Source organism: Rhinolophus hipposideros (genome assembly GCF_964194185.1).
Source record: "Rhinolophus hipposideros genome assembly, chromosome: 6".
Taxonomy (NCBI): domain Eukaryota; kingdom Metazoa; phylum Chordata; class Mammalia; order Chiroptera; family Rhinolophidae; genus Rhinolophus; species Rhinolophus hipposideros.
The window spans coordinates 1,867,722-2,011,900 of record NC_138052.1 but is presented as its reverse complement, the minus strand read 5'-3'; positions in this window follow the sequence as shown (position 1 = coordinate 2,011,900).

Here is a 144,179-nt window from a genome sequence, read left to right as displayed (position 1 = left end):
CCATTTCTTTGTGTCTTCTTCAAATTTTTTCAAAAATGTCATAATTTTCAACATACAGGTCCTTCACATCCTTGGTTAAGTTTATTCCTAGGTACTTTATTCGTTTTTCTGCAATTGCAAAAGCAATTGTTTATTGTATTTCTTTTTCTGAGAATTCATTGTTAGTATATAGGAATGCAATGGACTTTTATATGTTGATTTTGTAGCCAGCAACTTTACTGTATTGGTTGTTTGTTTCTAATAGCTTTTTGATGGAGCCTTTAGGGTTTTCTAAATATAGCATCATGTCATCTGCAAAGAGTGATAATTTAACTTCTTCTTTTCCAATTTGGATGCCTTTTATTTCGTTCTCTTCCCTGATGGCTCTGGCAAGGACTTCCAACGCTATGTTGAAAAGCAGAGGTGATAGGGACAGCCATGTCATGTTCCTGAACGTACAGCAAAGGGCTTCAGTATTTCACCATTAATTATGAGATTAGCTGAGGGCTTGTCGTATATGGCCTTTATTATGTTAAGTTATTTTCCTTCTATACTTATTTTATAAAGTGTTTTAATCATAAATGTATGCTGTATCTTGTCAAATGCTTTTCTGCATCAATTGATAGAATCATATGATTTTTGTCCTTTATTTGGTTTATGTGATGTTTCACATTGATAGATTTGCAGAAGTTGAACCATTCTTGTGCCTCGGGGATGAACCCCACTTGGTCGTCATGAATAATTTTTTTAATGCATTGTTGTATTTGATTTGCTAAATTTTTGTTTAGGATTTCTGCATCAGTATTCATCAGAGATACTGGTCTGTAGTTTTCTTTCTTTGTGTTGTTTTTACCAGGTTTTGGTATCAGCGTAATGTTGGCCTCATAAAATGAGTTAGGGAGTACTGTCTCTTCTTCAATTTTTTGGAAGAGTTTGAGCACAACTGGTATTAGATCCTCTTTAAAGGTTTGGTAGAATTCACCACTGAAGCCATCTGGTCCCGGTGTTTTGCTTTTGGGAAGGTTTTGGATGACTAATTCAATTTCGTTACTGGTGATTGGTCTGTTCAGATTTTCCAGTTCTGCATGGTTCAGCCTTGAAAGGCTATATGTTTCTAAGAACTTGTCCATTTCTTCTAGGTTATTGAATTTGGTGGCATATAGTCCTTCACAGTATTCTTGCACGATCCTTTGTTTTTCTGTGGTGTCCGTGATAACTTCCCCATTTTTATTTCTGATGTTGTTAATTAGTGTCTTCTCTCTTTTTATCTTAGTGAGTCTAGCCAAGGGTTTGTCGATTTTGTTATCTTTTCAAAGAACCAGCTCTTTGTCACATTAATATTTTCTATTGTCTTTTTGTTCTCTATTTCATTGAGCTCTGCTCTGATTTTTGTTATTTCCTTTCTTCTGCTGACCTTGGGTTTCACTTGTTCTTCTTTTTCTATTTCTTTGAGGTGTAACATGAGGTTATTTATTTGGGATATTTCTTGTTTCTTGAGATAGCCTGTAATGATATAAATTTCCCTCTTAAAACTGTTTTCGCCGCATCCCAAAAATTTTGTTAGGATGTATTTTCATTGTCATTTGTTTCTATATATCTTTTGATCTCTTCTATAATTTCTTCTTTGACCCAGTCGTTCTTAAAAGCATGTGGTTTAATCTCCATGTATTTGTGTTTTTTCCTGCTTTCTTTTCACAGTTGATATCCAATTTCCAAGCCTTGTGATCAGAGAATATGCTTCGTATGATTTCAATCTTCTTAAATTTGCTGAGGCTGCTTTTATGCCCCAATATATGGTCTATCCTTGAGAATGTTCCATGTACACTCGAAAAGAATGTATAGTCTGATATTTTAGGATGAAGTGCTCTATATATGTCAATCATGTCCATTTCATCTAATGTGTCATTAGGACTGCTATTTCGTTCTTTATTTTCTGTTTGGATGATCTATCCATAGCTGTCAATGATGTATTTAAGTCCCCTAGTATAATTGTGTTTTGGTCAATTTCTCCCTTTAGTTCTGTTAGTAGTTGCTTGGTATATTTTGGTGCTCCCTGATTGGGGCCATAAATATTGATGACTGTTATGTCTTCTTGTTGTATAGTCCCCTTTACCATTATGAAATGTCCATCTTTGTCTCCTGTTATCTTTTTCACCCTGAAGTCTGTTTCATCTGATATCATTATGGCTACACCTGATTTTCTCTGGGTATCATTTGCTTGGAGTGCCAATTTCCACCCTTTCACTTTGAGTCTATGCTTGTCCTTGTAGCTGAGGTGTGTCTCTTGGAGACAGCATATGGTTGGGTTTAGTTTTTTGATCCAATCTGCTACTCTGTGCCTTTTTATTGGTGAGTTCAGTCCATTTATATTTAGGGTGATTATTGATACCTGAGGATTTCCTGTCATTCTATCTTTAGTTTTCTGGTAAGGCTGTGACTCCATTGTTTCTTTGCCTTTTTGTTGTTGTCTATTATTTCTGTGTGGTGGTATTCTATGATATTTTCCTCTGTTTCTTCTTTTATTACAGTATATATTTCATTTCTGGATTTTTTTTGACTGGTTACCCTTAAGATTATGTAAAAGAAAGTTTGATATTTAGAGTATTCCATTTTTTTCAGCACACTTACTTTCTCCATTCCCATATTCCGGTTCAGGCTTTTACGCTTTCCCTTTTTATGTTTCGGTTGCCACAAATTGTCCCTGTTGATGGTGGTCGAATAGCCTCCTTTAGTATTTCTTGTAGTGCAGGTCGTGTATTAGAAAATTCCTTCAGCTTCTGTATGTCTGGAAAGGTCTTTTTTTCTCCTTCATATCTAAAGGATATCTTTGCTGGATATATTATTCTTGGCTCAGAATTTCTCTCTTTCAATAGTTTGAATATTTGTTTTCACTCCCTCCTGGCTTGTAGAATTTTTGCTGAAAAATCTGATGATAATCTAATGAGCTTTCCTTTGTAGGCTACCGTGTTCTTTTCCCTGGCTGCCTTGAGGAATCTTTCTTTGGTGTTAAGTTTAGACAGCTTCAATACAATGTGCCTTAGAGAAGGTCTGTTGGGATTGAGGTAATTAGGTGTTCTATTTGCTTCTTGGATTCGAGGATCCAGTTCTGTCCACAAATTTGGGAAGTTCTCATTAACAATTTCTTTGAATATATTCTCTGTTTCCTTCTCTCTTTCTTGTACTTCTGGTATGCCCATTATTCTTATATTGCTCTTTCTGATGGAGTCAGAAAGTTCTTGTTGAGTTCTTTCATTACTTTTAAGTCTCAAGTCTCTTTCTTCTTCCATCTGTGTAATTTCCAAGTTTCTATCTTCAATGTCACTGATTCTTTCCTCCATCTGGTCAACTCTGCTACCTAAGCTGGTTATTTCATTCTTAATTTCTTCTTTTGAGTTCTTAATCTCCAGAAATTCCATTTGGTGTTTTTTTTTAAATTTCAATCTCTTTCGTAAAATGCTCATGTTGTTCTTTGATTGTGTTTCTGAGTTCATTAAATTGCCTTTCTGTGTTTTCTTGCATCTCATTGAGGTTTTTCAGAACTGCAATCTTGAATTCTCTATCATTTAAGTTACATATTTCCATATCTTTAAGTTCCTTTTCTGGAGACTTTTCACTTTCTTCCTTAGCTGTCTTGTTGTCTTGGTTATTCATGGCAATTACTGACTTATTATTTCTCTTCCTAGACATCTACAGGAGTGGCTTCTGCAACAGGTTGATAGGAAGAGGTCTTTCTTTTGTTTTCTAATACTTGTTTGTAGAATGTTTTATTTTTTCTGTGACTGCAGCCTTTTTTTTTTTTCTCTGACACAGTAGAGCTATATTTTCTCTGCACTTTTTTAGCTTCTCACACAATGGGGGGATTCCCTGGGAGACGGGGCTCTCCTCTGTTAACAGTTCACCTGGGTCATAGGGTGCCACGTCCCTGTGGGGGTGCGGAGAGCTTTTGAAGTTTCAAAGCTCTTTCTGCACCAGATTCAGAGCCCGTATGTTTCAGCAGTTCTGTATTCCCCTGCAGGGATCCACCCAGATAGGTGGGGCCAGGGGCGGGGTGAGTTGTGAGAGGTGGGCAGAGCAATGGCGGCGACCACCACCACAGCCAGTCCTGCTTCCACAGCTCCCTCCCCTTTGCTGGAACTAGTTGAGCTGCGAATCTGTTTCTGCGGTCCACAGTTCTCAGAACAGCAAAAATCCTGTCCTTTTGATCTGACACTGCTACTTTATGGCTTCTAGCACCGGGCAGGTGGGGGCGGGGCGAGCTCTGGGAGGGTAGGGAGGGGGCGGCTAGTCTCCGTGCCTAAGGCTTCCGTTCTCCGCTCGGCAGTGAGGGCTTAAACCACCGTTTTCAGCCATCTTCCCTCAGTCTTTGCTCCGAGGTCTCTGCGGTGAGCGTTGGGTTCAGCCGTGGTATATGCTGCCCCCTCAGCCCTGTGGGCCGTAAGCGGAGCCCTAGCAGTCTGCGTTCTTCCCTCTCTTGCAGCTGCGGTAGTTCCTCGATGCAGCGAGCTCGGAGCACTGAGCCAGGTCTGCGTCCTGCGCCGGCACGGCTCTGTCCCCGCACTTCTCCCTTCATTCCTTCCTCGCTCACGCGATTCGCCCACCTGGAGGTGAATTCAGTAGTGGACCTCTTCGTCTTGCCTGTCTGCTGTGCAGGGAGTCCTTTGTGGAGTTATTGTTGTCCAATTAGTTGTAAATTCCAGGAGAGCTTTACAGAGACTCACCTCCCACCGCCATTTTGATCGTTCCTCATTTTTAGTCTTTTTGTTTTCCCCTGATAATTCCTTTACCACAGCTCACTGTTTCTGAACTTTCTACCAGGGCTAACAGAGGAAGCACACGGGCTTTCTTATCAGTTTAGCCAGTTGTGGGGCAGAAAGTAAGGGAGAATGATAGAATATGAAAGCTGTCATCAGTCAAACTTTGAACATAGTGTCAGGTTCTTTAGTGTATATGTACATTTTAGTGTCTCTGGGATAAATGCTCAGGAGTTGCAGTTGTTTAATATGTTTAGTTTTTAAGAGGTTGTCAAACTGTGAACACTTTTCTGGTGTGGGAGTATTATTTTACATTACAGCCAGCAGTATATGAAAAACGCAGTTTTATCACAGCCTCGGTAGTGCTTGTTATTGTCACTATTTTTAAATTTAATAGATGTATACTGATATTCATTTTGATACTCATTTGCATTTCCCTAATGACTAGAGATGCTGAATATCTTTTAATGTACGTATTTGTCATCTGAAAAACTCCTTTGGTGAAGTGTATCTTTTGCTCATTATATAATTGGATTTGTTATTTCTTTAATGTTGAGTTTCTTAATGTATTTTAGATCTGAGTTCTTTGCCAGACACATGGTTTACAAATATTTTCACCTAGCCTGTAGCTAATCCTTTTATCCCTTTAGCAGGGATCTTCAAAGAGGTAAAGTATTAATTTTGAGGTAGTGCAATTTCATATGAATACAGACATCTCTTCATTTATTTTGATCATGTTTGATTTCTTTCAAAAGCATTTTATATTTTTGAGGATACAAGTCCCGCATATGTTTTGATAGATTTCCACATAAATATTTCTTTTGGGGGACAATTATAAATTTTGTTGTATTTTCAAATTTTAGTTTCAATCTGTTTATTGTGAGTACATAAAAATACAGTTGATTTTTGTCTGTTGATCTTGTGTCCTGAAAATGTGCTGAACTAACTTATTAGTTCCAGGAGTTTTTGTTTGTGTGTTTGTAGAATTTTGGGGATTTTCTCTGTAGAACATCATGTCATCTGCAAATAGAAAGTTTAATTATTTTCCTTTCCAAACTGTATGTCTTTCATTTCTTTTATAGATGGTCTTTACTAAATTGAGGATGCCTCCCTCTATTTCTAGATTGCTGACAGTTTTTAAAATCATAATGTCCAGTGGATACCAGATTTTGTAAAATGTTCTTGTACATCAATTGATATGATCACACAATTTCTTTATTTTAACTTGTTGACAAGATGGATTGCGTTGTTTGGTTTTTGAATGTTGAACCAGCTTTGCATCCCTTGAATAAAAGCTTCCTGATCATCATGTGTTATATTTTTTATATATTGTTGGATTTAGTTTTGTAATATTTTGTTAAGAAATTTTGTACATAATTTCAAGAGCTATTTCACTGTACATTTTTCTTTTTGTACTATTTGTCTAATCTTGCTTGCAGTTTACTACTGGCTTCATAGAATAAGTTGGGAAGTGGTACATTTTCTCCTATTTTTTGGAAGAGATTTATGTAAAATTAGTGTTTATTTTTTAAATGTTTGGTATATTTTCCTTATAAAACCATTTGGGTCAATATTTTTCTTTTTAAGTTAGAGTTTATTGGCTTGACAATTGTTAGTAAAGTTACATATATTTCAGGTGTAAGATATTTTTTTCCAGAAAAATATTTTTATTATAAATTAAATTTTCTTTATTATTATAGGACTATTCAAATTATTTATTTCATATTGGTGAGTTGTCAGAAGTTTGAGGTAGACTTTGAGGAATTGGTCCATTTCATCTTAGTTGTCAAATGTATGTGTGCAGAGTTGTTTATAGTATTCTATTATTATCATTTTGAACTTTTCAAGACCTATTTTATTCTTGATATTGGTGATTTCTGTATTTTCTCTTTTTTTCATTGTCATTCTTGCTAGCAGTTTTTCAGTTCTACTGATCCTTTCCAACATTTTAATTCATTGATTTCTCTATTATTTTCGTGTTTTAATTTTAATTGATTTGCTCTTGTCATTATTATTTATTTCCTTCTTTTGGTTTTGTTTTACATTGCTTTTCTTTTTCTAGTGTCTAGGGAGTCCAGCTACTTGTTACTAACTTATGTGTAATTTTTTCAGGCCCAATCACAGGCTATTAAAAAGGCTTTCCCTGCCCTTACAAATAGCTGCATTCTTAGCTCAGGCATTTCTATTCAGAGGCCTCTTGATCTCGGGCGTTCAGCCAATGTCTTCCTCAAGTGCCTCTCCCAAGGTCTCCTTATCAAGGGAAGGAGAGAACCTTGAAGACACCTTTTTTCCATTCTTAGTCAGTACTTTTCCACTCCTGGGTCCTCCCTTTCAATCTTCCCCAGGTCCTCAGTTCTATAAAATGTAGAGTTTTTTGTTTTGGGATCCCTTATCAATGAAGCGATCCCTACATCTGATCAACCTGAGCCTCCATCAGTGCTGTCCTGTTGGGGACAATGGAACAGAAAGTAGCTAGCTAGTGCTTTTACTATGTTTAGCCTCTTGCTTATATTATTGCAGAACATCTTTAAAGACTTGACTATTATTTTCATTTTGGTTTGTTATCTAATTTGGGTGCTCTGACACCTAGCAGCTCAGTTCTCTCAGGCTCAGCTGAGTCCCTGACAAACTGGCAGATCAATGAGGACCGACAATTAAGCACAATGCCATTCTGGAAGAGTAAAAAGCCTGAAGAACCCACAGGGTACTTTTGGAAGGTGCTAGTGGAAAGCATGGGACATTCTAGACGGTTGCTAGCAGATCTCTCTCTCTCTCTCTCTGTGTGTCTCTCTCTATCTCACACACACACACACACACACACACACACACACACACTCGATGGTCTGATAATTAAGTTCATGAACTTGTTGCAACGATGTCGGCTAACCTTTCTTGATGTCAGAGGGATTATTCATTATGAATTTGTACAAACTGGACAGATAACCAAGTTTACTATTTGGAAGTGCTGAAAAGGCTGTGTGAAAAAGTTAGCCGACCTGAACTTTTTGCCAACAATTCATGGCTCTTGCATCATGACAATGCACCAGCTCATACGGCACTGTCTGTGAGGGGGTTTTTAGCCAGTAAACAAATAACTGTATTGGGACACCCTCCCTATTCACCTGCTCTGGCTCTCAATGACTTCTTTCTTTACCCAAAGATAAAGGAAATATTGAAAGGAAGACATTTTTATGACATTAAGCACATCAAGGGTAATACGACGACAGCTCTGATGGCCATCTTAGAAAGAGTTCCAAAATTGCTTTGAAGATGGACTAGGCTCTGATGTCAGTGCATAGCTTCCCAAGAGGTGTACTTTGAAGGTGACCATAGTGATATTCAGCCATGAGGTATACAGCACTTTTTCTAGGATTACTTTGTGAACTTAATTGTTTGACCTCGTGTGTGCATGTGTGTGTGTGTATGTGTGTGTGTGTATGTATGTGTATGTGTTCTATTATGTATACAAATCTTGTCAGTCTACTGGTGTTTACATTTTACTAGTTCAAATAGAGTGTAGAAACTTTAAGTCTCTTTAAGCCACCCACTATAATGTAATTATATTAAACATTTCCTCTACATGGAGAAACACATCAGACAAAGTTACATATTTTTTTCAGACATTTAACACAATTTATAAAACTCAAGAGGAAACTTTTAAAAGAAAAGGAATATCTATTGTACTTATTTCTATCTTTACTCTTACTATTTTTCTTCCTGTTATTACCAGACTCCTGTTTTTATCATTTTCTTTCTGCTTAGAGATATTTTAGCTATTCTTTAGGGTAGGTCTTCTGATGACAAATTCTCATGGTTTCTCTTCATCTGATGTCTTGATTTTCCTTTCCTTCCAGAAGGATATTTTTACTGGATATAAAATTATGAGTTGACAGTTTTCTTTCTTTTTTTTTTAAAGAAAAATATATATCAAGTGCTTATTTTACTAAGTTTAGATCATACTATACAGAGAATATGTATTCTGTGTTCATATATCAAAAGTATTTAAACATATATCCTAATATTACAAATTTTAAAATATTAGAAATTTTTAATCACACTACCCCATGAACCTGGTGAAAACACCAAATAATACAGTAAAGCTCTATGAAAAGGTACATGCTCCTCCTCAGCCCCACCCCAGTTTGACTATCTAGAAGCAACTAGTTTTAATTTTTTTAGCTGATTCTTGTATTTATTTTTATTTATTAAATTGGAATATAATTGACATATTACATTAGTTTCAGGTATACAACATAATGACTCGACTTTTGTGTGTATTGATCATAATAACAAGTCTAGTTAACATCCATCACCCCACATAGTTATACATTCTTTTTTTTATGAGAACTTTCAAGATCTACTCTCATAGCAAATTTTATTTTATTTTATTATTTTTTTTAATTTATTAGTTTCAGGTGTACAACAGTTTTTTTTTAGTACTTGAAAAATGTGCCACAGCTGGCTTCCATGGTTTCTAATGAGAAATGTGCTGTAATTTGAATTGATTTTCTTTTCTTTTTTTTAAACTAATCTTTTAAAAAATTTTTTTATTGGGGAACAGTGTGTTTCTCCAGGGCGCATCAGCTCCAAGTTGTTATCCTTCAATCTAGTAGTGGAGAGTACAGCTCAGCCCCAAGTCCAGTTGCCTGCTGTTTTCAATCTTAGTTGCTGGGGGCGCAGCCCACTATCCCATGTGGGAATTGAACAGGCAACCTTGTTGAGAGCTCACGCTCTAACCAACTGAGCCATCCAGCACCCCGTGAATTGATTTTCCTCTGTACTTTTCCTTCTGTTGATTTCAAGACTTTTTCATTGTCTTTAGTTTTCAGAAGTTTTACTATGATGTGTTTTGGTGTGGTTTTCTTTTGATTTTTATACTATTTGAAGTGTGTTTAGGTCTTTGAATTTTGTCAAATTTAATACATTTTCAACCATTACATGTTCAAATACTTCAGCCTTACTGTGGGGACAGAGCCAGGAGTGAGTTTCCAGGCTCTCGGCCTTACATGGAAAGGTGCTGGCTCGGATAGTAAAATGGCCATCAACTGTGATCAGATGGCCATCAGCTGTGGCTAGTTGGCCGTCAGCTGTAACCAGTGAGCCACTAAAATAACTGCAGTAGCTACGCTAGTGGAAAAATGGGGGCTAGCAAGAAGATGGTGATTGAGCTAGCAAGCAGCAGAGTGTGGATTATTGCAGATTGCAGAGAAGAGGATTGCTAGCAAGTGAGATTGTTTGGCAAAGACAAGTGGATGACAGGTTGCGAAAAGTGTGGCTCCTGCTTCCTGTGTCTCCAACCCAGCCGCCAGTGAGAATATAGTGGTGTGACTCCCCTACCTATGGCTCCGTGGGTGTTCCTTTTCGGCATCACCATGTCCTGCGTTCTTATGTGGGGAGCTGGACCAGAGACCCCGCAGGCTGCCCCATGTGACACTTACTCTCTCCTTTCTTTGTGGGACTTTACTTATATAAATATTGCATCTTTTGTTGTTGTTGTTGTTGATGTTATAGCCTCACAGGACCTAGAGACTGTTCATTTTGTCCAGGCTACTTTTAAGTGGTCATTCAGATTGGGTAATTTCTATTGTTCTATCTCAAAGGTTCTGTTTTTTCTCCTGTCTGCTGTGATGTTTTCCCCTTTGAGGTTTTATTTCAGTTATTGTCCATTTCAATTCTAAAAAATTAATTTGTTTCTTCATATCTTCTATTTATTTTTTGTGATTTTCTATTTCATTTATGAGGCTTAATTTTTTTAAAAAAATGTTTCAAATGTGGTTTTTTTGCATGTTAATTTTTTTCTGATGACTACATTCATTTTTGTCAGATAATTCTAACATCTGTGCCCTCTTAATGTTGGCATTTGTTGATTCAGTTTGATATCTGCCTGTTTCTTGGTCTGATGAGTGATTTTCAGTTATAATCTGAGCATTTTGGATATTATATGACTTTGAATCTCATTTAAATATTATATTTATCAGGACTCCTGTGGCTCAGTTCCCTTGGGTGCAGGAAGTTACTTCCTTGTTACTGCCATATGTGATGAAAATCCATGTACTCTACCAAGTTTACATTGGTACCACCCAGTTATTCTTTGGATCCTGGAGCCTCTAACCAGTTGTCCTTCTACTCTCTGCCTTTCAGAGTATTCTTATTGTCACGCAGGGGACCCTGTTCGCTGCGTCATTTGTCATGCTGGGCGTCTGGCGGGGTCTCAGCTCCCGCTCCCCACATAAGAACGCAGGACATGGTGAGGCCAAAAAGGAACACCCACGGAGCCATAAGTAGGGGAATCATATCACTATATTCTCACCGGCGGCATCCGCCTCTCTGCAATCCGCTCTTGCTAGCCCCTATTTCTTTCTGCTAGCATAGCCACAGCAGTTATATTAGTGGCCAATGGCTTAGGGGTTACAGCTGACGGCCAACTAGCCACAGCTGATGGCCATCTGATTACAGTTGATGGCCTTTTACTACCCGAGCCAGCACCTTTCTATGTGAGGCCGAGAGCCTGGAAACTGCTTTTTGGGGCTTTGTCCCCACACTCCACCCCCACAGGGTCTCGCCTCACAATCTACGTGACAAGTGTCTTCGGCGAGGGGCCCTGTGCGAAGAGCCTGGAGGTGAATGCAATATCCTAGACACAACCAGGGTTTCTCAGGGCACCACCAGTACTCCTGGGCACAGCCAGACTTCCTGGGCTTCTTAGGGTACCACCTGTCTCCCCGGACACAGCCAGGGCCTCTCAGGGCACTGCCACTCTCTCTGGGCTCAGCCAGACTTCCTGGACACAGCCAGGGCTCTCAGGGCACTGCCACTCTCTCTCTGGGCCTCTCGGGGTACTGTGTTGGAACAACAGCGACTCACAGTAAAGGTGCTTACAGATTCTTGATGGCGGCCAGTCAAGACACAAAAGCAAACATCCGCCAGTTCCACTACATGGTGGTATGTTCCCAAACAGTCAAGTAGTCCATTAAATCAGGGATAGAAGGCAATTCCCCATAATCCATAGTCATTTGCCAGGGCTGTCCTGGGGGTGAGGGATGACCTTGACCTCACCCTCATCTCCCGTGGAGGACTCAGCAAGCGTTTCCTCCTGGGACAAGTCATGCATCCAGGCTGCCTCAGCAAGCAGTTCCCATCCCACAGGGTGGCAACAACCTTCGCTTTCTCCGGCCTCTGCTGGTTGGGGAACCATCCACATCTTTCCACCCCTCCATGGGGATCAAGCTCTCTGGCAGCTGCTCCTCCTGGTCTTCCTCAGACTGAGCTTTCATACGCACAAACTGCCCCACTGCACTTTGGAAAGCTTTGGCCAGCACCGTATCCTGCCGACTATGCCATGTGTCAAGCTGGGGACACTGCTCGCTGCGTCATTTGTCATGCGGGGCGTCCGGTGGGGTCTCAGTTCCCGCTCCCCACATAAGAACACAGGACATGGTGAGGCCAAAAAGGAACACCCACGGAGCCATAAGTAGGGGAGTCATATCACTATATTCTCACCGGCGGCATCCGCCTCTCTGCAATCCTCTCTCGCTAGCCCCTATTTCTTTCTGCTAGCGTAGCCACAGCAGTTATATTAGTGGCCAGTGGCTTACGGGTTACAGCTGATGGCCAACTAGCCACAGCTGATGGCCATCTGATTACAGTTGATGGCCATTTACTACTCGAGCCAGCAGCTTTCTATGTGAGGCTGAGAGCCTGGAAACTGCTTTTTGGGGCTTTGTCCCCACACTTATTTTATTTTATATAGGCTCCAGCTCTTTTGGTTGTACTTGATTGAAGATATAGAGATGATTACATCTGCTTTTCTTTCCAGAAATGATACCTTTTTTTAATATGTGTGTAATTTAAATGCTTTGGATTTCATTGTCAGGTAATAAGATCAATGACTCAGACTTTTTGTGGCATTTGGTCCTAAATACATTGTTTGATATTAATATTGACAGCTACTGCTTTTTTGTTTCTATTTGTCAACAAATCAATGTCATTTTATTACAAAAGTTCTTGTGTCTTTTTTCCTTTGTTTAATTACTAGTGTATTTTCTTTTTTATTTTGCAACCCAATACAAGTTTCTGTGCCTTTGTAAAGGCAACTCAATTAGTTATATTTGTTTTATAATTGATATAATTAGATATATTTCCTCTACTTATTAAATAGGTGACATTTGTAATATTTCTAGTTTGTTTTTCCCCCTTGCTTTTTTCCTTACTTTTGTTTAAAAAAATGTGTTTTTTTCTCTCTTGTAATTTGGCAGTGTTCTTGCCTTGTCTTATTTTTACTAGTGGTTATCTTATTGCTTTTATTTAAAGATTAATGACTTTATTTGCTTGGGTGAAAATTCCAACAACAGGAAAAGTGAAAAGACAACCAAAAATTTATCCCAAGTGCCACCATCCAATTAATGAGATTAATTGAATAATACTTTTAAAAAACGAACTCATAATGAACATAGTTTAAATTTAAAGTGTCAAATAAAAGATTATGCAGAAGGCATTGCTGACCATTGCCTTTACAGGAAACATGAGATTCTAAATCATTCTTCTAAAGTTAAGATGAGAAACAAACTAAAGAAAAAGTAGTTATTCATTACCTTCCTGTGATTTGAAAAGTATTCCATCTTTAGACTACTGCAGTTGCAGGTTGCTTTGCAATTACTGAAGACACCAGCTCACCCACACTTCTTCCTCCTGCTCCCCTCAGCTACTTCTGTTTAGATCTCTGGAGGTCCTGGCCTCCTTTTTGCTCTGTCAGTGCAACAGTTTGCTGGAGCAGGGTAAAAGTCAGATTCTTCCCACATAGAGAGTTTTCATTTTCATATCTTTCACTTTATCCATGAGGAAGAGTAGTCTGTGGAGGACCCTGCCTTCGCTGCACAAGTGAGCTGCCTGGGTGAAGACATGGGAACAAGAAGTGTGATTTCAGATCTCCTTCTACCATTCCTGTTCTCTTGCCAATGTGGCAATATATCAGTTTACTCTTTGTTCCATTATCAACTAGCTCTGTACATTTGAGCAAGTTCTGTCATGTATCTAAATCCTCTATATACCTATCCCATTTTCCAGGCATATTTAGGAGTAATGGTGCTTACAAAAGCAATTTGGAAACAGCAAAGTTTGATGCACATAATTAAGATTCACTCTCTTCATTTTTATTTCTTTCTATTTTTAAACGGTAGGTCTTTCTCTCCCAGTTTTAATCATTAAACCATAAAACTTTTACACTTCATCTTTTCTTTTCTTCCATCAGCCTACAGTCTCCTCAAGTACCTCCTTCTTTGCAGCAGACTCAGGACCTTCAGCCCACAGTTCCTGTCAGCTGTGGTTTTCCAAGAGAGAAGTCTTTTTGTATTTCACCCTCATAATTATTAGTGTGTGTCTGTTTTGCTCTTTTGAGCATAAGTTCTCAAATGTAGTAATTCTTTCTAGGAGAATCATTAGTGAAGCTGATGCTTTAATTTGGTGAATGAGAACATGTAGGCTATGAGCTTAAATCATTTGCTGAAGGTCATATCCTGACTCAGGACAGAAATGGAGATAGATAAAAGAAAGCTAATAAACTATAACTTCACTAAAATCACATATTAATTTTAGAAAAAATCTTGGTGGGTTCTTTGGGATTTTTATGTAGACAATCATAACAACTACAAGTAGAAATAATTTTATTTATTCCTTTGCAATCTGATGGGCTTTTATTTTGATTAATTGCTTTGATGCACTGACTGGAACTTGAAGCTCTATGTTGAATAAGAGTGATGAGAGTGAGGGTGGCCTGATGGCTCAGTTGGTTAGAGCGCAAGCTCTGAACAACAGGGTTGCCAGTTCGATTCCCACACGGGCCAGTGAGCTGTGCCCTCCCTAACTAGATTGACAACAACGAGCTGCCCCTGAGCTTCTAGAGGGGCAGCCAGATGGCTCAGTTGGTTAGATCAGGGGCTCCCAATAACAAGGTTGCAGGTTCAATTCCCACATGGGATGGTGGGCTGCGCCCCCTGCAGCTAAGACTGAAAACGGCGACTGGACTTGGAGCTGAGGTGTGCCCCTCCACAACTAGATTGAAGGCCAACGACTTGGAGCTGATGGGTCCTGGAGAAACACACTGTTCTCCAATATTCCCCAATAAAATTAAAAAAAGAAAGAGTTATGAGAGTGGAAAAATTTGTCTTGTTGTTGATCGAAAGGGGAAAGCTTTCAGTCTTTCACCATTAAGCATAATGTTAACTGTAGATTGTTTGTACATGTTGTTAGTCAGCTGAGGAAATTTCTTCTATTCTTATTTTCTGGAAAAAAAAATTTTATCATGAATGATCATTGAATTTTGCCAGATGCTTTTCCTGCATCAATGGATATATCTTTCTTTGCTTTTTTAGTATGTTAATATGGTGGATTGCATTAATTAATTTTCAAATATTGTATTCTGAGCACTCATGGAATAAACCACACTTTGTCAAAGTGTGTACATTTTTTATTTATTGCTGAATTATATATTTTGTTAAGAATTTTTGTTCCTATATTCATGAGTGATATTGTTTTTCGCTTATAGGTTAGTTGTCACTTTTTCTCTCACCAATTTAAATATGTCTTTCTTGCTTTTAGTTTTCAGAATATTAACTATGATTTATCTCAGTCTGAATTTTTTTAATCTTAATTCTATCAGCTTTATGAATCTGTAGGTTTATGTCTCTCTTTCCAAACTTGGGAAATTTTCATCCAGTATTTATTTAAGAACATTTTCAGCCTCACCCTCTTTCTCCTCTCCTACTGTGACTCCTATGATATGATTAGATGTTTTGTTACAGTTTCACAAATTCTTTATGATCTTATTTTTTCAGTATATTTTTTCTCTGTTTTTCAGACTGTATAATTGTTATTGTTCTATTTTTTTCTAATTGACAGACTGTTCTGTACCCTTCATTCTACTATTGATTCCATCCACTGAACTTTTTATTTGGACAATTGTGATTTTCTGTTTTACAATTTCCATTTTGTTTTTCTTTATATCTTTGATATCTTTGCTGAGAATATCTATTTCTTTGGCTTTTTGCTTTTTCATTAATTGCCCAAATAGTAATGATTTCTTTTTAAAGTATTTTTTTATCATGGTTTCTTTGTCAGCTATTGCTAATATCTCTGTTATTTTGGCATTGATATCTATTGATAGATATAGATATACCTATCTTTTTTCAGTTTGATATTTTCTTGGCTCTTGGTAGGAGGAATGGTTCTTGACTAAAACCTGAGCATTTGGTCATACTTTATGAGACTCAGATCTCATATGATCCTTTTGAGTTAGTGGGTCTCTTCTGACACAACTCTAATGGGAAAGAGGGGAGTGTCACCTCATTACTGCCAGGTTGGAGTAGAAATCCAAGTTTCCATGGCCTCCACTGACACCTGAGGAGGGAAGACTCATTGTCACTGCTGAGTGAGAAGGAGTGTTCTGGCTTGCCACTAGGCCTCTGCTGATATCTCCCTGGCAGGTAGAGGTAGAAGTTCCAGATTACTTCTCCCTACATGGCCTCTGCTGTCACTGGGAAGGTATGGGGTTTTGTTGCCATTAGGTGGTTGTGAAAATCTTAACTCTCCTCTAGGTCTCCTCTGATACCACTTCAGTGGAGGTAGAGGTAGGGAAGCACTGCTCGGTGGGGGGTGGAAATCCTAGCTCTCAGGTGATCTCCACTGAAATCATGGCAGGAGGGGAAGTTAATTACTGCCCAGTGGAGATGAAACCTTAGTCCCTTACTTAGCCTTGTCTGACACTATCATGGCAGTGGGAAGAAGGGTTGGGTACCCCAGCACAGCTGACAAGAGTGGTCATCTAGCTTCACCCTGACATTTGCTGGCCTGAGTTGGGGTTTGTCTTTTGTGTTAGGCTTGAACAGAGTGTTTAAGAGGTTTCTGTCTTGCTAGAATGACCCTTTTGCTGGTGGTTTGGGTAGAGAGAACAGGGTTTGTGGGAGTGGGGATGGGGGGAGGAGGTTGTCTGCACCTCTTTACCTCTCTGAGTTGTTGGCTTCTTCAGGTCCAAGTCAGGGATATATAATGCTAAAAGAAGCCCGGGGAACGCATTACTGTGTTATTCCTTGGGTCCCAAACTCCTCAGCTAGTCTGCTTTATTCTCTTAACCTTTCAGAGTTTGTTTTTTATGTTTGTTTTATATATAAAATGTCCTGGGATGTCAGTTATAATTGGCGGAAGAGATAGAGAAACATGTCTATTCTCTGTCTTCCCAGAAGCTGATGATTCTTGTGATATGGAAGAAAGCCAACATTAAAGAAATTGTCATGTGGGGACAGAGCCCAGGAGAGCAGTTTCCAGGCTCTTGGCTTCACACGGAAAGGTGCTGGCTTGGGTAGTAGATGGCCGTCAGCTGTGGCTAGTTGGCAGTCAGTTGTAACCCTTGAGCCATTGGCCACTAATGTAACTGCCACGGCTGCGCTGGGGAGTGGACTCGGGGAGAGTCAGTCTTTTGGCAGAAAAGCAGACAGCAAGTCGCACGTCGTGTGAACCCAGCCTCCAGTGAGACTATAGTGGTATGTCTCCCCTACCTATGGCTCCGTGGGTGTTCCTTTTTGGCCTAGCCACATCCTGTGTTCTTATGTGGGGAGCGGGAGCAGAGACCCCGCTTGACACCCCGCATGACAAATGGCGCAGTGAGCAGGGTGTGGTGTCGGCCGAAACTCTCCGGAATGTACTGGAGTAGTTTATACATATAAAAGCTCAGTTTCATAAGCCAGAACCTACCAAAGCATGGTGGAGCAGTTTGTAAGTGTGAGAGCCCAACTTTGGGAGACCCATGAGGAGCGACACTGGGAACAGGATGTGTGGTTCCCTGGGAGACTCAAGCCTCCAGCTGGCACACCACCCTCTTGGCCATGGACGGCGTTGCCTTCATTTTGGTGATCTGCTGTGGCCTTACGCACCAAGGGTTGTGGATATCTTACACGGAGGCCTCCACCCACTCAGACATCTGGCACGGTGAGCAAGATTCCGACCAGGTAGGAATGGAGTCTGACTCTGGGCAGGAGGACGTGTGGCCCCCACACAGTGTGTGGTGCCCGGTGGCCACTGTTCTCAGGAGTTGGACCCCCGGGGAGGGGTGGGAGGACATGGACGGCTCTCCGGCCACTGTGGAGACGGCCCTGCAGGCTCTGGCTGAGAGGTTGCTGGAGGAGGCGAAGGCTACAGCCGGCCATGTGGGCTGGATGTTCCTCACGGCTTTGAGTCTCAACATGGAAAATACGCTTAATGAAATGGCCCAAGTGCTGGACAAGGTGTCCCGGTTGGAAGCGCTGGAAGCTCGGGTCCACCTGTTAGAAGAGGGGCCCCATAGTGGAGACTGAGGCAGACGTGGAGGAAGGGAGTGGAGACAACGTAGCTCCCAACACCCAAGTCCGGCCAATCTTGAAGCAAAGGGTAAAACGTGAGCAACCTTTGGGCCCCGGGGGTGTTGCTGCCGGCAACCCAGCTGTGACTGAGTTCACGACCTACACCCCTTTCACTCCCACTGAGTTGCAGGAGCTGGGGGGGAGGGTGCCGACAGCGCCCTGGAGAGCCAGTCTCGGCTTGGCTACTACGTTTATGGGATGAGGGGGCAGACAACATTCTCTGCTCCCCAGGTGAGATGGAAAAGCTAGCCTTCGTGACAGTGCATCTGTCCCTGCGACAAAGGTTACAGAACTGCCATAGATTGGCCCACGACCAGGGCAAGCACTCTCTAATGGAGTGGCTCACTGCTGCCGTACGCACAGTGTGGGGAAAGGCTGGCAAGCTGCCAGACACTGTGAGTCAATGGCATTCATATACAGATCTCATGCAAATTATCCGTGAAATGGGTATGAGAAATGCTATTTTTAACCTTAACATGCAGGGGCCAGATGACGAGCTTTTTACAGCCAGCATGAGAGATCTGGTTTTGGATACTGCACCAGCGAGTGCTTTTGGGTCCTTGGTTGCCATTCTTACACCTTATGTAGGGCCACAGATCCATGAAGTTACAACTGCCATGGCCACCCTAGGAGATGTTGAAAGACGGAGGCGAAGGAAGTTAAGACAGGAGATCCGCACAGTTGAGACCTGGAAGCCCAAACCAAAGGTAAAGGGGCGAGGTCGCTGGCCTCAGAGAGTAACATGCGCACAGATGTGGCGTGATCTCGTGGCAGCAGGGGTCGATCAGGAGAAAATAGACCGACAACCCAATGCACTCCTGCTGGAACTTTGGAAACAGCTGCGTCCAGAACAGCAATTCCGGAGAAGCCTAAAGGAGAAGTCTGGGAAAGCGCGACCCGTGTCCCTCCAGGACTTCATGCAGCCTCTTGAGGCCGACTCCTTTCAGCTTGATTAGGGGCGGGGCCAAGGTGCCCGGTCACAGGGGACGAGCAGGGACCGGAGGCCCCATGTGGAACTGTCCATACAATGGTCCCCTTCTAATGTGCAGAGGGTTTTGACCCTAGTGGACACTGGCGCAGACTGCAGTCTTGTTTATGGGAACCCAGAACTCTTCCCTGGATCAGCAATCTGCATTGCTGGCTATGGGGGAAAGACTGTGACTGTAAAAGCTGTTTCCTTATCACTGGGTATAGGAAGGCTTCCCCCTCGTACCTACAAGGTTTATGTCTCCCCCGTTCCAGAGTATATTCTAGGGGTGGATGTGCTACATGGCCTCAGCTTACAGACGACAATTGGAGAGTTCCTTCTCCGGATCCGGGTGGTGAAAGAGGTGACATGCGGGCATGCTCACCACCCTCCTCAAGTGTTGCCACAGCCCTGGCGCATTGTTACAGTGTGACAGTACCGTCTGCCAGGAGAGCAGGGGGAGATTGGTCATACAATATTGGAGTTGGAGAAGGCACATATTGTGAGGCCAATGCACAATCCATTTAACTCCCAGTATGGCCTGTTAAGAAGCCAGATGGGCCCTGGCGAATGACTATGACTATAGGGAGTTAAATAAGGTAACACCACCCTTGCACACTACAGTGCCTTCAATACATGATTTGATGGATTGTCTGACTGTCAGCCTGGGGACATATCACTATGCAGTGGACTTGGCCAATGCTTTTTTCTCCATTGACATTGCACCCAAGTGTCAAGAGCAGTTTGCTTTTACTTGGGACGGGCGGCAGTGGACTATTCAAGTCCTTCTGCAAGGATGATTGCACACCCCCACTATCTGCCACGGGCTTATGGCCCAGGATTTGGCACAGTGAGATCGCCCATCCTCTGTGGCCTTGTTTCATTATGTCGATGATATTCTATTAACATCAGATTCTCTTTCTGATTTAGAGCAAGCAGCTCCCTCTCTTCTCCACCACCTGAAGTCACATGGCTGGACAGTGAATGAGGAAAGGTCCAAGGCCCTGGCTTATCTGTCAAGTTTTTGGGTGTTGTGTGGTCGGGTAAGACAAAAGGCGATTATTGACAAGATACAAGTCTTTCCCCAGCCGACCAAGGTCTCCCAACTGCAGACGTATTTGGGTCTGCTAGGATATTGGCGGGCGTTTGTACCCCATTTAGTACAAATGGCAAGGCCCTTGTATAGCATGATAAAAAAGGGGGCCTCATGGGATTGCACAGGGCTATAGAGCAAGGCTTCATTGCCGTGAAACGGGCAGTGCAGCAGGCACAGGCTCTGCAAGTAGTGGACCCCGACTGCCCATTTGAACTTGATGTTCACATAACCCAAGAGGAGTATGGATGGGGCCTGTGGCAACGGCAGGAGCGTCTCCGGTTGCCCGTGGGATTTTGGTCCCAATTGTGGATAGGAGCGGAAGTCCACTACTCTCTAATAGAGAAACAGCTGGCTGCTGTGTATGCAGTCCTAGTGGCCACAGAAGCCATCACAGGAATGGCATGGGTGTTGGTTCAAACAACCTATCCTGTCCAGGGGTGGGTCCATACGTGGACCCAGGGACCCAAAACGGGGGTGGCACAGACCACCACCCTCGCCACGTGGGGTGCCTACTTGGAGCAACATAGCACCCTTAGCTCAAGCCCTTTGAGCACAGAGCTACAACAGGGCCTAGGGTCTGTGGAGCTTATAGCCCAGGCTGAGCCAAGCACTCTGCCTAGAGGGGAGGATTTGGAGCCCTTGCCCTACAAAGAAGGACAGCCCCCAGTACCTGAGGATGACTGGTTTACCGATGGTTCTAGCCAAGGGGCTGCAGCTGTTTGGATGGCTATTGGTGTGCAGCACAAAACAGACACCATTTGGTTTGATACTGGGATGGGCCTGAGTAGGCAGTGGGCTGAGCTACGGGCTGTGTGGATGGTAATCAGCCATGAGCCCGGGCCCCTAGTTATTTGTACTGACAGCTGGGCGGAGGTCCGCGGCCTAACGTTGTGGCTCCCTACACGGAAACACCAAAACTGGTTGGTAGGACACCGTCCACTGTGGGGTCAAGCCATGTGACAGGACCTCTGGGACCTAGGGCAGAGAAAGGAGGTAACCCTAATGCATGTCACAGGTCACTCCCCCTTAGTGTCCCCAGGCAATGATAAAGCAGATGCCCTAGCATGGGTCCGATGGTTAGAACGGGCTCCGGCCACTGATGTGGCCCATTGGCTGCATAGGAAATTGCAGCACGCTGGAAGCCGAACCATGTGGCAGGTGAGCAGAGGCTGGGGTCTGCCTTTGAAATGGCAGGAGATAGCAGATGTCTGTTATGACTGTGCCATCTGTGCCCAGAACAGCACCCAAAGGCAGAGGCTTCCCTGGGAGACACAGCAGATTACACGAAGGAGGGTGCCCCTCACTCGCAGGGAAGTGGATTACATTGGACCGCTGCCGAAGGCCCGCAATGCGATATACACGTTTACAGCACTGTATAAATCGCACTGCTACAAGGTTGATGTTTGCTAGGCCGTGTCTGGCTGCGGATCAGCGGCATACAGTGGTTGCGCTTACATGACTATGCGCCCTCTATGGTCGCCCCAAGTCATTGAAAGTGACGGGGTACCCATTTTATGGGGCAAGAAGTGCAGCGCTGAGCTGCCAGGATGGACGTGCAATGGTTGTTTCATACCCCGTATAACCCACAAACAGCTGGCATGATTGAATGCTATAATAGCCTTTTGAAGCAAGGTCTCCGGGTGTCAAAGCACCCTCCCACGATGCGTGACTGGGCCTCGAGTCTATGGGACGTCCTGAGAGTCCTGAATGAGAGACCACAGAAGGGAGGGCCCTCACCAGTAGAAGCTCTGCTACATCGAACGGCCGCTTCCATTCAATTACAAGTTACCACCAGTGACTCTGTTAAAGCCAGGCTACGGCAGAAATGGAAACATTTTGCTGCCAGCACCCACATGCTCGAAAGCAGGGGAACGGCAGCAATGGACTTGGCCCTGGCAGGTCAAAAGCCCCCACTGTTGATGGTTGGGCCTGATAGCCCCATGGGGGCCGGTTTGACTCATGATTTGCAAGTGACGCCAGGGGTGGTGGCTGAGTGGCCACCGCAAGTGACTGTAGTATACGGAGGTCCCAATACCGGGATGATTTTGTGGGGAAATTATGTGCTCTCACTATGGCCTATTATGGGGTCCCCTGTTCTGTTACATGTTGAAACTATGCAAGGGACCCCAAGCACTGCTGTAAAGGTCTGGTACCACAAACCAGGAAAGGTGCCAGTGGCAGCAACCCTCCTTTCCCAGGACAAAAAGCTAGTGTGTATCCTCCCAAATGGAAGGGATTTGCCATTGTTTGCTCCTAAGATTACTATTTCTGTTCATCCATAGGTGCCAATAGGCTAATATGGCACAGGGACCCTCGTGGAAGACACTTGTCGCGTACACTGTGAGGCGAGACCCCGTAGGGGTGGAGTGTGGGGACAAAGCCCCAGAGAGCAGTTTTGAGGCTCTCGGCTTCACATGGAAAGCTGCTGGCTCGGATAGTAGATGGCCGTCAGCTGTGGCTAGTTGACAGTCAGTTGAAATCCTTGAGCCATTGGCCACTAATGTGCTGCGCTGGGGAGTGGGGTCGAGGAGAATCCGTCAGTTGGCAGAAAAGCAGACAGCAGGTCCTACGTTGTGTGAATCCAGCCTCCCGTGAGACTATAGTGGTATGACTCCCCTACCTATGGCTCTGTTGGTGTTCCTTTTTGGCCTCACCACATCCTGCGGTTTTGTTTTTTTTTAATTTATTGGGGTGACAATTGTTAGTGAAATTACATAGATTTCAGGTGTACAATTCTGTATTACATCATCTATAAATCCCATTGGTTGTTCACCGCCCAGAGTCAGTTCTCCTTCCAACACCATATATTTGATCCCTCTTACCCTCATCTCCCTCCCCCCACATCCCCTTACCCTCTGGTAACCCTAAACTATTGTCTGTCTATGAGTTTTTGTTTCTCGTTCGTTTGTCTTGTTCTTTTGTTGTTTTTGGTTTATATACCACATATCAGTGAAATCATAGGGTTCTCTGCTTTTTCTGTCTGACTTATCTCGCTTTGCATTATACTATCAACATGCATTCATGTTGTCACAAATGTTCCTATATCATCTTTTCTTATGGCCGAATAGTATTCCATTGTGTATATGTACCACAACTTCTTTATCCATTCATCTATCGAAGGGCATTTTTGTTGTTTCCATGTCTTGGCCACCGTAAACAAACCTGCAATGAACATTGGAGAAAACGTTTCTTTATGGATAAAAGTTTTGAGATTTTTTGGGTATATACCCAGGAGAGGAATTGCTGGGTCATAAGGTAATTATATTTGTAATTTTTTGAGGAACCTCCACACTGCCTTCCATAGCGGCTGCACCAGTCTGCATTCACACCAACAGTGTATGAGGGTTCCTTTTTCTCCACAGCCTCTACAACACTTGTTACTGTTTGTCTTGTTGATGATAGCCATTCTGACTGGGGTGAGGTGATAGATATCTCATTGTGTTTTTTATTTGCATTTCTCTGATGATTAGTGATGTTGAGCATTTTTTCATATGTCTATTTGCCATTTGTATGTTCTCTTTGGAGAAATGTCTCTTCAGGTTCTCTGCCCATTTTTCAATTGGGTTGTTTGTTTTTTTGTTGTTGAGCTTCATGAGTTCCTTGTATATTTTGGATATTAGACCCTTATCAGAAGCACTGTTTGCAAAAATCTTCTCCCATTCAGTCGGTTGCCTCTTTATTTTGTCGATGGTTTCTTTTGCTGTGCAGAAGCTTTTAAGTTTCACATAGTCCCATTCATTTATTTTAGCTTTACTTCCGTTGCCTTTGGAGTCAAATTCATAAAATGCTCTTTGAACCCAAGGTCCATAAGTTTACCACCTATGTTTACTTCTATGCAGTTTATTGTGTCAGGTCTTATCCTTAAATCTTTGATCCATTTTGAATTAATTTTGGTAAATGGTGACAGATAACAGTCCAGTTTCATTCTTTTCACATTGCTATCCAATTCTCCCTGCACCATTTATTGAAGAGGCTGTCTTTCCTTCATTGTATGTTTTTAGCTTCTTTGTCAAAAATTATCTGTCCATATTTATGTGGTTTCATTTCTGGGTTCTCAATTCTATTCCATTGGTCTATGTGTCTGTTTTTCTGCCAATTCCATGCTGTTTTGATTATTGTAGCCCTGTAGTACAAGCTAAAGTCAGGGAGTGTGATACCTCCAGTATTGTTCTTTTTTCTTAAGATTGCTTTGGCTATTCGGGTTTTTTTGTGGTTCCAAACAAATCTGATGATTTTTTTTGTCCTATTTCTTTAAAAAAATGCCATTGGATTTTGATGGGGATTGCATTAAATCTGTATATTGCTTTGGGTAATATGGCCATTTTAACTATGTTGATTCTTCCAATCCACGAGCACGGAATGTCTTTCCATTTCTTTGTGTCTTCTTCAATTTCTTTCAAAAATGTCTTATAGTTTTCAGCATATAGGTCCTTCACATCCTTGGTTAAGTATATTTCTAGGTATTTTATTCTTTTTGCTATAATTGCAAAGGGAATTGTTTTTTGTATTTCTTTTTCAATGATTTCATTGTTAGTATATAGGAATGCAATGGACTTTTTTTTTTTTTTAATTAATTTTATTGGGGTGACAATTGTTAGTAAATTTACATAGATTTCAGGTGTACAATTCTGTATTACATCGTCTATATATCCCATTGCGTGTTCACCACCCAGAGTCAGTTCTCCTTCCATCACCATATATTTGATCCCCTTTACCCTCATCACCCACCCCCCACCCCCTTACCCTCTGGTAACCACTAAATTATTGTCTGTGTCTATGAGTTTTTGTTTCTCATTTGTTTGTCTTGTTCTTTTTGGTTTATATACCACATATCAGTGAAATCATAGGGTTCTCTGCTTTTTCTGTCTGACTTATTTCACTTAGCATTATTCTCTCGAGATCCATCCATGTTGTCACAAATGCTCCTATATCATCTTTCCTTAACGCCGAATAGTATTCCATTGTGTATATGTACCACAACTTCTTTATCCATTCATCTATCGAAGGACATTTTGGTTGTTTCCATGTCTTGGCCACCGTAAACAAAGCTGCAATGAACATTGGAGTACACGTGTCTCTATAGAGAAATGCTTTTATATTTTTGGGGTAGATACCCAGGAGAGCGATTGCTGGGTCATATGGTAATTCTATTCGTAATTTCTTGAGGAACCTCCACACTGCCTTCCATAGCGGCTGCACCAGTCTGCATTCCCACCAACAGTGTATGAGAGTTCCTTTTTCTCCACAGCCTCTCCAACACTTGTTACTATTTGTGCAATGGACTTTTGTACGTTGATTTTGTAGCCAGCAACTTTACAGTATTCGTTGATTGTTTCTAACAGCTTTTTGGTGGAGTCTTTAGGGTTTTCTATATATAGCATTATGTCATCTGCAAAGAGTGATAATTTAACTTTATTCCCAATTTGGATGCCTTTTATTTCTTTCTCTTGCCTGATGGCTCTGGCAAGGACTTCCAACACTATGTTGAATAGCAGAGGTGATAGGGAATAGCCCTGTCATGTTCCTGAATGTACAGCAAAGGGATTCAGTTTTCACCATTATGAGAATAGCTGAGGGCTTGTCATATATGGCCTTTATTATGTTAAGGTATTTTCCTTCTATACCTAATTTATTAAGTGTTTTAATCATAAACGGATGTTGTATCTTGTCAAATGCTTTTTCTGCATCACTTGATATAATCATATGATTTTTGTCCTTTATTTTATTTATGTGATGTATCACACTGATCGATTTGCAGATGTTGAACCATCCTCGTGCCCTGGGGATGAACCCCCGTGGTTGTCATGAATAATCTTTTTAATGCATTGTTGTATTCGATTTGCTAGAATTTTGTTTAGGATATTTGCATCAGTATTCATCAGAGATACTGGTCTGTAGTTTTCTTTTTTTGTATTGTCTTTACTAGGTTTTGGTATCAGGGTAATATTGGCCTCATAAAATGAGTTATTGAGTACTGTCTCTTCTTCAATGTTTTTGGAAGTGTTTGAGCTGGATTGGTATTAGATCCTCTTTGTGGTTTGGTAGAATTCACTAGTGAAGCATCTGGTCCTGGATTTTGCTTTTGGGAAGGTTTTGGATGACTGATTCAATTTCGTTACTGGTGATCAGTCTTTTTAGATTTTCCAGTTCTTCATGGTTCAGCCTTGGAAGGCTATATGTTTCTAAAACTTGTCCATTTCTTCTAGGTTATTGAATTTAGTGGCATATAGTCCTTCATAGTATTCTTGCATGACCATTTGTATTTTTGTGGTGTCCTTGATAACTTCCCCTTTTCATTTCCGGTTTTGTTAATTAGTGTCCTCTCTCTTTTTGTCTTAGTGAGTCTAGCCAAGGGTTTCTTGATTTTGTTAATCTTTCAAAGAACCAGCTCTAAGTCACATTAATTTTTTCTATTGTCTTTTTGTTCTTTATTTTATTAAGTTCTGCTCTGTTTTTCATTATTTCTTCTCTTCTGCTGACCTTGGGTTTCACTTGTTCTTCTTTTTTCTAGTTCTTTAAGGTGTAACATGAGGTTATTTATTTGGGATTTTTCTTGTTTCTTGAGATAGGCCTGTAATGATATAAATTTCCCTCTTAACACTGCTTTCGCTGCATCCCAAAAATTTTGGTAGGATGTATTTTCATTTTCATTTGTTTCTATGTATCTTTTGATCTCTCCTCTAATTTCTTCTTTGACCCAGTCGTTCTCAAAAAGTATGTTGTTTAATCTCCAACATACTGTGTTTTTTCCTGCTTTCTTTTTGCAGTTGATATCCAATTTCAAAGCCTTTTGATTAGAGAATATGCTTCGTATGATTTCAATCTTAAATTTGCCGAGGCTGATTTTATGTCCCAATATATGGTCTATCCTTTGGAATGTTCCGTGTACACTCGAAAAGAATGTATAGTCTGATGTTTTAGGATGCAGTGCTCTATATATGTCAATTATGTCCATTTCATCCAATATATCATTTAGCGCTGCTATTTCGTTAATTATTTTCTGTTTGGATGATCTATCCATAGCTGTCAATGATGTATTTAAGTCCCCTATTATAATTGTGTTTTGGTCAATTCCCTTTAGTTCTGTTAGTAGTTGCTTGGTATATTTTGGTGCTCCCTGATTGGGGCCATAAATATTGATGACTGTTATGTCTTCATGTTGTATAGTCCCTTTTACCATTACGAAATGTCCATCTTTGTGTCTTGTTATCTTTTTCACCCTGAAGTTTGTTTCATCTAATATCATTGTGGCTACACCTGATTTTCTCTGAGTACGATTTGCTTGGAGTGTCGGTTTCCACCCTTTCACTTTTAGTCCACACTTGTTCTTGTAGCTGAGATATGTCTTTTGGAGACAGGATATAGTTGGGTTTGTTTTTTTGATCCAGTCTGCTACTCAGTCTTTTTATTGGTGATTTCAGTCCATTTACATTTAGGGTGATTAATGATATGTGTGGATTTCTTATCATTCTATCTTTAGTTTTCTGGTAAGACTGTGTCTCCATTGTTTCTTTGCCTTTTAGCTGTTGTCTATTATTTTTGTGTAGTTTTATTCTTTGATTTTTCCATCTTCTTTTATTGTATATTACAATATATATTTCAGTTCTGATTTTTTTTGAGTGTTTACCATTAAGTTTAAGTAAAAGAAAGTTTGCTATTTAGAGTATTCCATTTTCTTCAGCACTCTTACTTTCTCCATTCCCATATTCTGGTTCAGGCCTTTACACTCCCCCTTTTTATGTTTCGGTTGCCACAAATTGTCCCTGTTGATATTGGTCGAATAGCCTTCTTTAGTATTTCTTGTATTGCAGGTCGTGTATTAGAAAATTTCCTCAGCTTCTGTATGTCTGGAAAGGTCTTTATTCCTTCTTCAGATCTAAAGGAGATCTTTGCTGGGTGTATTATTCTTGGCTCATAATTTCTCTCTTTCAATAGTTTGAATATTTGGTTCCATTCCCTCCTAGCTTGTAGAGTTTCTGCTGAAAAATCTGATGATAATCTAATGGGCTTTCCTTTGTAAGTTACCGTCTTCTTTTCCCTGGCTGCCTTGAGGATTCTTTCTTTGTCATTGATTTTTGACAGCTTCAATTCATTGTGCCTTGAAGAAGGTCTGTTGGGTTGAGGTCATTAGGTGGTGTATTTGCTTCTTGGATTTGAGGATCCAGTTCTTTCCAAAAGTTTGGGAAGTTCTCATCGACTATTTGTTGAATATCCTCTCTGTTCCCTTTTCTCTTTCTTCTCCTTCTGGTATGCCTATTATTGTTATATTGCTCTTTCTGATGGAGTCAGAAAGTTCTTGTAGAGTTCTTTCATTTCTTTTAAGTCTCAAGTCTCTCTCTTCTTCCATCTGTGTCATTCCCAGGTTTCTATCTTCGATGTCACTGATTCCTTCCTCCATCTGGTCAACTGTACTACGTAAGCTGGCTATTTCATTCTTCATTTCTCTTATTGAGTTCTTAATCTCCATAAATTCTATTGGGTTCTTTTTTTGAAATTTCAATCTCTTTGGTAAAATGTTCATGTTGATCTTTGATTGTGTTTCTGAGTTCATTAAACTGCCTTTCTGTGTTTTCTTGCATCTTCTTGAGTTTTTTGAGAACTGCAATCTTGAATTCTCTGTCATTTTAGTCACATATTTGCATATCTTTCAGTTCATTTTCTGGAGACTTTCATTTTCTTCTGAGCTATCGTGTTCCCTTTGTTATTAATGGCAATTAATTATTTATGATTTCACTTCCTATATATATACAGGAGTGGGTTCTGCAACAAGTTGATAGGAAGAGGTCTTTCTATTTTTTTCCAGTACATGTTGGTAGAATGTTTTATTTTCTCTCTGACTGCAGCCTTTTTTTCCTCTCACAATGTCATGTTATGTTTTCTCTGCACTATTCCAGCTTCTCACACAATGGGGGGATTCCCTGGAAGGCGGTCTTCTCCTTTGTTAATAGTCTGCCTAGGTCACAGTACGCCGCGTCTATGTGGGGATGGGATAGCTTTTGAAGTTCCAAAGCTCTTCCTGCACCAGATTCAGAGCCCGTTTGTTTCAGCAGTTCTGTTTACTCCTGCCGGGATCCGCCCAGATAGGTGGGGCCAGGGGCGGGGTCGGTTGTGAACGGTGGCCCAGAGCAATGGTGGTGACCACCACCACAGCCGGTCCTGCTTCCACAGCTCCCTCCCCTTAGCTTGAATTAGTTGCGCTGTGAATCTATGTCTGCGGTCCACAGTTCTCAGAACAGCAAATATTCTGTTCTTTTGATGTGACACTACTACTCTTCTGCTTCTAGCACCGGGCAGGTAGGGGTGGGGTGAGTTCTGGGAGGGTCGGTAGAGGGCAGCTATTCTCAGTGACTAAGGCTTCTGTTCTCTGTTCCTCAGTGAGTGCTTAAACCACCGTTTTCCCCCTTCTTCCTTCAGTCTTTGCTCCGAGGTCTCTGCCGTGTGTTGGGATCAGCCGTGTTATGTGCCCTGTGGCCATAAACAGAGCCCTAGCAGTCCGAGTTCTTCCCTCTCTAGCAGCTGCGGTAGTTCCGGGATGCAGTGATCTTGGAGCATTGAGCTAGGTCTGCGTCCTGCGCCTGTGGGGCTCCGTCTCCGCATTTCTCCCTTCCCCCGTCCCCTCCTTGTGCTATTTGCCCACCTTTAGATGAATTCAGTAGTGAGCCTCTTCGTCTTGCCTGTCTTCTGTGCAGGGAGTCTTTTGTGGGGTTATAGTTGTTCGATTTGTTGTAAATTCCAGGGTTTATTTCCAGAGGTTCACCTCATGCTGCCATTTTGATGACGTCACTCCTGATCTCATTATTTAATACCATGTTATTTAGCCTCTATATGCTTGTTTTTTTTTTTCAGTTTTTTTCTTGTAACTGACTTCTAGTTTCATACCATTGTGGTCAGAGAAGATACTTGATATCATTTCAGTCTTCTTAAGTTTACTGATGAATTGTTTTGTGGCCTAATATGTAGTCTATCTTGAAAATGTTTTACTTGCACTGGAAAAGAATGTGTATTTTGCTGCTTTGGGCGAAATGCTCTTAAAATCTAAATTAAATCCATTTATACTAGTGTATTATTTAAGGCTGCTGTTTCTGTGTTGATTTTCTGTCTGGAAGATCTGTCCGTAGGTGTTAGTGGAGTGTTAAAGTTCCCTACTATGATTGTGTTACTGTCGATCTCTGCCTTTATGCCAGTCAATATTTGCTTTATTGTTAAGTGCATGAATATTTACGAGGGTGATGTTCTCTTGTTGGATTGATCCCTTTATTATTATGTAGTGTCCTTCTTTGTATCTTATTATAGTCTTCATTTTAAAGTCTGTTTTTTTCCAATATAAGTATTGGTACTCCAGCTCTTTTCTCATTTCCATTTACATGAAATATCTTTTCCCATCCTTTACTTTCAGTCTGTGTGTGTCTTTTGAACTGAGGTGGGTCTCTTGTAGACAGCATATGCATGGTTCTTGTTTTCTTATTAATTCAGCTACCCTATGTCTTTTGATTGGAGCATTTAATCCGTTTACATTTAAAGTGATTATTGATAGGTACATAGTTATTGCCATTTTATTATTCATATTTTTGATCTTTATTTGTTTGTTTTTCTCCTTTCTTCTGCTTAAAGAAGTCCTTTTAACATTTCTTGTAATACTGGCTTCATGGTAATGAATTCCTTTAGATTTTCTTGTCTGGGAAGATCTATCTCTCCTTCAATTTTAAATAATAGCCTTGCTGGGTAGAGTAGTCTTAGTTGTAGGTCCTTATTTTTCATCACTTTAAATGTTTCCTGCCACTCCCTTTAGATCTGCAAAATTTCTGTTAAGAAATCAGCTGACAGTCTTATGGGAGTTCTCTTATAGGTAACTAACTGCTTTTCTCTTGCTGCTTTTAAGAGTCTCTCTTTGTCTTTAAACTTTGGTAATTTAATTATGATATGTCTTGGTATGGGCCTCTTTTGGTTCATCTTGCCTGGGACCCTTTGCTCCCTGAACTTATATGTCTATTTTCTTCACCAGCTTAGAGTAGTTTTCAGTTATTATTTTTTCAGATAGTTCCTCAATATTTTCTTCTTTCTCTTCTCCTTCTGGTATCCCTATGATGTAATGTTTTATGAGAGGTCCCTTAAAGTATCGTTATTATTTTGGATTGTTTTTTTCTTTTAATTTTTGCTGTTCGATTGTATGTTTTCTGGTCCCTTGTCTTACATACTGCTAATTTTATCTTCTGCTTTATCTAATCTGCTATTGATTCCTTTTAGTGTATTCTTCATTTTAGTTTTTTTATTCATAATTTATCACTGGTTCTTTTTACTTGTTTCTATGTTCTTTTTTATGCTTGCTATATCTTTGTTAAACTCACTAAGGCCTTGAGCAACCTTATAACCAGTGTTTTCAACTCTGTATCTGGTAGGTTGATTGCCTCTAATTCATTTAGTTCTTTTTCTGGAGTTTTCTTCCCTTTTTTATTTCTTTGTTTTCTCATTTGTGCTGCCCCTCTGTGTTTGTTTCTATGTATTAGGTAGATCTGCTGTATCTTCCAGTCTTGGCAGAGTGGGCTTATGTGGTATGTGACCTGTGGGCTCAGTGATGCAATCTCCCTGATCATCAGTTCCAGGTATTCCAGGAGTGTCCCTTGTGGGTAGTGTTTGCTCTCCTGTTGTAGTTGAGCCTTCATTACTGTTGGCGCATTAGTGGATAGGCTTGATTCTCACACTCACTAGGTGTGAGGATTAGCCACGACCACAATGTATGACCTGCTGTCCTGGTCCTGACTCCACTGAGCAGGATTTGCCCCAACAGGGTCTCAAGCCTGCTGAGACCACTTTTTGTATGTGCCACTTGTAGGCCTAATTAAGTAGTGTTCTGCTGTGGTTTGAGTCTGCCCCCAGGATGTGCTGGTTCTTGGCTTCTTGGGAATGGCTCCTGTGTTGGCCAAGGTGAATCACTGCCTGTGACTGGGCTACCTTGTGTGAGCTACAAATCTATCTGTGGTTGGTTGCTACCTCTGCTGGTCCTGAAGGTGTTTGAGAGAGGCCACACTGTGAACCTAGGCCAACCATCATCACTAAAGAGCCAGGGGCAGCTCAACAAAAGACCCATGGCATCCCGTGGCCTGCTGCTACCTGACAGCTATTTATGAGGCTCAGCTGCTGAAAGAGTCTGGGGTGGTGGGAGTTTGGTGGGGTGGGGTCTTGGGGAGTCACAAGGTGGGGCAAGTCATGTTCACTGGGTTAATGCAGATTCAGATTAGATGGCAGTTCTGAACCTACCACTCAGGGCCACTCTGCAAATGGCTCCAAGCACACTGAAGTTAGCTGTTCCTTCTTGGGTACTGAGGAACCACAAAAGCTTCCAAGAAAGGCTGTATCTCAAGTCAACACCGACTGCCTGCAGACTGCCAAAACAGCCTCTGGAATTGTTCAAGTTTGGTGGGTCAAAGTCCCAGGGAGTCACCAGGGTAGAGTGAGAGGAGCTCACCAGGCTAATGAAAATTCAGATTTGGCTGTGTGTGAGGGTGGTTCAACACAGGAAAGATGGTATCTTCCTGCCAGCTACATGGGAGGAGGGCTCCACACAGGGACAATGGCACCCTTCCCTCCAGTGCTTGCACTGAAGTCACACAACTCAGTGTCTGTCTGTATGTCTCTGGCACCTCCCAAGCTGTAGTTCCTCCACTGGAGCCCAGGGTGAATGCCTGGCATAACAGAGTCTTTGTGAAGGTCCTTAAAGAAGACACCTGGGTTTCCAGCCACCTTCAATCTCACTTGGATGAACAGAATCCTCACTGATTTTTCAGATGCCATGGGAGCTCCTTTTCCTAGCACTGGTGCTCTGGGTTAGGGGGCCCAGTGTTTGGCTGGGAGCCCCTCACTCTTTAGGGTGTCCTCTGCAACTCAGATATCTTTTCTTATTCTCAATGTCCATACATGGATGTGTGGCCAGCTGGTTTCACATCTCTGCCCCTCCTTCTCATCCCGAGGTGACTTCTTTGTATCTTTAGTTATAGGATTTCTGTTCAGTGAGGCTTCAGATGGCTTTCCAGTTAGATGGTTCTATAATTTAGTTGTAATTTTATTATTTATTTATTTATAATTATTTTTCACAGGAAAGAATTCAAGAGTGAGATAGATGCAGGAGAGCACAAGAAATTTATTGAAACAAAAGTACAGACTTGATAGGGAAGTGCAGGTGAACTCAGATATTGAGTTGTCTAGTTGTAATTTTAAAGTGGTCATAGGAGGATAATCACAGCGTTTACTTACTCCTCCATCTTCAACAGAACTCTGCTGTGGGGACAGAGCCCCAGAGAGCATTTTCCAGGCTCTCAGCCTCACGTGGAAAGGTGTTGGCTTGGGTAGTAGATAGTCATCAGCTGTGACTAGTAGGCCATTGGCTGTTACTGGTTAGTCATTAGCCACTGATATAACTGCCGTGGCTAAGATACCACGGGTGTGGTGTGTGGATTGTGGATTGCAGAGAGGTGAATTGCTGGTAGCAAGTGAGGTTGTTTGGCAGAGACAAATGGACAGCTGGTTGTGGATCGTGTGGCTCCTGCTTCCTGTGTCTCCAACCCAGCCATCAGCAAAACTATAGTGGTATGACTCCCCTCTCTATGGCTCAGTGGGTGTTTCTTTTTGGCCTCACCATATCCTACGTTCTAATGTGGGGAGCGGGACTGGAGACCCCGCATGGCAGCCTGCATGACATCTGCATTTTTTTATTCTTGTTCTAAATTGCCATGCTGTAGCTATTCCGGTAACAATTAATAAATTAGTTAATCTAAGTTACATCTAAATGAAATGAGAAGACTTATGAATATTCTCTGATTTATCATTATAATGATGACACATTGTAGGTAAAATGTACAATGAAAACCAAAATTCTCTTTTATTCCTTTTCTCCTGTTTTTGTCCACAAGAGAGAGCTCAGTGACAGAAAGGATATATCAACTCCATAGTTAATCACACTTGTCTTAGAATCTTTGCTCTGCCAACTACTTGCTTTATCATCTTGTATAATTATGTAGAATCTTAATTTCTTTATCTCTTGATGGGTATTATCACGTTTGTTTCCTAAAATTGAGGAATTAAATGAGATGTGAGAGAAGGCAGCATAAAAATCAGTGCTCAAATGAATACTTTTTTCTCCTGCTTTCTGCTGTGGGGCTTTATTTTCATTCCCTGTTTTAGATTGAGCAACTGTCAATGAAACTTTCTAAGTTAAAGAACTCGCCCATAAAAAGTCTATTGAATACAAAACAAAAAAAACAAAAAACTCTCCAAAGTTTCAGTATGGTTTACTACAGAAAAACTTAGCACTGTTGACAGCATAATATGATTGGCATATGAAATAAATGATGACCCACTGAAAGAAATGATGAGTCAATAGGAGGTTTCAGATACTTCCAGAGAACTTCTGGGGTCCAATTTGTTTATATCAGGTGAGCCTTAGCCTACAGGTTTTTAATCTATTACAAAACTTCTAGTCGGTGGTAGAATTTAAGCATACAAAGTAAATCCAATATCGAAGACAAAGCAATCCCTCAATCCTGTTGCCTCACTCTTGGACAATTGTTATGGTTGCCAAAATGTGGTCCTGCCTTCAGGCTTTCCCTCTATCCTGTCCTCACATCTCTATCAATTTCATCATCTTCCAAAGTTACTCTCATAATTTGACTTCTTGCTCACAAACTTTCAATGATTTGCCTATCTTTTCCCTTGTCACGTGAGGACTCTCATTTGGTCAATTCAGCTTTCCAACTTGACATCCCATCCTGTTTTCTGCAAATATTCTGTTTTTGCAGGAATGAAAACAATGATCTGTGAGCACATATTTAATTTTCCTGTTTCATTGTGTTTGCTGTTGTAATATGTGGCAGAGCCTGAAAATTTAACACTCCATAGACAATGTTGCTCATATGATTTTGACCCTGGAATATATTAGAGATACCTAAGTGTTTATAACAGTAAATGGATAAGTGAGTGGGTTCTTTGATTAAGAATGTTTACTAGGAATATTTTAGCCTTTTAAAAAAGTGGCAATTTTACAGTGAACTCAAATAGTTATATGTAGCAAACTAAATGCCAGATATTTGGGTAATTAACAGAAACTTTGAGTTCCTTCCACTTGGTATTAGTAGTAATAAAGCAGTAATCCCTGAGCACTTTACCTTTTTACTCCTATCTGACAATTTTTGTCCACGTGTTTACTTCATGCTGCTGATCCTTTCTGTGAGTCTCTGATGACCATAAATCTTCATGACCTTTGTCTCAGCATGTCATCTGTTAAAATTTATATTTTAACAGATTTTACATTTTAACAACCCTTATTACAAGTAGTTGAATTAAAATAAGTCAGGTTGGGTTTGGTAAACCTGAACTTTGTAATTCCTGTGTCTTCCATGGTTTCATCCAGTTGTATGTTATGAAAAGTATATGCAGTCAGCAGAATTTTCCAACTGACTATGTGATTGAAGTAAAAACCACCAGCAATGACCTATGCCCCCTTTCACTCATCCTTTCCAGGCCATAACTGTCATCTCCCTTTTTGAGGTCAGCACGCGAGGTGACAATTAAGTTCACAAACTCATCCTAGAAAAAGTGCTACATACCTCATTGTTGAATATCACTCCCCTTGGGAAGTCCTCCCCTTGGGAAGCTATGCACTGATGCCAGTGCCTAGTTCACCCTTCAAAGCAATGTTGGAACTCTTTTTCTGGAATGGCCATCACAGCTGTTGTCGTGTTACCCTTGATGTCCTGAATGTCATCATAATATCTTCCTTTCAATATTTCCTTTATCTTCAGGTAAAGAAAGAAGTCATTGGGGGCAAGATCAGATGAGTAGGGAGGGTCTTCCAATAGAGTTACTTGTTTACTGGCTAAAAACTCTCTCACAGACAGTGCTGTGTGAGCTGGTACATTGTCATTATGTAAGAGTCATGACTTGTTGGTGAAAAGTTCAGGTCCTTTTCGTCTAGCTTTTTCATGCAGCCTTTTCAGTGCTTCTAAATAGTAAACTTGGCTAACTGTTTGTCTGGTTGGTACAAATTCATAATGAATAAGCCCTCTGACATGAAAAAAGGTTAGCAACATTGTCGCAACAAGTTCAGGAACTTAATTGTCAGACCTCATACAGAAATTTTGCTAACAAAATAAATTGTGCTTGGACCTAATGGCTAGAGACAGTCAGCGGCTAGACTGCAGTTTCTTGCTGTCTCCATTGTGTTAGAGAAGCATTCAGAGCTACTGCTCCATCATGTCTATTGGATGTGCCAGCTTTGTCACAGTACTGAGTAGCTTGGGAGATGCACAAACTTCCAGGTTGCCACTGAGTATATGTGAGAAACAAACGCAACAATAGGTTGAAGACTGCTATACAGTGGTACCTCGGTTTTCGAACGTAATCCGTTCCGGAAGACCGAGTTCTGAAATGTTTGAAAACCGAGGTGCTTTTTCCCTATAGAAAGTAATGCAAAATGGATTAATCCATTCCAGACCTTTAAAATCAACCCCTAAAACTGCAGGTTTAGCATGAATTTTATTATGTAATGATACCATAGATCCATAAAATTTACGGCGTTCGTAAACCAAAATGTTCATCAACGGAGATGTTCAAAAACCGAGGTACCATTGCAATATGATTAAACAAAAATGGACACTGAAGAGCCTTGCTATTGAGAATGTGGACAGTGATCTGAATGTTCTTACTACTTTTTGCATCTTGTAAATCTGCTTAGTAATTTATTGGTTGGTGACATTCTGAAAGTGTTTCTGAAAAAGTGTTTCTGAAAAAAAGTTTCAGGAGCAAAAACCCTTTCAGGAGTAATGAACTCAAAATAGTGAAATAAATGTATGATGACAATGTCAGTACTGAAATTGTTTCTCCAGAATGTTAATAAACAGGCACTAAATGATGACATAATCATTAGGGCCATAGTGTTTTAACTACCACTTAAAAACCAGAAGACAAAAGTCAGCAGATGATGCATTAATACCTATTTCAAATGTTAGTGATTATTTTAAGAAGACTGCACTCAAAGATAATGTATTAAGAAGTATATCTGAAGAAGGAACATTTACACATTACTCAGTAAAGCACAGCTTTACATTTAGGTCGATTGACTCATTTTTTCAAAATAATCTGTTTTAATTCCAATATTTCCTGCACACATGCTAAAATTAAAGTGGTAATTAGAATTGGCTCCATTATGAGAAAAACCTTTCTATCAGTTAAATGGTATGAAAAACTGAAATAATATTTTTACAACAGTCCTGTACCAAAAAAGGAACAAATCTAAATAAGGAGTTTTTGAAGAACAAGGATAATGACCCCAAATGGAAACACAGAATTTTTTTTTGGGCAGGGGTAGGCAATAGGAATATATAGAAAATGAAATATTGATAAATATTGATATTGAGGGTGTATTGGCTGTACAAATACCAATAGGGATGTAGCATAGAGTTTAAAATACACATACAAGTAAAATGCATGTGAGCAATAGCCAAAAAACAGGGGCTGGTAAATGCAAGTAAAGTGTCATGAGATTTTAGAATTACTATAGAAAAGGAAAAATGACATATTTGTTAGGCAGCATTAAGTCAACAATTCATATTAGAATATCTAGGATGAATTCTGAAAGAATACATAAGTAGTAAGTGATAAAAGGAAAAGAAAAAATAAAATATCTAATTAATCTAGAAGAAGATAAACAGACAAAAGGAAACATAAATGAGGAGGGTAATATAAAAAACAAACAGTAAGATGACAGATAAAAGACAAAACAAATCATCATTGATATTAAATGTAAATTGATTAAATAGTTTATATAAAATACCGCAATATTTAGAAATGGGAGTCAAATATATGGTAAGGAAGGACAACTGAATCTAGGTGGTGAGCACACAATGTGATATATAGATGATGTATTATAGAATTGTACACTTGAAACCTATGTAATTTTACTAATCACTGTCACCTCAATAAACTTAATTAAAAATTGTTAAAAAATTAAAAGAAGAAAAATTGATAAATTGAAGATCATTGATATAAAAAACCTCAAAAATTTTTGCTTTGCAAAAATCCATGTAAAGAAGACAGACAAAATGCAGAGTAAGTGAAAATATTTGCAAACTACATATCCACAAAGGACTAATATCTAGAATATATAATGAACTCTAAAGAATTAACATGCAAAGAAATTAGAAAATGAGCGAAGTACATGAAAATAAATTTGACCAAAGAGAGTATACAGAAGGCGAATAAGCCCATGAAATGATGTTTAGAACAATTAGCCACCAAGGAAATGCAAATTAAAATCACAAGGAGATAGTACAAACATATCAGAGTGCCTAAAATTTTTTAAAACGTGGCAACACCAAATACTGGTGAGGATGGAGAGAACTGGATCCCTCCTATCTTGCTGTTGTGAACATAATATGATCCAGTCACTTTATTTTTTTTTTTAATTAATTAATTAATTTATTAGTTTCAGGTGTACAAAACAAGGTAATACTTAGACGTTCATCATTTATATCCCTCATACTGTGAACCCCCCTCCCCCCATCCACTATCCCTCCGACCTCACACTGAACCATCACATTATATATATAAAATTATAGTTGGCATTCATTAATGTTTAGCTTCTGATGTACAATGCCATGATCAGGTATCCACAGTATCCCTGAGGTGGTCTCCCAAATAGGACGCATGTCCATCGGATACCCAACAAAATCTTTACAACATTATAGAATACCTTCCCCAAATTAATTTTCAAAAGAAAAACCCTGAGGCCATCTTGTGGTTACCAGCTGCTTCCAAATCCCTTCACCTTTCCCCTTATCCCCAAACCCCTCCCACACACCCATCTAACCACTCTCGGTTTTTTCTCTGCGTCCCCAAAACTGACTCTGATTAGTTCATTCACATAGTCTTTTCTTTAGATTCCATATATAAGTGAGATCATATGGTACTTGTCTTTCTCTTTCTGACTTATTTCACTTAACATAATGTTCTCTAGATCCATCCATGTTGCTGCAAATGATAAGATTTCTTTCTTCTTTATGGCTGCGTAATACTCCATTGTATAAATGTACCACAGCTTCTTAATCCAGTCATCTACATAAAGACAGAGATCAACAGCAACACTATCATAGTAGGGGACTTCAACACACCTCTGACAACAAGGGACAGGTCCTCCAGACAGAAAATCAATATGGAAACAACAGCCTTAAATGATACTTTGGAGCAGTTGGATTTAATTGATATTTTCAGAGCATTTCACCCCAATGCTGCAGAATACACGTTCTTCTCAAGTGCTCATGGAACATTTTCTAAAATAGATCATATGTTAGGACACAAGACAAGCCTCGATAAATTTAAGAAAATTGAAATCATACCAATTGTCTTCTCTGACCACAGTGCTATGAAATTAGAAATGAACTACAGGGGAAAAAAAACAGGAAGATACACCAATTCATGGAGGCTGAATAACATGTTGCTAAATAATGAATGGGTCAAGCAGCAGATCAAAGAAGAAATCAAAAGATATCTTGAGACAAATGAGAATGAGAACACGACGACCCAAAATCTATGGGATGCTGCGAAAGCAGTCCTAAGAGGGAAGTTCATAGCACTGCAGGCCTACCTAAAGAAACAAGAAACATCACTAATTGACAGTTTATCTTCACACTTAAGGGATCTGGAAAAAGAACAGCAAAATAAACCCAAAGGGAGCACAAGGAAGGAGATAATAAGGATCAGAGCAGAAATAAATGAAATAGAAACCAGAAAAACAATACAAAAGATCAATGAATCCAAGAGTTGGTTCTTAGAGAAGATAAACAAAATTGACAAACCTTTAGCCAGACTCATTAAAAAAAGGAGAGAGAGGACCCAAATTAATAAGATCCAGTCACTTTAGAAAATAGTTATTCAGTTTCTTGTAAGATTAAACATACAATTACCATGCAAACTAGCAGTTGCACACTTGGGACTGAAAGAAAATGAAACAAAAACTTAGGTTCACACACAAAAAAATTGGACATGAATGTTCATAGCAGTTTTATTCGTAACAGTCAATGACTGCAAACAGTCAGGATATCTTAGACAGGTGGGTGGTTAGCAAACTGCATTACCTGTGTGCCATTAAATAGCTCAGCGAGAAAAAGAAATGGACTATTAGATGCAACAATAGGATGAATTTCCAAGCTATTTTGCTGGGTTAAAAAAAAAAAAAAAGCTAATTTGACAATGCTATAAACTGGGTAATTCCATTCATATAACTTTTTGAAATGACGTTATTTTAGAAACAAAAACAAATTATTTATTGCCACGGTTTAGGGACAGGGCTTGAAGAAGGTGCATTTGATTATAAAGGCAACGCAAGGCATCCTGGTGGTGGTGGAATTGTTTACATCTTGACTCTGCTGGTGGATTTAACATCAACCTACAATTTTGATATATTGTATAGATCTCAATACACACACCCATACACAAGAGTACAAGTAAAAGTAGGGAAGTATTAATAACATCAATGGATTGTTCCTTGGTTGTGATGGTATACTATAATTTTGTAAATATTACCTTTGAAGAGAACTTCGTACGTTGCACACAGGATCTCTCTGTATTCTTGCAACTCCATGTAAATCTATAATGATGTCAATAAAAATTTCAATTAAAAAATAAAATAGGAATAAATTGTCATGAAAGGTATTCAACATCTCTACATTAAGGAGAATATGATATTAGAATAAATTAAAGAAGAATAGTATCATGATTGTGAACTGGAGGACTTGATATTAAAAGATGTCATTTTACCCCAAATTGTTCAATACAATATCAATCAAAACCCAAAATGGTTTTTTTCAGGAAATTGCCACACTCATTCTGAAATGTTTAAGAAAATGCAAAGAGCCAAGGATAACTGAGAATGTTTTGTAGACCGAAGGACTGTTCTGGAGGACTTGGAATATCAGATATCAAGACTTCTTATAAAAATACAATAATTAAGACTTTTTCATAGTAGTGCAAGAATAGACAGATAAATTGGGAAAACTAGAGGGTCCAGAACAGATGCACACATATACAGTTACCTGCTATATGACAAAGGTAACACTCCAATGCAGTTGTGTAAAAATTATTTTTAGTATTTTAGTACAATTGAATTAATTGGCTACCCTATGGAAAAACAATAAATTTTGACCCCTATTTCCCAGTTCACACAAAAATCAACTTCAGGTGTACTGTTCATGTAAATATAAAAAGTAAAACTATAAAACATTAAGAATAAAACTTATACAAAGCTCAACAGATTCATAAATCTCATTAGTAAATAACCATGGTTATATAAGAATTAAAAAAAGAATAAAACAAAATATATCTTTACAGTTTTCTGATAGGCAAATATTTCTTGGAAAGAAAAGTGCTATTTTCAAATAAAGAATTGACAAATATGAATATATTAAAATAAATAATTTACATTATTAGAGCACACTGTTAAGAGTTAAAAGGCCAGTGCATAGAACAGAGATTATACACAATAGATATACAAGGTCTGGCAATTAACTTCATGAACTTGTTGCAACAATGTTGCTAACCTTTTTTGATGTCAGAGGGATTATTCGTTATGAATTTGTACCAACTGGACAAACAGTTAACCAAGTTTACTATTTGGAAGTGCTGAAAAGGCTGCATGAAAAAGTTAGACAACCTGAACTTTTCACCAACAATTCATGGTTCTTACATCACGACAATGCACCAGCTCACAGGGCACTGTCTGTGAGGGAGTTTTTAGCCAGTAAACACATAACTGTATTGGAACACCCTCCCTACTCACCTGATCTGGCCCCAAATGACTTCTTTCTTTACCCAAAGATAAAGGAAATATTGAAAGGAAGACATTTTGATGACATTCAGGACATCGAGGGAATACGATGACAGCTCTGATGGCCGTTCCAGAAAAAGAGTTCCAAAATTGCTTTGAAGGGTGGACTAGGTGCTGGCTTCAGTGCATAGCTTTTTAAGGAGAGTACTTTGAAGGTGACATTCAGCAATGAGGTGTGTAGCACTTGTTCTAGGATGAGTTTGCAAACTTAGTTGTCTGACCTCATCTCCAACGAAGGATGTTTGTCCAAAACATGTACCTACAATGGGCAAAAGACTTAAAACAAGCACTTAACAAAAGAGGACATGCAAGGGCCATAAACTGGTGAGAAAGTGCTAAATCCATTAGTCATCTGGGAATGTAAATTGATACACAATAATAACAGATTGTTTGCAAGCATAGCCTCATTAACTTCTTATATCTCTGTAGGCATGGCACTTTGAAATGAGAATTTGCCTTTCCTCCCATAGAAAGTTAATGTTTATTTCCACAAGTACAACATATTAAGATGCAAGACCCCAGAAGAGCTTGAATCTGGCATGGCTTTGTAACTTGCTTTGGAAATTTGAATGTGGAAGAAGTGCCTTCTTGGAGTGCTGCTGCCACCATGCAAAGAAGTCCAGGCGAGTCTCCTTGGGGATGAGAGAACATACTGAGACAGAGGCAGAGCCAGCAATTAGCACCAAATGTCACACATGAGAGTGCAATCATGTTGGGCTATCCAGTACCAATTTAGCATCTAGGTGACAACAGCAGCATGTATCCCCTGGAAAGACTAGCAAAAGCACTGCGCAGCTGACTCTGGGCCAAACTGCTGACTCATATAGTCTTGAGTAGTGAAATAGTTGTTATTTTAAACCTTGGAGCTTTGATGTGTTTTTTCATGCAGGAATCTCTATCTGATGATATAGCACTATACTTAACAGAATAGCTAAAATGAAAAGTAGAGACAATACGAAATGTTAACCCCAAGCAGAATATCTGGAACCCTTACATCCTGGTACAGTCATTTTGAAACACCATTCTATGAAAGTTGAACATGCACGTATTTCAACACCCAGGAATTCCACTCCTTAGGTATATAACCAAGATAAAAGCACCCCAATACACGTAAGACTACTAATTATAACATTATTCATAAAAAATAAAAACTAGAAATAAAACAAATATTCATCTAATGTAAAGTGGATAAAAAAGGAAATTGTGACATATTTATACATTAGAGAGCCACGAGAAAAACAAACCACAACTAGAACACAACTACTTGGTTGTGTTTTAACACAATGCTAAGGGAAAGAGGTATGCTTGCATTTATATAAAGTTAAAAACTGAACAGAAATAGTCTCTTGGTGTTAGCAGTGAGGAGAGCAGTTTAATTCGATGGAAGAAGAGAAGGCAATGCAGGGAAGCTTTGGTATTGGTGATAATTCTTTTTTTACCTGAATGCTGATTATGTAGGTGTATTTACTGTGTTAATTCACCAACCTGTACACTTATGATCTTTGTATTTGTGTATACATGTTCTACTTCAATAAAATTTACAAAAACGAGACCCACAGTAGAAGAAAATACAGTCTTCAGAAAAATACTAATGATTTGGTATTAGAAACAGATATGACTAAAATTGATTAAGTTACATGAATAGAAACCAAGAATAAATATTTAAGATATATTACTTCGAAATGTCCAGGAAATAAACAAATAAATTTGCAAATTTTGCTTTAATGTTAATTTAATACATCATATTTTTGAAAAAAATTAAAATAGTCTTTAAATAGAACTGTGTGGTTCTATCAATATAAAACAATTAATTTAAAACAAATTAAATACTTACCAATTTTACTTTTCAAAAATGTTTCCTCTCTTAAAAATTTCCTAGTTTCGACCAATAATTATACGGTCACCTGCCTGTCATGCTCCACCTGTTTTTTCACACACTAATATCTGGGATTTTATTTCTATTTGTGGTGATTACTTGAGGTTTGCACTTAGTTCAGTTTTTATAATTTTTCTACAAATATTTTCTCTGTCTAATAAGTTTTCTGGCTTCTTGATGCACTTGCTAAACTCAGATGGTTTTGATGGTGCCTGGTCTCACAGCTCCCCCCACTAACTTGCTGGGTTTTAACTTCTCTGAATTCAAACCTCTTTTGGAAATCTCCTGAGGAAGATGTTCTCTCCTCTTCCACTCACACACGTTTTCTTGCCGCATTCAGGGCCATTAGAACCCCTGATCTGAGGGAATTCTTTGGTGATTCATAGACCTAAGCACTCTCAATGCAGCTTAAACCCTTACTTGGGAAGATCCACTTTCTGAGCAGAGACTAGAGGGAAATAGGAGGGTGTGCTGCTTCCTGTATAACCCAGGGGCCTTCCAGGGTGGCCTCCTGGCAGCCATGGGACAGGCATGGCCCCTGCCTCCGCCCACCCATGCTGAGAACTCCTCACCTTTTCACCTAGGGGCTAGTCTGCATCTCACTACCGCTGTCCATCTGATCCCCAGCCTCACTGCGGTTTCTGGAGAAGCCTCTAGAGAAGCCTCACCCACACTTTGTACTTGCCCTTGGCCATCACAGAGTGCTTTCTCCCTCCTCAGAACGTCCGTGGAGGGTTTCTCTACCATTTGGTTCTTTATGTATTTACTGATTGAGTTTTTACTTATTATTATATGTAGGTTTCCCATCTTACCAAGTAAAGTGCATATTTTCCAGGTTAATTTTGTGATTTGAGATAAACCAAGTTCAACAGGATAATCACAATATCAAAGAGAATAACTGTTAGTACTTAGTGCTCAGTGGATACCAGACACCATTCAACTTAAAAATTTAATTTTTATACGAAGTCCTACTATGTTAATATTGTGCTATTGGCTATACATGAGGAAAATGATGAACAAAGAGGCTCACTCTCTTGGCAGTATGTGGCAGAGCTGAAATAGGGCTCTGGTTTTAGGCCCTAGCGCACTCTTCTTAGGCTGTGGTGGTGTCCAGCATTTCAGACAATGAACCGAGTTGATTGTGTTGAATTTATTTTTTCTCTCTGTATTGGTTCCTTGTTGTTGCTCAATCCATCACTGCAAACAATTGTTTGGCCTCATGCATTCAAAAATTTTGAATCCCGGGGCAGCCAGATGGCTTAGTTGGTTAGAGCGTGAGCTCTGAACAACAGGGTTGCCAGTTCGATTCCCACATGGGATATGGGCTGTGCCCCCTGCAATTAAGATTGAAAACCATGACTGGACTTGGAGCTGAGCTGCGCCCTCCACAATTAGATTGAAGGACAATGACTTGGAGCTGATGGGCCCTGGAAAAAACACACTGTTCCTCAATATTCCCCAATAAAATCTTTAAAAGTAAATATTTTGTTTAAATCGCTAGATTTACATGACACCTTTTCCAACCCAGATGAAATATAATGAACCTATTATCTCTTATAGAATTAATTAATAAAATATTAAAAATTCGAAAATGCACATGTAGTGATACTGCTTCACACTACAGGAGTCTTAAAAATTGCCCGTGTGACCCTGCCTCAGACCACTCAAATGGATTCTGTGGGTGCAGTCTTGGAGGTGACACCATACAGTGAGAGGGGAAGACCACCAGAAAGGGGTGATTTCATGGTACACAGAAACTTCAGTGCCTCTGCCAGTGTTTTGTGGGGCGAAATATTTCAGGAATAGGAAAGAAACGAGTCCTGGCCCCATAGAGTTTCTATAGGAGCCTCTTATTTTCTGGTTATTTTTAATGTTTTCCTTTACTTTCCTTGTGCATTTTCCCCTATGTTTCCCTCTGCAGTGGCTAGACAGAAATTTAGAAAAAGCTGAGTTTCAGGCATCCACCTTCATCAAACATATTATGCAATGTTCCAGCTTCAGGAAGAGAATCTGCAACAATACTGAAATAAATATTCTTTCTTTCTCAATGAGCTTTGCAGAAAATTCTGTGCGATTAGCTAGACAACCAAAACAGAACGTAAAATACATATTTATATGTTCAACACAGAACACAGAGGTGAGTTATAGAGGTCCTCAAAACGTATTTGTAAATAAGGTATGGAGAATCCATGAAAAATCTGAGCTTATTTTTGAGGGGAAATGCCAGGTGTAAGGAAAGACTACTGTGAGGCAGCATGGGGACAGTGTCAGCAGACGCTGGTGTCTGTGAGAGAGCCCTTGGCTGCAGGTTCCTGCCCACCTGGAGTGGACCAAGAATGGGTTGACCAGACAAGAGCCAGCTGCTCAGTGTATAGAGCATATAAAATGTATTATATATGTTGGATTGAGGTTTGCAGAATAAGTTGTTTCCCAGTAAGGACAGGACTATGGTCACACATGTTTGACACTGATAAGAGTGAAGTAAAACACATGTTTTTGCATGAAACTGAGCATAACAAAATTGAATGATAAACACCTTCACCAAAACAACTTCTGGTTATCACCTACGAGGTAAAAAACTCCTTGTACACAACTTCTGGCTATCACCTAAGACATAAACAACTCCTGGAAAACCACTTCTGGTTATCACCTAAGAGGTAAACAAGTCCAGGGAAAAGGGGATAAAAGCAGAATTCCAAAGCAATGTTGTCAGCAGTCTGAGTGGGCACTCGACTAAGACCCTCCGCGAGGCTCTGAGTGAGACACTATCTGACAGAGTCCTCTGCGAGGTGCAAGCCACGATACTCCGGGACTCTCCGAAGTGCTGCAAGACCAGCTCACTGCAGAGCTGTCGTGGGCCCAGTCATCTCTCCCAGACCAGGAATCTTCTCCACCTCAGTTGACTCTGAGACTTGGTTCGTTATTAAATTCTGTTCTATTCTGTATAACCTTCTGTGTTTACCAGAGCACTGGCCTCTGGAGGGACATTGGTTCCCAAATAAAGCTGTGTTACTCACTCTATCTGAACCTGTGTGTCAGGACTTTGTTCCCTACTCGCATTATGAGTACCACGCAGGGACGTAGGGCCCTGTGGAGGGGTTAATGTCCCTTGACTTTCAGGAAAAGACTGACATGTGGTGACGGCCCTTATAGGTACTCACAACACTCTGGTGGGTTCAGGTGGTCCATGGCTGTAGGAGATGAGACACTGCTATCACCATCTGCTTTCCTGGTGAAGGTGTGCTAAGCCTTTCCTGCAAGGATGAGATAAAGCAGCAGCTTACAAGTACAGATTTCCGCAGTGGAATGACTTGCTGGCTGTCTGAGCATGGCTAGTCAGGTTACATCTCTTGGCCTATGTTTCTTTATCAGTAACATCTGGATACTAATGGTACCTATCTCAGGGGGTGTGGGCAAGATTGAACAAGAAGAGATGCAGCTTGCTACAGCAGAGAGCATGATGAGCAGTGAGTGCCCAGTCAATAGTAACCACCAGAGTGTTGCTCTCTGTGGACATCTCAGATGGGACTTTTTCACATTGGATCAAAGGGGCTTGCTGTTGCACCACACCAGAAGCTTCCACAGTTTCTCCAAAAGGGCCTCTGAGTCCAAGGCACGAATGCCAGATGTAAGCATAGGACACAGGGCACAGAAGTTGATCCCCTGTTAAGCATTTTGGGGCAATCAAAAGCCTGCTCTACCCCAATCACATTTGCATCCACATTTCTAAATTGCACACCATTTTCTGATGGTAGGAAAGAGCATTAAACACTGTGGAAAATCTCTAGGTCTACAAATTAGCATTCTGAGACTCCCTAACTGGACGCTTTGTAGATTCTGTGACAGTTCACAAATGTGTTTGGTAACTAATGGAAGTGATGCGATAGCTTGCAAAAACTAAAGCACACTTTCAGGTGATTCCAAGAAACTGGCCTTTTCATTTGCATTAAAAACTATTGGTTTGGGCAATTATGAGAAAAACAACAACAAAATAAACAGTATTTTGTAAGGCTAAGTAACCAATTCTCCCATTAGATAAATTTCAGGTTTGAAAATTATTAGATCACCAATCTCTGTGTTAGATACTCAAGTCTAGTGGTCTGCTTGTTAGGATCCTTCCAGGATATTTGGGACGCGAAATGCAGTGAAAAATACGTCATATAACATGGGGTGGCTGCAAATCAGTACTTTTCCAGCAAATAAGCTTGTTAGGATGACTTCTTGTTTTATTATGTATTGCAGCTGCTACTGGGCTGGCTGATTCCTCATTTCCACAGGAGAGGAGTAATTCCAGAGGCTGCTGGAAACGGTCATTCCTGCCAGGAAAGTTTTGATAAATTGGCAGACATAAACTCAGAGTTAGATAACAATATTTTTCTTTCGTATTTTTCTCTTTATCTTACTTTTTTCTCTTTTTCTTACTCCCCCCTCCTTCTCTTCCTCATCTTCCTACTGCTCATCCCCCTTCATTCTTTCTTAATAGAAAATTATCCTGTATTGATAAATTCAGCATATAAATAACAACTGAATAGGAAGAGAGAGATTCATGTTGAATTTTCATAACACCCAAGATGTTGTTAAAACTGGTTCAAAATATTTAGAAAGCGGAACCAGAAATAGATAGAAGCATGCCTTTTCTATTTTCCCTTTCCCATATTTAAAGCCTTCTTCCTCTTGTGCCAGAAGGTAAATACTTATAATCTTAGCACGAATAATGATACTGATATGTAGCACATATTGGATTCCAACTATAAGCTGGGGAAATTATACCAATTATCTCATTTAATTTCATCAGTCACCCAGGAAATACCGTGTTTTCCCGAAAATAAGTCCTGGCATTATTTTTCAGGATGACATCCCCTGAACATAAGCCCTAATGCGTCTTTTGGAGCAAAAATTAATATAAGACCTGGCCTTATTTTGGGGGAACCACGGTAGGTTTAGTCCTATATTTCAGAGGAATATAAAGAGGTTCAGAGAGGTTAAGTGACTTGTTCAAGCTAACATCGCTAGCACCAGATTGGCGTTCTTCCCGGGTCTGTGCACCTCCTGGTCCTGCCTTCTGCCTTGTCTTTCTTCTCCAATAGGCAGTTACCTGCGTCTGGTGGTGTGTGCTGGAGGCACATACCGTGTCTGTGCTCCACGTCATAAAGGCCTGTGCAGTGCACAGATGCTCGGCAGGATTGTTTTGAAAGAAGGGAAGAACAAATAAGCAAATGAGTGAGTGAGGCTGCTGCTAGCTCATTCGTTTACTCAACATTTCTTAAATATCGACCATGAGCTGCGTGAGTGTCCCTAGAAGCAGAGCTTTAGTCAGAAACTCTCAGGCACTTAATTTATTGAGAGAGTGATCGCAGGAAGAAGAGGATGAGGTAAGGATGGAGCAGGGCAAAGAGCTAAACAAAGATGTGGTCTCAGCTGGAGTGGAAATTCTGCCTGATCGGTGGGAGGTCCAGAGTGGAAACTGAACCACAGAGTGCAATTAGGCAAAAAGCCAGACTCTCATCAGCCAGTCATTAGCCGTGAGCTGCCTTTGGGGGAGGGGTCAGAACCTCTGCACAGGCAGCTTCTGTTAGTCAACAGTGGTTCTCTGGAGAAAGGGGCAGCTGTGAGTCCTTAGCAGCCAACACGCAAGGGAGCGGAGTGGGTACCGAGAAGGGTGAAAGGAATTAGAAGGAACCACCAGTCTCTTCTAAGGCACACAGTTTTAGAGTCCTATGGACAATTCCATAGGGAATCCCAATTAATGTACCCTGTCAATGCCAACAACGCACTCCATCACTGCCCTTCAGAGACCGTGCTAAGTCCAACCTGACTCATAGCCTGAACCTGCATCACTCCAACCCACACAGATCTCTCCTTTTCAGACATCCTGTAGTAACTCTTTTGATAGTTAACCATTGCCCTTAAATGCCTTCAGATTGTTGTACATGTGTATGGTTGTGTCCTTATTAAACCTGAAATCTCCTCCAAGGCATAGATGTGACATCAAATGATAATCTTTATCTAGCAGCTTAGATGCACTTGGCCAGGGCTAGATACTCTCAGGGATTCAGTAGAAGGTATTGACCCTGAACAGAATAATAAATAATGATTGACTGAATAGTAATAATAATAATGTCCAGTTTGTAGTGCTTTCTTTTCACCAGGCAACATGCTAAGCACTTAAGAAGCATTATTTAATATAATATCCACAGCATTTCTGTTAAGTAGTCTATTATTAGGAATGCTGTCAGCATAGTCAAAACCCTTGAAACACAGTTGTTGAAATAAATTAGGGATGTGTTCATCCTGTATCCCAGGAAATCTGAAGCTAGAGCCTTCCTGGCCCTGGCTTATGGCTCTGTTGTTCTCCTGGCCTTTCCAGGTGCTTGTTACCCCACGGTTCATGCAGGGCTGTTGTTGCTTCCTAGGGCATCATATTTGCTTTAAGAAGAAAAGTTGTTACCAGCCACACCTCTCTTTTATCAGATAAAGCGAAATCCTCTTTTATCAGACAAAGCAAAAAATCCAGGAAATTTTCATTTCCATGTTATGGCCAAAAATGTGTTATAGGGTTATCTTTTTCATCAAGGAAGTTTGGAAAATTATGCATTTCATTTTCTCAAATACTAGAGTACAGTGGGAGGGGTGGATTGCAATATAAGAGAACAGGAATTGGAGATGTCTGTCAGATCAGCCCATAGACATTATCTACTACATGCAACTACTAAATTAATTTCCATTGTATAGTTGAGAAAACTGAGGCAATTAAGGAATTGTCTAAGGACTGGTAAACACTGGGTGCTGTATTCATAATCAATTCTGACTATATAGTCTGCGCTCTGACTATTATGCTACATTACTTCTTTAGTTACTTCTTCTTAGTACCTCACTGCTATCTGAAAAATGACAACTCCATGATAGGGATAATTTTAGAGTTCTATTTTAGGGTATTCATCATCAACAATGAAAATAAAGTGAAATAAATTCTAAATCCTGGGTTGCTATCTATTTCCAAAAAAGACCAGATGTGAGAGAGCTGGGTTAGGTTAATAGGGAAGTCATCATGACAAGGGTACAGAAAGGTTGACTGGCCGTTGTTAAAGAGAACCTCGAGCAGATATGCTTTCTGCATCCTCCGTGCTTAATACAGAAAAACAGTCACCCAATACACATATTTCTGACCTAGGAAAGACCATCATTATGTTATTTTATAATAAGATGCTTACGTAAGTTTTGTACATCACTATATTTATAATTCAAACCTCCCTGGTTTAGTCAATTAATGTATTTTTTATGTTGTTTTATGAGTCTTGATACAAGTAAGACTCAGAATGAGGTTTCTTGGCAGAAGTTGTGGTGTAAATGTAAAGTTCATGAAAGGTAGGACCCCAAGCCACCCACCCTCTACTTTGGAGGTAAGAGCAGCTCCCAGGTCACTAGAGATAGTCCAGGTAAGATGGTTTACTGGTGGGTGCCAAGTTGTATCTTGGTGTGCTGGCGTTAGCCCAGGCTGCCTCACCACTACTGATGACTACAGTTTCTTTCCACCTCTGGGTTCACTGGTGTCACACTGCCAGATTTAAAGCATCTATATTGGAAGTATTTACAATGCAGACATTGGTGAACATTGCAAACCGGGGCTTTTATCCCCCTCTGAGATGCAGTTGTTAAATATGTACTAGTACACCACATACTGAGTATCTCATATCAGTAAAATCATGTTTCCAAAAGCAAAAAGAATAGGAAGGGACTTTGAAGAAACAATAGCTTGGTCTAGGAAGTGAGGAACACTTCACATGTGAATTCATAATGGCTGGGTTTGCCCCCCTGTCATTAATCTACAAAGCAATATCTTGTTTTTATCAGTGTCCCAGGGCTCTGGGGAACACTGTAGGCAACTGGCTTTGTTTTTTTTCAAACAGTATTTGTCTGTATCTTGTTTTATACATCTGTTACTGGTAATCAGAAATTCAATGGCACGTGGTTATATGTATGATAATTCCCTTAATACTTTGGGGTAACTATAAATATTATCGTTTTTTGGAAGAAAACTTACTGTGGGGACAAAGCCCCAGAAAGCAGTTTCCAGGCTCTCGGCCTCACATAGAAAGGTGCTGGCTCAGGTAGTAAATGGTCATCAACTGTGATTGGTTGGCCATCAGCTGTGTCTAATTGGCCGTCAGCTGTAACCAGAGAGCCATTGGCCACTAATAGTACTGCTGTGGCTATGCTAGCAAAGAATGGGGGCTAGCAAGAAGGTGGGGGCTGAGCCTGCAAGCGGCGCAGTGAGGGTTGCAAACAGTGTGGCTCCTGCTTCCTGCGTCTCCAACCCAGCTGCCAGCAAGACTATAGTGGTGTGACTCCCCTACCTATGGCTCTGCAGGTGTTCCTTTTTGGCCTCATTGCATCCTGAGTTTTTATGTGGGGAGTGGGAGCTGAGACCCCGCCGGACGCCCCACATGACACTTACAAACCCACTGTGCCTTGTGAGTTGTAGCTCAGCTCTCTCATTCATTAACCCTCTGATGCAATGACATTTCACAGGTAATGAATAGCTAAATTGATAAATGAGACGGCTCTTTAAAAATCCATCGCCTGATTGCTGAGACCAGATGTTTCATTGATTGGCATGTGTGATTTATCATTCATAGGCAAGGATGACACATTTGTTCCAGCTGTTCTCACCAACACTGCCCAGCAGTGGGGGCTTCAGTCTGTTTCTGTAGAACAGCTTGAGCTTTCAGTTAGAGAGCTGCAGCTATATTTGTCAGGTTAGGTGATGAGCTATTTGTAAACAATCCACATGAACCATCCTTGCCGTTGTTCATAATTAAACTCCTCATCATAGAAATTATAGTGCAGAGTCTTTGGACTTGCATTCAGATTCCAAAAACTAGGAAGTATTTCTATCCATGTGGAAGCCTCTGCTATTAGGTTGGTGCAAAAGTAATTGTGGTTTAAAAGGTTAAAAATAATTGTGAAAACCACAATTACTTTTGCACCAACCTACTAGGTCTCAAACCAGCTTCCTAATGACAGTGATAACTACCATTATTGAGGACCAGTGTATTCTAGGCATTAAGTTAGGTCCTCATATACATTACATATCCATGAACCCATGCAGTAACTATGAATGACTTTTTATTCCTGATCCCCTGATTGTTTATAGGAGTGCACGGCAACAAATGGCACCCGCCAGAGCTCAGTCTGAGGAGCAAAACCACCAGGAGTGATGTGAAATAAGGGATTTATTCTGTGGACTTGATCTTGTGCCATCGTGGATGCTGCTTAGAGCTCATGCATGGCTGTTGTACCTGATGTTGTCCAAGGGCACAGACTTTGGATCCCAAACAGTCTGAATCTCATTTAAAGTCCTTGTGATGGTCTCAGTTGCTTGATAAACTCTGAGCCCAGTTACTTCAAGTGAAACATAAGTTGTGCAATTGTCCTCTGACTTGTGCAAGGATTTCATGAAAGGGGGTTTGCAGGGCAGCCTGCATGTTATTTGGAGCACAATATGCATTGCCCATGAACACATGCTGGTTCCCTTCTCTTTCCTCTGTACCCAACACGGGAACTGGGTCCCTACCTGTCACCTCTACCTTGCTCCACTGCTTATGTTTGAGGACCTTGCCCTCTAACCAGTGCCTGCTTGACTTGGAGCACAATCCCCACCCACAAGTTGGAGCACTGCCCTAGTTGATGGCTCCCCTTCTCGGGGCGCTGCCTTCTTTGAACTCTGAGTGTAAAGGCTTCCACTGCTCCCATAAGTGACCTATGCTGTCCAAGATCCTGGTAGCCCTGCTGCACACCCCTCAGTGCTGCCCCTGTGCTGATATCACCCTCACTCTGTAAAGGCCCAGACACCTTCCCGGCACCTGCAGCTAGCCAGCTGTGACCCTGCATCAACCACATTCTAGGTAGAGTCTGTGTCTGAGTTTAGACCCTCTTAGTCTTCTTAATTCTTGGAGTTTATCAGACTAAGTCTGTATTTTTCCTAAATTTATAAAACATAACTACTCACATTTGGGGATTTTTCCAGTTATGAAAATTTTTATCTACCTGTAGATTTTACAGACTTCCAGACAATGAGCCCATATTGGACATGGACGTGCTTCCTCATCCCTTTGCTCACTTTTTGCTTCCTGAGTGCAGTTACTCTTGCCACAGTTAATTTTGCCGGTAACTTCTTATGTAAACCATTCCAAATGTTACTTTTTCTGTCTTTTATTTACTGACTTCCTGAAGCTCTCTGGATATCTTTTCTAATGTTCTCATCCCATAGTCTATTTATTTCTATTTTCCAGTTGAGGAAAGCCTTTGTTACTGAGTACCACAAAGTGTTAGAATAGAAAGTTATACATTGTCAATTAATCTCTAATTTTGCAGATGAGGGAATCAAGAATCAGAAAATAGTGAACTTGTCTCACTGCTTGGTGAATAAGGGCCGTAGTGCAATGACTAAGACCTCCCTCTTGGGCCAATTGCCTCTGACTGCCTTGCCTCAGCAGCACGCACCCACCTCTCATAGTCACACAATGCATCAAAGAATAAATCAAAGGTTTCCCTGGAAGCCTCACCTTTCTTACTTGCTTTGTTCTCAGTAAATACAAAGAAAAGCAACTGCTAGGGTACAATGAGGTCTCCCTTCCAAGGCATCTATGATGTTCCCTGTCACCCTCAACACTGTCACAGAATAGGGGTGAAGGTTTGAAGCATTAGGATGTTGTTTTAGTAAGAGGATTCTGATTTTATTGTCCCTCTTCCTGAAACTACCCAGATAGGTTTATCAAGACATAGAGACACAAGGAACAGCAGTGGTGGGCTAATAATCATCGGTTGGTGCCTAATACCCAGGGTAGACTGCCAGCTGGCACTGGCTGGATCATGTTACTAAGACTATCATGGGGTTTCTCACTCTTACTGCTGAACACTTACCTCTAGTTGACCCTAATCCCAAAGAGGCACACAGTGATACAGATGAGAGGAAGTGAGCTGACAGAGCAAGACAGCTAGTCTTGTTCTAATGAACGAGACAGAGAAAGGGAGAGGGAGAGGAAAGGTATATATATATATATATATATATATATATATATATATATATATATATATATATATATACCTTTCATCTGTAACACTGTGTGCCTCTTTGGGATTAGGGTCAACTAGAGGTAAATGTTCAGCAGTAAGAGTGAGAAACCCCATGACAGTCTTAGTAACATGATATATATATATATATGTGTGTATATATATATATATACACACACACATATATATATATATATATATATATATATATATATATATATATATGGAGAGAGAGAGAGAGAGAGAGAGAGAGAGAGAGAGAGAGAGAGAGAGAGAAAGTAAAAAAGTACAGAAGAGAAGAAGTCTTGATCTCTCCATTTGTCCTCTAAGTTTAAGAAGACATGTCTTTAATAGGGTTTCGTTTAAAATGCCCTGTATGGGTAAAAAAGATTGAGTGTAAGTGGCTTTCTACCAAAAATGTGAGAGACATAAAGGAAAGAAAGGCAGAAAAGAGAGAGTGATATAAAGGATGAGAGAAAACAGGAGGGGGTAAAAGATAACAAAAGAGAGAGGAGTCAGTGGTAGGGAAGGGAAGAGGAAGGGAACAGAGGGATGGAGGAGAGGAAGAACTGCGACCAGAGCCTGACAGGCAGCTAGGTGCTAAAGATGAAGGCATGCCAGGGTCACACACACTACAATCAGGGAGCTTACTTTCTAGTGGAAGCGGTGATTATCTACTGACATTGTTATTTTCCTTTTCTGGTCCATCCTTTCTGTACATCTCTGTTAGCTGTCTCCTATTCTAGAGCAGAAGACATCTGTCACCCTTATACCCAACAGAGTGCTTGGAAGAGAGAAGAGGCTTAGATGGGAAAAGGAAAGAAGGAATGGATTTTTCTCAGCACTCTAAATGAAAGACTAACAACCACACATCCATATTGGTTAGGACTTCTCTAATAGATGCTGGCTGTCTCCTCTGGCATCAAACCATAGAAAGCATGTAAAGATAGAAGCAAAGACCGATAAGAGATCATGTCACCCTGCTCAAGACCATAGCCTTGATGACACTGTGAGAGCATCTGAGACCCACACCTGGAAAGTCCCCTTTAAAAACTCCTCTGTGACACAGGCTTTGAAGCTGCTTTTTGCATGGTAGACCCCCATCTAGATTCTTCAGTGACAAAGTACAAGTCAGATTAGAACACCATCACACTCCTGGTTCCCAGCTGCCTTTTTTTGTGTTCAGAAAGGAAAAGGAATGAATTGGTTCTAATGTCAAGGTCTCCTTGTCTCTGGAGCATCATGACTGGTTTAAGGTTCAGGCCAATGCCCCTGAGCTTTTCTTGCTCCACAGGACCCTAGCCCTTTCTATCCTTCAGGACATCACGACGCCAACATCCCTTCTGATCTCACACCAAGCATTGTTGGGTCATGGGTATTTGTAAGGTCTGAAGAAATTCCTTAATGCTCTCACCAATCATTCACAATCTGACTGCTGTGGAAGACCGAAGTTCCACTTTCCACAGTGTCCTCTGCAAAGAAGAACTCAAAGAGATGACTTAAATGTGAATACTTCTCATACATACTAACTCAGTAAATGGAAGGAGACAATATCAGGTCTCCTTCATTTTTGTGGGCCACCAGTATGGACCATCACATCCTACTACCAATTTTGTGATTTTCTTCCAAGAGAGTTGGCCTGGCTAATACAGCACAAACATGCCAGGCATGTACACACCAATTTATTTAACTCTCATAATAACCCCTAGGGAGGATGTATCATTCATACCTCTTACAGATGGATACACCAAGGCACAGAGAAATGAAGCAGCTCAGAGCACCTGGTAAGGACGTGGCAGAGCTGGGATGAACCGCAGCTCTGCTGAGGCCCTGGAGTGCATGCTCTGCTGGCTGGGCTGTGCCCCCCTTTCTCCGGCTTTCCACCTGCCGTGACTGTGAGTCTGTTCAGGTCTGCAGAGTGTCTGGAGCGCCAGTCTCTGGACGGGCACAATGTCACCCTATTGTAATTAATTTTTTTTCTAGTACTTCATTCAAACAACCTAGATTTGGAAAAAAAAAGTTTCAAAGAGAACCTTCAAAATATCCTACTGGGGATAGGAATGGCGGCAGCGGGGCAAATTTTCTGAGTTCTCCTCCGGATCTTATTACAAATGGGACATATAACCCATCAAACAACTCTCTGCTCATCACGCAGAACAGCTAAGGGACTCCTAAGAGACTCGTGGAAGGATTACTTGAAGGTGCGCAAATTGGGCGAACAGGGGAAGAAGGAAGGGAGCGGAGTGGAAACGCGCGGTCGCGTGGTGGAATCAGGCCGGCGGCGGCTGCGGCAGCGGCGGTAAACCGCAGCTCTAAAGACACAGGGAGATATAGAACACGCAGAACAGCGGGGAGACTCGTGGACGAATTACCTGGAGGTGTGCGCGGATTGCAAGCAGGGGAGGAGGCAGGACAGCGAAGTGGAAGCGCGCCCCCCCACCCCCACCCACGCGGAGCCGAGGCCAGCGGCAACCGCCGCCGTGGCGCCCAGGACTACGGAGTGCAGACTCGTGGAAGGTTTGCTTTGGAGTGCGCTAGTTAGGCAAGCGGGGGAGGAGAGAGGGGCGCGAAGTGAAAACACTAACCCCCCCACAGCGGAGCCCAGGCCGTACAGCAACAGCTGCGCTGCACGGCTCCCAAGACGGAGCGGAGACTCGCGGAAGGTTTGCTTTGAGGTGCACTAGTTGGGCGAGCGGGGGAGGAGCGAGGAGGGCAAGAGGAGCTTGCCCACAGGAGCAGCAGCAGGCAGCACCGGGGCTCTAGAGTCCCACGGGAGCCCAGGGTGCAGCGGAGAGCGCAGGGTCCAGGAGGTGGGCTCTTTCCCTGCGTCCCACAGGTGATCGCTCCCGCCGGGGCGGGCAGCTCGTGGGCCCTAGGGCAGACAAAGAACTCAGACGCCACACCTGGGCCCCTCACCGCGCTTTTTGAATCCTCCCCCCGCCCTTCCAGAGACTTAAACTGACCCCTGAACTGAAGAGTAGTGTCAGATTACAGAGGGGCGTCTGTGCTCAGGCGCTGGAAAGATTGGCAGCCAGCTCTGACCTTCGGAAGAGGCTGGGAGGAGGGGATTTTCGCTGGACGAGGAGAGAGGAGACTCCCACACCTCCAGCCACCACCTTTTCAGGCCTTTGGGAGGAGTGTGAGGTGGCTGGCCTGGGAGGGAGAAGACCCCTCCATCCCCAGCCCCCACCCCTTCTGGCTGGCCTGGGGCGGGGCAAGGGCAACCGCGGAAGCACTCCCTGAGTTCAGCAGTAAGCGGCAGACGCAGCTCCCGGCTTTCAGCAGCTAGAGATCTCCCGCCCGCCCCCTCCCACACACCCACGGAAGTAGGGCCCTAAGACTCAGGAGTACTGGGCACAGGGCTGGTGGAGCTACTCTCAGTGTGCATTTGTGCACGAAAGGACAGAAACTGCACGGTCTTTCTGAAAACTGTCATCCAGACCCCTCAGCCCCTCGCATTTAAATCTACACTCCCAAATTCACTCTGGGCACCAGGTGACTAACGCTGCCTACGCACTAGGCAGGGAACTCTTTGGCACAGCGGAGGACAACCTGGAGATTACTTGGTGGGCTTAAGCCAAGACTGGTGCTGCTTTCTGTTTTGCTTTGCTTGCTGTTTTTTTTTTCTGCTTGTTGTGATTTGGTTTGTTCTGCCTTTTTTTCTTCGATATCTTTGCCTATGTTGAGTGGGGATTGTCGGTTGTATTTTACATGTGAATGTACTTGATTTGTTTTCTTTGTTGTTGTTGTTGTTGTTGTACTTGGTAACTTGATTTGTGCTGAAACTGCCCTAACAGGGCCCAGCTTAAGAGGCACAAGATTCAACATATCCAGAAGCCAACTCTGGACCAAACCAGAGTACTACCGGGTTTGACCAACAAGTCACACACTCAGAGGGAATCCTCTGAAGGTACAAGAGCCCATAGAGGCCAAACCTCATGTAAGTGGCCAACCCTCACCCAGCAGAACACCCTGCGGTGGGCAGAGCCAAGTTTCACAACTAGACGGCCTAGGAGTTAAATCCACCTACTCACAAGCAAAAAGCAATTAAATTTCTTCTTGAACAGGACGATATACTAAACACACGAACCACCTGTGGAGCACATGCAGAGAAGAATGAAATAGTCCAAGTCAAATATAAAGGACACATAATACATAAGATAACCCAGCAAGAACTAAGAGCTCTAGGGGATCTTCCTACTACATCAAAGCAAATACAGAGAGTCAGTCAGAATGGGGAGACAAAGAAACATGTCCCAAATAAAAGAACAGAAGAAACCTCCACAACTGGAACCAAATGAAGCAGAGGTAACCAACATGTCAGAGACAGAGTTCAGAACACTGGTGATAAGAATGTTTAAGGAGCTTAGAGAAGACATAAAGAAGGATATAGAAATCATAAAAAACAACCAGTTAGAAGTAAAAAAGGATGTAGAAATCTTAACGAACAACCAGCTAGAACTAAAGAACACAATTACCGAAATTAAGAACTCACTTGAAGGAATGAGCAGCAGGTTAGATGAAGCAGAGGATCGAATCAGCGACTTGGAAGACAAGTTAGCAGAGATCACTCAAACTGAACAACAGAAAGAAAAAAGAATAAAAAACAATGAAGATGGGTTAAGAGACTTCTGGGATAACATCAAGCGCAACAACATGCGCATCATAGGAATACCAGAAGGCGAAGAGAAGAAGCAAGGGATTGAGAACATATTTGAGGTAATAATGTCCGAAAATTTCCCTAACCTGATGAAGGAAACCAACATACAAGCCCAGGAAGTGCAGAGAGTTCCAACCAGGATAAACCGAAACAGGCCCACACCAAGACACATTATAGTTAAAATGGCAAAGCTTAAAGACAAAGAGAGAATCTTGAAAGCAGCAAGAGAAAGGCAGAAGGTTACATACAAGGGAACTCCCATAAGACTATCAAATGACTTTTCTGCAGAAACATTGAAGGCCAGGAGGGAGTGGCAGGAGATATTCAAAGTGATAGGAAAAAAAGGCCTACAACCTAGATTGCTTTATTGAGCAAGGCTATCATTTAAAGTTGATGGAGAGATAAAGAGCTTCCCAGAAAAGAACAAACTGAAAGAATTTATTACAACCAAGCCAGCATTGCAAGAAATACTAAAAGGACTTCTGTAAATAGAAGAAAGATGAAAACAATTTACTACAAATTTAAAAATGGCAATAACTATGTACCTATCAATAATCACTTTAAATGTAAATGGATTAAACGCTCCAATCAAGAGACATAGGGTGGCTGAGTGGATAAGGAAGCAAGACCCTTGTATATGCTGTATACAAGAGACTCATTTCAGATCAAAAGACACACACAGACTGCAAGTGAAGGGTTGGAGTAACATATTTCATGCAAATGGAAGCAAAAAAAAAGCTGGAGTTGCAATACTTATATCTGACAAAATAGACTTTAAAATGAAGAACATATTAAAAGACAAAGATGGGCACTATATAATAATAAAGGTATCAATCCGACAAAAGGACATAACCCTAGTAAACATCTATGCACCTAACATAGGAGCACCTAAATATATAAAACAGGTACTGATGGACATAAAGACAGAGATCAACAGCAACACTATCATAGTAGGGGACTTCAACACACCTCTGACAACAAGGGACAGGTCCTCCAGACAGAAAATCAATATGGAAACAACAGCCTTAAATGATACTTTGGAGCAGTTGGATTTAATTGATATTTTCAGAGCATTTCACCCCAATGCTGCAAAACACACGTTATTCTCAAGTGCACATGGAACATTTTCTAAGATAGATCATATGTTAGGACACAAAACAAGCCTTGATAAATTTAAGAAAATTGAAATCATACCAATTGTCTTCTCTGACCACAGTGCTATGAAATTAGAAATGAACTACAGGGGAAAAAAACCAGGAAGATACACCAATTCATGGAGGCTGAATAACATGTTGCTAAATAATGAATGGGTCAAGCAGCAGATCAAAGAAGAAATCAAAAGATATTTTGAGACAAATGAGAATGAGAACACGACGACCCAAAATCTATGGGATGCTGCGAAAGCAGTCCTAAGAGGGAAGTTCATAGCACTGCAGGCCTACCTAAAGAAACAAGAAACATCACTAATTGACAGTTTATCTTCACACTTAAGGGATCTGGAAAAAGAACAGCAAAATAAACCCAAAGGGAGCACAAGGAAGGAGATATAAGGATCAGAGCAGAAATAAATGAAATAGAAACCAGAAAAACAATACAAAAGATCAATGAATCCAAGAGTTGGTTCTTAGAGAAGATAAACAAAATTGACAAACCTTTAGCCAGACTCATTAAAAAAAGGAGAGAGAGGACCCAAATTAATAAAATCAGAAATGAAAGAGGAAAAGTGACAACAGACGCCACAGAAATACAAAACATTTTAAGAAATTACTATGAGCAACTATATGCCAACAAATTTGACAACCTTGAAGAAATGGACAATTTTCTAGAGGCGCACAACATTCCAAGGCTAACTCAAGAAGAAACAGAAAGCCTGAACAGTCTGATTAGCACCAGGGAAATTGAATCAGTAATCAATAATCTCCCAACAAACAAAAGCCCTGGACCAGATGGCTTTACAGGTAAATTTTTCAAAACGTTCAAAAAAGAATAATCACCTATTCTCCTCAAGCTCTTCCAAAAAATCCAGAAGGAAGGAAGACTCCCAAACACTTTTTACGAAGCCACTATCACCCTGATCCCAAAAGCAGACAAAGACACCACAAAAAAAGAAAACTACAGGCCGATATCTCTAATGAACATAGATGCAAAAATTCTCAACAAAATATTAGCAAACAGAATTCAGCAATACATTAAAAAGATCATACACCATGATCAAGTGGGATTCATCCCTGGTATGCAGGGGTGGTTCAACATCCGCAAATCAATTAATGTGATACACCACATTAACAAAATGAAAAATAAAAATCACATGATCATATCAATAGATGCAGAAAAAGCATTTGATAAAATACAGCAACATTTTATGATAAAAACCCTTAAGAAAGTGGGAATAGAGGGAACATATCTTAACATAATAAAGGCCATATATGACAAACCTACAGCTAACATCATACTCAATGGGGAAAAGCTAAAGCCATTCCCCCTAAGATCAGGAACAAGACAAGGTTGCCCACTTTCTCCACTTCTATTCAACATAGTGTTGGAAGTTCTAGCCACAGCAATCAGACAAGAGAAAGAAATAAAAGGCATCCAAATTGGTAAGGAGGAAGTAAAATTATCATTATATGCAGATGATATGATACTATATATAGAGAACCCTAAAGACTCCACCAAGAAACTATTAGAACTGATAGATGAATTTAGTAAAGTAGCAGGATATAAAATTAATATTCGGAAATCAGTTGCATTTGTATATACCAATGATAAAATAGCAGGAGAAATTAAAAAAAAACAATTCCATTTATAATTGCTCCAAAGACTATAAAATATCTGGGAATAAATCTAACCAAAGATGTAAAAGATCTGTTCTCAGAAAATTATACAACACTGAAGAAAGAAATGAAAGAAGACATAAATAGATGGAAACACATTCCATGTTCATGGATAGGAAGAATTAATATAGTTAAAATGTCCATACTGCCTAAGGCAATATACATATTCAACGCAATTCCTATCAAACTACCAACGACGTTTTTCACAGAAATAGAACATATAATCCTAAAATTTATATGGGACCATAAAAGACCCTGGATAGCCTCAGCAATCTTGAGAAATAAGAACAAAGTGGGAGGTATAACGATACCTGACTTCAAACTATACTACAAGGCTACAGTAATCAAAACAGCATGGTACTGGCATAAAAATAGACACATAGATCAATGGAACAGAATAGAGAGTCCAGACGTAAATCCATGCCTATATGCCCATCTAATCTACGACAAGGGAAGCAAGAATACGATGGGGTAAAGACAGTCTGTTCAATAAGTGGTGTTGGGAAACCTGGACAGACACATGCAAGAAAATGAAGCTGGACCACCTCCTCACACCATATACAAAAACAAATTCAAAATGGTTTAAAGACTTAAATGTAAGATCTGAAACCATAAAATATCTAGAAGAAAATATAGGAACAAACTTCATGGACATTACCCGGAGTAAGATCTTCACTGATATATCCCCTCTCGCGAGGAAAGTAAGAGAAAAAAGAAACATGTGGGATTACATCAAACTAAAAAGTTTTTTCACAGCAAAGGAAACCATCAACAAAACAAAAAGGGATCCTACTGTATGGGAAAAGATATTTGCCAATGATATATCTGATAAGGGATTAATATCACAAATCTATAAAAAACTTACTCAACTCAACTCCAAAAAAACAAACAACCCTATTAAAAAATGGGCAGAGGACTTGAGGAGACATTTTTCTAAAAAGGACATACAGAAGGCAAGAAGACATATGAAGAAATGCTCAACCTCACTAACCATCAGAGAAATGCAAATAAAAACCACAATGAGATACCACCTCACTCCAGTCAAAATGGCTATCATCAATAAATCAACAAACAACAAATGCTGGCGTGGATGTGGAGAAAAGGGAACGCTAGTGCACTGTTGGTGGGATTGCAGATTAGTGCAGCCACTATGGAAAACAGTATGGAGGTATCTCAGGAATCTGAAAATGGAACTACCCTATGATCCAGTAATTCCACTCCTAGGCATCTACCCGGAGAAATCCAAACTCCAATTCAAAAATCTGTATGCACTCCTATGTTTATTGCAGCACTTTACACAATAGCCAAGATATGGAAACAACCTAAATGCCCATCGGTAGATGACTGGATTAAGAAGCTGTGGTACATTTATACAATGGAGTGTACGCAGCCATAAAGAAGAAAGAAACCTTATCATTTGCAGCAACATGGATGGATCTAGAGAACATTATGTTAAGTGAAATAAGTCAGAAAGAGAAAGACAAGTACCATATGATCTCACTTATATATGGAATCTAAAGAAAAGACTATGTGAATGAACTAATCAGAAAGAGTTTTGGGGACACAAAGAAAAAACCGAGAGTTGTTAGATGGGTGTGGGGGGGGGTTGGGGATAAGGGGAAAGGTGAAGGGATTAGGAAGCAGCTGGTAACCACAAGATGGCCTCAGGGTTTTTTTGAAAATTAATTTGGGGAAGGTATTCAATAATGTTGTAAAGATTTTGTTGGGTATCCGATGGACATGCGTCCTATTTGGGAGACCACCTCAGGGATACTGTGGATACCTGATCATGGCATTGTACACCAGAAGCTAAACATTAATGAATGCCAACTATAATTTTATATATATAATGTGATGGTTCAGTGTGAGGTCAGAGGGATAGTGGATGGGGGGAGGGGGTTCACAGTGTGAGGGATATAAATGATGAACGTCTAAGTATTACCTTGTCTTGTACACCTGAAACTAATAAATAAATAAATAAATAAATAAATAAATAAATAAATAAATAAAAGAAAGTAAAATAAAAAAATATCCTACTGGGAATTTTCAAGGACATTCTACACTATCCTTCAATTTAGTAACCTAAAAATGTCTGTTGAAGACTGCCTTTTGTTACCATAACAATTCTTTTTGTAACTGTTCCTTACTATAAAACTACATCCAGATTTGAAGAAAATTGTAGAGAGTACTCACACTGAGAGAGCAGGATAATCAGACCTGCAGGTTAAAGACAATGATCAGGGATGGATCCTGTACAGGATCCTGGAAAATACAAGGATCCTGTAATAGTCTGTTCTGCACACAACGGTTACAAACAGAATAAGTTATTAGTGAAATGAAAGCCATCTAGTGAATGTGGGTCATGTGGGAAAAGAAGTGTGGTATTGATGCAGTGGCCATGAAAGCTCTAAACGACAGTGGTTTTTTAGCTTTCCATTAATCGAGTAGTTCTAATTAGTTCACATTTTATGCTCTTTCTGTGCACAAGATAAATTACTGCAGGCTTGAAAAACAGAGAACTTTAGAATGTATTGAGCATAAAGGAAGAGCTGACAAAAGGCAGCCAGGTCAGGTCCGGTAGGCAATGGGCAGCTCTGATCTACCTCTTTTCACAGGAAGACTGCCATCTCTGACTGTGTGTGTGTGTGTGTGTGTGTGTGTGTGTGTGTGTGGCATTCCAGGTTGCTGTTCAAGGCTGCACTGCACAGTTTGTGTGTAAGTAAATTCAATAAATAACCAGGAAGCTGAATTACTAACTAGAAATATGCCATTAAGCTTCAGTGTTTATGTGTTTGCTAAGAATTTAACCACCACTACAGATAACTCATCTCAGAATTCTTAGAGTTTGTAGGCTAGAAGGGATTTTCAGTAAACAAACAAACAAACAAACCAAAACTGAAGTTCAAAGAGAAAAAGGAAGAGGAAGATTTTCCCAAATACCCATAGGTGATTTTTGGTAAGGGCAGGGCTACAATTTAGGCCTCTTTGTCAAATTCTGTTTTTATATCCTCGTGTGACCCCAACACCGATACCAGGTAATCTTATCGTTTTGATGTGTGCAATGAGCTACACGATTTGATTTTGGAGATGGAATACAGCAGAGGTTAGTTAATTGGTGCATCCTAGGATTCAAGCTTTTCTCAGAGGACTTTGGTGGTGTTAGATTTCCTCCCCATTTCAATAACTTTTTTTTTTAATTTACTGGGGTGACAATTGTTAATGAAATTACATAATTTCAGGTGTACAATTCTGTATTACATCATCTTTAAATCCCATTGTGTGTTCACCACCCAGAGTCAGTTCTCCTTCTATCACCATATATTTGATCCCCTTTACCCTCATCTCCCTCCCCCCACCCCCTTACCCTTTGGTAACCACTGAACTATTGTCTATGTCTATGAGTTTTTGTTTCTCATTTGTCTTGTTCTTTTGTTGTTTTTGGTTTATATATCATATCAGTGAAATCATAGGGGTCTCTGCTTTTTCTGTCTGACTTATTTCGCTTAGCATTATACTCTCAAGATCCATCCATGTTGTCACAAATGTTCCTATATCATCTTTCCTTACCGCCGAATAGTATTCCATTGTGTATATATACCACAACTTCTTTATCCATTCATCTATCGAAGGACATTTTGGTTGTTTCCATGTCTTGGCCACCGTAAACAAAGCTGCAATGAACATTGGAGCACACATGTCTTTATGTATAAATGATTTCAAATTCTTTGGGTAGATACCCAGGAGAGGGATTGCTGGGTCATACGGTAATTCTATTTGTAATTTTTTGAGGAACCTCCACACTGCCTTCCATAGCGGCTGCACCAGTCTGCATTCCCACCAACGGTGTATGAGGGTTCCTTTTTCTCCACAGCCTCTCCAACACTTGTTACTATTTGTCTTGTTGATGATAGTCATTCTGACTGGGGTGAGGTGATATCTCATTGTGGTTTTTATTTGCGTTTCTCTGATGATTAGTGATGTTGAGCATTTTTTCATACGTCTATTTGCCATTTGTAAGTCCTCTTTGGAGAAATGTCTCTTCAGATCCTCTGTTTTTCAATTGGGTTGTTTGTTTTTTTGTTGTTGAGTTTCATGAGTTCCTTGTATATTTTGGATATTAGACCCTTATCAGAGGAACTGTTTGCAAAAATCTTCTCCCATTCAGTTGGTTGCCTCTTTATTTTGTTGATGGTTTCTTTTGATGTGCATAAACTTTTAAGTTTCATATAGTCCCATTTGTTTAATTTAGCTTTTACTTCCATTGCCTTTGGAGTCAAATTCATAAAATGCTCTTTGAACCCAAGGTCCATAAGTTTAGTACCTATGTTTTCTTCTATGCAGTTTATTGTGTCAGGTCTTATGCTTAAGTCTTTGATCCATTTTGAATTAATTTTGGTACATGGTGACAGATAGCAGTCCAGTTGCATTCTTTTGCACGTGGCTATCCAATTCTGCCAGCACCATTTATTGAAGAGGCTGTCTTTCCTCCATTGTATGTTTTTAGCTTCTTTGTCAAAAATTATCTGTCCATATTTATGTGGTTTTATTTCTGGGTTCTCAATTCTATTCCATTGGTCTATGTGTCTGTTTTTCTGCTAATACCATGCTGTTTTGATTATTGTAGCCCTGTAGTACAAGCTAAAGTCAGGGAGTGCGATACCTCCAGTATTGTTCTTTTTTCTTGAGATTGCTTTGGCTATTTGGGGTCTTTTGTCGTTCCAAATAAATCTGATGATTTTTTGTTCTATTTCTTTAAAAAATGCCATTGGGATTTTGATGGGGATTGCATTAAATCTGTATATTGCTGTGGGTAATATGGCCATTTTAACTATGTTGATTCTTCCAATCCATGAGCATGGAATGTCTTTCCATTTCTTTGTGTCATCTTCAATTTCTTTCAAAAATATCTTATAGTTTTCATCATATAAATCCTTCACATCGTTGGTTAACCCATTTCAATAACTTAATTAAGTGAAACAAAACCCAAAAGACCTTAAACACTTAGATAAAATTAGATCCTTTTTCCACTAATTTCCAGCTTTGTTAACTATTGCTAATGTGAGTTTAGTATCAAAATATATTATAACTTTAGTGTACTTTAAATTCACCTTGCTAAGAGAGTCTGTATTGGGTCCCAGACCTTTGGCAAAGGTTGTTCATGCAATTCAACTTCAAAACATTTTATTTCCTTTGTTCCCTCTTGGGGGATGTATAATACTAGCTGCATATTTATAATTTCTCAGATATAGGCCACCTGCTCGCTTCTAATTCTACTGCCTGTTTTGTCTTCATTTCAAAACTAAGAAAATAAATCAGGAAACACAGAGAGAAGATTTGAGAATAAACCGATATGATTTGGGATAGACATGATTATGCTGTAGATCGACAACTACCAGACCTCAGACTTACCAGCAAAATGTAGGTCTCACTCATGCAAATTCTACTCTAGAATGTAGGCAACTCTGGCCTCCATGTATTGCCTCAGAACAGAACTGACACCGGTTACTAATGCTCACTATTTCACTGGCTAGGACTAGTCCGTGGCTCCACCACAGTGTAAAGGGCTGTTACTGCAGCCTCTCATATACCTGGTAAGGAAAGGAGGGCTTGGTATTGTGAGCACTAAAGTACATGTTTGCTCTGGCAGCTAATTACTAAGCTATTTAAATCCCCAATTCCCAACCAAGTTTTACTGGCTGATAGAATATATTTTGGTAAAGATGGCAGCTAGGATCATGCATTTATCTATTCATTTTATTTTAGCAATTAGCCTCAAAACTACAAATAAAAATTGGAGGGAATAGTTGTACCATCACTAAAAGCTAGAGAAGAGTGTGGTCACATTCCCACATCCCAAATAATAGCTCCCTGACATAAGACTAGATTTGGGGAAATGTTGATCAGTTAACAAAATACCACATGAAGGAATAGATTATTATGAATTTAAATGGGAAAGAAAAGTCCAGCACAATTTTATTAATACCCACTGGTACATAGCAGAAATGGCCTGGAGGTAAGAATGGTCAAACAGGGAGACATTGGCCCTTGCCAATTGCAGTGAAGATACCCTGTATACCAGAGCCACAGCCAAAGACCCAGGAATAATAAGACCATTCACCTATTCTCCATCACCAGTTTATTGCCTGCCCACAGGGCCGTGCTAAGTAAAGAAAAGTAGTGCCCAGTAGAGGGCTCCCAGTGGTCATTCCTCAGATCCAAAGCTCTAAACTGTAACATCCTTCTGTGTTTTTTTTAATTAGCGTAGAATTCACATATTACTTTTAGGTATACAACATACCAATTTAATATTTGTGTACACTGCAAAATGATCACAACAATGTCTAGGTAACATCCATCACCACACATGGTCACAATTTTTTTCTGTGACAAGAATGTGTAACATCTTTCTAATGCACATAGGCTACTGAATCTTTTATCAGATAAGGTAATGCTAGAATAACTAGACACTCTTCCCTAACAAATTCACATAGCGGGAAAATCCAAGCAAAATGGTGGAGTAGGTAAATACTGTGTTTGCTTCCTCCCATGACCACGTTAAAATTACAATTAAACTATAGAACAATCAACCTGGACAACCATCTGAAGATTAGCTGAACAGAAGTTTTAAAACTAAGTATATAAGAAGAGGCCATGTAGAGACTGGTAGGAGGGGCAGAGATACAAAACAGGCTGGCCCTACACCTGCATGCAGTGGTTGAGAATTGGGAGGGGTATTTCAGCTGCAGAGATTCCCCCTGATGAGTGAGGGGCCCAAGCCCCACACCGGGCTTCCCAGTCCAGAGCACCAGTGCCGGGAAGAGGAGTCTCCACAACTCTATCCAGGTGGGATGAAGGGCTGCTGGAAACCCAGGAATCCCCTTAAAGGGTCCACACAAACTCTCTCACTCATAGGAACTTACCCTGGGCTGCAGTGGAGGAAGGGCAGCTTGGGAGATGCCAGAGACATACAGTGAGAAGCTGACCTTTGTGGCTACAGGATGAGGGCTGGAAAAACAGTGTTGAGCCCTCCACCCATTCAGCCTATGGACAAGCACAGTGATTCCTGTGTTGAGCCTGACCCCCACACAGCCAAATCTGAATCTACATTGGCCTGGTGAAATCTGCTTGCTTCACCCTGATGATTCTCTGGGACCCCACATTACCTAACTCGTCTGCCATCTGAGAGAATTTTGGTGGCAGCCTTAGGCACCACAGAAAACTCTTCTAGCAGCAAACAGCTGGCCATGGCTCACCCACCATTGGAGGCACTAGCAGTGGTGGGCAACAAGCCCCAGCATACTTCACAATTTTTCTGGACAATCCACAGTTCTCTTTGGGTCCCAGGTGGGCAGCAGCTGGCCTTGGTGTGTTCTGAGCCTTTTGGTGAGTGGCACCAGGCTCAGTACTGGTGCCAAATCTAAATCTGCATTAACCTTGTCGACACTACTCACCCTACCTTGGTGACTTCCTGAGAATCCACTTCACCCAACTTGCTTACCACATGGGGCTCTTTCAACAGCCAAGTCTTACTGGCAGCTGGCAGGGGGCAGCAGGCCTTGGAGTACCCTGGGCCATTAATTGAGCTATCCCAGGCCCAGAACTAGTGGCAGCTGGCTTTGTCACAGCATTGGTTCACCCACATGCCTCTAGGCACAGCACAGGCAGCAACAACTGTGAATTGCTCTGTTGCTTCTACCAGGCAGGCCCTGGGCCAGTCACAGGCAGCTGCTGTCCTTGTCCAGCACTGGAGCCCCTTCCACGAGACCCCAGAACCAACACACCAAGAAGCCAGCTTCAGATGACAACAGGGCACCACCTGATTAGCTCCACAAGTGGCATACCCAAAAGGTGGACTCAGCAGGAACCAGAGCACACCGGAGGGAATCCTCCTCCACGGAGTAAGCCTCCCAACAGCAGCTTATATGGTGTGGGCATTGGCAATCCTCACAGCCAGTCAGCCTGAGGATCAATCACAGTCCCTGACATGCCAACAGAAATCAAGGCTCAACTACAAAAGGAGGGCAGTCACAACAAACAGGAGCACCCAGTGCTGGTGATCAGGGAGACTGCACTACTGGGCCCTGCAGAGTAACTACTACATAAGGATATTGGCTAAAACTGGGAGACACAGCAGATCTACATATATATGGAAGCAAACCCAGAGAGGCAGCCAAAATGAAGAAACAAATAAACATTTCCCAAATGAAAGAAGAGGAGAAAAATTCAGAGAAAGAGCTAAGCAAAATGAAGGCAAGCAATCTAGTAGATGCAGAGTTCAAAACACTGGTTATGAGGAAGCTTAAGAAACTTAGCGAGAACTTCAACAAAGAGATAGAAAGCATAAAAAGGACATGGAAATCATAATAAAGAACGAGTCAGAAATAAAAAAAAAACAATAACTGAAATGAAGAATACATTAGAATGAATCAACAGCAGATTAGATGAAGCAGAAGACTGAATCAGTGATTTGGAAGATAAGGTAGTAGAAAACACCTAATCTGGATAGCAAAAAGAAAAAAAAGAATTTTTAAAAATGAAGATACGTTAAGGGACCTCAGGCAAAATACCAAGAGTAATAACATTCACATCATAGGGGTACCAGAAGAAGAGAGAGAACAAGGGGTTGAGGACATATTTGAAGAAATAATAACAAATTTGTAAACCTCACAAAGGAAATAGACATACAAATATGAGAAGCACCGATAAACCCAGACAAGATAAACCCAGAGAGGCTCACACCAAGACATATTATAATTAAAATGGCAAAGATTAAAGATAAATAGAGAATCTTAAAAGCAGCAAAAGAAAGGCAACTAGTTACTGACAAGAAAGCTCCCATAACACTAAAAGCTAATTTCTCAACAGAAACTTTGCAGGATAGAAGGGATTGGCACAAAATATTCAAAGTGATGATAAGCAAGGACCTATAACCAAGATTACTCTATCAGCAAGGCTATTAGAATTGACGGAGAAATAAAGACAAGAAAAAAGCAAAAGGAGTTCATCACCACTAAATTAGTATTATAAGAAATGTTAAATGTATGCCTTTAAGAAAAAGAAGGGGGATAAAAATATAAAGACGAATAATAAAATGGCAATAAATATGTACCTATCAATAATCCCTTATATTTAAGTAGCTTAAATGTCCCAAACAAAATACATAGCAAAGCTGAATGGATAAGAAAACAAAACCCACAAATATGCTGTCTATCAGAGACCCACAACAGATCAAAAGGCACACATATAGACTAAATGTAAGAGGATGGAAACATATATTTCATGCAAATGGAAATGAAAAAAGGCTGGGGTAGTAATACTGATATCAGACAAAATAGACTTTAACACAAAGGCTATAATAAGAGACAAAGAAGGACATTACATAATAATAAAGAGATCAATCTAACAAGAGAATATAACCCTTGTAAACATTTATGCACCCAACATAGGAGCACCTAAATACATAAAACAAATATTGACTGACATAAAGGCAGAGATCAACAGTAACACAGTCATAGTAGGGGACATTAACACCCCACTAACACCAAAGGATAGGTCTTCCAGACAGAAATTCAACACAGAAACAGTGGCCTCAAATGACAAAAAAAAAAAAAAAAAAAGATGGATTTAATTGATATTTTTAGAGCATTTCATTCCAAAGCAGCAGAATATACTTTCTTTTCAAGTCCACATTTAACATTTCTCATGATAGACTACATATAAGGCCACTACAAAGTCTCAATAAATTTAAGAAGATTGAAATCATATCAATTGTTTTCTCTGACCACAATGGTATGAAACTAAAAATCAATCACAAGGGAAAAAACTGAAAAACACACAAACAAGTAACAGGCTACCGCACAATGAATAGGTTAACAATGAGATCAAGGAAGAAATCAAAAGATACCTTGAGAAAGATGAAAGTGAAAACACAATGAACCAAAATCTATGGGACACAGCAAAAGCAGTCCTAAGAGGGAAATTCATAGCAATACAGGCCTACCTCAAGAAACAAGAAAAATCTCAAATAAACAATCCCACTTTACACTTAAAGGAACAACAAAAAAAGAACAGCAAATAAAGCCCAAAGTGAGTAGAAGGAAGAAAGTAATAAAGATCAGAGTGAAAATAAAAGAAATAGAGTAAAAATAAAAAGAAAGAAAAGGAAAAAGAGAAAGAAAGAAAGAAAGAAAGAAAGAAAGAAAGAAAGAAAGAAAGAAAGAAAGAAAAAAAAAATAAAACATCAATGAAACCAAGAGCTGATTCTTTGAAAAGGTAAACAAAATTGGTAACCATTTAACCAAACTTATCAAGAAAAAACAGAGAGGATACAAATAAATAAAATCAGAATGAATGTGGAGATGTGACAACTAGCAGCTCAGAAATGCAAAAGATTATAAGAAAATACTACAAAAACTGCATGCCAACAAATTGGACAATTTGGAAGAAATGCATAAATTCTTAGAAACATACAATCTTCCTATACTGAATCAAGAAGAAAGAGAAAACCCAAACAGACAGATTACTACTACTGAAATTGAATTCCTTATCCTAAAACTCTTAACAAACAGAAGTCCTGGTACAGATGGTTTCACAGGTAAGTTTTACCAAACATGTAAAGAAGAATTAACACATATTGCTCTCAAACTATTACGAAAGCTTTGAGAGATGGGAAGGTTTAAAAGCTCATTTTATAAGGCAACAATGACCATGATTCCTATGATATATATATGTGTGTGTGTGTGTATATATATATATATATATATATATATATATATATATATATTTGTCTCGCTAATGAATATAGGTGCAAAAATCCTCAAGAAAATATTAGAAAACTGAAATTTCAGTAATACAGTAAAAATATCACACACCACGATAATGTGGGATTTATTCCTGGGATGCAAGTTTGGTTCAATATTTATGAATTAATTAATATGATACACCACATAATCTAAATGAAAGATAAAAATCAAATGGTCATATCAGTAGATACAGATAAAGCATTTGACAAAACCCAGCATCCATTCATGATAAGAGCTCTCAGCAAAGTGGCAATAGAAGAAACATACCTCAAGATAATAAATGCCATATATGACAAACCCACAACTGATATCATACTCAATAGGTAAAAGCAAAAATCTTGTCACTGAAGATCAGGCACAAGGCAAGAATGTTCATTTTCACCACTTTTAGTCAACATAATATTGAAAGTCCTAGCCATAGCAATTGGACAAGTAAAAGAAATAAAAAGCATCCAAATTGAAAAGGAAGAAGTAAAACAGTCATTATTTTCAGATGACCTACTGTATAGAGAGAGAACCATAAAACTTCCATGAAAAAAATTAGAACTCATAAATAAATTCAGTAAAGTAGCAGGATACAAAATTAATATTCAGAAATAGGTTGCATTTGTATACACCAATAATAAACTATCAGAATGAGAAATTAAGAAAACAATCTATTTACAATTCCATAAAAAATACTTAGGGATAAACTTAACCAAGGGAGTAAAAAACCTGTACTCAAAAAATTATAAGACATTGAAAAAAGAAATTGAAGAAGATACAAAAAATGCAAGCATATACTATGCTCATAGATTGGATGAATTAATATAGTTAAAAATGTTTATACTACCCAAAGCCATCTCTAGATTCAATGCAATCTCTCTCGAAATACCAATGGCAATATTCACAGAACTAGAACAAATAATCCTATAATTTATATGAAACCACCAAAGACCTTGAGCAGCTACAGCAATTTTGACAAAGAAGAAAGAAAGGTAGATGTATCATGCTACCAGATATCAAATTATATTACAACTGGCATAAAAACAAACACAGAGATTAATGGAACAGAATAGAGAACCCAGAAATAAACCCACACTATATGGTCAATTAATCTACAACAAAGGAGGCAAGAATATACAATAAGGGAAAGACAGTCTATTCAATAAATGATGTTGGGAAAACCCGACAGATACATGCAAAAAAATGAAACCTTCTGACTCCATATACGAGTTCTGATAATTAAGTTTACAAACTTATCCTAGAAAAAAATGCTGCATACCTCATTGCTGAATATCACTGTGTTCACCTTCCAAGTACTCCCTTTAGGAAGCTATGCACTGATGCCAGCGCCTAGTCCATCCTTCAAAGCAATTTTGGAACTCTTTCCTGAATGGCCATCAGAGCTGTCATCGTGTTATCCTTGATGTCCTGAATGTCATCAAAATGTCCTCCTTTAATATTTTCTTTATCTTTGGGTAAAGAAAGAAGTCCCACGGGAGGGGAGGCAGATTAAGTAAGTAGGGAGGGTGTTCCAATACACTTATTTGTTTACTGGCTAAAAAAACTCCTTCACAGGCAGTGCCATGTGAACTGGTGCATTGTCATGATGCAAGAGCAATGAACTGTTGGTGAAAAGTTCAGGTCTTCTAACGTTTTTACTCAGCCTTTTCAGCACTTCCAAATAGCAAATTTGGTTAACTGTTTGTCTGGTTGGTACAAATTCATAATGAATAATCCCTCAGATATCAAAAAAATGTTAGCAACATCGTTGCAACAAATTCGCAAACTTAATTGTCAGATCTTGTATAACAATAAACTCAAAATGAATTATAGACTTAAATGTAATGTCCGAAACTGTAAAACTCCTAGAAGAAAACATAGGCAGTAAACTCTCTGACATTGCTTTAGTAATATTTTTTTTCTGATATATCTCCTCAGGCTAGGAAAATAAAGAAATTGGACTACAACAAATTAAAAATGTGTTACACAGCAAAATAAACCATGAATAAAATGAAAAGACAACCTATACTGAATGGGAAATGATATTCATTAATGATACATCCAGTAAGGTGTTAATATGCAAAATTTATAAAGAATTCATACATCTCAACACAAACAAAACCTAACAATCCAATTAAAAAATGGGCAGGGGACCTGAATAGATATTTCTTCAGAGGACAAACAGATGACCAATAGACATGTGAAAAGATGCTCTATGTCACTAATTATCAGCAAAATGCAGATAAAAACCACAATGAAATATCACCTCACATCTGTCAGAATGGCCATCATCAATAAATCAACAAACAACAAGTGTTGGCAAGAACGTGGAGAAAAGGACTGCTGGTATGATTGCAAATTGGTGCAGCCACTATGGAAAACGGTTTGGGTGTTCCTCAAAAAATTAAAAATAGAACTGCCTTATGACCCAGTAATTCCACTCCTGGGTGTTTATCTAAGGAAATTCAAAACACTGATTCAAAAAGATACATCTACCCCTATGTTCATTGCAACATTATTTACAATAGCCAAGATATGGAAGCAAACTAGCCAAGATATGGAAGCAACCATCAATATACAACTGGATAAAGATGTGGTACACATATACAATTAAGTATTACTTGGCCATAAAAAAATGAAATCTTACCATTTGTGACAATATGGATGGTCCTAGAGGGTATTATGCTAAGTGACATAAGTCAGGCAGAGAAAAACAAATATAATATGATCTCACTTATGTGTGAAATCTAAAGAACAAAACAAATGAACAAACAAAACAGTAATAGACTTATACATACAGAGAACAAACTGACAATTGCTAAATGGGAGGACATGGCAGGCTGGGTGAAAAAGGTAAAGTACAAATTGGTAGTTACAAAATAGTCACAGAAATTTAAAGTACAGCATCAGGAATATAGTCAATAATATGGTAATAACTGTATAGTGCCAGGTGGGCACTAGACTAATTGGGGGGATCACTTTGTAAACTATGTAAATGTCTAACCACTCTGCGGTACACCTGAAACTGATATAAAATAATATTGAATGTCAACAGTATTTGAAAAATAAAAACAAACTTACTCAACTCAACTCCAAAAAAACAAACAACCCAATTAAAAAATGGGCAGAGGACTTGAGGAGACATTTTTCTAAAAAGGACATACAGAAGGCAAGAAGACATATGAAGAAATGCTCAACCTCACTAACCATCAGAGAAATGCAAATAAAAACCACAATGAGATACCACCTCACTCCAGTCAAAATAGCTATCATCAATAAATCAACAAACAACAAATACTGGCACGGATGTGGAGAAAAGGGAACGCTAGTGCACTGTTGGTGGGATTGCAGATTAGTGCAGCCACTATGGAAAACAGTACGGAGATATCTCAGGAATCTGAAAATGGAACTACCCTATGATCCAGTAATTCCACTCCTAGGCATCTACCCGGAGAAATTCAAAACTCCAATTCAAAAATCTGTATGCACTCCTATGTTTATTGCAGCACTTTACACAATAGCCAAGATATGGAAACAACCTAAATGCCCATCGGTAGATGACTGGATTAAGGAGCTGTGGTACATTTGTAAAATGGAGTATTACGCAGCCATAAAGAAGAAAGAAATCTTATCATTTGCAACAACATGGATGGATCTAGAGAACATTATGTTAAGTGAAATAAGTCAGAAAGAGAAAGACAAGTACCATATGATCTCACTTATATGCGGAATCTAAAGAAAAGAATATGTGAATGAACTAATCAGAGACAGTTTTGAGGACACAAAGAAAAAAACCGAGAGCTGTTAGGTGGGCGGTGGGGAGGGGGTTGGGATAAGGGAAAAGGTGAAGGGATTAGGAAGCAGCTGGTAACCACAAGATGGCCTCAGGGTTTTCTGAAAATTAATTTGGGGAATTTATTCAATAATGTTGTAAAGATTTTGTTGGGTATCCGATGGACATGCGTCCTATTTGGGAGACCACCTCAGAGATAATGTGGATGCCTGATCATGGCATTGTACACCAGAAGCTAAACATTAATGAATGCCAACTATAATTTTATATATATAATGTGATGGCTCGGTGGGAGGTCGGAGGGATAATGGATGGGGGGAGGAGGGTTCACAGTGTGAGGGATATAAATGATGAACGTCTAAGTATTACCTTTTCTTGTACACCTGAAACTAATAGAAAAAAAAGTTAAAAAAAAAGAAAAGTTATTCAATAAGAAAAAAAAAAAGAAAACTAATTTCTGATGTAAAATTGTAAGAGCATGTGACTTGATTTTACCTGTTCGTAAAATATATCAAAATCTCCTATCATTGCTCAGGAGCAATAAATTTAGTAATACATTTAAAAAAAAAGAAAAAAAGAAAAATAAAAACAATAAAAAAAAAGAAATTCAAATAAAGACTAACACAATCTTTGACAGATTCCATTTCAACTTGTAGTTCTGGGTAAGCATGGATTTTATACTTAACTGAATAACAAAAAAGTAAACATGCATGTGGGAATGTATATGTTTGTGTATGTGTGTGTGCATGTATACATGTGTGTTTATGTGCACAGTGCACCAATGTGTACAAATGTTCAACACACATGCATGGATTATCATTATACGTATATGGATTATCATTATATCAAGAGGTATTACAAATCAGAAAGAAAAATATAAACATCTCAAGAACAAAATAGGTAAAGTGGGAAAACAATGGCGGCGTGAGGTGAGCCTCTGTAACGCTCCCCTGGAATTTACAACGAATCAGACAACAATAACTCCACAAAGGACTCCTTGCACAGCAGACAGGCAAGACGAAGAGGCCCACTGCTGAATTCACCTCCAGGTGGGTGAATCGCGCGAGCGGGAGAGGAGGGAGAGGAGAAGTGCGGAGACGGAGCCACGCAGGCGCAGGACGCAGACCTAGCTCAGTGCTCGGAGCCCGCTGTTCCCGGATCTTCCGCAGCTGCGGGAGAGGGAAGGACTCGGACTGCTAGGGCTCCGCTTACGGCCCACAGGGCTGAGGGGGCAGCATACAAAACGGCTGAACCCAACGTTCTCGGCAGCAAAGACTGAGGGAAGAGGGCTGAAATCGGCGGTTTAAGCCCTCACTGCCGAGCAGAGAACGGAAGCCTTAGGCACGGAGACTAGCCGCCCCCTCCCTACCCTCCCAGAGCTCGCCCCGCCCCCACCTGCCCGGTGCTAGAAGCGATAAAGTAGCAGTGTCGGATCAAAGGACAGAATATTTGCTGCTCTGAGAACTGTGGACCGCAGACACAGATTCGCAGCTCAACTAGTTCCGGCAAAGGGGAGGGAGCTGTGGAAGCAGGACTGGCTGTGGTGGTGGTCGCCGCCATTGCTCTGGGCCACCTCTCACAACTCACCCCGCCCCTGGCCTCACCTATCTGGGCGGATCCCTGCAGGAGTAAACAGAACTGCTGAAACATACAGGCTCTGAATCTGGTGCAGAAAGAGCTTTGGAACTTCAAAAGCTCTTCGCATACCTATCAACCTGTTGCAGAAGACACTCCTGTAGATGTCTAGGAAGAGAAATAGTAAATCAGTGATTGCCATAAATAACCAAGGCAACAAGATAGCTCAGAAAGAAAGTGAAAAGTCTCCAGAAAAGGAACTTAGAAATATGGACATTTGTGATTTAAATGACAGAGAATCCAAGATTGCAATTCTGAAAAAACTGAACGAGATGCAAGAAAACACAGAAAGGCAGTTTAATGAACTCAGAAACAAAATCAAAGAACAACATGAGCATTTTACTAAAGAGATTGAAATCTTGAAAAAGAACCAAATAGAATTTCTGGAGATTAAGACCTCAATAGAAGAAATTAACAATAAAATATCCAGCTTAGGTAGTAGAATTGACCAGATGGAGGAAAGAATCAGTGACATCGAAGATAGGAACCTGGAATTTACACAGAGGGAAGAAGAAAGAGACTTGAGACTTAAAAGAAATGAAAGAACTCTACAAGAACTTTCTGACTCCATCAGAAAGCAATATAAGAATAATGGGCATACCAAAAGGAGAAGAAAGAGGGAAGGGAACAGAGCATATATTCAAACAAATCGTCGATGAGAACTTCCCAAACTTGTGGACAGAACTGGATCCTCGAATCCAAGAAGCAAATAGAACACCTAATTACCTCAATCCCAACAGGCCTTCACCAAGGCACACTGTATTCAACTAGTCTAAAATCAATGACAAAGAAAGAATCCTCAAGGCAGCCAGGGAAAAGAAGACGGTAACTTACAAAGGAAAGCCCATTAGATTATCATCAGATTTTTCAGCAGAAACTCTACAAGCTAGGAGGGAATGGAACCAAATATTCAAACTATTGAAAGAGAGAAATCATGAGCCAAGAATAATATATCCAGCAAAGATCTCCTTTAGATATGAAAAAGGAATAAAGACCTTTCCAGACATCCAGAAGCTGAGGGAATTTTCTAATACACGACCTGCACTACAAGAAATACTAAAGGAGGCTATTAGACCACCATCAACAGGGACAACTTGTGGCAACCGAAACATAAAAAGGGGGAGTGTAAAGGCCTGAACTGGAATATGGGAATAGAGAAAGTAAGCGTACTGAAGAAACTGGAATACTCTAAACATCAAACTTTCTTTTAAATAAACTTAAGGGTAACCACTCAAAAAACATCCAGAACTGAAATATATACTGTAATAAAAGAAGAAACAGAGGGAAACATCATAGAATACCACCGCACAGAAACAACAGACAACAACAAAAAGGCAAAGAAACAATGGAGACACAGCCTTACCAGAAAACTAAAGAGAGAATGACAGAAAATCCTCACATATCAATAATCACCCTAAATGTAAATGGATTGAACTCACCAATAAAGAGACACAGAGTAGCAGATTGGATCAAAAAACTAAACCCAACCATATGCTGCCTACAAGAGACACATCTCAGCTACAAGGACAAGCATAGACTCAAAGTGAAAGGGTGGAAATTGACACTCCAAGCAAATGGTACCCAGAGAAAATCAGGTGTAGCCATAATGATATCAGATGAAACAGACTTCAGGGTGAAAAAGATAACAAGAGACAAAGATGGACATTTCATAATGGTAAAGGGGACTATACAACAAGAAGACATAACAGTCATCAATATTTATGCCCCCAATCAGGGAGCACCGAAATATACCAAGCAACTACTAACAGAACTAAAGGGAGAAATTGACCAAAACACAATTATACTAGGGGACTTAAATACATCATTGACAGCTATGGATAGATCATCCAAACAGAAGATAAATAACGAAATCGCAGCCCTAAATGACACATTAGATGAAATGGACATAATTGACATATATAGAGCACTTCATCCTAAAACCTCAGACTATACATTCTTTTCTAGTGTACATGGAACATTCTCAAGGATAGACCATATATTGGGACACAAAATCAGCCTCAGCAAATTTAAGAAGATTGAAATCATACCAAGCATATTCTCTGATCACAAAGCTTTGAAATTGGATACCAACTGCAAAAAGAAAGCAGGAAAAAACACAAATACATGGAGATTAAACAACATACTTTTAAAGAACGACTGGGTCAAAGAAGAAATTAGAGGAGAGCTCAAAAGATACATAGAAACAAATGACAATGAAAATACATCCTACCAAAATTTTTGGGATGCCGCAAAAGCAGTTTTAAGAGGGAAATTTATATCATTACAGGCCTATCTCAAGAAACAAGAAAAATCCCAAATAAATAACCTCATGTTACACCTTAAAGAACTAGAAAAAGAAGAACAAGCGAAACCCAAGGTCAGCAGAAGAAAGGAAATAACAAAAATCAGAGCAGAACTGAATGAAATAGAGAACAAAAAGACAATAGAAAAAATTAATGTGACAAAGAGCTGGTTCTTTGAAAAGATTAACAAAATTGACAAACCCTAGGCTAGACTAACTAAGATAAAAAGAGAGAAGACACTAATTAACAAAATCAGAAATGAAAAAGGGGAAGTTATCACGGACACCGCAGAAATATAAAGGATTATCCAAGAATACTATGAAGGACTATATGCCACCAAATTTAATAACTTAGAAGAAATTGACAAGTTCTTAGAAACATATAGCCTTCCGAGGCTGAATCATGAAGAACTGGAAAATCTAAACAGGCCGATCACCAGTAACGAAATTGAATCAGTCATCAAAAACCTTCCCAAAAGCAAAAGTCCTGGACCAGATGGCTTCACCAGTGAATTCTATCAAACCTTCAAAGAGGATCTAATACCAATCCTGCTCAAACTCTTCCAAAAAATTGAAGAAGAGTCAGTACTTCCTCACCCATTTTATGAGGCCAACATTACCCTGATACCAAAACCTGGTAAGGACACACAAAAAAAGAAAACTACAGACCTATATCTCTGATGAATACAGATGCTAAAATCCTAAACAAAATTCCAGCAAATCGAATACAACGATGCATTAAAAAGAGTATTCATCACGACCAAGTGGAGTTCATCCCCGGGGCACAAGGATGGTTCAACGTTTGCAAATCCATCAATGTGATACATCACATAAACAAAATAAAGGACAAAAACCATATGATTCTATCAATTGATGGAGAAAACGCATTTGATTAGATACAACATCCATTTATGATTAAAACACTTACTAAAATTGGTATAGAAGGAAAATACCTCAACATAATAAAGGCCATATACGACAAGCCCTCAGCTAATCTCATAATTAATGGTGAAAAGCTGAAGCCCTTTGCTCTACGTTCAGGAACACGACAAGGTTGTACCCTATCATCTCTGCTTTTCAACATAGTGTTGGAAGTCCTCGCCAGAGCTATTAGGTAAGAGAAAGAAATAAAAGGCATCCAAATTGGGAATGAAGAAGTTAAATTGTCACTCTTTGCAGATGACATGATGCTATATATAGAAAACCCTAAAGACTCCACCAAAAAGCTATTAGAAACAATCAATGAATACAGTAAAGTTGCTGGCTACAAAATCAATGTACAAAAGTCCATTGTTTTCCTATATACCAACAATGAAATCTCAGAAAAAGAGATAGAAAAAACAATTCCCTTTGCAATTGCAGCAAAAAGAATAAAATACCTAGGAATAAACTTAACCAAGGATGTGAAGGGTTTATATGCTGAAAACTATAAGACATTTTTGAAAGAAATTGAAGAAGACACAAAGAACTGGAAAGACATTCGTGCTCATGGATTGGAAGAATCAACATAGTTAAAATGGCCATATTACCCAAAGCCATATACAGATTTAATGCAAACCCCATCAAAATCCCAATGGCATTTTTTAAAGAAATAGAACAAAAAATCATGAGATTTGTTTGGAACCACAAAAGACCCCGAATAGCCAAAGCAATGTTAAAAATAAGAACAATACTGGAGGTATCACACTCCCTGATCTTTGCTTGTACTACAGGGCTACAATAATCAAAACAGCTTGGTATTGGTGGAAAAACAGACACATAGACCAATGGAATAAAATTGAGAACCCAGAAATAAATCCACATAAATATGGACAGATAATTTTTGACAAAGAAGCTAAAAACATACAATGGAGGAAAGACAGCCTCTTCAATGAATGATGCTGGCAGAATTGGATAGCCACGTGCAAAAGAATGAAACTGGACTGCTATCTGTCACTATGTACCAAAATTAATTCAAAATGGATGAAAGACTTAAGCATAAGACCTGACACAATAAACTGCATTGAAGGAAACATAGGTACTAAACTTATGGACCTTGGGTTCAAAGAGCATTTTATGAATTTGACTCCAAAGGCAATGGAAGTAAAAACTAAAATAAACGAATGGGATTATATGAAACTGAAAAGCTTCTGCACAGCAAAAGAAACTATTGACAAAATAATGAGGCAACCAACTGAATGGAAGAAGATTTTTGCAAACAGTGCCTCTGATAAGGGTCTAATATCCAAAATATACAAGGAACTCATGAAACTCAACAACAAAAAAACAAACAACCCAATTGAAAAATGGACAGAGGACCTGAAGAGACATTTCTCCAAAGAGGATATAGAAATGGCAAGTAGACATATGAAAAAATGCTCAACATCGCTAATCATCAGAGAAATGCAAATGAAAACCACAATGAGATATCACCTCACCCCAGTCAGAATGGTTTTCATCAATAAGACAAATAGTAACAAGTGTTGGAGAGGCTGTGGAGAAAAAGGAACCCTCATACACTGTTGGTGGGAATGCAGACTGGTGCAGCCGCTATGGAAGGCAGTGTGGAGGTTTCTCAAGAAATTACGAATAGAATTACCATATGACCCAGCAATCGCTCTCCTGGGTATCTACCCCAAAAATCTGAAAGCATTTCTCTATAGAGACACGTGTGCTCCAATGTTCATTGCAGCTTTGTTTACGGTGGCCAAGACATGGAAACAACCAAAATGTACTTCAATAGATGAATGGATAAAGAAGTTGTGGTATATATACACAATGGAATACTATTCGGCGTTAAGGATAGATGATATAGGAGCATTTGTGACGACATGGATGGATCTTGAGAGTATAATGCTAAGTGAAATAAGTCAGACAGAAAAAGCAGAGAACCCTATATTTTCACTCATATGTGGTATATAAACCAAAAAGAACAAGAGAAACAAATGAGAAACAAAAACTCATAGACACAGACAATAATTTAGTGGTTACCAGAGGGTAAGGGGTGGGGGGTGGGTGATGAGGGTAAAGGGGATCAAATATATGGTGATGGAAGGAGAACTGACTGGGTGGTGAACACACAATGGGATTTATAGACGATGTAATACAGAATTGTACACCTGAAATCTATGTAAATTTAGTATCAATTGTCACCCCAATAAATTTAATAAAAAAAAACACACAAAAAAACAGAGAGATAGTATCATGTTTCCCCGAAAATAAGACCTAACCATAAAATAAACCCTAGCGTGATTTTCCGGATGACTTCCCCTGAACAGAAGCCCTAATGTGTCTTTTAGAGCAAAAATTAATATAAGACCTTATCTTATTTTCGGGGAAACATGGTATGATACAGCTGATGATGGGTCATAAGAGCAAATTACCCTGTGATTATGGTTTCTGAAGGTCATGGGGTCTAATAAACTTGCTGGCTGGGTCCACAAGACAGTTCCCAGACCTCTTTCCCAGAGTCCTTTCATAAATATGCCATGTGCTCCGCTAGGTTTTTAGGATACATAAAACATGTTTGTCCATAAAACAATCACTATTATTAAAAAAAATAATAATGGTTTAAAAAGAAAAAATAGATAATCACAAATACAACAAAGGGCTTTAGATTTTACAGGATTATAGATAGGCCCAGTGAAGACTCAAGGAGTGGCCTTTTCTACCTGATTGGAGAAAGGCTGGGGCGGATTGGCAATCTTACATATTTAGGGGTAAATTTAATTTCAAACTGATTGTTAAATTCATTAGGTCTTCTGACTTGAGGATAGGCTCTTTTTGAGCCTCTGGTTTGCAGCTATGTTGCCAACACTAAACAGGAAAACTTACTAGTTTGGATTTAATCCCAGGATATAAAACACAAGACCAGAATACTACTCTGTTCAGAGCTAGGGGACACTGTTGTATCCAGAGGGGCATTTGGCCTTCGTGGTTATACAATGCTGTCACTAGAGCTTCCCCCATGTTTCCAGCCATCGGTGTCGTATTCCCTCCCTCTCGTTCCTTGATAGCTCTACCAACTCTCACTCTAATACACGTCTCCCACCCTCAGATTTTGGTGACTCATTTTTGCTTTTCACAATTGCTCTCCCTTCTCTGAAACATGACTTCACGTAACCCAGTTTTCACACATTACTACCTACTGAGTTATACTCAGACAGTCTCTGTATGCAGCAAGAACACAGACAAAAATTGTCCTTCAATTTCTCATTATGATGTCCAGGCACATTTTAAAAAATACAGCTTTATTGATATACAATTAACATATGAGTACGATATAATTTATCAATTAAACGCATAATTCAAAGTTATTTTAGTATATTCACAGAATTATGCAACCATTACCACACTCTAATTTTAGAACCTTTTTGTCAGGCTGAAAGAAACCCCATATTAGTGGTCACTTCTTATTCCTCATTTTATTTATCCATTAATCAGTTGTTTACATGTTTTTGACTATTATGAATAATGCTACTATGCACTTTTGTGTCCAAGTTTTTGTGAGGACATATGTTTTCTTTGTTCTTGGGGTATATATCAGGAGTGGACTTGTTGGGTCACATGATAACAATATTTTTAACATTTTGAGGAGCCACTAAAATGTTTTCCACAGCGACTGCAATATTTTACATCCCCACCAGCAATGTATGAAAATTCTGACTTCAGTACTTGCTGTGATAGTTAATTTTATTTGTCAACTTGACTTGGTTAAAGGATGCCCATTCAGTTGGAAAAAAACATTTTCGAGTGTGTCTGTGAGGATGTTTCAAAAAGAGATTAGTGTTTAAGTTGGTGACCATAGTAAAGCAGATGTCCCTCCGCAATGTGGGTTGGCAGTATCCAATCCATTCAGGGCCTGACTAAAACTAAATGGCAGAAAAAGAGCAAACTCACTCTCCCTATTGTGTTGAGACTTTTGTCTTTTCCTGCCTTCAGGCACTGGCATTTTTCATCATTGGGCTTTTGGACTCAGATCAGAACTTACTCTACCAGTCCCATCAATTCTCAGATCTTTGGACGTGAACTGATAACACTGAATTGGCTTTCCTGTTTCTCCTGTTTACAGCTGGCAGATTATAAGACTTCTGAACCTCCATAACGTCATGAGCCAAAATCTTTTCTATCTATCATTCATCTATCTATCTATCTATCTATCTATCTATCTATCTATCTATCTATCTATCATCTATCTATCATCTATCATCATCATCTATCATCATCTATCTACCTATATCCTACTTGTTCTGTTTCTGTTTCTTTTAAAATGTACTGATTCTTTTGTAGCCTAACCTATACTCTATCTTGGATAATGTTCCATTTACACTTGAGAAAATTGAGTATGTTTCTGTTGTTGGGTGAATTGAACCATATATGTCTGTTAGGTCCAGTTGATTAATAGTGTTCAAATCATCTATTTCCTCATTATCTTCTGTCTAGTTGTTCTATATATTGCTAAAGGTAAGATATTGAAATCTTTAGCTATTATGTATTGAAAAGCTGTTTATTTCTTCAATTCTGTTTGTGTTTTTTTTTTATTTTGAGGCTTTGTTGTGATAAGCTTGTATGCTTATAAATGTTGTCTTCCTGATGAATTAATTGTTTTACTATTATAAAATTATCTTCTTTGTTAACATCAACATGATTTTGTTTAGAGTCATTTTTGCCTGATAGTAGTAAACACACTCTGATTCTCTACTGGTTGCTGCTTGCCTGTATATCTTTTTCCATCCTTTTATTTTCTTCTTTTATTTTTTTAAAGAATTTATTTTGGTGGGTAGGGGAACAGGACTTTTACTGGGGAACAGTGTATAATTCCAGGACTTTTTTCCAAGTCAAGTTATTGTCCTTTCAATCTTAGTTGTGGAGGGTGCCATTCAGCTTCAAGTTGTTGTCTTTCAGTTTTAGTTGTGGAGGGCACAACTCAGCTCTAGGTCCAGTTGCTGTTGCTAGTTGCAGGGGGCGCAGCCCACCATTCCTTGTGGAACTCAAGGAATCGAACCGGCAACCTTGTGGTTGAGAGGACACGCTCCAACCAACTGAGCCATCTGGGAGCTCAGCAGCAGCTCAGCTCAAGGTGCCGTGTTCAAACTTAATTGCAGGGGGCACTGCCCACCATCCCTTGTGGGAGTTGAGGAATCGAACTGGCAACCTTGTGGTTGACAGCCCACTGGTCCATGTGGGAATCGAATGGGCAGTCTTCAGAATTAGGAGCATGGAGCTCTAACCGCCTGAGCCAATGGGTAGGCCCATCCATCCTTTTATTTTCAACAAATTTCTGTCTTGAAATATAGATATCTTACAGTTGACATAAAGTTGAACCATGATTTTTTTAAAAAATCAATACTGCTCACTTCTACCTCTTAATGGACAGTTTAATCCATTTATATTTATTGTACTTACTGGTAAATTAGCATTCAAGTCTGTCATTTTGCTGTTTGTTTTCTGTATATCTTATGTCTATTTTTACCTCTATTTCTCCATTACCTCCTTCATCTGAATTAAAAGAAATTATTTACTGTAGCATTGTAATTCTCTTTTTATTTTACTATATGTTTTTAGTTACATTCTTGAAGATTGTATTGCAATTATCATATTAATTTATAACATTCTAGTTCAGATTAATATCAATTAAATTTCAATAATATACAAAAATGTTTCTCCTTTTTTTAAAATTAAAGTTTATTGGGGTGAAAATGGTTAGTGAAGTTACATAGGTCTCAGGTGTACAATTTTATAATACATCATCTATATATCACATTGTATGTTCACCAACCAGAGTCAGTTCTCCTTCCATCACCATATATTTCATCCCTTTTACTCTCATCTACCACCCCTATTGCCCGTTATCCTCTGGTAACAACTAAACTATTGTCTGTGTCTATGAGTTTTTGTTTCTTTCTTTGTTTGTCTTGTTCCTTTGTTTTCAATTTTATATCCCACATTTCAGTGAAATCTGAAAACAATTATCTGTAGAGATATATGTGCTCTGATGTTCACTGCAGTTTTATTTATGGTGGTGAAGACATGGAAACAACCAAAGTGTCCTTCGATATATGATTGGATGAAGAAGTGGTATATATATACACACAAAGGAATACTATTCTGCCATAAGAAGAGATTAAATAGCGCCATTATGACAACATGGATGGATCTTGAGATTATTATGCTAAGTGAAATAAGTCAGACAGAAAAAGTTGAGAACCATATGAGTTCCTTGATATGTGGAGTATAAAAGTGTTTCTCCTTTATAGTTACCTTGCCTTACTCTTTCATTGTCACAAATTACAGCTTTATACATTTTCTGTCAATCAACATAGATTTATAATTATTGCTTTATGCAATTGATTTTTAAACTAGATGGAAAATAGTGCTACAAACAAAAAATCAAATCTTTATATTTTAATTTATTTATGTGCTTACATTTTACGATCGTCTTTACTTCTTTATGTTGATTTGAGATACTCTCTAGCCTTAGATTTCAGCATAAAAAACTGCCTTTAGTATTTCTTATAGGGAAAGTCTGCTAGTGACAAACTCAGTTTTGTTTTTCTGGTAATGTCTTAATTTCTCCTTCATTTTTTAGGGTAGTTTTGCTGGATATAGAATTCTTCATTGACAGCCTTCCCCGTCCCTGTCCCCCCCCACCCCCCCGCAACACTTTGAATGTGTTATTCCACTGCCTTTTGGCTTCAGATGATGGTTCCATGGTTTTTGGCTTCCATGGTTTCAGATGATAAATCAACTGTTAATCTTATTGAGGATACATTGTACTTAAGTTCCTTATCTCTTGGTGCTTTCAAGATTCTTTTTTTATCTTTGGATTTCTGCAGTTTGATTATAATCTATATATGGATCTTTTTGAATTCATTATACATGGAGTTCATTGAGTTTTTTGGATATATAGGTTAATGATCTTTAAATCAAATTTTGCAAGTTTTTGAACATAATTTTATTAAATACTCTTTCTGCTTCTTCCCCTCTCCTCTAATTCTGATTGCTTGATTATCCCACATTTTGGTATACTTGACGAAGTCTCTCATGTCTGTTCAGATGTTTGCTTTGTTTTCATTATTAAATTTATTGGGGTGACACAGGTTAGTAAAAATTACATAGGTTTCAAATGTATGATTTATAACACATCATCTGTATATTGCATTGTGTTCACCACTCAAAATCAATTCTTTTTCAGTCACCATATGTTTGACCCGCTTTAAACTTTTCTACCAACCCCTCTGCCCACTTACCCTCTAGTAACTACTAAACTGTTTTCTGTAATTATGAGTTTTTGCTTGTTTATTGATCTTTGTTTGTTGTTTTCAGTTTTATATTTCACATTTGAGTGAAATCATGTTTCTCAACTTTTTATGTCTGACTTATTTCACTTAGCACGATAAACTCAAGATCCATCTATGTTGTTACAAATGGTAGTATTTCATCTGTTCTTATGGCCAAATAATATTCCATTGTATATATGTACTGTGTCTGTTTTATCCAATTGTCTATCAAAGGACACTTTGGTTATTTTCATGTCTTGGACAATATGAATAATGCTGCAATGAACATAGAGGTACATATATCTCTACAGATAAATGTTTCAGATTTTTTTTGGCGATTGCTGGGTCATATGGTAGTTCTATTCTTAATTTTTAGAGGACCATCCATATTGTTTTTAATAGTGGTTGTACCAATTTACATTCCCACCAGCAGTGTGTGAGAGCCTTTTTCTCTACAGCCTCTCCACCACTTGTTACTGCATTTCTTGTTAATACTAGCCATTCTAACAAATGTGAGGTGGTATCTCATTGTGGTCATGATTTGCATTTCCCTACTAGCTATTGAAGTTGAAAATCTTTTTATGTATCTGTTGGTCATTTGTATGTCTTCTTGAAAGAAGTGTCTGCTCAGGTCTGTTGCGTCCTGCATGACAAGAGCTGTGGGAAAAAATAAGGGCGGCGCAGGGTTAAGAAAGACAGTAGCCAAGAGTAGAGTGCATGCAGGGCCAAGGGACTCAAGCCTCAAGGACTGAGCCCCGAATTGGGCCAACACAGCTTTTATTCATTAACAAATGAGGAAGTAAAGCTTGTTAATCTCAGGGTCTGTGAGTTTCGTGCCTGCTGGCTGTTTTCCGGAAAGTCCCCATTGTGGTCCAGCACATACTATGACTTCACACACACGTATAACCCCAGGGGATGGCGTTGCCATCTATTGAAGGGGAGGGGCCGATATTATTCCATTGGGTCTCAGTTTGCTGAGACATCCCCTCAAGGGAGCTTTATCGATATCTTTCCATCGAGTCTCAGTTTGCTGAGGCACTCCCTTGTGATATCCTGGGAAAGGCGCAGGGGAACAAATGATTCTGCAGCTGACTCCCTTGTGATATCCTGGGAAAGGTGCAGGGGAACAAATGATTCTGCAGCTGAAAGGCAACATCTCCCTCTTTTTGTTTTTGTGGTAGGAGAAACACAGACTTGGCACTTTCCTCATTTATGGCCCATTGGAGGGCTTGTTGTCCACACCTGAGGACTAAACAGAATAGAGTAAGAATAATCGACAGAAGTGCAATTGCACCTGCAAGTCCTCCACCTAGCGTTTTCATCCAAGTGAGGGGATTCAAGTGAGATAGTTCTTCCGCAGCTGCAGAAAGTGTCTCCTCTCCTGGGAGGAGTGGGAGCGTGGTCTGAGACATCTGATCTATTTCTTGCTGTAGCTGTAGAATATTTACAGTGAGGATGGGAGCATGCCCCCAGAGGTGAGCTCGTTCTTCGGACCAGGGGGTCCTAGTTTGGTTGTAAGAGAAAAGAGGCACACAGTAAATAGAAACATTCTAATCACATTTCCAAGTAATCATGGTATGGAGATTTTTAAATTGATCTCTAAGAAAAACTATAGTTGTCTCTAAATCAGCTAATCTAACATTAATTTCCTGATCAATTCTAATTTGTTGATTCCAAGTTTTACTTGCATTTTCATGCCATTTTTGTGTAAACTGGGTGTATATAAATAGCCTAGAACTGTATGGCAGGAAAGAGTAAAATTTTGGCCTTCCTCCTCAGGAAATTCTGGACCTCTTTGATCCTTGGGTCCAGGAAACCAAGAACTATCATTAATATAAATAAGAGGAGGATCATCATTCCAAGTTATATGTGTCAATGATGGGAGTTTGGGTAAATAAGCCCAATAAGTAAAATTCTCGGCTGCAACGCCAAGTGGGAGGCAACTTACAACAGAGACGACCGCCAACATGGACAAAAACATATTGACGTCAGTTTTGGGAACTCCCTTTTCAATCAACCTGTTTTTAGCCAATTGAGCCAACTTTTTCTGTTGCCCCCAAGTGGGAGGTTGGGCACTGGTTGTCTGTGCTGTCATCTGTCGAATCTCAGTTCGAATGGCTGTTGAGGACACTGGATGAGTGATTGGGCAAGCAGATCGGAAGGAGAGGTTGGACATCTCGATTATTGGAGGCTCCACCTTCTCCGTGTACCCTGCAAATGGTTTCAGACAAGTACAGCTTCTCTTTTGCTGGCTGCTGCTCATGGCATGGTTTAACACACCGACCAGATATCCACAAAGGTCTTTCTTCAGGACCTGGAGAAATACAAGCAAAATCTCGTCCCCATGTTAATAAAGTTCCTAGATGCCATTGATTAGTTTGAATGTCCTTCCACCAGATGGGGACATTTTCCAAAGGTTTTGGGCTGTGGAGACTATTAAAATGTCTCTCAGCAGCAGTGCATCCAAGGTGAGCCTTGGTATCTGAGCCAAATGAATTAAAAAAATTTAAAGTAAACATAGCTCTTGCTAATTGTATCTGTGGAGGGGTCCCTTATTTCTCCACCTTTTTGTTTTTGTAATTGTTTTTTCAAAGTGGCATTAGCACGTTCAACAATGGCTTGACGCTGTGGGTTGTAAGGAATACCAGTGGTGTGAGTAATGTGCCATTGGTCGCTGAATTTTGCAAACTTGGCACTGGTATATGCGGGGCCATTGTCTGTTTTAATCGCTAGAGGGAGCCCTATAATTGAAAAACAGACAAACAAGTGGCGGCATTAGTGAGTTGCAGTTTCCCCGTTTTTCTGATTTTTTTCTTCATAACAAATACAGGAGAATTCCAAGGGCTAGTAGAAGATTCTATATGACCTTGTTCTAACTGCGTCTGTATTTATTCTGTTAACGCCTCTAATTTTTCCTTAGAGAGGGGCCACTGTTCTATCCATAGAGGCTTATTGTTTATCCATTTAAGGGCTATGGGGGTCCCTAGCTGTTCAACAGTGGCCCCTATAAAAAAGGTTTTCATGTTTCTATCAGATATCCCATTTCCTTTTGTCCTTGGTGGGATGGGGACTAAATAGGCTGAGTAATTCCCTGATTAAATTTTCCTAAACCTTTTCCTGATTGATATCCTATTTGACTCATAAATTATGGATTTTGAGGACTATATTGTCCAGGTGGTATCCAAATTTCTGCTTTCCATTATGTAAGCAGATCTCAACCCCACAAATTAACTGGAATGTCTGCAACTTAGGGCTGTAAAAATCCCTTTTGTCCCTGTGGCCCAAGGCAGGAAAGAATGCAGACACTTTGGCGTAAGCCTGAAGCTTGGCCCACCCCCAGAACGTTAATGTTAGGCTCTTGCACTTTCCAATTTTTTGGCCATTCCTGAGAGCTAATTATGGAAACTTCTGGTCCTGTGTCTAAAAGACCTGTAAACCTTTTAACCTGTATCTCAATTTGACAAACATGTCGAATTCCTGATATCTTTTCTGCTAGAAAAGTTCTTGCCTGTCCAGCTTCCAAAACCTCCAGTTCCCCCCCCTTTTTTTTTTCTTTCTGGGACACTGTATGGGAGCAAAGTAATTGCGCAATCCGCTTTCCCTTTTTAGCTGTCCAGGGACAGCTAAATTTTATAATTTTAATTTATCCTTCATAATCAGAATCAATAACACCAGCATGAATGGAAACTCCTTTGGATGTTAAACTACAGTGACCAAGGAGAAGTCCAACAGTACCTGGGGGAATCAGTCCAAAAAGTCCTGTGGGCACACATAAAAGACATTCTCCAAGAAAAACTCATAGACACAGACAATAGTTTAGTGGTTACCAGAGGGTAAGGGGGTGGGGGGTGGGTGATGAGGGTAAAGGGGATCAAATATATGGTGATGGAAGGAGAACTGACTCTGGGTGGTGAACACACAATGGGATTTATAGACGATGTAATACAGAATTGTACACCTGAAATCTATGTAAATTTACTAACAATTGTCACCCCAATAAATTTAATTTTTAAAAAAAAGAGATTCTCCAGGAAGTAATAAAATATTTTGTGCTGCACAGAGATCTACAGTGGCACTCCCTTCTGTAGCAGGACTTAATTGTTGAACTGAAAGTCGAGGGGAGGTACTGCTGATAATTCTAAAAAGCAGTCTGTGTCATGTATGCCCCTGTTATTGTCGGGGCCTGGGACTGGCCCCGCCTCCCATTTCCCTGAATTAGGGTCCCATTTTTATGAAAAACTGATCAAGCATTCAGAAGCCCAATGATTTCCTTTTTGGCATTTAGGACCCAATCCAGGTGGTTTAAGTCCTGTAACTGTAGTAGCATTAGGCAAATGGGAACTGTTTCTATTTCTCTTTCTGCATTCTTTTCTAGAATGGCCTGGCTTCCACAATTATAGCAAATACCAGGAAATTTATTCTGACCTATTTTGAATCCAGTCATTGCTTGAGCTAGCATAGTAGCTTTAAATTGTTCAGTTCGTACTCCCTGACACAAACGGATGTATCCCGTTGTGTCTGTTTTTCCTTTCATGGTCCCTATAGCCCTCTTACAGTCTTCATTAGCATTATCATGTGCCACAATTTGTAAAATTATCTCAGCTGCCTGTAAATTGGTCACTTGTTTGCTGATAGCATCCTGTAACTTGGCAACAAATTCAGAGTATGGTTCTTGAGGACCTTGTAAGATTTTTTGAAATGACATCAGGGCTTTACCTTCCATTTCTGTGTTTTTTCCATGCCATTAAGCAAATTCTTTGTAATTGGTCAACAGCCTGTTCATTCATCCCTAATTGATCTTGGGTATTTTCCCAATGGCCACTCCCTAGCAATTGATTTTTGACAATAGCTGTATTGTGAGCTTGACTATGCTTAGCTTGGGTTTCAGCATCTTCAATCCACCAAGTTTTAAATTGCAAAAACTGGGATGAGGAAAGACAAGTCTTGGCCAGGGCATTCCAATCTGTGGGAATTAATCTACTGCCATCAACTACACTCCGTATAAGGTCCATGGTGTGAGGAGAAGTAGGGCAGTATTGAGTTATAGCCTGTTTGTGCTCTTTTAAGAGCTTAAACGAAAATGGCTCATGTAAAATTTCCTGAACAATGTTAGGGTTGTTTGGATCAGCATCAGGAGCAATGCGCTTACAAATGACAACAGGAAATGCTAATGCATCTAAATCTTCCTCAATACAGCCTGGTGGATTCCCTTCTGAACCACGGACAGAGGCTTGTGAGAGCCCCCTGAAGGAGGGGGAGGTGCATTCCACAGAAAGAAACGGATTAGTGTTTTTCTCTGGCTGCAAGTGTGGATCTGACTTATGTGCTGTAAAAGCAGGCGGTAGTGGCAAATTAAGCAAAGGAGCCGAGGGCTCCAACTGTGGATATAATGACTTGAGAATTACAGTGGGAATTTCTAAAGATCCTTCCTCATTTTCCTCAGATTCCTGTGTTTCTTCTTCTCCTTTATCTTCCTCATCAGCTTGTAAAGTTTCTAAAACTGACCAACTTAATTGCCACATAGCCCAGACGGTTACTGGCAGAGAAATTCCTTTATGACATAATCCAGAGAGTTCTGTACCAACTTTTCCCCATGTTTTTAAATCTAACATCCCTAAATTTGGGAACCAAGGACAATAAGTTTCAATTACTTTCAAAATTTCCTCGAATTTTTGTCTGACACTTGGTGTGGGGACAGAGCCCTAGAGAACAATTTCCAGGCTCTCAGCCTCACATAGAAAGATGCTGGCTCAGGTAGTAAATGGCCATCAACTGTGATTGGATGGCCAACAGCTGTGGCTAGTTGGCTATCAGCTGTGGCTAGTTGGCTGTCAGCTGTAACCAGTGAGCCATTGGCCACTAATATAACTGCTGTGGCTATGCTAACAGCAAATAGGCGCTAGCAAGAAGATGGTGGCTGAGCGAGCAAGCAGAGGAGTGTGGATTGCCAATTGCAGAGAGGCGGATTGCAGCTAGCAAGTGAGGTTGGTTGGCAGAAAGAAGTGAACGGCAGGTTGCGGATAGTGTGGCTTTTGCTTCCTGTGTCTCTAACCCAGCTTCCAGCGAGAATATAGTGGTGTGGCTCCCCTATCTATGGCTCCGTGGGTGTTCTTTTTTGGCCTCACCATGTCCTGCGTTCTTATGTGGGGAGTGGGACCAGAGACCCCGCAGGCCACCCCACATGACACTTGTGTTCCTCCAGCCTTGAGGAGTTGTTTAAGTAAACAAATATAAGTCCTATTTTGGCTATTAACATTTCCCATTGTGTATAGAGAAAAAGATAGAGAAGAAGACTTTCACTCTGAATGGATTCAGATGCCCGTCTGGCTGCATACTTTGCAGGACTTTAACATATGTCTTGGCTATGGTGCACCCGTATAAACCCCGGGCATGGTTAATGCCGTCAGGTACTAAATCACCATTTTGCCTTATGACTGGACCGTGGAACCGCAGATTAGGGCTCAAGCAAGCTCCGTAGCCGTAGCTGTGGAACTATAATCACACATTCACTCTCTTGCACATAGAGACAAATTTCCCTTTTACCTTGGTTAAATTCTTCAGTAGTTACCCTGCTTGCAGTAGTTGTCACAACCTCTCCCGGGACTTGCGCCATAAAACCTCTTTGAATTCCAACTCAGAGTCAACCTTCTTTCTTATGCCCCAGAATTGGGCCCCACGTTGGGCAACAGATGTCCTGTCCTGCACGACAAGAGCTATGGGAAGCAAGAAGGAGAGCAAAGGGTTAAGAAAGACAGTAGCCAAGCGTAGAGTGGAAGCACGGCCAAGGGACTCAAGCCTCAAGGACTGAGCTTCGAATCAGCCCAACGCTTAGCTTTTATTTGTTAACAAATGAAGAAGTAAAGCTTGTTAATCTCAAGGTCTGTGAGTTTCATGCCTCTGGCTGTTTTCCTGACAGTCCCCACTGTGCTCCAGCACGTACTATGACTTCACACACACATAACACCAGGGGATGGCGTCGCCATCTATTGAAGGGGAGGGGCCTATATTATTCCGTCAGGTCTCAGTTTGCTGAGACATACCCTCAAGGGAGCTTTATCCATACCTGTCATGCAGGGTGTCAGGCGGGGTCTCTGGTCCCCACCTAAGAACTCCCCACATAAGAATACAGGATATAGTGAGGCCAAAAAGGAGCACCCACGGAACCATACATAGGGGTGTTATACCACTATAGTCTCGCTGGCGGCTGGGTTGGAGAAACAGGAGGCAGGAGCCACACGATCCGCAACCCTCACTCCACCGTTTGCTAGCTCAGCCACCATCTTCTTGCTAGCCCCCATTTGCTGCTAGTGTAGCCCCTGCAGTTATATTGGCGGCCAATGGCTCACTGGTTACAGCCGATGACCAACTAGCCACAGCCCACAACTGATGGCCATCCAATCACAGTTGATGGCCATTTATTACCTTTCCACATGAGGCGGAGAGCCTGAAAACTGCACTCCTGGCTCTGTCCCCACAATATCTTTCCACTGAGTCTCAGTTTGTTGAGGCACTCCCTTGTGATATTCAGGGAAAGGCGCGGGGGAACAAATGGTTCTGCAGCTGTAAGGCAACACAGGTCTTCTGCCCATTTTTTAAAATTAAATTTTTTGTTTTGTGTTTTGTTTTTGAGTTGTATGTGTTCTTTATATATTTTGGATATTAGTTCCCTATCAGAGGTGTTGTTTCCAAATATCTTCCATTTGGTTGGTTGCCTCTTTGTTTTGTTGATGGTTTCTTTTGCTGTGTGGAACTTTTTAGTTTGATATAGTCCCATTCATTTATTTTTGCTTTGCATTTATTATATATGATATATATTGTGCTTATTCTTGTATATGGAGTAAGAAGGTAGTCCAGTTTCATTTTTTTACATGTATTGGTCCAGCTTCCCAGCACCATATATTGAATGGACTGTCTTTACCCCATTGTATATTTTTACCTACTTTGTTATAGATAATTGACCATATAGGTGCGGGCTTATTTCTGGGCTCTCTATTCTGTTCCAATGATCTATGTATCTGTTTACATGCCAACACCATGTATCTGTTTTGATTACTATAGCATTGTTGTAAAATTTTATATCAGATAGCATGATACCTCCAAATTTCTTCTTTCTCAAGATTGCCCTGGCTATTTTGGATCTTTTATGGTTCCATATAAATTTTAGGATTATTTGTTCTACTTCTGTGAAAAGTGTAATTGGTGTATTGACAGGGGTTGCATTGAATTTATAGATTGCTTTGGGTAGTATGGGCATTTTAACTACATTAATTCTTCCTATTCATGAGCATTTTATGTGCTTCTGTTAATTTGTATTTTCTTCAATTTCTCTTTTCAGTGTTTTATAATTTTTTGAGTATTCTTCTTTTACTTTGTTAAATTTATTCCTAGGTTTTTTTTTTGTTGTTGTTGTTTGTTTTGTTTGATACACGTATAAATGGGATTGTTTCCTTAATTTCTTTTTCAGATAATTCATTATTGGCATATATAAATGCAACCAATTTCTGAATATCAGTATTGTATCCTGCTACTTTACTAAATTCATTTATTATTCTAATAGTTTTTTGGTGCTACTTTGGGGTTCTCTCTATATACTATCATGTCATCTGCAAATAATGAATTTTACTTCTTCCTTTCCAATTTGGATGCCTTTTTTTCCTTGTCTGGTTGCTGTGGCTAGGATTTTCAATACTATGTTGAATAAAAGTGGAGAAAGTGGACATCCTTGTCTTGTTCCTGATCTTAAGGAGTATGATTTTAGCTTTTCCTCATTGAGTATGATGTTAGCTGTGAGTTTGTCATATATTTTCTTTATTGTGTTGAGGTATATTCCCTCTATTCCCACATTGCTGATAGTTTTTTGTTTTTTTTAATCATAAGTGGATGCTGGATTTTGTCAAATGGTTTTTATGCATCTATTGATATGACCATATGATTTTTATTTTTCATTTTGTTTATGTGGTGTGTCATGTTACTTGATTTGTGGATATTGAACCAAACTTGTATCCCAGGAATAAAGCCCACTTGATCATGGTGTATAATCTCTTTAATGTATTGCTGAATTCAGTGTGCTAATAATTTGTTGAGGACTTTTGCAAGTATGTTTGTCAGGGATATTTGCCTATAGTTTTCTTTTTATGTAATGTGTTTATCTGGTTTTGGAATCAGGGTAATGGTGCCCTTATATGATGAGCTTGGGAGCCTTCTCTTCTCTTGAATTTATTGGAATAGTTTAAGAAGAATATTTATTAATGCTACTTTGAAATGTTTGGTAAAATTCACCTGTGAAGCCATCTGGTCCAGGAATTTTTTTTGTTGAAAGGTTTTTGACTACTGATTCGATTTCATTAGTAGTAATAAGTGGATTCAGATTTTCTGTTTCTTCTTGACTCAGCCTTGGAAGATTGTAATCTTCTAGGAATTTATCCACTTTTTCTAGACTGTCCAATTTTCTGGTGAATAATTGTTCCTTGTATTTTCTTAAATTTTTTTGTGTTTCTGTGGTGTCTGTTGTCACTCTTCCTCTTTCATTGTTGATTTTATTTATGTGGATCCTCTTTTTTCTTGATAAGTCTGGTTAAATTTTTATTGATTGGTTTATCCTTTAAGAGACCCAGCTCTTGAATTCATTTAACTTTTGTATTGTTCTTTTAGACTCTATTTTCTTTATTTCCATTCCATTCTTTATTAGTTCCTTCCTTGTGCTAACCTTGGGTTTTGTTTTCTGTTATTTTTCCAGTTCTTTTAAGTATAAAGTTAAATTGTTTATTTGAGAGTTTTCTGGTTTTTTGAAGTAGGCCTGTATTGGTATAAATTTCCTTCTTAGGACTGCTTTTGCTGTGTCCTACCGGTTTTGGGTCATTGTGTTTTCATTTTCACTTGTCTCAAGGTATTTGTTGATTTCTTCCTAGATTTCACTGTTAATCCACTATTTTGCAGCATGTTATTTAGTCTCCATGTGTTTCTGTGTTATTTAGGGTTTTTTTTTTTTTTTCCTTTGTAATGATTTCTCGTTACATACCATTGTGGTCAGAGAGGGCGCTTGATTTCAATTTTCTTAAAATTATTGGCACTTATTTTGTGGCCTACTGTGTTCTGTCTTGGAAAATGTTCAATGTGCATTGAGAAGAATGTATATTCTGCTGCTTTAGGGTGAAATGCTCTAATAATATCAATTAAATCCATCTAGTCTAGTGTGTCATTTAAGGATGCTGTGTTGATTTTCTGTCTGGAAGACCTGTCCATTGGTGTCAGTGGGGTGTTAAAGTCCCCTACTATGAATGTGTTACTGTCAATTTCTGCCTTATGTCTGTCAATATTTATATATATATATATTTAGGTGCTCCTATTTTGGGTGCATAGATGTTTACTATGGTTAGATCTTCATGTTGGATTTATCCTTATATCATTATGTAATGACCTTCTTTGTCTCCTTTAATAGTCTTCGTTTTGAATTCATAAGTATTGCTGACCCAGATTATTTTTGTTTGTTTCCCTTGCATCCATCCCTTTACATTTAGTCTATGTGTGTCTTTAGGTCTGAGGTGGGTCTCTTGCAGACAGCATATGTATGGGTTTTGTTTTCTTATGCATTCAACTACCCTATGTCTTTCTATTGGAGGATTTAATACATTTACATTTAAAGTGACTATTGATTAGTACATAGTTATTGCCATTTTATTTTTCGTATGTTTAATTATTTTGTTTTTGCTTTGTTTCCCCCTTTCTACTTCTTAAAGAAGTTACCTTAACATTTCTTGTGATGCTGACTTAGTGGTCATGAACTCGTTTAGCCTTTTCTTGTCTGTGAAACTCCTTATTTCTTCAACAGTTTTAAATGATAGTTTTGCTGGGTAGAGTAGTCTTGGTTATATGTCTTGACTTTTCATCACTTCAAGTATTTCCTGCCACTGCCTTCCAGCTTGCAAAGTTTCTGTTGAGAAATCAACTGATAGTCTTATGAGGGCTCCCTTATAAGCAACTAGTTGTTTTTCTCTTGCTGCTTTTAGAATTTTCTTTATGTCTTTAACCTTTGCCATTTTTATTATGATGTGTCTTGGTATGGGCCTCTTTGAGTTCATCTTGTTTGGGACTCTGCACTTCCTGACCTTGTATGTCTATTTCCTTCACCAGGTTAGGAAAGTTTTCAGTCATTATTTCTTCAAATAATTTCTTGTTCCTTTGGTTCCTCTCTTCTCCTCTGGCGCTGTTATGATGCAGATGTTGTTACACTTGATGTTGTCCCAGAGGTCCTTTGAACTATCCTCATTTTTTCCCCCAATTGTTAATTTTCTGTTGTCATTTCTTTTTTAATTTTTATTAAATTTATTGAGGTGACATTGATTAGTAAAATTATATAGGTTTCAAATGTACAATTCTATAATACATCATCTACACATTGCATTGTGTGTTCACCAACCAGAGTCAGTTCTACTCTCATCACCATATATTTGTCCCTCTTTATCCTCTTCTACCACCCTTATCCCCCTTATGTTCTGGTAACCACTAAACTGTTGTCTGTGTCTATGATTTTCTATTTGTTTATTTTTGTCATGTTTGTTTGTTGCTTTCAGTTTTATTCACCACATATGAGTGAAACCAAATGGTTCTCAACTTTTCCTGTCTGACTTATTTTGCTGAGCATGATAATCTCAAGATCTATCCATGTTGTTGCAAATAGCAGCATATGGCTGAATGGTACATTGCGTATATGTACCACATTTTTGTTGTCCAATCATCTATCTAAAGACACTTTTGTTGTTTCCGTGCCTTGGACACCATAATAATGCTGCAATTTTTTGTTGTTGTTGTTTATTCTTTTTCTTTTTGTTGTTCTGATTGGGTGTTTTCTACTACCTTGTTTTCTAAATTGCTAGTTCAATCCTTTGCTTCATCTGATTTGCTGTTAATTGCTTCTGGTGTCCTCTTTATTTAAGTTATTGTACTCTTTATTTCTGACTGATTCTTTTTTATGGTTTTTATGTCTTTTTTATGCTTACTATCTCCTTTTGAAGTTCTTGCTAAATTCCTTAAGCATTCTTATAACCAGTGTTGTCTCTGGTAGGTTGGTTGCTTCCCTTTTGTTTAGTTCTTTTTCTTGAGTTTTCTCCTCTTTTTTTTTTTTTGCTTGTTTGTGTTTTTTCTTTTTTTGAGAAATGTTTCTTTGTTTCCTCATTTTGGCTACCTCTCTGTGTTTGCTTCTATGTATAGGTAGATATCTTATGTGTCTCAGTCTTTTCTGGGAGGCCTTATGTAGTAGGTGTTCTGTGTGGTCCAGTGGTGAAGTTACCCTGATGACCTGTGCAGTGTGTTCTAGGAGAGTTCCTTGTGTGGGTTGTGTGTATTCTGCTGTTGTAGTTGACTTTTGACACATCAGTGGGTAGGATTGACACTCAGGCAGACTGGCTGTGAAAGTATGTGCTGCTGTGTGGGGGCTGACCCCTCAGAGTGGGATTTGCCCCCAGTGAGTTTTTGTGCCTGTTGAGACCACCCTTTGGCTGTGCCACCTGTGAGGCTAATCAGGTAGTGCTGTTTGGGTCTGAAGCTGGCCTCTGTATGTGTTGTTTCTGGTGCCTCTTGGGATGGACTCTTGTGCAGGCCAATTTCAGCCTTGCTAGTGACTGGCTCTTGGCTACCTGGCAGAAGCTATAAAGCTCTATGTATTTGTTTGCTGCCTGTGCTGGACCTGGAGGCATAGAGAGGTGGCCTTGCTGTGAACCTAGTCTGACTGTCACCCCTATCAGGGCTGGGGAAGCTTAGCAAAAGGCCCAGGGCACCCCTAGACCTGTTGCTACCACAGGTTGCCCATAAGGCTCAGCTGCTGAAAGAGCCTCCTTAGGTGTGGGAGCCCAAGCTGGTCATGCCAGCGCAGACAGTGCTGCTGGTGATGCCTCACAAGCTGGGTGGGGCAGGGTTCTAGGGATTCACTGAGTTGGGTCATTTAATGTTCACAAAGTTAATGCAGGTTCAGTTCCTGTGCCAGTGCTGAGCCTGTGGCTACTCTGGAAAATGCCCAGAGAACAGCCACTGCTCACCTCACACTGCTGATCCCTGAAAGCCACCAAAGAAAGGCTGCAGCTTGAGTTGGGGCTTACTGCCTGCTGCCAAAAGTGTCTAATAGCTGCACGAGCTACCTGGGGCTATCTTTTGCTGAAGAAGCTGGGTAATTGGTGTTTTCCACCATGGACTTTGTAGAACTGCATAACTATTTTAACTCTATGTATGAATAACTATGGAAAAAAATAGACACCTTGAAAAAGTAATTAAAGATAATAAATATCTTTACTCTCTTTTTCTATACCACTAATATCATTCATCATCTCTAAATTTTATGCTACCATTGTTTAGTATTTTGTACTTTCTGTATTGGTTTTTACATTTTAAATTATATACTATTATTTTTATTATTGCTTTTATAATCTTTTATTATTAACATTTGCTTTATTAGTCTTTTTCACTTGTATTTCAGATTTTCCTTGAGGTATCATTTTCTTTTATATATTTAGAATTTCATTTAGTGAGAGCTTTTTGGTATAAACTCAGTTATTGTGTGTGTGCGTGTGGGTATGTGTATGTGTTGTTTGTTTGTTTGTTTGTTTTACTTCAATTCCAGAGAGATATGATTGTTTTGTTTAAAAGTCTATATTGACACACTTTCTCTCCACTCTGAAAATAGTGTTGCACTGCTATAGGTAGGGGTATATTTTTTTTATTCTTCTTGCTTAGGGTATTTTCTGGTTTCTTTTATCATATCTGGGAATTTATTTAACTTTATCCCTCTAAGTACCCCTTCTCTCTTACTCTGGATCTTTCTCCTTCTGGATCTCTGATAAAATAGATTTATTTTAGAGACTTACTCTCCACCATCCGTGGTTCTTATTTTCTATTAACTTTTTTTTCTTTTAATCTCTTTGTCTTTCTGTATTGCAAAATTTTCTCAAATCTATCTTCTGGTTTATTGATTTTTTTCCCTATGTAATCTGCAAATTAACTTAAATATTAAATTACTTCATTTGTTATGTCTTTTAATTTTGAAAAGTTCCAGTTGTTTTGTTCAAACTCTTCTGTAGTCTTTTTCTTTGCCCATATTTCAGTACATTCTTTATGTATTTATTTTATAGTTTATATCAAATAATTCCAACATTTAGAATGTGGACCTGATTCTTTGTTTGTTTGTTTCTATCGACACTCATAGTATTTTGTTTCCTTGTGCCTTTGGTGATATTTATTTATTTATTTATTTATTTAACATCATATATATTAATACATTATTACTTTCAATTATTTGGAGCCTCTGTTAAAATTGTTTTCTTCCTAGAAAAAATTTATTTTACTTCTATCAGAGCCAAGGGAAATATTGTCAGCACAATAGAGACAGCTTCTTCCCACAGGACAGGTATGGCTTCATTTGTTTACCTCTCTGGGTTTACTGTTGTTTTGTTGTTTTTCCTCTTTTTTTCCCCCCAGTGGAATAGTTCATGCCATGGAGGGTCTCTCTTTTTTTTTTTCTGGCTTGTTCTTCTGTTTCAAAGATTATTTTAGACTATTTTATAGAGTACGTGTTTTAGTACTGAATTTTTGAGGATATCTAAATGTCCATAATAAAAAAGTATTATTTATAGAAAGTGCCATAAAGAAATGTATCCTTTCAATAATGTTCAACTCATAGTGAGGCACTGTGGAAGTAGTACCTACAAGCACTTTGCTATCCAGTCAATTGGGAGTTTTACTTGTACCAGAGTTATAATAGATGAGAGTGAAGGCAGACAATTGTTGCTTAGTAAGTAAACACATGAATGCCAAATACATTAGCCCCTCTTCTCTGCTGTGGAAGTCTTCCCACCCCAAATTACCAATACAATATTGATATTGTTTTCTGATTCTATTTTATTTAAAAAAATAATTATGGTAATAGGAAGTACATTCACACGTTTTAAAATTCAGGCAGTATAAAACAATATATGATAAAAATTTTGCCACCAGATATTGATAATGAGAAAGGCTATGCATGTGTGGAGGCAAAGGATAGATAGGTAGAAATTTCTGTACATTCTTCTCAATTTTTTATAAACCTAAAACTGCCTTATAAAGTGTATAAAAAATTTCCCCACCTATTTTAAAATAAACACCCATTTTTTTTCTACTGAACAACCAATATTAATGTATATATGTATATACTAATTAGTGTGTGTATATATACCGGGGGTGCCAATAAAATGTATACACATGACTTGTATTCATCTTTTGTTATCGGCATATATTGAGGATTACAATTTTAATAGTTTTGTTCCTTTCTTAAAATGTGTATACATTTGTTTTGCACTGTGTGTGTATAAATAAATATATATATATGTGTATATACATATATATACATACATATGTATACATACATATGTATGTATATATATATGAGCTTTAACACCTCTTAGTACTAAGATATTTGTTTTAGCAGAACATAGATTTAGTGAGCAATTAGTTTGTTCAAGGATCTATCCTAACTACCACCAAACAGAAACAATGTTAAAATGGAGAGACTAAGTGACAGGTCACAGAACTTTTAATTGGAAAAACAAGGGGTCACACTAAGCGCTGCATGATTTCAAAGCCCTACTCTTCCTATTTACCTGACTTGTACCTCTGCATGGGCGTTTCTTGACCATTTGATGAAACAGAAATGAATGTCCTTATCTGAAGTTTCCTAAAGGTCTGGCAGGAACATAGGTGTTAAATAAAATCCAGAACTGTTTTACTCCTTATGTGATTTAGAACAGTCTTGAGAGGTGAGGCAGACCTCTCACAAGCTGCACTTGCTGTCCCAGTAGATTCCCCTAAAAAAGTGCACTACTTGTCAGGCTTAAAGTAAGACTCAATAGTGAAGAAAAGAAAGACGTCTGCAAAGCTACATCATGGTGTAGGCTGAGTGTGGTCTTGTAAGAGGCACCCAATTTGCTAGACTTCCTTTTTCTCGACTGACCTGAAGGGCTGGACCAATCCATGTCCAGGGTTTCCTCTAGGTCACACTTTTACACAGCAGGAGGGTAAATACTCATGTTGCTGTCCAGCAGCCTGGGGTAAAGGAGAGCTCTCCAGTCCAGAAACGGCATAATCTCCTGAAAAGGAAACAGTCCAGGGCAGGGCTATCTTGCCTTCACTGAATGAAGCTGAGCACCCAGGATCTTTGCAGGGAGGAGACCAAGCGGGGGGCAGGGGGGGGCGAGTGCACTTAGGATTTGACTTGTCTGAAAATTAACGCTTCAGGGGAAGTTAAGTCCATCCACTATCTAGTGTTACCTTTTTTTTTTTTTTTCCCCCTGAAGCACGACCACATGGTGATTTAGAGGGAGGTTTAGGAATCAGGCCTGAGTTCGGGTCCTGGATTCACTACACTCTCCCCATGTGACCTCTCCCAGTCTCAGCTATCTCAGCTGGAAATGAGAATTAGATATGCCTCCTAGTGTTGATTGGAATGATTGAGTAAATCTTTTGCCAAGTGTTTGCCCACAGTATCTGTTACACACTCTCTCTCCAGGACACACTGTGCTCTCTACTGCTACAGACGCTCCCCTGGGTGTGCTGTGTTACGGTTTATGCTTTCACTAACCCTGTCTCTCTGGCTCTGTTTGGTTCCCTCTGTACACACACTGGAAATGAATAACATCTCCTATCATATAAGGTAGTCTTTCTCAACCCTAGCTGCACTTTAGAACCAGCTAGGGAGCTGATAATCAGTACAGATGCCTGAGCTCCATCTCCAAATATTCTGATTTAATTTCTCCAGCATTGGGGGCCTACTATGGATTGAATGTTTATGCTCCCCAAAATTCATATTTTTAAGCTCTAATCCCCAATGGGAGGGTATTAGGGAGTGGAGCCTTTGTGAGGTAATGAGGTTAAGATGAAGTCACAAGGGTGGAGCCCTTGTAATGGGATTAATGCCCTTATAAAAAGAAAAAGATACACTAGAATTCTCTCTGTCTCTGTGTCTCTGTCTCTGTCTCTGTCTCTGTCTCTGTCTCTCTCTCTCTCTCTCTCTTTCCCATGTGAAGATACAGTAAGCACACAGATCAGGCTCTGTGAGTAAAAAAAAAAAAAAAAAAAAAAAAAGAAGAAGTAGGCTCTCCCCAGACACCGACTCTGCTGCTGTTTGATCTTGGACTTCCAGCCTCCTGAACTGTGAGAAATAATATTTGTTGCTTAAGTCACCTAGTCTATGGGATTCTCATAGCTGACCAAGTTAAGACAGGCCCCAATATTTCACTGTGCAGCCACAGTTCCTTAGAAATCACAGCTTTAAGGCCTCTAAGGATCCTCTCAGGAAGATAAATGGCTGACTCTGTGCAGCCTCAGTGCTCACGAGTGTGACATAAATTCATTTAATCAATCTTAATAGTTATGTGTCATCCTCTGGTAACCAAAGAGGACTGACAACAGTGAACCACATTAAACAGGGTCAGAGAAAGAGGTGACATACATGGCATTTACCTTCCTGAAGGAAAGATTAAGACAATGAATTTCATCCTGCTCAGATAAAACAGTACCAACAGCAATTGGACAATTTCTCTTGCATTTAACTTATTCAAAATCTTAGACCTATAAAACAGTAACCACGCTGGCTCTCTACTAAACACATGTATTTTTTTCTCCACTAATCTCTGCAAGTATTAACTCAGAAAGTGGACATTACAATCCTTGCTTAGAAAGATGAATTACATTCTTGAGGATCCTATGGGTAGAAGCTCTGAAGTAAAGATTCAAATACAGGTCTGTCTGTTTTCAAAATAGATGTCCTTTCTGCTCTGTTACACAGTGTTCTTATCATAAAGTAAGAAAGCCAAATCTTTGAAACTTGGTGTGTTATATAAAGAAATAGAAATATTTTCTGCAACTAGTAACACCAGAAGTTTGAACACTCACATTTCCAATTTTTTCAACAAATATAAAGGCACCTACAAAATTCTCAGGTTCAAGATTCACAAAGTTTTCTTTGTTTTTGAGATAAACAGATCATCATAAACTCTTTCTGCCATTCAGTCATATGTCCAGGACTCTACTCAGCCTGAATGTGGTATGTTTTAAGACCTGTTTCATGTCCTAGTTTCTGCAGGTACCTTTTTTTATTATTATTATTTTTCAACCCATTTATGTATTTGTTTCATTCTATAGTTTTTAGTGATGATAGACTGAATATACAAATAGACAATGGCCAGACCATATATGACAGAACTCTGACCCACAATCTCTGCTAGAAACAACACAGAATAGTTGGGACTTGATTAATAACTGATAACTTTCCTAATTTCGTTCCTGCTTCCAATTTAGGACCATCTGTTTATATAGGATATTCCACTTCCAGTTACTCCACTGTCAGGTCCGAGTGGGTGCTGTTCCGCAGGTAAGGTGTCTGCGACTCTGGGAGCTGGAAGAAGACGCATGGAGCCAAAGGCAGAGGAGACATACTTTATTCACAGGCTTCAGGGGCACAGCCAGGGTTTCTCACTGCTGCACACATCTGGACATTCTCGGGTTACAACCCACAGACAGCAGCCCATTTCTCAGCAGCAGCTTTTGGGCATGGCCCCACAGCCCAATTTCTCCTGGGAAGCCAGACATTTTGGGCACAGCCCACATAACCCACATAGCCAGCCTTGTAAAATGGTTGGATCCCTTTCAACCACACAGAGACAAAAGTGGCTCACAGCCAAGGTGCTTACATAAGCATATACACAAACAGCATCTTCAGGATGGACGGCGCTTGTGCAACATTTTGTCTCATGTGCCCTGTGGGTCACCGGGTTAGGGCCACCAGATGAGGAGGGAGCCTGACCGACTCTATTTTCCCTATACCTACCCACAGCTTCCTCAGGCCAACAGTCCCCAGTTACAGCACACCTGAAGTCTCCCCTGTTCTCTATGATAAAGTGGGCCCATTCTTCTGCCTGCCTTTGAGTCTCTGCCAATACAAGTTATGGTGGCTGACTCCTTGGGGCTGTAGCAAGCTCTGAATAAATATTCAGTTCTTATTTGAGTGTTCTTCATTGATTTCGTCAATGATTTCAAAGAGCCAGACAACAATGTTAATTATGCAGGGGATCTTAATACACTTGAAGACTGGAGTTTGGACTTTTGTTTTCTCATCCTGACTCTCAGCATTTCCTTAGCTGACCATACCCTTGGCTGGAAAAGGAGGAGAGATAGGAGATCATGTCCACTGTGTCCATAAGTCTCTGCTGCAGCTAAATTTCATCCTGTGAAAAATAAATAAAAGGACAGTGAACCTTGAAGCCAGTCAAACCTGGATAGAAAGCTGGTGCCAACACTCCTAGTTGTATGACCTTAGGCACAGGACTTATATCTTTGGGCTTCCATCTCTTTACCTGTGGAATGGGGAAGAGAAGCACTCACCTTACAGGGCTGTTGGAGAGCATACAACACAGTTATAAAATTAGGTGGCCATCTACACTCTTGCCACAGAAGGACTTAAACAATGCTAGTCCCTTCATATCCTTCTTTTCCCAGATTTTTGTATTTAAATAGCATATGAGCTTGCTTTATGATCACTTATTTCTTTGAAATGAAAGAGTAACTTGCTACTCATGTGTCCATTTACACTAAAGTGTCTTAATATTCATTAATGCAAATTATTCACTCAGAATTTGTTTTCTCCAAGGCAATTGACTAGATGTTTAGGGGGCATAGCAATGCCTAAGACATGCTTCCTGCTTGTTCACAGTTCAATTGGGGGGAAAAGTCATTCCACACACAAATAAAGTAGATGATGTCACTGATATTACCCAACTAGTGACAAAGGTGATAAGAGTTACTAGAGTTTATAGGAAGGAGCACACATGTCTGTGGTGACCTGAAAATGATTTGTGGCCACGTTGGGGCTACATGGTATTCAAGCACACATAGAAATAGAAATAGAAATAGCTAAAGATCACAAGTATATATTTTTCTTAAAATATTATGACAATAATACATGCTTGTTCTATTGAAATTTCTGAAGACACAAAAAAAAGTGAAAAAATAAATTATCCATAATCCACATACTACAGAAAATCACTGGTAATATTTTGATGTATTTATTCTTAGTCTTTTTGTTCTATATATAATTTTAAAATCATTTATCAAAGAGAGTTATAAAATTAAATAAGTGTACATATACATACACATATATATGGTTTTAGGATGATTTTTCTCCCAAATAATTTATGATAGGCATTTCCCCATATTGTCAGAAGCTTCTGTACCTAGAAATTGAATAACTGTGTAACATACCTCAAAGTTTATGTGGTAGAGTTTAAAAGTCTCCTGTTATTCATAATATCAAGTTATTCTGTCATCCTTTATTATTTATATTATTTCAATTTTTGAGTATTATAAATAAAGCTGATGAATAAGAAAACAATGTGGGTCTTTGTATGTAAATTATTTTTCTGAAGTTTTGATTACATCTCTAGATTCTCAAAAGTGAGAATACTTGGTAAAATGGCAAGAACATCTTAGAATTTCCTGGTACATATCAGGAAATGTTTTTCATAAAGGTCGGATACACCCTGTGTCACTGCACGAATTCAAGAGAAGGAGACCACAAGGGAGAAGGGAGGCCACCCCTGATACAGAAACAGCATGAGTGAGTAGGTGGATTTCTTAGGGGAAAGAGGCTTTGTCATCAGCAAGACCTAGCACAGTCCTTGGCATCGAGTATTGGCCCAATAATTATTTGATGAGTAAATGAAAGCTACAAAAGTGAAAAATTATAGACATGGTGGGAAATGTACAATGTAAATGCTCTTTTGAAGGAGGTGAAGTCTTTGAAAGATACTGTGGGATAAGGTTGGAAAGACCTGTGGAGTGTCTTGAATATAAGAGTGAGGGTTTGAAATTTAAATTTATAAGCCAAGAGGAGCCACAAAAGAATTTTACAAGTAAACAATATGATGATAGTCATGAAGTTTGCAAGTAACTCTGAGGGTAGTTGTGAGAGGGCTGGAAAAGCAATAAATCAGTGGCGAGCTTATACAAGAAAAGATTCTCCATTAGACTACTTCAATTATCTAAATGTATAGTAAGCATATCTGGGATAATGGGGTGGGAATGGGGCAAAGAGTTTGTGAAACAATAATCTTGGATTGATAATTTACTGGACACAGGGAGGAGAGTGGGAGAAGCCCTAAGTGACCTCTTGTGGAACAAAGGACCCTCTGCACAGGAATGGAGGGCTCCAGAAGGGAGCTGGTTTGGAGCTCAACGAGTGTGATTTGGGCATATTGATGTTATGTGGGCAGCTGGTATCTCAAGAGAGATGGAGAACAGACCCAAGGATTTGAGGGTCACTTATGGAGAAGCAGTAAGTACATCTCGAGAGAACTTCAAGTTGACAGACTTGGTTTTATAATAGATGCAAGAGGCTGAGGTCTGATTAAATTTGGGAAACTTTTCATGAAACAAAATGAAATAAAAGAATAAGCCATAGGATATTTACACAAATAATTATTGTGAGGACAGTGACTATCAACGGGAGGTTTTTTTTCTACTATTAATAAGGATTAGGAACAACCATCACAGAAAGAAAGAGAATGACAGAACTTTATATCAAACAAACAAACAAAGTCTTTCTACTACTACAGCATTCCAAGCTATAAAAAAATTCACTCCATTATTTTTTCTAATCAATGACCAGTGGGGTTAGAGGGGTAGAGGATAGGCAGGAAAACTGGCTCTGGGATCATTACTGATCTCCACAGACTAGGAGAACCCCCATAATGAGCAAGCAGTCTGGAATCCATGAAGGAAAAAGAGCCCAAAGGACTAAAGCATCAAGAAATCAGAGCTCAGAGGAGAAACACACACATGGGTCCTTGTTAGCGGTGTTTGGCAACCAGGTCTGACTGCTGCAGCAATTAGGCACTTTGTGTCCCTATGGGGGTGGGGTGTCGGGGCATCATTGTGCTGATTACTCATTGAGGTGCACAGCACCTCCTCCTGTGGGAGCTGTGGGGACCACCCCTGAAATGATCCAACACTGTCCATAGCTACATCCTTGCACATCGTCGGCTTCAGAATCTGGCCTCAGAAGTGCTGTTCAGTTCCCCTTGGGAGGTCACCTTGGCCTTGGCACAGGAGAATTTCCACCCTCATGGATGCTCTGACAGTGGATGGCTGTGGGGACGGCAGAACACTCGTGTCCAACTCAGATGAACAGCGTGTCCTTAAAATGAACTACAGAAATTAAAAAAAATGAGCAAAACAAACCAAGAATGTGCTCCTGGCAGGAAGGGGCTCTGTGGGAGTCCAGGGCAAGTCAAGATAGGGACAGTAATAGGCCATGTACTGAGAGTTGGTTAGGCCCAGGCCCTGCACCAACCACTTGACACATGGTATTTCAGTTGATTCTCACAGCCGCCCCACCCTGCAAATAAGGAAACTGCAGCATTAACTAGATAGCCAGAGTTTGGGGGGCTGGGGGTCCTGAGCATTGACCCTCAGCCTGCCTATTATTGCCCGCCATCCCCCAGGTGGCTCTGTGTGGCTGAGGCCAGGGAGAACCAGGGAGATCAGCTGGGTCAGCGTTTCCCTCTAGCAATATTCCAATCTCTAATTTAAAGTTAGCCTACTGTAAGGTGTCTTGGTCTCAGCCCCGGCATTGCTCCTTACTCTCCTTGTGGCATTGGGAAATTCACTCTACACCTCAGGGCACTGGCAGCAGAAGAAAGAGCACTGGTGAAAGGAAAGAGCCTGACATCTGGTCAGAAGATGCTTGACAGGGCTGGGCTTCTGCTCCTGATCCCTGGGATTTGGGTAAGAACGTGACCAACTTCTGACACTTCCTCTGATCTGTACATGGGAGTAGAACACCCACATTCTGGAGCAGTTGTGAGGACTGTGGACAAAAAAGGAGCCACATACTAAAGCTGACAAGCTCAAGGGAGGCCAGCATGGCAGGCCCTACAATCTCAGAGACCAAAATTAATCACATAGGATAGTCTGAACATAAAAATTCCTCACTAAAAGCAGGTCATGGTGGATAGTCACGTCTTGGTCTGTAGTTTCCTTGACAAATGTCAATCTTTATGTCAGAGTAATCCCTTTTTCTGGACCCCTCAGAGCATAACCCACTTCACCAGAGCACAAGACTATAGAACCCCTCATTGTTGTCTTGTTCCCCAAATACCATCTCTGTGCTATAAAATGTAAAATGTTGATTATTAACTATCCTGCACTCACCAATGTAAAAGAAGTATGTGTCTCCCCATTTTCTTATCCAATTCCAAAGATATCCTCGCTTTGTTTTCTTTCACCCTCCTAATCTACCATCAGTGAATTTCATATAACCCTCCTTATGTCTCTTTATTTGATTCTAAGGTATAAAATAAGCTACAAAACTGAGATTCTCTGGAGCATTTTCTCAGTCTGCTGAGATTTTGCTTTCCAGCAATTGTCATCAGTTTGGCTCAAACTTATTAATGTTTTCCACATGTTTGGATGTTTCTTATGTCTATAGGATCAAAAATGAAGTATATATTAAAGTGGTCTATAAACTCTCTAGGGCTATCCAGGGGTGAGGTGGCTATTTTCTAAGTGGGAAATATGGAACATATATATCACATCTTGGGCATATGTTCATGAATGGGTTCTACCTGAAGATGACACCTTGAAGGGGAGTGTCCATTTATCCCAATGACACAGTCTGTTTTGTGGCCTTCCTGGAGTTTGTAGGCCAATTCAAAAGTGAGGCCTCTGAGGTCAGTTTAACTCCCAAGGAATGAAAAGCCAGAGGCACCACAGTTGGAGAAGTGAAGGAAGCATAAATGGGAGGGAAAGGAAATAAAAAGCAGAAAGAGCCAAGCTCTGGGGACAGCTGTGCTAGGACACAGATCTCTGCCACTTCATTGTCCTGCCCCAACAAATGGCCAAGAACCACGCTCTCTGAGTACCCTTTTCTTCACTGGTACATGGGACATCATTATGCAAGCTCACTTCAAAATTAACTTGGGTCATGTCTCCAAATACCTGGCAAGACATGGAGCCATGAAGTGAACAGTGGCCTATAATACCAAGAAGAATGATTTGAGGCTTCCCATCTTTCCAGTAAAGTACCTGTCGGTCAGGAGGGCAGCCCCTCTGGCCCCCGAAAACTCCACGTCATCTTTTCCTATGTCAATCTGCCTTTGAGTTAGAGTTCAAAGAGGAAGAAAGGTGGGAATGGGGAAGTTATTGGCCAGTGGGTTTATTTTTCTGGATGACTTCAGAGCCAGATTAAAATGCACTGAAGAAAATGTGTTTCATTCCTGATGAATAGACCTCATATTTGACCAAATCTCATAGCATTCAGTTTAAGCCACTCCTCAGTTACAGGCCTGGGCTGTTGAGAAGATTGTGTGAGATTATGTAAATGAAGTATTTCTCAAAGTTTCTCAATTGATTTTATTTAAATTTGAATTAGGAATGAGTTCTTTACAATTGAATTGGCTTTACTGAAGAAGCTATGCATTGTCTTTGGATATCCCTGGTCATTTACAGAAGGTGAAAGAATTCTCAAGACTCAGAAAAGAAAGCAAGCCAGAAAAGGTTTATTGAAAGTTAGGCAGTGAGGATGCCTATGACAGTGTCTAGGGAAGACAACTGTGCCAGACTTTAGATTAGCTTTTACTTATGTAAGATCTTCCTTATAGCCGAAGATGTGATATCCAAACTCAGGATATTTTATGTATAGACTGAGGTCATTTAATTGACATATGCTGGTTATATAACTAGTTTCTTTCTGCACATGCTCTTACCATATTTCCCCCAAAATAAGACCGGGTCTTATATTAATTTTTGCTCCAAAAGACACATAGGGTTTATTTTCAGGGGATGTCTTACTTTTTTTCATGTACAACAATTGACATTTATCCATGTATAACCATGTATCCATTTTCATGTACAAAAACCTACATTTATTCAAATACAGTCATGTCATGTTCTTCTGGAACATCGTCATAAGTCTCCAAACCCCGAATTCTGGCTTGAATTTCTTGTGACTCCATTTCCTGTAGAACCATTGGCCCCAATCTCTCATGTCCAGCAATAGAGCTCTCCTTAAATGAGCACTTCTTGTCCATGTAGCCTGTTTGTAGCACATTGGCAACACAGCTGTCAGTGATTTTATCCCATGAATTCTTCACCCAAGTCTCAACTTCTTGCAGGTTAGGCTTCACAAAGTTTCCATGCTGATTTCTCTCCATGCTATTTTCAATGTAGTCATTGATTTCCGTGCACAAATCATCCTTGAATGGCTTGTTTATTACAATATCAAGAGTCTGGAGATAGGCAGTCATTCCCGTGGAAATCATTATTTGATCTATTCTTCTCTCTGCAAGGAAGATCTTCATGTCTTTAGCGCGATGAGTGCTGGCTGAATCCCAGAGTAGCAGACCTCTCTGGCCACCTCACAAAACAAGTGGCAGCATTAAATCAACCCACTTCCCTTAACTGCTTGTGAGCACCAGACTTTCGGTTTCAAGAACATAAATGCCTGAAACACATTCAACCTTATCTGTCTTGCCCTTAGTGATGATTAGAGGTAGGGCTTTCTTTCCATCCAGACGAATTGCCAAAATACAGGTAACACGTGCACTTTTGTAACCAGTGGAGGGAATGTAAATTGACGAGGCACCCCTCTGATCAATTGTCATTCGAGATCCTTGGCCCATAAACACTGCAGTTTCATCCATAGCAATCATGTTGGAGAGTTGGTATTTAGAAAAGTAGATGCCATCAACAAATGCAAGTGCATGTTTAATAATTTCAGTATCTTCCAGCTTAAATAGTGTTGTCGATCTTCTTAGAGAAATGTTCATATCAATGAAGGAAGCCATCCAGCCAGTGTTGTGATGCTTTGAATTCTCCTGGGGATATTTCTAACTGTGGTGTCATTGCAAGGGCAAATGCTTGAATATCAGCCCTGCGCACAACCAAAGCCTTTGCTCTCCTGACAGCAGTCTGTTCACAGATGATGTCTTCCAGCTCAGGAAGTAATGGTTGCCCACCTGATCCACATTTGTGCTTCTTAGCATTTCCCTCGTCCACCTGTTGACTCTGCTCTCCATTTTCGGACCATTTGGACCAACTTTTTCTCTTTGCAGAAAGCCATAAGATTCTTGCCCTGGGAGTCCTCCATGATTCTTTTCTTGTACTTGACGGAATAACTCTTCCTTTTTGCACTCATCTTGCCTGGGGTCAAACTATTATTCCCGTTAAATCTACCATTAAATCAAGTGTTAAGACTAACGAGACAGGAGTGACAATAAAAATGATGACAATTAAGAATGATGGTCCACACAAAAGCAACAAAAATAGAAGGCACCAAAATTCAGAAAACGTTTCTTAATTTCACGTGAGTCATTAAGTACATTTGTTACAACACACAACTATTGAATTGTGAAGATTCATATTAGATACAACCACATACGTTCGTTATCAAGTGCACACGTTATTCGTGGGTTGTGTCTGTACTCTGATTGATCATTCGGCAACAAGTCTTGAGTTCATCTGTTTACATAGGCGTTTACCTCTCGTCCATAGGTGCCCACTTGGATATATACAAATAATTATAATTCATATTATCATTTATTTTAAGTATTAATGTCAATACTATTATTTATTTATATTTAATTATATATTAATATTACTATTTATAATTCAGTACGTCTGTCGTGTGTTGCAATGGACATACTAAATGCATCCATCTGGCTGACGATCCTAACTGGGGCTTATTTTGGGTTTAGGGCTTATATTATGAGCACCCTGAAAAATCATGTTAGGGCTTATTTTCCAGTTAGGTCTTATTTTCGGGGAAATATGGTATCCATAATGCATACAGAAAAACCCATGGGGTATGGCAAACCATAATGTTCATTTTATTCTAATTGTATTATAATGAGGCTAGAGTTCAAGTTATAGGCAGGCTCCACCAGTCTGTGCAAGTGCTTAAAAACCAGATTATTCTGGTTGGGGTCTTATCTCCTCTTTCTAAGGGTGTTTGGACAGAAAAACTTCCCCTAGGAGCTGAACCTGGGCAGTCCCTGGGAAGTGGACACAGGAGGTGTAAAGTACCGATCGAATCACCTTCTGCTAATCCCCTTACATTCATTTTTTGTTAACTCTTTTTCTGCCTCATCAAGTTACATGAAAGAAACATTGACTAACTTACTGTGTAGCTGGATGGGACAGAAGGAATATCTATTCCACCTTTTTCATTTTGAGGATGTCACTAGGAAGACACAAAACCTCCTCAAGGACACATAGCAAATTCAAAATGAATCAAAACTTGAACATTGGTCAATAAAATCCTTATAAAGCAGGTTCTTTTGCTTTTCCTAATTAGACATCAGAGAATGGGGCTCAGAGAAGTTAAGTAATTTGTCCAAGGTGACATAGCTAATAAATGGCAGGGTCTGAGTTCAGACCCAGATGGTGTCAGGTGTTGAGCTATACTGATTTGGAATGAAGGCTGATTGGGGGATGGAGAGTACTCAACCTAAGCTAAATGTTCCTTAATGCAATGTGACTAGTGTTAAAAACCAGTGGAAAAACCATAAGATGTTTTCTTCTCCTTTTTTAAAATTTATTTGGAAGTAGGCCACAAGTCTGGGGCTAGCACCCAGGATACTTCCTTGACTGCACACCCAATGGAACTGTCCTTTCCAAGCAGCCCTCTGGCTGCCCTGAATACACATCCACCTCAAGCTCCATTAATGTCCTCTCTTTGTGGTCAGGAAGGGCTTGGACATAGGTCAAATCTAAATGCTCAGGGTGTCCTCTGTCTTTTGCTAGAAAATTTGGAATCAGTTCCACTGCTCTCAGGCCTCCTAAGGCTGAATGATTTGAAGTTTAAAGTTCTGGTAAATGTGAATAACTCTGAGCATAGTGTGTGAAGAGGCGATGAAAGAGTCAGATATGGGAACAAAGACAAGCTAGCTGCGAAATGTGCATGATCAATGATCTAAACTCTCTTCATGAATGGATGTTGCAAAGAGATGGGCAACTTGGCTGTCACTGGAATATCCACTTGTAAAATGAGTAAAAACTGTAAGAAACTCCAGGGCACACATGAGAGAGAAACATTCTTTCCCAAAGTCATTCAGATTCCAGTGTGTGAAAAATTAAGACATGTGTAAATGCTGAAGGCGTGGAAAGCAGGTGGATAGAGCTGGCAGCTGAGATAAGATCCTCCCCTCACCCCACCCCTCATATTGCTCTGCATATCTTTTCACATGCCTCGGGACTAGGCCAGTGTCCTACAGCCATGAAAATAAGACTTTGTTTTCCATTATATTCTTTCCAAAACACGTACACATTCTCACATCACAAGCCTGTGAGCCAGAAAGGTTCTGACCCCCTCAGATAGAAGCAGCAGCCTCAGTAGCAGCACTGCAAAGCAGGTTAGTTTCAGAGTCTGGAGGAGAACACAGGTGTTCTGACTAGGAGATCACAGTTGGGTCAATGGTACCCTACAGCCCAAAGAGCTCTGAGCCCCTCCCTATCTGTCCCCGAGAATAATCCTGGCTCTTGGGCTAGGCTGAGTTCACAAACCAGCTCCAACTTTACTAGCAGCGGGAACCTGAAAAACCACCCAAATGCTCTGAGCCTGTTCCTCGTATGTGCAACGGTCTAATGGTCCCCATTTGAGTGTGTCGGTGAGATGACAAGGGCAAAGGCCCAGAGCATGGCAGGTGTGTAACATTTGGTTATTCCCATTCAGGCAACCAGCCTTTTCTTAGCAATCTTAATACTCCAGTGCCTAGGATAGGCTATGAGAATCCAAAGGCAGTTTGGAAGAGCTCCAGCCTTCAAAGAACTTCTGATCCACAGGGGAACTGGAAGGTAGGGACGCAATGGAAGAAATGATGTATCGGTACAGAAATCTCGGCACGGCAGGAGGCCTTGACACTTGTGCCATGAGTGAAAGGTGGCCAGAAAGCCCACTCCCCGAGCCATAAACATTCCCTCACGACTCAAAAGGAACAACGGGTAGAAATTTATTCTCCGGTGGGTCCAGAAATGTGAATAGGGTCATGTTTTTCTTTGGGAAACTGTCACCTTACACTGTCAGTCATTAGCATCTTAATGAAAACAGTTAATTGAGGGTAACCCATCATTAGGAAAATGCATCATAGTTCCAATTTCACCAGCTCCGGGAAGCTTTCACTGGCTATCTCTGTGAAGATTCGAAAGTTCATATTTATATCAGGGATTTAATTATCCTCTTTGAAGAGCAGTCACAGATCACGTGCCTCTGTTTTTATAGCACGTGTCCTCAGAATATCTTGAGGCAGACACAGTGGGTGTCATTTCAAATACAGCGTAAATGACCCCCACAGCAGTGGTGGATCAAACTTTCAGGGCCTTCCGTAGAAGTAAGAAAGCAAGAGACTTGTCAAACCCTGGAGAAAAAATAAAAGCTGCAAGAGCTTGGTACACTTTCAGATCCTTGACAGATTTGTGGGGGGATGAGTGTGAGTGTGTGTGTGTGTGTGTGTGTGTGTGTGTGTGTCTACTTATCTTGTAACAGTGCCGTAAGTTTAGTTTTGATTAAACAATGTAATTTAGCTTAAAACCTTATAAAACTTTTTGCTTTGCTTTGCTTCCCTCCTTGGTGACTGTTTACTCAAAGCTGTATGCACACCAGCTTTAAGCACCCTGTTTACTCAACACAGACTTGGAAGAAGTCTTCCCACATCTGCATTAGACCTACCCTCATTCCTGAAACCAACTGGACTCTCGGAAGTGCCTTCCTTCCTTTTTCAAATCACTCAGGAATTGCTGGACCAGCTCCCTCCTTTCCTCTGTTCTGCTTCTTAAAAAAACGTTATGGCCGTGCTAGAAATTGGAGATGGTCTTGGACAAAAGTCCACCTTCCTCCTGGAATGGCAGCATTTTGAATAAACCTGCATATCTTTTCTTTCCTCCAACTTTGTTCCTTGATTACTGGCTTTGGAGCGGCTAGCAGCCAGACCTTAAATCAGTAACAATCTTACCAGCTATATCACTAGATAGCAATGGTGATGACTGTCAAAAATGAATTATCTGTAAGAGAAGGAAATAGCAATTGACTCACAAAGGAAATATAACTCAATTCTTGTATGTATTAAAGTTAATATAATCTGTTCTGTTTTAAACTATCATCAGTTGATTTATGTACTCTTTTGAACCATTTTACCTGAAATAAAAATAAATAAGGAAACTGACAGCAAGCAATTTATTTTTGTTTTCAGAGCAAGTTTGCAGGTTTACTTCTTTGAGGAATTAGTGCAAAAATATTTCTTGATTGTTGTTTGCTAACTTGACACTTCTGGCATGGAGACTTATAAGAGCAGGGAATGAGCCACAGTCCTCCAAGGACAAATCTACAACTGTTCTCCATTGTGAATGCCGGGCAGCCTGGCTGGTATTGCTCCCACACCTGAAAGATGTGGGATGCAAAAGTATTCCACTCATATGTGAAGAGAGAACTTGGGTGGCAGACCTAGTCAGAACTTGCCCCCTTTCGACAGATGCAATCGTTTGGCCACACTTGGTGAACAGTTGGTATGAGTTAAGAGCAGTGCAGGGCTCTGGGTGTGTAGAAGCTGTGAAGAAAAGAAGCCCATTGCTGCCTGGGAAGTTCAGGCTTCTAACAATGCCCCCTGCTGTCCAGAGTACCCTCTTCCCATCTGTTTTGTCTGGGGATTCAAGCCTATTTTTCTTTCAAGCACCTGTGTGAGCGCAGCCTTCCCTGGAAGGGTCACTTCAGCCCAGCTTGTCCTAAGCCTCCTCACCTGGTCCATACACAACCCACTTTCTGAATGTTCTCTTCTTACCTCTGTCTCTCCCACAGTGCCTAGCTCCCTCATGTACCTCCAGGGCTAGCCAGGGTGATCCCTGGGGCTCACTGGGCCTGAAATCAGACCCCATAACCAGCCTTTGGTTGGAGCAATTCCCTGTTTTTCCTGCCCTGCCCCAATCTCTAACCCTCTGCTTGGTATTTGAATTTGACTAACGAACATGTTATACAGTACATCGTAGTTTACAAAACACTCATGAGTTTATCATTTTGTTTCATCTCCTAGATAATGTTGTGACTTCATTGCTCCCAGGGAAAGCTGAGGCTTATGGAGACACAGTCACTCTAGCAGCCCAGGCTTCCAGATGCCTATTTCGCGATTTCTCCAACAGGATTGCCATTGCTACTTCTCTAGCCCCTGAGAGCCATGGGATCCTACCCTTGTCTGTCTTTCCTATGCTCAGCATCCATCAGCACCTCTACTATCAGCCCCAGACTCCACATGCTAACACCCCTTCCTACTGCTGGTATCTTTTCTTAGTGACACCTACTCCTATAATGGTGGCCTTTGAGTGATATGTCCACCTCCAAACACACTCACACATTCACACACACACATACACTAGCTCCTTGATTTTGAGGTACTTGCTTCCTGTTCTTATAATGCTCCAAGAACCTAGTATGAAACCAGCTATATACTAATGCCAAGTGAAGATTGGGTTCATTACCTCTGATTTCCAGAAGCATCCCAACTTTCCAGGGCAGAGCTCAGTGGCCCACTCAGTGCCCCCACAGGTGCCTGGACAGGCCCACTTGGCCTTAGATAATCCAGGTTCATTCCTCTCATGGCCGTTGTTCAGAGAAATGCTCCTGAAACTTTCTTTTGAGGTGCTGCCCTTTAGCAGAAAGTCAGAAGCAGAGTCAACAAAAAAGATTTACTGTATCTCTAGGAAAAAGACATCAATTCATTTTTCATTCCCCATTGAGCCTGTCATTTTAAAAATCATTGAAACCTTGTTCGGTGCATGTCATTATATATTTGTTCAAACCCATACAGCACACAGCACCTAGAATGAACCCCAATGTAAACTGGTGACTCCAAGTGATTATGAGGGGTCAGTGTAGGTTCATTAAACATAACAAAAACACCACTGTGGTGAGATGTCAATGGGGAGCCTGTGCCTGTGTGGGGGTGGGGCATATGCAAAATCTCTATACTTTCCACTCCATTTGGCTGTGAACCTAAAACGGCTCTGAACCATAAAGTCTATTAAAAATTATAATTGAACACAAGGCTGGGAAGGTACATAAACTGATCAGCTAGTAATAAAATTCCTGTCAGCTGAGTATTGTTTGTAAAGAAATAACTGTCCATGGAGGGTATATACTCACGTGGAGTGAGACACAGCATAGAGACACAGCATAGAGAAGCCACAGCAACACCGAGGAGGAAGATTGCCCTGGTCACGTTAGGAAGCTAGGACACAGTGAACTCGGGACCCACCGTATCTCCTAGGGAAATTCTCGCATGGGTGCTCAGAGTGGCACACACAGGACATTTGCTTCCGCCCCCCAAATGCACCTCAATTCCTTTCAGTACGCGAGAGATGTTAATGAATTATGATGTGTCCATACTGGGGGATACAAGGCACCCATGATAAAGATTTGTCTCAGAATGATATAAACTGATTATTGTTTGAAAAAAACAGTATTTAGAACTATACATAAAGAATGACCCTATTTTCTAATACACACACACACACACACACACACACACACACACATACACACACTCACACGTGCATATCACATGTATGCACGTAATACCAATCTAGACACCTTTAGGGTAAAGTTTGGGAGTTTGTAGTGGAGGAGGAGAATTTTTACATTGCTGTGTGTTTTGAACTTTCGGAATGATAATGCATTCACAATCTACTTCTGTAAATTATGAAAGGGAAAAATCATTTACTGTAAACAAAAAAATTACAAAATCATAATCAATTTTTTTTTTAGTTACCACTTATTGAGTGTCTGCTGCATGTGAGGGACTGAATGTTTTTTTGCTGACTTCCATACATAATCAGGCAAGGTAAGAATTGTTGTCCCATTTCTCATGTGAGGAATCTGAGGGTCATAGGATTAAAGGAATTTGCCCAAAGTCACAGTCTAGCACCACCACCTGGGCTGCAGGCTCTGTGACTTGGTTTTGTGCACCATGCTCTGTTATTCTTCAACCAGACACAGCATCACTGGGGTGCAAATATCAACATGGACATCAAACTCTGATGTTCACGTCAAGTCTATGAGCCTTCAATATGGACACAAAAGGGCTGGTCAGTGCAAAGTTAGGACATCACCCAAAATAATTCTGGAGTTTTCCCATGTTTATTTCAGAAGCTCTCCCATAGTCTTCTTAAACTCCTGGTTCCCCCAAGGTCCTATTTCATACCTCTCCTCATAAAGTTAAAAGAAGGGTCTTAGTTACTGCCCAGGTTAAAAGGTCTAATGCACAGTATACATTTGTTAAGTATTTGTTGGGTTGTGGAGCGTGAGTGTTATTCTAGGCCTTCAGGTTTGTTTAGACTCCCCGTGACCAGTGTAGAAAGCAAGGCTGAAACAAGCTACAACGAATGAGCTTTAGGAAGTCAAATTGACAGACAACATGTGATTTTGCTAGACTGGTTTTCCTGGCAATGGTTGCTCCTACACTCAGCTTGTAAAAGTGACATTATTTTGAAGAATCCTGCCTCCTGTACTATGTAATGCAGAGTCTTATGCATTTCAATCTTTGCCTGGGGCATGTCTGTGGGGTTGCTTTAAAATATATCAGAGGGGCACTTTTAGGCTATATCTCCACCAAGAAAGTGATACTTTTCTAAATTTGTTCAAATGTGGACAGATTCTTCTAAATAATTCAATGTAAGAAAAAGGACCATGGTTAATTTGTCTTTAAATTCCATCTTTATATGATCCCAGGCACATGGTATGTATGCAAATATTTTGATAACTGGACCACAGAATAAATGGCAAACTTTTTCTGCCTCAGTTTTATACATTCAATTTTGGATCCAACATACTAAATTTTATTAGGAAACAAGCCCCATACTTGCCTTATCCTGTCCCAACTGCAGGCATGAATCTTGCCATTTCTGCACTCACCTATTTCTGCTTCAACCATGAAATTTCCATTTCCTAGCGAAGCAGATGGAAAGGAAGTAGCTTCTCTAATGACAATCCTGAACTTGGGCCAAATCAGGTGAGGCCTGCTGGGACACTTAGGCTGAGGCCATGGCCTCACATATGCCTACATCCTGCAAGGAAAAGCTTAAGTCCTTCCAGCCTCGGGAAGCAACCCTGCAAAAAGTTGGGAAGGATGACCTGCCAGTTTACCCCACTCCAACCTCTATGAGTCTGTGAAATCTCTCTGTGGGGCTTAACTTGTTTTCATTGGTCTCCCCACACAGGAGAGTTCCTATGCTTTTACCTCTGTACATCTATGGGATACATTGCCATCCTACAATGGGACACATGAGTAGACATGACAGAACACTGAGGGTCAGACTCGTGGACGTTATGCAAAAGTAGAATCGATTACTCTGCTACAAGAGACTTTGAATCATCTTTGATTAAAAACAGTGTTACATGGATTTGTTATTTGTGTGACAAGCATACTATGTATGGAAAGATGTTAACAATAGGGGAAGCTTAGTGTGGAGTATTTGGGAACTCTGTACTATCTCTGCAAATTGTCTATAAATCTAAAACTTCTCTACTTTTTTAAAGTTTGTTTAAAAAAAAGTCTTACTCTATTTTCTCCCAGGTTTTGTTAATGCGTTTTTTTAACCTGGCTTTCAAAATTTGAATAACGCTTCATCTATAATTTTGAGCCATACCTTTTAAACTTGTATACTAAAGTAAGCACTTTAATGTTAGAAACTATTGGCAAACATTATTTTTAATGGTCTCATTATGATCAGTAAGCATATGTATAATAGTTTAATTACACATCTCCCTATGCTGAACATATAAAAAGAAAAACATTAGCAATGCTGCCTGGGAGAGATTTGGTTATATAGAGAGTCACAATGTGCCAGGATCTTCCATTTCCTTCTTTGTCTGATGCTTTGAGATGCATACTTTTCTGGGTTTGGTTGCTGATACTAAATTATTTCCTGGTTTTCACTCCTGGGCTCAATTCTTCATAATGTTTGGATGAGAGATTCTGTGATCTGGCTCCCTCTGCCAATGGTACCCAGAAGTTTTGGCCTGCCACATAAACCACAGGAGGTACGACTTCCTCAGTACCACTGCAGTGTTGCTCACATCAAGTCCAGACAACATCCGGGATGTTGCACTGGTATCAGTCTCCCAACACAGCAGACGTGGAACTGGGCTCAGCCTCCCTTCGCAGCTGAGAAAGGATAGTTACTTAGTTACTGCCCAGGTAACTTAGTTACTTAACTAACTTAACTTAGTTACTGCCCTTAGTTACAGACTGGGCTCTTCTGAGAGGTGACTTTGAGGCCAAGCACTTCAGCCAGGTTACCTGTATGGCTCTCCAGAATGGCTCTCATATGCAAGGCTGCCACCACACAACTTCGGCTCCTGTTCCCTGTAAGCACAAGATAAAACCAGTCTTCCGATCCCTGGCAAAGCAGGTTAGAAGTGAAACCAGCCTCCGGCTGGCTTCAGCCCACAAGGCTGCTGTCACTGAACTTTGGCTGGCATTAAGGGAGGCTGTGGCATGTCACAAGGAACAGAGGTGACATGTACCAGCCAGGCAACAGAAATTCCAGAAAATGATATAACCTCTCCCCTGCTGAGCCGCCTCCACAAGATTATTTGGTCTGGGAACTGGGATCATTTCCTGCCAATGAAAACCCCCTTCCCCTTTCCAAAGAAAATGTGCTGTCTTGGTCACTTAAAATCACCAGTGCCGATTGTGCCTTTATAACAGGCCAGGCAGAGGCTCTGTTCCAGTCTTGGGTGCATTTTCGAGTGATAGAAATTGTACTGCTTGACTCCTCTTAGGAGCCTCTTTCGTGCTCTGCTGGTGACTGACTTCCAGTGATGTGTTTTTGGGCCTTAATTAGTCTATCACAGTTCATCCCCATCCCCAGCTCTGTCCCAAATTTCCTGGGTGTAAGTAATACTGGCAAGCTGTATTTCTCGATGCTCATTTTTTACTCCCCTGGCCATTCCAAATTTGTATGGGGTACACGCTGTTTCCCATTTTGAGTTATAATCTACTGTAACTATTACAAGAGTCTTTTAAGTGTACTTTCTCTTATTACTGCTATAATAAAATCCATCCAGAAGATGAAAAGCCAGCCATGATAGGCTCATCTCCTCTCCTTCTCAGGTGAAATTTTCACATGTAGAGAATTTTATAGCACATTAACAATTTTAATATTATCTCAGGTTTGCAATTTTGATAGCCAGGAGAGCTCTTGCAATCCTGGGTGAAGAGTGGGAAAGCTGAAGCTGAGCTGCACTCCACGCCAGGTCTGCCCTCCCAGGTGAGGTCCTGCACAGCCTGCTTTACTGCCTTCAGTGCTTCGTGGGCTATCCTGAAGCCATACAGGAATCAGGGGAGCACAAAGCATTTCTGAGCCTGCAGAAAGCGACTGAGGGTGGCAAGGAGGAAATCTGTGAAACAAAGGATGGGCTAGATAAGGACATCAGGCAAACTTCACCTTCTATGTAACTTATTTCAAGGGATTGACTGTAACACTGTGTTAAGGGTTCTGTGTTTTATTCAGCAGAAAAAAGAGCCAAGTGTGCCACGGGTGCAGAGGCAGGGGAGGCGTGGAGTCCTGGTGCACAAACCTCTCAGCCCGAATTTGCCTCCCTGATCCAAAAAGGCAGACTGAACACTTCTTACTCTGTGCCCATGAAGACAGAAAGCCAGGACAACATCAGCCAATACAGAATAAGGGGCCTGCTCCTAGGGGATGACAGGAAATGCTCCAGGCTTTAACTGTGGTTAAACGGTGGGGCTGTCACAAATGGCACCTAGACACTGCCAAATATGCCTTCCAATTAGAAGAGCAGCCCAGCAGTGGGAGGGAGTCAGGAGGCCTAAATACTCACTTCCTCATCCTTTCATTTTATTCAGTGATACCTTACTGATCATCTCCTCTAGGTCATACAACGTGCCAGACATAGATATAGACAGAAAGACACAGTCTTGGCTTCAAAAAGTGTCTGGACTGAACTTATCTTTTACCTTTTACATTCTCACTGAGGTGCCTCAGGGGGAAATCGAGGTATCTACATTCACTCAACGGGAGAGTCTGATGGAAAAGCCTGGGTCAGACACCAGGCAGGAACAGGAGACCCAGAGTGGAGAAAGGCAGCCCCCTGACCTTCCAGGGCATAGAATGGCGATGCGAGGTGATGTGTGGGCCTAGAGATGCTGCAGGAGGAGTCTGCAGTAAGACTCAGTGAGACATAGGTCAGAAGCACTCTGCGTGGGGATGGCTTGGGGATCGTGTTCGAGACAGTTTTCCTTGGTTCTCTTGAACTGAATCTTGAAAGGTGGAATCAGCACTCTCCAGGCAAGAAAAGGGCATTGTTAGCAGAAGAGTTTAAGCAGAGGTTCAGAGGTGAGGAAATATATCAAGCATGTGCAATCTCAAAAATGGTTTTGCACTGCTGGTTGTCAGCTGCAGCAAAATCAGTGAAGAGCCTGACACGGTGGGCAGGGCCAGACCCAGCAGCATCTGGCACTGTGCTCAGAGTGTTTGACTGGGTGCAGTCATATTTTGTCTTAGAAAGCATCCTTACAGTATGGAGGAAGGAAGGCTGGAACATGGCATGTGAGGCAGGCAGGACTAATAGTCTGACCATGGCTACAGTCTAGGAGGGAGAGAGTGAGGGCCACATTCCTACATCTGGTACAGGGCCCAGCAAATAACAGTGCCTGGTAAATAGTGGTTGAGTTGATGGATAGATGGGGGAAAGTGAGTTAGAGAAATGACACTGGAGGTGGAAATGAGGGAATGGACATTGATGGTATCAGTAGGGAATCAATGGGATTATAATTAACTGAGGAAGGAGGAGCCATTAAGGAATGCTCCCTGGTGGAGCCTTCCTCTCTTTAAGCTTCTCTTCCTTATTGGTGGGATAATGGTGCAGATCTAAATATTTTCTATTATTCTCTCAGCTTTAATGACCTGCCTTGCTAAGCAACAAGTTGGTTGTCTACATGAATTAGCAGAAGTTATTTGGCTGACAGTAACTCTGCAAGCAGTCAAAACAAGAAAATCAGCTAAGTCAATGCCCCTCAAACTCTAATTGTGTAAGAATCACACAGATTGCTGGGGCACACGCAGAGCAGGCTGCGGTGTCCTGGAGAGTATGCTTGTTTGACACCACCTGCCCAGCAATGTGATGCTAGATGAGCGCTGCCCCAAATAGCAGAATCCCAGATGCTGGGATAAACTGGGGATTAAGAGGGTGAGGAAAGGTGGATGATTTCTACCCTCAAATTAAACTTTCCAAGTTGGAATCTTTCAATTCCTCTGATCCAGAAGTCAGATCCCAGAGGCAGAAAATTTCCTGAGAGTGAACCAAACCTCACTTCCGCTTCTGAGTGTGTGTTTTGTTAAGTCCATGTTATTTCTTTTTTTCATGGATGATCAGCAAACCCCTTGAAGCATAAGGACCAATGTGCTTGACTCAGAGGGAAAGAGCGAGTTGGGGACACTGTAGCCACTTCTGCAGCCAAGATTCCAAAGAGAGAAACCGTGTTTTCTCCAGGAGAGATGGATCTCGCAGGGAGGGCATGGAGACTGAAGATTGGAACCAAGTACCTAGGCCAGAGCTACTGTGAGGAGGGTGAGGAAAAAATGGTCTAAGTCGGGGTTCGTCAGCTGGGATCTTGTAAGGAGGGTTGTGTTTTCCATAGATTTCATGTATGAACAACTTTTTCTAAATGTGAATATTATTCTTCAAAATCCTTCCTCTGGGATTTTTAAACTTACTCTCTTCTTCAGTATGTCTGCCCTTATGAAAGTGCATCTACACCATGATGGCCTCAGGTAGTGGTGCCAGATTTGACAAATGAGCTGCAGTGACAAAACCCCATGACCTTGGAACATGGTTTCTGTTTAAGAAAAGGTTGTTCTGTCATTGCAGGCACAGCTCCCAGGGATGCTCTGCAGGTAACTCCCAGACTCACTTCTTGGCCAAACCTTGTGACATGATGGCCTACTTTGTGGCCAGTAGTCCTCTCTTTCACCCATTCTGACAGGGCACTTTAGGAGGCTCAAACTTGCCATCTCTTTGCAGCTTCTGGATAACAACATACCCTTAACCCTGGACTTCTGAATCAACCTGATACTGTGAACATCAATAAAATGCCCTCACTTTTTAACCTGTGTTCTCACTCAGCTCCAAAACAGAGCTCTTCTACCCTCTCCTTAACAAGATGAAGACAAAATATCAGATTCTCTTCTTTGCAGAGACCTCAGAGTTTTGTTGAGGGGAAAGCAAATGCTCATAAAAGGCAGAAATAGGAGGTAACTAACTAGGGTTCTACCTCTGGTATGTCTTTCAATGCCTCCATGTGGTGGGAATTATCATGGCCCACTTCAAAGATGTGGGGTTTAGTCCACTAGATAATGTGCCTCAGATTACGTAGGAGGGAAAACAGAGCCATGATTTCAGTGCTGGCCTTGGATGTCTGCTGCTCCCTCTTCCCCTCCTACCATGGATAACAGATAACGGGGACATCCATCCATACAGAGGAAGGCAGAGGAAAAGGACTATCCAGGTATAGAAGAGGGCAGGTGGGGACTAGAATTCAATCTATAGCCCTGAGCAATGAGAAGCCTGCCTAATCTGTCCATCAAATTCCCTGGGGCAAATGGACTCAGAGGTTCTGACCTCAGGACCCCAGCTTCTCAGCCCCTACTGATGGTTTCTTATTGCCCCATCACAGGCCTGGGGGGCTTTCTAAAGAGGGGGTAATGCTTTCCTGTTTGTCCAAGACAGTTGATCTAGCGTAATTATTAACAACACCTCCTTTCATGCTTAAAAATGTCCTGGCTTGCCTGATAAATTAGAGGTTTATCCTGCTTCAAAGGAAAGTGTCCACTAGTCTACCTTCATGCTGGTAATCTTGCCTCTTGGAAGTTAGGACTCCTTCTCTTCATCACACCTGTGTCTGTGTCCACACCAGAACAGTAGTACTTAGACTGCCCTGGCCTTGGCATGCACAGGTCGTGTTCCAGTAGTTCGTACCCTTCACTCACCCGAAAGCACCCTTCCCACTCATCACCTGGCTAGGTGTTCTCACAGATCCTGCCCTCAACTCTAGCTCCCTTTGCACTTGCTGTGGTTGGGGTTGACACCCTGTCACTGTGAAGTCAGTGGGACTCACCCCTGTCAGGAAGGATGTATTTATGGACGGATAAATGCTGTACACATGACTGTATCCCCAACATTTCACCCAGGGTCTGACACATGGGAAGAGAAGAATAAAGGCTTGTTGAGTAGATGTATAAATGAAAGAAAGTCTCCGTGTATATTCTGTCCTTCAGAATAACGGACAGTTCTTCTTTTCGTCCCCAGCACCCACACAAGTGCCTAAGACAGAGTGTTGTATAGAGCATATAAAATGTATTATATATGTTGGATTGAGTTTTGCAAAACAAGTTGTTTATTAGTAGGGCAGGACTATGGCCACACATGTATGAGACTGATATGTTTTGTGTGAAACTGAGCATAACAAAATTGAGTGATAAACATTTACTGAAACAACTTCTGGTTATCACCTAAGAGGTAAACAAGTCCAGGGAAAAGGAGATAAAAGCAGAACTCCAAAGCAATGCTGTCAGCAGTCTGACTGGGCACTCGACTAAGACCCTCCGCGAGGCTCTGAGTGAGACACTATCTGACAGAGTCCTCTGCGAGGTGCAAGCCACGATACTCCGGGACTCTCCGAAGTGCTGCAAGACCAGCTCACTGCAGAGCTGTCGTGGGCCCAGTCATCTCTCCCAGACCAGGAATCTTCTCCACCTCAGTTGACTCTGAGACTTGGTTCGTTATTAAATTCTGTTCTATTCTGTATAACCTTCTGTGTTTACCAGAGCACTGGCCTCTGGAGGGACATTGGTTCCCAAATAAAGCTGTGTTACTCACTCTACCTGAAACTCTGTGCCAGGACTGTTCTCCACTGGCCTCACGAATACCACACAGGGACGTAGGGCCCTGCCGAGGGGTTCATGTCCCCTTGACTCTCAGGAAGAGAGCGAAGTGTGGCTATTGCCTTACAGATACTCAGGACAGCTGTGCAGCCAGTAATTACCTGCTGAACTGGCTGCCTCTGAGCTGGAAAATGGCATTGCACATGACTAGGCCAGAGCACACACTCTCCTGTTTGCATCTCAAGACCCCCACAGGCAGGAACTTCTTTCTTGAGCCAGAATCAGCCTGATGGAGGAAGCAGACCATTGCTTAGAATTAGCAGTCAGGAAACTAGGGCTTAAGAATTTTCTCTACTGCTTGGGGGCTGTGTGGCTCAGGAAAAGTAACTTAAAATTTCTAGCCCCCATCTGTAAAAAGTGACGAAAGTATGACTTGTTTACCCCCATATTACTTAGAGAATTATAGCAACCCCTCCCTCTACCCCAAATCTTCCATTGCCTTCTGTTTGCTCGCACAGTAGCTTGACACAAAGGATCAGTGCAGGAGTCCACAGGTCCTGAGTTTTCCACCCTTGCTCTCAGGTCACATGCCTTCTGTCTAAGACCTCTTCTCATCCACACCTGAAGCAAGTGCCCTTCATTCTTAACTGCTCAGCTTGTACACCACTGTCCTCCATTTTGGTGAACTACACCTTCTGCCACGGCATGTGCTCTATACCTGCATGGTTGCACCTAACCAGCCACCCACCATGCGTCACAGGCACTGCACCTCTCCAGTGTAGGTGCTTTGAGGAGGCTGCCGTGAAACTATGCGCAGGTTGTGACCCCACAGCCCACAGAGGGCCCTGTGTATCACCGGCATTCAGTAATCCTTGCTGACTGGAGTTTCCAGTTGAGTTCCTGTGCCATGGTTTGAGCTCATTTCCTCCAACCCCACGATCAAGAAAAATGAGTTTCAAAGCAGGTCCTCGGGTCCTTCAGTCAATATGCTGCACACAGAGACAGTACAAAACCTCTCCTGAGTCACAAACGAAACACCAGAAGAGCTGGGGCCGCACCCAAATCTCCCCACACTCCAATTTCTTTCTAACTCCTATAAAAGGAGTTATCTTTGCTCTCTACAAAAAAATGGAAAATAATTTATCAGAGCCCTCTTGACAATAATTTTTATTGTGGCTTTTCATGATACACTGCTTTTTCCCTCCTCTTTGAGGTCTAGTTCAATTTCATAAATGGGTTATTTGTTAAGAACAAATAAACATTGCACAACATAAACGGTAAACCAGCACTGTGATTTACAAGGAAAAGAACCACTTTGAGCAGCTCTAGCTTTCTTGAGCAATAGCTGTCCAACACTTCCAGGTAGCAGGACATGAGAGTCAGGACGCCTGCTGGTCAGGATTCCTGAGAACTGTGAGTGAGTACACGCAGAGCCAGGGAAAAGCTGGCCTTGACCTCCCAGGCCTCCTGGGTTTGTCTTTCTGACTTGCTCCTGAGCACTGCTGGCCATCTGCTCACAGGCACCACGTGTAGGAGGGACCTGAGCTCTCTCTCCTCAGGTGCAGCAGAGGCTGACAGAAGCAAGGGCTTGGGGGATGAATCTCAGTGGGTCCAGCTCACAGGGACTCAGGGCTGCTCTATGTTCTTTTCCTCATAACCCTTCTCACCACTTTCCAATGCCAGACCTCCCAAAGATAAGAACACCCCGGTGATTACCGAATTCCAAGATCTCTTGCAGACAAAGCAAATCAAATTTCCAGGAGCGTGGTCCAGGGTCTGAACAAGGATTCCAGGGGGTTCTGAAGACTGGGCAGCCAGCTCACATCTCTGTGGAGGGAAACAGCTTTGCGTAGCAGTGGTTGCATTCAGGGGTAAATGTGGTGCTACCACTTCCCGCCCGTGTGCTATCTGCTGCACCTTTAAAGGCTGGGAGCAGCTTCCATGCAGGATGAGCCCTGCCTGCCCATGGTCTCTCTCACTTTTCCCTCAAGGACACCAGCTGCAGCAGGCCTTCTCTTAGGCTAGCTTAATTCCTGGCTCTCTGTACCCACCCTGCAACTTTCTCACTTCAAGGTGAGATTTAGGTCTGGCAGGTGTGTGGTGGGGGTAACTGACAGGACAGCAGGTCTGACATCCTTTTTTTGGACTGAAGGTATTTAGGCCTAAACAGTTTAGGAAGAATGGCTCTCTCCACACTCCTCCCCGCACCCTGTCCCCAGCTGACTGGTGTGTCAAAGCTCCAGGTAATGACGAAGCTGGTCTCTCCTTGGTCACTACAGACAGACACACCTCAAAGGGTTTTATTCCAGACCACCGCGATAAAATGAGTACCACAATGAAGAGAGTCATAATCTTTTTGCTAGGGGCAGGTCTTGCTTTCAATTTGTAAAAAACAAACAAACAAAAAGTAAATAAAAGTAAAGAAATGCAACTTCTGTAAAGTGCAATAAAATGAGGTTTGCCTATATTCCTTATGCCTTTATGGCTCTGGGGGAAAGACGTGTGGTCTGAGGTGGAATTCCAGCCCTCTTGGGCCCCTTGGCTAGCAATGGATTCCAGCACACTGCACACTAGCACTGTGCTGGTACAACCCACCCCTTCAGGGGTGCTTGGAGGAGTAAATGTGTGCACACATAGCAAGTCACAACACAGGTGCTATATAAATTATATTAATATTACTTTCATGAGCTGAATTGAAGAGAAAGACCACACATTTCCCATAACAGACTACTAAGCAGGATTCTTATTTATTTTTATTTTTTTGTATTAGTTTCAGGTATACAAAACAACACGATGATTAGACATTCATATACCTCACAAAGTACTAACTCCAACAAGTCTACATACATAGTTATTACAATACCATTGGCTATATTCCCTATGCTGTACTTTACATTCTATGGATATATATTTTAAATTATAGTTGACATTCAATATTATTTTATATTAGCTTCAGGTGTACAGCATAGTCTTTGGATATTTAATTGTTATTGTCTTTTTTTCTTTCCTTCCTAAGCGAATGGTTTTTAGACTATGATGCACCTGGTGAGCTTACGAAAAATGAAGGTTGCTAGCTTTCTCTACAGATACCGTGAATGTAAGGTACGAACTGGAGCCCAGGTACATGCAATTTTAACAAGTGCTATGGGTGATCTGGGAACATTCTTAGGAAAGGATGGCCCTCAGGGAAGCCAAAGTGGGGCCGGCAAGGCCACGGCTGCTCCAGGCAAGGCTGCAGATGGGAGCTGCGGCTGGAGCTCAAGCAAACTGTTCCACACGTGGAGGGATCTGGGGTCACAGTCAGGCTCTTAGCAAGCCCCAGCTTTCACGTTTAGGTTAAGTGACATAGCAGGGTTAGTGCTGGACAGCCTATCCTGGGGGGAAGCTGGAGGGGCCCAGGCTTTTGCTGAGGAGTGGGCAGGCACCTGGCCTCTGGTGGTATGCCTGTTGCAGAAGCAAGGCTAACTTAAAGCAAATGGGCTAGACAAATCTCCAGCACCCAGCCCTCTGCCTGACACGGCATAGGTGCTCAAAATGCATTTGTTGGTGGGAAGAAGGAAGGAAACAAAATTGTAGGTGTCCCAATTTAGGCACTGAATATTGCAAATCATTTCTAATTGTTTTCTCCTTTAAAGTGACTTCGTCCATGCTGCAACCCTGTTTTGAATCCTTCATAGTCATGACATGGCAGAATGGTAGGTTGACAGTGTCTAGAGTCAGATGAGCAGGGGAAGGAAGGGAGGGCTGGGGTGGCCATGGCACAAGAGTATCAAATGGACTATGTATGTGAAAATATTTTCAAAACTTCCATACCCTGCATATCTGTGATGAACTATTCAGTTGCTTGATGATCAAAATATTTTAAAAAAATAAAACTTTAGAAACATTAAAATCCATTTAGTAGAATAATTAAACTGGAAAGGATTATAACCAAATAATTAAATGTGACCATTGCCTCAAAGATATCCCCTAATTGCCCCCAAAAGACAGTTGAAAAGTGTCCTTTTAGCAAGCCCATGAGCCTTCACGGTAAATAATACTGTATATTCAAATGAAGGCAGAAAGGACCACAATGATATTACGATAAAGCCACCCAGTTAAATACACCAAGCTAGGATGCAGGAAAGTTAGAATTATTTGGTAACATAACCTCACTCATGATAACAAAATTTCTCTACAAAAGTTTACTGAAATAGGTACTAGTTCAACAACAATATTAACATGTTTTTCCCCATATCAAACATGTTTCATCATGAGAAAACTCATCCTGTCTGTTCCTAGAGTTTGTGTACTTAAATTTATAACCTCATCACTAAAGCTCCATATTTTGTCACTTTAGTTACAATTTAATGAATCTCTTTGTTGATAAAATATAAGAGTAAAAACTGAACACTGACTGGGATGAGTTTGTCATGAGTGATATGGGATGAGTGATGTGAAAGTCACTAAGAGTCCCACTTAATAGGAAGGGCACCCTGATATACCTCGTCCATCCATTTGCTGAGGTGATGGGAAAGCAAAGAGGAATGATTACTGCAGGTCAACAGGAGGTGTCAAGGATGGGCCTAGGAGGGCATTGTCTGGAAAGTGTGATCTCAGGGTCTATCCACCTGCCCCTTATCCCACTTTTCTTTTTCTTTTCTTTCTGTTTTAACAGCTTTATTAAAATATATTCGCACGCCATAAATTTTGCCCAGTTCAATGTACAATTCAGTGACAAATAATATATCCAGAGAGGTATGAAACATTACCACAATTCATTTTAGAACACTTTCATCATCCCCTCAAAACCTAACACTCATCAGTAGTCACTTCCAAATCTCCCCATCCCTAGGCAAATACCAACATACTTTTTGGGTTGCCTATTTTGGACATTTCATCTGCATGAAACCATACAACATGTGGTCTTTGTGACTGGTTTCTTCCACTGAGCATAATGTTTTCAAGGTTCATTCATGTTATAGTATATATTAGGACTCCATTCTTTTATATGGCAAAATAATATTCTATTGTATGATTATACTACTTTTATTTATCCATTCATCAATTGATGGACATTTGAATTATTTCCATTTTCTGGCCATTAGGATTAATGATGCTATAAACATTCATGTATAAGTTTCTTTCTTTCATTTTTTGTGACAAATATTTTTATTCTTTTAGGTATATACCAGGCAATGGAATTGCTGGTTATGTGATAATCCAATTTTAACTATTTGCGAAACTGCTAAACTATTTTCCACAGTGACTGCATCATTTTACGTCCCACTAAGAGTGTCTGAGTGTTCTTATTTTTCCACAATCCTCACCAACACTTGTTTCCCCCTTTTATTAAAAAAATATATATAGCCATCCTGATGGGTGTGGACAGTATCATATTGTGGTTTTGATTTGTATTTTTTTAATTGCCAATGATGCTGTTCATGTGATTGCTGACTATATATCTTTTTTGGAGAAATGTCTACTCAAGACCTTCATTTTTAATTGACTTATCTTTTTGTTGTGGAGTTGTGAGTTTGTATGTAGTCTAGATATTAAACTTTTATTAGACATGTAATATACAAATATTTTCTCTCATTCTATAGGATATCTTTTAAATTTTTTGATAATGTCCCTTAATGCACACAAAAAATTAATTTTGATGAAGTACAATTTATCTATTCTTTCCTTTGTTCTGTGTGCTTTTGGTGTCAAATCTATGAATCCATTGCTTAACCCAAGGTCACAAAGACGTATTCCTTTATGATTTTTTAAAGAGATTTACAGTTTCGTTCTTACATTTAGTTCCATGAGTTAGTTCTTAAGTAACGTATGAAAAATTGCTCCAACTTCATTCTTATAATTTTCCAATAGATACCCAAATTTCTCACTATCATTTGTTGAAAGACTTATTTTCCCCAGTGAATTGTTGGCACCCTTGTCCGAAATATATTAAACATAAGTATAAGGGTTTATTTCTGAATCCACAGATATTTTGTTGATCTATATATTTGTTCTTAGGTCACACACCACTGTTTGGATTACTGTAGTTTTACAGTAAATTTTGAAACTTAAATATGTGTGACATCCTTGTATCCTTTAAAATATTTTTTTTTCCTATTCTGTGTCCCTCACCAATACCTTCTACTGAAAAGCTTAACAGTGGTATCAACCTCTGCAAACCTTTTTTGATATCAGAGGGATTATTCAATATGAATTTGTACCAACTGGACAGACAGTTAACTAAGTTTACTATTTGGAAGTACTGAATAGGCTGCATGAAAAAGTTAGATGACCTGAATTTTTCACCAGCAATTCATGGCTCATCATGACAATGCACCAGCTCACACAGCACTGTCTGTCAGGGAGTTTTTAGCCAGCAAAAAAATAACTGGACTGGAACACCCTCCCTACTCACCTGATCTGGCCCCCAATGACTTTTTTCTTTACCTGAAGATAACGGCAATATTGAAAGGAAGACATTTTGATGACATTCAGGACATCAAGGGAATACAATGACAGAGCTGATGGCCATTCCAAAAAAAGAGTTCCAAAATTGCTTTGAAGGGTGGACTAGGTGCTGGCATCAGTGCATATGTTCCCAAAGAGAGTACTTCGCAGATTACCATTCAGCAATGAGGTATGTAGCACTGTTTCTAGGATGAGTTCCTGAACCTAATTGTCAGACCGTGTATAGTTTGTTACATATTTAAGTCTATAATTTACTTTGAGTTAAATTCCATAAGTTTAAATCAAATATATATCTTTGCAAATGAATGTGCAATTGATCAAACACAGTTTATTGAAAATATTATCTCCTCTCCATTCTGTTTCAGTACTCTTGTCAAAAAAAGATTTGGGTGGGTCTATGTAGACTTTCTACTCTGTTCATTTGATTTGTATTTTTATTCACTTGGAAATATAACACTGACTTTATTGGTGCAGTTTTATAGCAAGTCTGAGCTTTGGTTGATGTTATTTCTCCAACTCTTCTTTTTTTCAAAATTTTTGTTATTTAGTTCCTTTCACTTTTCATATAATATTTATAATTAACTTGTGTATATCTATAAAATTTCTGCCAGGATTTTGATTGGGATTGTATTTAATCTATAAATCAATTCTGGAAGAACTAGCATCTTTATACTCTTAAGTCTTCCAATCCATGTGTTTTCATCAACACATGGTAATTATTAACATTCAGATTCTCTACATGTTTTGTTAAATTTATGCCTATGTGTTCATTTATTAGAGATATTGTAAATTATTATTATTTAAATTATATTTTGTAATTGTAGGTAAATAGAAAATGATTGATTTTTTTGTTATGTGACTTTAAATACTGCAACTTTGCTCTACCTACTTATTAGTTCTAGGAGGGGTTTGTATATTTTTGTGTGTCTGTGTGTTTTCATTTCTTTGAGATTTTCTACACAAATAATTATGTCATCTGAGAATGTTTTATTTCTTCCATTCCAGTATATATACCTTGTGTTTCCTTTTCTTATCTTAATGTAGTGGTAGAATATTCATAGGCATAGTGAACCCTGCTATGTACCTAATGTGGAAGCAAAGCATTCCATCTTTCATCATTAACCATATTGAAAACTGAAGGTTTTTAGTAGAATGAGTACCATTATCATGTTGAGGAAATTCTCATCTATCCCTGGTTTTCTTAGAGTTTTTATTATTAAGGATTTTGGATTTTATTCAGTGCTTTTGTACACTCTGACATGATAATGTGTTTTTCTTCTTCAGACTATTAACATGATGGATTACATTGTTGATTTTAGAATATTGAACAGGTCTTGAATCCCCAGGATAAAACCCTACTTGTCAATGCTGTATTATTCTTTTTATATGTTGCTGGATATACAAGGTCTGACAATTACATTCAGGAACTCATCCTAGAAAAAGTGCTACATACCTCATTGCCAAATATGACTACGGTCACTTTCGAATTAGACCCCTTGGAAAGCTATGCACTGATGCTAGTGCCTAGTCCACCCTTCAAAGCAATTTTGGAACTCTTTTTCTGGAATGGCCATCAGAGCTGTCATCGTATTACCCTTGATGTCCTGAATGTCATCAAAATTCCTTCCTTTCAATATTTCCTTTATCTTCAGGTAAAGAAAGAAGTCATTGTGGGCCAGATCAGGTAAGTAGGAACGGTGTTCCAATACAGTTATTTGTTTACTGGCTAAAAACTCCCTCACAGACAGTGACACGTGAGCTGGTGCATTGTCATAATGAATTGTTGGTGAAAAGTTCAAGTCATCTAACTTTTTCAAGCAGCTTTTTTCAGCACTTCCAAATAGTAAACTTCGTTAACTGTTTGTCCAGTTGGTACAAATTCATAATGAAAAATCCCTCTTATATCAAAAAAGTTAGCAATATCGTTGCAACAAGTTCACGAATTTCATTGTCTGATTTTGTATATTTGCTAATATTTTGTGGAGAAATTTGTATCAGTTTTTGTTAAAGAATATTAGTAATTTCCTCCTATTGTGCTGCTTTTCTATTTTTTAGTATCAGGATAATTTGTACCCTCTTAAAACACAAGGGAAATTTTCCCTCCTCAATTTGCTGGAAGAGGTATATTATATGGGCTTAATTTTTTTTTTTTTTAAGATTTTATTGGGGAAGGGGAATAGGACTTTATTGGGGAACAGTGTGTACTTCCAGGACTTTTTTCCAAGTCAAGTTTTTGTCCTATCAATCTTAGTTGTGGAGGGTGCAGCTCAGCTCCAGGTCCAGTTGCCATTGCTAGTTGCAGGGGGTTCAGCCCACCATCCCTTGCAGGACTCGAGGAATTGAACTGGCAACCTTGTGGTTGAGAGCCCACTGGCCCATGTGGGAATTGCACCCGCAGCCTTCAGAGTTAGGAGCACGGAGCTCCAACTGCCTGAGCCACAGAGCTGGCCCTAAAATTTTTGTTATTGGAAGATTTTTGCCTAAAAAATGAATGTTTTTCATAATTCTAGCACCACTTGGGTTATCTATTTAGTCTTGGATGAGTTTTGGTATTTTGAGTGTTCCCTGGTCTTTTATATTTCAGTTGTAGAATTTATATATCTAGTGTTGTTCATGGTGTTCCTTATTATCCTTTTAATATATGCAAATTCTATAGGGATATCCATTCTTTCATTCTTGATAGTGATACTCTATGTCTTCTTTTTATTTGTTAGTCTTGTTATACACATTAATTTGTTGCTTTTTCAAAAACCAAATTTTGTATTTATTAATTTATTTTTTCAGTTTTCAGTTTCATTGATTTCTGCTTTTATAGTTACTAATTTTTTCTTCGTGCTTGCTTTCATTTCAGGTTTTTGTTTTGTATTGTTTTGTTTTAATTTTTCTAGTTTATTAAAGTGGCAGCTTAGATGCCTGATATGAGCAATTTTATTTTTATTGAGGTATAATTAAAATATAACATGTTATTTTTTACACGTATAACATGATAATCACATACACATGTAAAATCACCACAAATCTAATAACCATTCATTATCATACATAATCACAATTTTTTTCTTGTGATAAGAACTTCAGGATCTATTGTCAGAAACTTTCAAATATGCCATACAGTATTATTAGCTATGGTCACTATGCTATACCTTACATCCCCAGGATTTATTTGTTTTATAATGGGAAGTTTGTACCTTTTGAACACTGTAACTCATTTTGCTTATCCACTACCACCTGCCTCTGGAAACACCAATATGTTCTCTGTATCTATGGGTTCAGGTTTTTGTTGTTCTTGTTAGAGATCATATGGTATTTTTCTTTCTCTGTCTGATGTATTTCACTTTGCATAGTGCCCACAAGGTCCATCCATGTTTTCACAAATTTTCTTCTTTTCATGGCAAGATTTTCTTCTTTCATGCCTGAATAATATTCCCTTGTGTGTGTGTGTGTGTGTCTGTATGTGTGTGTGTGTGTGTGTGTGTGTGTGTGACATTTCTTTATCCATTTATCCACCAATGGATCCCTGTATTATTTCCATATGTTGGCTATTGTAAATAATGCTGCTTAATGAAAATACAGATGAAAATATCTTTTCAAATTAATATTTTTATTTTCTTTAAATTAATACCCAGAAGTGGGATTCTTAGTTCATATCGTACATCTATTTTTAATTGTTTGAGGAATCTTCACACTGTTTTCTATCGTGACCACACTAATTTACATTCTCACCAACAGTATACAACTGTTTCCTTTTCTCCACATCTTCATCAACACTTATTATTTTTTGTCTTTTTGATGACAGTGATTCTAACTAAAATATAATTAGATTATAATTAAAATATAACATGTTATTTTTTACGGATGTGAAGTGATATCTCACTGTGGTTTTGATTTGCATTTCTGATAATTAGTGTTGTTGAGCACCTTTTTATCTACCTATTGACCATCTGTATATCTTATTTGGAAAAATGTCTATTCAGATTCTCTGCCTTTTTTAAAATTGGATTTTCTTTTCTCTTGAGCTGTACGGATTCCTTATATATTTTGAATATTAACCCCTTATCAGATATGTGCTCTCCCATTAGGTAGGTTGGCTATTCATTTTGTTGATGGTTTCCTTTGTTGTGCAGAAGTTTGTTTGTTTCTAGTTTGATGTAGTCTCACTTGTTTATTTTTGCATTTGATGCCTATGCTTTGGTATCAAATACAAAAAATCATTGCCAAGACCAATATCAAGGAAATTTCTGCCTGTGTTTTCTTCTAGAAGTTTTATGGTTTCAGGTCTTAAGTTCAAAGTCTTAGTCCATTTTGAGTCAATTTTTGTGTGTGGTGTAAGATAGGGGTCCAATTTTATTCATTTACCTGTGGCTGTTCAGTTTTCTTAAAACCATTTATTGAAGAAACTGTTTTCTCCATTGTAGATTCTTGGCTCCTTTGTCATAAATTAATCGACCATTTATATATGGATTTGTTTCTGAGTTCTTTATTCTAGTCCATTTATCTGTTGGTTTTTATGTCAAAGTCATACTGTTTTGATTACTATAGCTTTGATTGAAATCAAGGCGTGTGATGCTCCCCACTTTCGTCTTCTTTCTCAAGATGGTTTTGGCCCTTCAGGGTCTTTGTGGTTTCATGCAATTATATGGTTGTCCTATTTCTGTGCAAAATGACATTGAAATTTTCATAGGGATCACATTGAATCTGTAGATTGATTTTAGATAGCATTGATATTTTGACAATATTAATTCTTCTGATCCATGAACACAGAATATCTTTCCATTCATTTGTATTTTCAATTTCTTTCCTCAATGTCTTGTAATTTCCAGTGCACAAGTTTTTCACTTCCTTGATTAAATTTTTTTCTATGTATTTTATTCTTGTTAATGCAAGTTTTAAAAAGATTTTTCTCAGGAATTTTGCTTTTCTGATATAAATGTTAATGCTATAAATTTTAATCTAAGCACTGCATTTGCTGCAGCCTCAAGTATTGATGTTTTATTTTCATTTCTGTTCAGTTCAAAATATTTTCTAATTTTCCTTGAAACTTCCTATTTGATCAATGGATTATTTGTAAAAATGTTGTTTAATTTTCAATCATTAGTATAGATTACAATTTTTTAAATTTCTAGTCTAATTTCATTATGGTCAGAAAACATACTTAGTATGATTTCAATCTTTTTACATTTTTAAGGTTTATTTTACAACTTAGGATATGTTTTAGTTTGGTGAATGTAACGTGAACCTGAAAAGAATACGCACTCTGCTATGACAGATGTAGAGTTCTATCAACCAATTAAATTCAACTGGTTAATGATGATGTTAAACCTTCTATATTCTTGCTGATTTTTTATATCAAATTCTCTCAATTACTGGGAGAGGAGGGTTGAAATCTCCAAATATCATTGTGAATTTTTCTGTTTCTCCTTTCAGTGCTGTCAGCTTTTGTTTTGTGTATTTTTCCACTTTGTTTTTAGGTGATAAAATATTTCAGATTACTGTGTCTTCTTGGTATACAGGTATTAACCTTTTCATCACTATGTAATCTCTACCTCTGTCTGTGATAATTTTATTTGCTATGAAGTCCAATTTGGCTAATGTTGATATAGTTACTGCAACTTTCTTTTGATTAGTGTTTGCATAGTATCTATTTTTTCTATCCCTTTACTTTTTTTAATTGTGGTAAATATACATAACATAAAATGTACCATTTTAACCATTTTCAGGAGTACAGTTCAGTGGCATTAAGTACATTCACATTGTGGTACAACCATTACCACCATTCATCTCCAGAACTTTTCAACTTCCCAAACTGAAACTCTGTACTCACTGAAAAATAACTCCCCATTCTTCAATCCCCCCTGTCCCTGGAAACCATTATTCTATTTTTGATGTCTATGAATTTGACAACCATACATGCCTCATATAAGTGGAATATAGTTACCTTTTGTGTCTGGATTATTTCACTTAGCATAATGTCTTCAAAATTCATCTATATTGTTGCATGTGTCTGAATTTCCTTCATTTTGAAGGCTGAATAATATTCTATTGACTATTCCATTGAAATATACCATAATTTATCATTAACTTCATCAATGGACATTTAGATTATTTCCACTTTTTGACTATTGTAAATAATGCTGCTATAAGCATTAATGTATGAATATCTATTTTAGTGACTGTTTTAAATAATTTGAGGTATATAAGCAGTAGTAAAATTGAAGGATCCTGTGGTAACTTCATGTTTAATGTTTTTTAGGAAGTTCCGTATTATTTTCTACAGTGGCTACATCATTTTACATTCCCATCGGCAATGCACAAGGGTTCCAATTTTTTCCTCAACCTTGTCAATACTTTCTATTTTCTGTTTGCTTTTATATAATATCCATTCTACACTTAATACACATACACTTAATAAACTTAATACCTTGTTATATGTCCTCATATTTTACTGAATTGCTTCCTTATCACCCTGACCTACTAAACTATGTGGCCTCAACTCTCTGCTTCTCAATGTCTAATACAGCGCTTGGTATACAGTAGGATTCAGTGAATGGTTGGTGAATAAATGAATGGTTAAATAAACATATGCCTGTGAGAGCAAGGGCATTAACAGTGTTTCTAGCTCATAATTTTGCCACTCCATTTATCCCTGTTTTCAAAATATATTTTATGGCTTAGTATTTTTACTGGGCCCCAAAAAACAGGTCCTTGAGTCTCAATGTCATAAAAATGAACACTGAACTCAAAATAAGTTTGAGTAGATAGAATTTATGAGAGAAAGAGAGAGAGAGAGAGAGAGAGAGAGAGAGAGAGAGAGAGAGAGAGAGAGGTGTGCATAAGGGAACATGAAAAAAACATGCTCCTTGAAGACTTTTTTGTGACAAGATTATATAGGCCATCTACAATGAGGATGTGACTTTGGGTCCTACAATGGCTGTCAGGTCATTTGTTTCAGCTGATCACAAGATGTTGTCTTTCATGGTTAATGGTCCCTGCAGGAGGTCCTGAAAAACAAAATCTCACACAAACATGTAGGTCAGCCTTTGAATTTTAAGTGACCAGTCCTAAATTGCAAACTTAAGATATTATTAGTTTCTTCCTCAGAGGCTATGGGCATTGAGTTAAACCTTGACTAGAATGTCAGCAAGGAGAGAAGGAGCCAGACCAGAGTTAAAATGAAGTCTGGGTATTAGACAAGCTGGAGTCTCCCAGTTTTCATCTATTTTATAATATCTCAGTACGTGGTCTGTATTGGCGAGTGGTCCATGTGAGCTTGAGAAAAAATATACTTTCTGTTATTTAATGATACTGTATTGATAGGGTAGGTAGAAAGACAGAAATGAGCAGAAGAGAAACCTAGTCTTGGTTAGAAAGCCCCTTGCTGCAGTTCCTACTTGAGTCAAGACCCGTTGTAGCAGCACTCACTTAGGGCACCAATACCTTACTAGCCCAGCAGGATTTCAGGCTCACACATGCCCCTAAATCAAAAGGATATGTTGTTAACAGCCGAAGAAGGGA